General features: G+C 41.9%; 2 protein-coding genes and 1 long non-coding RNA gene across 5 annotated transcripts; 1 reads left to right on the forward strand and 2 right to left on the reverse strand.

The window, feature by feature from the left end:
- Positions 1-9,917: 9,917 nt before the first annotated feature.
- On the reverse strand, positions 9,918-70,916 carry Txnrd1 (thioredoxin reductase 1). 3 transcript variants are annotated; one of them, XM_026396743.2, is made up of 15 exons: positions 69,405-69,561; positions 51,359-51,687; positions 50,056-50,175; positions 48,330-48,402; positions 46,743-46,862; positions 42,493-42,635; positions 42,004-42,119; positions 39,901-40,126; positions 37,515-37,607; positions 36,879-36,955; positions 36,105-36,261; positions 30,957-31,064; positions 28,000-28,095; positions 23,987-24,121; positions 9,918-12,112 (listed from the first exon to the last, which is right to left on the reverse strand). In XM_026396743.2, the coding sequence occupies exons 2-15, from the start codon at positions 51,656-51,658 to the stop codon at positions 12,050-12,052; spliced, it is 1,827 nt and encodes a 608-aa protein (XP_026252528.1). In that variant the 5' UTR covers positions 51,659-51,687; positions 69,405-69,561; the 3' UTR covers positions 9,918-12,049. The 3 variants fall into 3 exon arrangements, with proteins under 3 accessions (XP_026252528.1, XP_026252538.1, XP_026252545.1); XM_026396753.2 differs by lacking the exons at positions 51,359-51,687; positions 69,405-69,561 and adding an exon at positions 70,770-70,916; XM_026396760.2 differs by lacking the exon at positions 51,359-51,687.
- Eid3 (EP300 interacting inhibitor of differentiation 3) lies at positions 58,626-59,723 on the reverse strand. The gene has a single exon (XM_026398200.2). It carries the CDS (start codon positions 59,721-59,723, stop codon positions 58,626-58,628), a length of 1,098 nt encoding a protein of 365 aa, XP_026253985.2.
- LOC113188453 (uncharacterized) lies at positions 70,851-76,945 on the forward strand. The gene is made up of 3 exons (XR_003301544.2): positions 70,851-71,269; positions 74,640-75,003; positions 76,365-76,945. It is a non-coding gene; the product is annotated as an uncharacterized LOC113188453 (long non-coding RNA).
- The last annotated feature ends 67,234 nt before the right edge of the window (positions 76,946-144,179 follow it).

The raw sequence follows: 144,179 nt of genomic DNA on the forward strand, positions 1-144,179 counted from the left end.
CCCTTCCGCTCCCGAGGACTATGTCAGCTGCAGAGGGGTCCGAGGATGGGGACACCGCCCCAGTGGCCTTTCATCCATGGCTCAGGTACAGCACCTAAGAGGACTAATAACTGGGACTTTGCTGGGTTTACCCAGAAGGTTGCTTGCTTGGTGTCTTTTTGCTAATATCTGTCACTGTGCACGGTGGCATTTTAACCAGGCAGCAAGGGCTGGCAGGAGAGACACGCCCTTACGACCTCTGGCAACCAGTAGTGGCCTCTGAAGCTTACCAAAGATCACCTGATGGCTGGCCAGACCAAACTGGCTCACGTCAGTTCACAGTACCTGCTGCTGTACCTCCTACGTAAGATAAGGCTGTTGGCATGGGTCTTTAGAACTGTGTGTGTGTGTGTGTGTGTGTGTGTGTGCGTGTGTGTGTGTGTGTGTGTGGAGGGTTTTGGAAATAGCTTTGAAAGACACCGAAGAACTGCAGAGCAGGGCCTCTCCACCTCAGCACGTTCCTTTGGACCATCAGGAACTGAAGGACGTTTAGCCACACCCTGGCTTCTCTCCACGGGGTGCCACTAGCAACACTCCACCTGGTAACCATTGTGATCCTCAAAACCCTAACCCTAACCCTTGATCACTTTGTTTCTCTGGATTTCCAGACCTTTCTGGAAGTCAAGGCTGGGAAGCCTTCCCCTTTTGTGTGGACCAACCAAACAGGTCCTCAAGTTTCCTCCCTCCAGCTCAGAGACCGGGATCCTCCTCCTCACACATCCTGCAAGACACCAGGACCTGTGCATCTAACACTGATGCCAGGCATGGGCTGCGGGTCCTGGGAGGAGTCTCTCCTGAGACCAGAGGACTCTCATGACCGGACGCCTCTGCAAACTGAGGGAGCTCCTGGGCAGGGCTCTGGAGTCCCAGACTTCTTTGGGAACCTGACAGACCAGGCACCGTCTCCCTAGGAACATACACATGAGCACGAGATGCTGCGTAGAGTGCAGGGAGTTTGCTGGCCCTTCGAGGATGTAGGAACCAGGTCAGGAACATTCGGGGGAGGCCCCGAGGGCCGCCTTGGCTCTAAGGTCTGTTCTGCTGCACTGTGGCCCGTGGAGAGCCCGACCTCAAAGGCCTGGGAGTAGGGCTGAGGCCGAGGGAAGGGGTGACAGCACAGGGTGGGAGGGGCTGGCCTTCTCCTTAGACGTCCTTCTTTTACGACATCAAAGAGAGAGCCCTGCTGGACACCGGTTTCTGGACCTTCTGGGTCTAGCAGAGGTCCAGGCCTCATCACGCCAGCAGGCCACGCAACCTCCCAGGATCTGAGGCCCGACTTTGGTTCCCCTGCCCTCCCCCACCAAATTATTCCTAAAAGCCACTGAGTTTTTACTCAATTCCAAGCAAACGAATGGCCACACAGGGGAATGAAGGCACCTTCTTTCTTCAACCCAGCCATGGCGGAGTCCCGGCTCCTCGGCCCATCCCTGCCCCCACCTGCCCACAGCAAGGGCCGCTGGCCTCCGGTGCACCTTCCAGAAACATTTTATGGGTAAGCAAGCAAACACAAATCCGTGTTCTCGTATTCATTTTAAAAACTAGTCTCCATTTATGGCAAAGGACACTGGCTTCCATTTATGATTCTGAGATACAGTTTTCTTTTCGAGTGTGTTCACACTGAGCAGGGGACTCACTTCAAAGCACAGTGCTAAGTAAACACACAGAGGTGACAAAGTGAGGCCAGGGTCTGAGGTGACAGCAGCGGTGTGAAGCCGCGGGACTGCTCCTGGCCCCACTCTCCTGGGTGAGGAAGGCTGGGTGGGGAGGGCACAGACCTGCCCATGGAGGCTCCCAGCCAGGGAGGGCCCTGGAGCTGGGGCCTGAGACTCGGCTACATCCAGAGGGCAGGGGTGTGGGTAGACGCCTGCCACGCATGTGCTTCTGAAAAGAACTCGTTCCCTGGACGCCACCCCTCTCCCTGCTGCGTGAGGTCCCCAGCAGCTGTGGACACGCGAGAGTGGCTGGGAAATGGTGTGAGTGGGAGTCAGGAGCAGAGAAGCTTCAGAAACAGAGCAAAGACCCCAACGTCCCTGTACCCAGCACAGCGCAGGAGCGTCCGGCAGCCCTGAACAGTTACGGATGAACCAGGATCGGGTTCCACTCACGCACTAACGAACCTCATTATAAATACAATCCATGATCTCATCTCAGAGGCGCCACCTCAAGAATCTAATAAACCGAGTTTCGAGAGAGCCGCGTGGTCACCGGTCACAACTAACTTCAGACTGCAGAGGTGCAGGCTCTGGCCATCGGCCCTGGTAACTCAGAAAGCACTCTAAGTCCGAATTTCAAATCAAAATAGAGCTTTATTTACCTGGCAGGGACTGTCACCCCCCAGAGACACTGGAGCTCCGTGGGAGGACAGCAGCTTCCTGGTCCATCCAAAGAGAATATAAGCACAAACCCACAACTCAGAGACTTGCTGATGGCCATGATAGCCAATCACAGAAATTAAGGCACTGAAAAGTGGGACCTGTGGGCTCTGGGCAGGACTGGAACTTTCCAGTCAGCAAGCAAGCGAGACACAGAAGCTAACATAGCATTAGCTCTGCAGTGCAGTTGACCACAGTCCCGGGTTCAAGCAGGTGCTAGACACTGGCATCCTGAACTTGGGCTGGGGGTCGGTGGGGTGAGAATCAAAGTCATGTGGACCCACAAGGGCATTCACACCCAGGATGCAGCTCACCATGACCACCGCTGCATCCTGAGTAGGGCACAATTTGTGGGGTACAAAGTTCAGAAAGACAATTTTTTTTAAAATAAGAAAATAGCTTTCATTTCAATTTCTTAGAAACAGCTCTTATAACCTTTTTTTTTAATAAAAGGCAGCAAAATGGAGTCTTAGGCTTGTCTATGACAGTTCTTGTTTATAATTGTCTTATCTCACTTATCAAAATCTTATATCTATAATCTATATTTTTTACCGATGTATACCCTATAACTTACACTTATGGACTGTATTTATCAGTTCACACAACAAGAAGCACACGCCATCCTTACCAAGTTTTAGGAGCTGTGTTGATTTGCAAAGAGGTGGGTCATTTGTGCCATGAGATAAGAAAAGTTCTGAGATTAATTTCAAAAGGATCCAATAAAAACACGCTCAGGATGTGCCCAGCTGCCATTAATAATGACTCTGCCTACACCACTGGTGGTCCCCGAGTCATAGGTGGGATTTTCTGGAAATCTCTGGGTTCTCTCTCATTCATTGGCTGGTGGTACCATGTGACTCACTCCCCACCCTCACCTTCTCCCTCATTCATTGGTTGGTGGTACCATGTGACTCACTCCCCACCCTCACCTTCTCCCTCATTCATTGGTTGGTGGTACCATGTGACACACTCCCCACCCCCACCTTCTCCCTCATTCATTGGTGGGCAGAACCACGTGACTCTCTCACCCAGCAGAACTGTGGGACACCTTCCTGAGCATCTCACCGAGAGATGACTGGCAGGCCCAGGCCCTGCCTTCAAGTAAATGAGTGGGCCTTTTAGCCAGCCCTGAGAAGGCCAAGGCCACAGCATAGAAAATGTGAGGGCCTTATACACTTATGCACACGTATGTAGGTTTTATTTTTTAATAGACTTTATTTTGTAGAAGTTTTAGGTTCACAGCAATATCAAGCAGAAAGTGCAGAGATTGCTCCTATCCCCTGCCCACCCCCCTACTCTCAACACCTTTCAACAACATGGGTCCTGTTCTGCATCCAGTAACCAGCACGGGCACCCTGGTTTCACCCCAAGTCCACAGTTTGCATTAGGGACAGGTCTTGGGGTTGCACATTCTATGGGTTTGAGCAAATGCATAATGACAAGTCTCCACCATTTCAGCATCATCCAGAGTAGTAGAGCATCATCCATTGCTCTAAAAAAATAGTTTTCACACCAAGTCATAAACTAGAAGCTTTTTCTCATATCATTAAATATTTCCAGAAAATAAAACAGACGTGGATGACCCTATTAGCTGGAGTACAGGCTGAGCCACTGTATTTAAGACAGCGGTGACAGGCAGCCCTGGGATGCCTTTGCCCTATGGTTTGTGCTTTGAGGCATGATTTAAGAAGCCCTTCCCCTCTCTAGGTCACAGACGCTTTCCTATGTTTGCCATATAAACTTGGGATTGCATGCACATTTAGATCTTTAATCTGGTTCAAGTCTCTTTGTTGGGCTAAAGATCTAGTTTTATAGTTATAGGTAGTGAATACGTTTACCCAGAATTACCAGCTGAATGGTTGGTCCTTCCCCCTTCATTTGTAAGCCCTGAAAATGCTTTGACTCTGGGTCTTGTTCATTCAAGCACCCAGTGGGTATTCCCAGACAATTAAGTATGGAGCCCTGCAGAAGCCGGAGCCTGCTGTTCACAGGGACAGACACCAGGGGGCACACCTTCCCTTGGGCTACAGAGTCCCCAGTGCTACATGCATATAAACCACATTTGTGAGCTTAGGCAAGGGATCAAGTGACCTCAAACCTCACTTTTCTTGCTTGAAAAAATGTTCTGGAGGTTCTTAGAAGATCAACAGAAACCCTGCATGGAAGACGCCTGGCCGTGCAGTACTGTCCTACGCCATCGCCGGCCCTCTGCCTCTCCCCTGGGGTCCATTTGAAGGTCTTCACTCTCCTGTGCTTCCAGAGCAGTCACCCCCACATCATCAAACACAATCCCACATTAAATACAATTTATTTACAGACATATGGAAATTAGATCCAGCTGCATTTGGTTGAAATGATATTAGGTAGGTGTTAAAGAGATGTCCATCACAATTTTCTTGTGTTTCCCCCCAACTCCCGTCACATCCTGATGCTTTTTAAAAGTTCTCAAATGTTTTTCTAAACCCTGGCCTTTTGCTCTTGGCACTGCCAGGGTGAACAGACCCAGGCTTCTCTATACCAACTCTTCTCCTTGGTGACTCTGAGCCTGTCACTCTCCTCCCTCCGGAGCCCCACCCTCCCATCTTCTCCTTGATGGCCCCTGCTGAGCGCCTGGCCAGGCCTCCAATTGAGGACCAGCAGGATCCTCTTCCAGTGGCTCTGCGGGTTGCACTAGAGCACGCCTCACGTGCAGACTTGAGCAAGCATGGGACGAAGTCCAACTTATCATTACATGATTTGGAGGGAATGAAGAGTGGAAAGGAAGGCTGGAGGGGCGACTTACTAGGCAACTGTAAGTCAGAACAAGAGATGCAAGAAAACGGGAAAAAGGCAGTTGCCATAGAAACAATGAGAGAGAAAAGCAATAAAATCTATGGGATGCCGCAGTGTGTTTCATGCCAAATCATGTATAAGGTCCTGGCGGTGCAGTCCTGGCCTACGCCATCGCGGGCCCTCTGCCTCTCCCCTGGGTCAACTGGAAAGCGTGGGGGTAGGTAGGTCTCACCTCCCCCCACCAAAAAAAATCCCAGGGTCAGAGGAGGGAGGAAGACCCCCAACTTCCACCTGAGCATGCAACAAAATAAGCCTAAAAAGTGGCTCATCTGTTGGCTTGAAGGTTACCTTACAGATGAGGAGACTGAGGCAGATTGAAATTAAGCAGAGATAACTTAGCCAAGACTGTCCAGCCACAGGGAGGCAGAGCTGGGATTCAAACCTGAGCTGCCCAGGTCAGGAGTGAGCTGGAAAATTAATCTGCCCAAAGCCGGCTCCTGTCAATTCTGCAGAGCTGGGACTGGGTGAGGCGAGGGGACAACTTTACCCTCAGCTTTGCTCAAGGACTGATCATGCTCTTGGAGAGAGGGTGCCTCCCTCTTGTGATCTCACTGGACCTGCAGTTCTGCACCTTCTCTGTTCCCATGGCCCCAGTGTGACACCCAGCAGCCCCGGCCTGCCACTGGGGGCCACCAAAGGCTGAACTGCTCACCTCTCCTCCTTCCCTCCCTCTCCCCTTCTGCTCCACTGCCTCAAGCCCAGTGCTAGATCACACCCACCCATGGGTCCCCCTTGTGCGCACATCTAAACCCCCATCCTAGGATGGGATAGAGCTTGGTGGTAAGAGCACCTGCCTGGCTCGCCGAGACCCTGGGTTCAAGCCCAGTACTACAAAAGGAGGGGCAGAAAGAGAATAAAACCGCCACCCTTCATCAAGGGAGGGTCCCCAGGAAGCCTCTAGGCGCAGTCCTCCTGGCAAGACCCTCCCTTTGGGACAGGGGCTGTCCTAGCAGAGCATCTGTCTGCGCTCTCTGTCTGGGCTCGCCCTGGGGACCTGTCATTCTTGCAACTGTAAACACCCTGGCTGGCTGAAACTCTGGCATTTATTTGAAGTCGCCATCCTGCACCTCCTTCTGTGACTCCAGACTGGGGCCCAGAGCAACGCAATGCCTCTACACAGGTGGCCAACAGGCATCTCAAACAGCCTTGAGAGGGCGCCCCTGGTGCCCCCAGCCACTCCCTTGCCCACAGCACTCCTGTCTCCGTGAAGGGCGTCCGTCCTCGGTCACTCTCTTCTACCCTTGCTCACTTGACTCCACTAAAGAGTTATTTCTCCCTCCTCTCAGCCATCCTCTGCCTCAGTCTCGAGTCCAACAGGCTGAAGTCATCCTTGGCTCTCCCCACGCCACACCCACCCACACTCAATCCTACTTTCCAGTGACCAGGATGAGGCAGCTCCCCCTGCATGACACCATCTTCCCGCCTTGGGTTACCGTCCCCACTGCTGGGCTTGCCCACCACCTGCCCTCAGCCCAGCTACCAGAGAGCTCCTGGTCCCTGTGAATGGGAACCAGGAGGCCACCAAACGCTGGGGGCCACCAAAGGCTGAGATGCAAGAAAACTGAAAAAAGGCCCCTCCTCTGCCCAGAGTCCTCCAACAGGTGCCAGTCCAACATGGCCCCAATGTGTCCCCTCCCTGCTCCCCTTCTGACCTGACTCTCTTCTACCCTTGCTCACTCGACTCCACTAAAGAGTTATTTCTCCCTCCTCTCAGCCATCCTCTGCCTCAGGGCCTTTGCACTCGTTGATCTGTCTAGAATGTACCTTCTCCCACACCTCCTCTGAGGCTTCAGCCACATGTCACCTCACTGGGGTCTTCCTGACCACCTGGTTGAACTCCTCTCTCCACACCCCGCAGCCTGACCCGTTTGGAGCTTTCTCTAATACTGATCACCATCTAACACGCTGAGGAATTTACTTATCTAGATTGTGTTTGCCTGTTTCCCTCCACTGTAAGGAAAGCCCCGAGGACAAGGATTTTGGAAGATTTGTTCACCACTGAGCTCTGCCGCCTAGCACATTACCAGGTACAGAGAATTTGCTGAAGGAACTAAGAAAAAACCCACTTCTTGCACATTCCCCACCCCGCATGCACCGTCAGAGCAAGGTGCTGGCTCTGTTCCCAGGGAAACTTGGCAGTGAGGAGCATTCTACGGGCCTAGCAAACACCCTGGATGGCGTTTGCGATTATTAAACCAGCTCTTCCTTGTTTTCCAGATGGAGTCAGAGGGTGTGGTCACCACACAGCCAGGGAAGCCAATACTGAAGCTTTGGATGCCTCACTTCCGGTCAGCACCTGTGCTGCCTGCCTACCTACTGAGTGCAGGCCACAGGGCCAAGGACCCATCTGGGCCTTTTTCCAAATCAACATAGGCTTTCAAAGTTTCTCCACTGCATTGCCTTCAAGGGTGTGCTTCTACAGCCGGGTGCGTTTGAGCATGTACAAGAATCTACTACCAAGGAGAGCTGCCTCCCGGTCCCAGCTGTTTTGCTTTGACCTTGATGTTGCACAGGCAGCTTCACGAAGTCAGCCCTCGGTTGCTGCTTCTGCAAGTGGACTTGAAGGAGCCGACTTCCCTTTGCAATCTCAAATAGCATGAAATAGTGCTGGGCAGGTGGACGGTGGAGCAAAAGGATTTCACTCAGTGGTGAGGCTGCGCGCAGATGATCCAAGTCTGGCTCCTCCTGGGATGCCCAGAGGCCGACGTGGCCACGTACACACCAAGTGCATCAGCAGGAAGCATGCTGCAGCAAACGCTTCCTTGTAGAATTTCCAGTTTAAACAGTTAAAAATAAAAATAAAGCCCTTTTCTTCTCTTAAATATGACCTTATGAAATGTTGAAAGCCAAATGCCCAGATTTAAAGGGAGTGTAAGAGAAGAGGCCCTGACTGGCTGTGCTCTCTCCAATGCCTAAGTATCAATTCTCTATTGCTGTCACCACTGACTCCAACCTTGGTGCACGTTTAGTCCACTCTTAGATTTCCTAATGAGGACCTGATCATGAGTGCTACGGTATGAATGTGACCCTCATGGTTTCACATTCTGGAAGCGTGGTCTTGGTGTAGCAGCAAGAGGTGGTAGAACCTTTAAGAAGTCCTGAGGTTACTGGGGGCATTAATCCAAAGGGACAGACACAGTTGGTGGGGGGCTCTGATAGAGTCAGAGCGTCTGGGCCAGAATTGGCACCACATAGTTGGAATAGAGCTAAATAAACCTCTTCACCTAATTAAAATTTACCTAGCCTCAGGTATTTCACTATGGCCATGAACACACATATAGGTCAAGAAAGACCAGACTGTGCGTGCAAATGAATATACGTGAGGAACTGGCTCAACATCATGGAGCCGGAGGCCTGTCCTACCTGCAAGGTGCAGCAGGAAAGCCGGTGGTGTAGTTCTGCCCAGGTACAAATGCTGGAGAACCAGAAGCAGAAGGAAAGTCAATTCCCCTCTGCCTTGTTTTACTTGGACCACCAAGGATGGGACGATGCCCACCCACACAGGTGGGGGGTCACTTTACTTGGCCTAATTCAAATGCTGGTCATCTAGGCACACCTAGAAACGTGTGGCAGCTACTGGGCAACACTTCAGACCCAGTCAAGTGGACACAAAATTAACCACCAATATGAAACGGTGTCCCCCATCCTTTATTCTGCATCTGTCACTGGTAAGGCAGACCGTTTTTCTGTTTCTGTCTTTTCAGTAACATTTCAATTTCCTGTCCAAAAGAGATGTTCGGGGATCCCGCATGGCCATCTCTGATGGCTCCTGATTCATGTGGCAGGACTCCACCAGCCAAGTCAGTTACACCAACCTCTCAAATGCCAGGCTTTGTAGACGTGGGGCAGCGGTGAAGACCCTCGGCAGGTTCTGGTGGAGAAGACGCACTCACTTCTCCATAGCGAAACTCAAGTGTGCTCAAGATGACAAAGTGACTGGGAACAGAGGATGGAGGTGGCAGCTTTCAGAGCAGGTGGCCCTTGGGAGAAGCCAGCAGTGCACAGTGCATCTGGGACAGAGTGGGTACGGTCAGACGTGCAGGGACAGATCCAGCGTCTGATGAGGGATGATGGGCCCAGTGTCTCAAGACCTCAGGGGCTTGAAGCAGGCAAGATCCGGCCACAAAATCCTGGCTGTATATCAGAAGTTAACTGGCAGAGGGAAGACCAGCTAGAAGTTCTGGTTTAGATGTTAGGTGTCCCCCAAAAGTTCATGATAATGCAAGAAAATTCAGAGGTGAAATGGTTGGGCCATGAGAGCATTAACCTCATCAGTGCATTGAACCACGGATGGGGATTAAATGGAGTTGGATGTCTAGGGACAGATTCTCTGAAACCGTGCGCACCAAATAGACTTTTCCTTCTCTAATGTTGTCATCAGGTTTTGGTCACAGCAATGACAGGTGTTGGAACATCTCATACGAGGCTGCAGTGCAGACAGCACTGTGGCAGGTGGAAAATGACAACCCCCAGGAATGGTCCCTGAAGACTCCCACCTGGTAGGGAAACGGGGCTCGGTACAGTAGGGGGCTGGGGTGGCGGTGACAGCAGCCCACAGTCACCCCATGTGGAAAGGAAACAACACACCTTGAAAAGATCTGTTAAGCATTGGCATAAAATGGGGGTTTCTGGGGTTGACTGACACATATGAGTGAATGATCTGAGCACACAATGCACAGCTTTGTAAACTTTATTGAATACTTACATGCCTGGGCACTGCCAGGGGCTGGGGAATGGTGACGAGTCTATTTATACCCAAAATAGGTATCTGCTCAGTCCAGAAAGGAGGCAAAGGTCACACGCCACCTCCTGGTACTACATGGGGGGGCAAGTGAGTGTCACAGTCCTGGAGTCCAAGACATTGGGATAGCAGAGCGGGCCTCCGCGGGTGGGGCAGCTTCGTCTCCCTCAAGACCAAGGCTGAGGGGTCAGATCAGGATAAGTGGCAGTCACCAGTGCCATTACCAGTGGTGAACTGCGGCTCACGGCTGGCCTTGCCGGAGCTTCTGCTCAGCAGCTCGTTTCTAACCGTCTTCAACACAGAGCCAGAGAGGTGTGCCCCACAGTCCCAAGATCATCACTCAACAAGACGAGTGGGTTATTAACACCTTTTAATGTTTCACATTGTTGTTGTTTTTTTTTCCCAGAAGATTTGTAACAAAAAAATACATGGAATTCAGTGAGTCACAGTACTTTGGGCCATGAACTCAATCTAAACAAGTCTATGAAATGTATCATCGTGGGGCGGAGCGCTCATTCCCCTGGAAGAATCAACATGATTAGGTGCCCTCACCTCACCTGCCTGCTCCTTCATCTCGGGTTGGCAGCCTTGGGGGGATTTAAAAATGTAAATAAATAAAATTGAACACACACCTTGGCTCCCTTCCCCCTGCTGCCTCCCCATTTTCTTCATACAGAGGCACGAGGCAGGGCCAGAGCCCGGTGTGCTGCTGACCAGATGCTAGGCAGACACAGGGGTCCCTGAGGTGGCCAGAAATGTGCGTGAAGCAACCACTCAGTGCTACAGGTAAGAAGGACAGGCAGGGCTCCGAGGGGATGCAACGGGAGCTGCAAGAACTGCCGGCAGGAGCCTTGATGTCCCCAGCACACGTCCTCCGCCCACGGTGGAGAAGTGCCGCTCAGCTGCTGCACAGAGCCGGCAGCAGAGCTGGCAGCTCCCCGGACTCGCCAGGTTCAGTTCACAACACAAATCAAAATCACATGGTTTTTAAATGAAATCCTTCACATCCACCTGTGTTCAAAAAATTAAATAACTTATGTTATTAACACCTTCCTTAAAAAATCAATTATCACAGACTTAAATCCAAAGTGTGGAAAGACCTACTTTCCTGTGAATGTAGTTCTTCCAAAGGGACAGATATGCGCACACTCAACAAACAGCTGTGGGGTTTTGTGTTTTTAGCTAAAAGCTAAACCCACCAGACAGTTTTAAGCAAGCGAAGCCTTTTCCTTGCAGATGACCTCAGCTCACTTAGACCAACACACACAAGCAAAAGCAAGGAAGACAGTGACTGTTCTCTGCAAGGCGTGCGACCGCCCCCACAAAGGACCATGGTGGGAACCACCACCCAGTTCCACACAGCAGCATTCCTTCAAGTGGGCCATTCCTCTTCCTGCACAGAACTTAACAGTGACGTAGCCCATGAGAGCCAAACTGGGAAGGGGCGGTCACAGCTGTACTGTTTAAAGGAGACACAGCTCAACAAGCCAGTTTGGCATTCAACAGACACATCTTGGTCACAGGGACGTTCTCTTCCATGGGACAAACCTACGTAGTTTCCAAGCGAGCCAGCTCACCCCTTTCAGGCAGCAGGACACTGTGGATATTCTAGTCAGGGCTTGCTTTGGACAAAAACTGAGAGCTAATATTTTTCATCTCTAGTATCATTAACCCTATAGAGAAAAAAAAAACATATAATCAATGCTAGACAGCTGGAGAATGTGTAAGAAAACCACGCAGTAAAGGCAACGTTGAACTCATCTGACAGCTGTTCCATCACCGCCCACCACTCGGGCTTGAGGCTGGTGACTTCATGGACGCATCACTCCGATGCACTGCCAGTTCAGTTTCGAGTCTGTGATGGTGGCCCCAGTGTGACGCTGCCTGCCTCCACTCACTGCCTCCTACCCATGAGGTCCAAGGGGCCTTGGGTGATGGTGAGCACAGCACCTTGAATAGGTGCCAAGAGCCCAAGAAGCTTTCTGAAAACTGCCTTGGATTTGGGCAAGGAAACAAGTCAGTGGCTTGGAGTCCTGGCAGGCGCGTCCACACTGGGAACTTAACCTCAGCAGCCAGCCTGAAGGATGTCGCCCCCAGAGCGCTTGGTCACCGACAGCGTTGTGAACACCTGCAGGAGAAAAGACACAGCCATGTTCAGACCCCTGAGCAAGGGACTTGACAGGTAACACCACATGCACTGGAAATGACTCGTGACTACTTAATGCAACAGAGAAGCACTGTGACCTCTATTCTCTAGAGGGGAGAAGGGAAACCATGTTAAAACCCAGGTGAAAACAACACAGGTTACATCAAATAGGGAATTTTGGCAGCACGAATGTGAGGAAAACAAATCCGCTATCCATCCGCCCTCAATTCTGAAAGAAACCCATCACCAATGCTGGGGCCCAGGAACAGGAGTGAAGAACACGATCACCAGCACCCCTGGGCCCAGGCTGTTGGGCAGCCCCACATCTGCCTCTCCCAGAGGACCACAGCCCTCTTCTCTTCCCCTAATCCATGCTCATCACTCCTGTGCACTTCTTTTGTAGTTAAAAACAAAACAAAACAAAAAAAAACCTCACACATGTGACAAGATGCTGTACATACTACTCTGCTACTTTCTTGGCTCTGTATTTCTGAAACTCACCCATATCACAAATAGCTCTAATTCTATTTTCCACTAAATGGAAATTCAATTCAATTATTGTAGCATGCTACATGCAGAAGTCGGTTCCAAACTCCTCCTGGCCATCCGAGCGGTGGCCACTGTGCTCTTTGCAACATGCTGTGGAGATATTTTGGTATGTCTCCTTGCACAAAGAGCTCAGAGGGCAGGTGACTTCAACTTGGCTAGACTTCTGAGGTGCTTAAACCAACTAACCTTGTCCCATGCAATAGCCAATGAGCTCTTTTGTTTCAGATCTTGGCAAACAGTGGGTGGTTGTGGGCTTAGAGCCTTAACAACTGCAGTCAACTTTGACCTGCTACTGCTCATGACTGCCTGCACAGAACAACTGTCCCCAAATGTGAGCGAATGAATCCTGCTGCTCATACTTTGCCTGGAACGCAGGAAAATTACACTGACTCTAATTATACTAATCATAGAATTATACAAATTCTGATTTCTCAGGGCAGGGTTCAGGAACCTCATTTATAGCAGAAGCCCCAAGTGGTTTCATACAGTAGGATTTCTGTGGCACATCAGAGCAGGAAACGCACTGAGGGTTCCCAGCCTAGAAATCAAGCCACAGAGACCATCAACAGCATCTTTCTGCAGTTTCACTAACTGTAGGAAACTTCCCTGCAGCCAAGATTTTTAAGAACATAATGCTTCAACATCTAAAAATAGATTTTCATTCCTGGTCTAATGGAGTGTTGGTACCAGATCAGCTCTCTCTCTTAAGCAACCCCAAAACTATATGCAACTGACATTTTAGACACTAGACAACGGTTGGCAGACTGTGATCCCTGAAGAAAGAACAAGGTAAACCTGCAACCTGTCTACCTGCTTGGCTTCCTACCTGCAGCCATTAACCTAACCCTGGCAAAAGGGGGGATGGGGGGCAAGACCAGCAGACAGCTCAAGGGCTTGAAGAGACAAGACAGACTAGATCCTGGGAGGATGCAGTGGCCAGAAAGCTGTGAGGCACAGTCCCCAAGAGAAGGGAGCCACCCACCTCCAGAAATCTGCACATAGGACCCACGTGGCCAGGAACACCACCATCCAGGACTTGGAACCCCACTGCCACCCAAGCTCATGTGGGGTTAGTAGAGGTTCCAGTTGTCTTCCTGCAGGCCAGAGGTCACTGAGCCCCTGGGCCACTCAGAGATCTCAGGAAGCCACCCCTTAGGAGAAAAGCTACTTACTACTAGCCCTGGAGTAAAAGTTGCTCTAGACCATAACCAGCAAACTTGTAAATAGGCTCCCATTAACAGCTGCCTAACATAAGAAAACCCATCTGTCATTCTTCAAAGAAAGACAATATAACCCAGGTGCCCAAAACAGATTCAAAGAGCTGGGAGGAAATGTCAACCTAGAATTTCAAAGTCAATAACAATATCCTTCCAAGAAGAAAGTCAAATAAAGACATTTTGAGACAAATAAAACTTGAGTGACTTTGTCCCTCACACAGCTATACTACAAAAACCCCTTTAAGACAAAGTGAGGGCGTAGCAAGGAGGTGCCGATGCCCTTCCCGCCAAGACCCGCCTGGTGACACTTCCTTCTCCCTTCACCACAGCAGCCAGAAGTGGCCTTGTTCCGTGATCACCTGCCCCAACTCCCTTATCCACACAGTCTTACTGAGAGCAGGCTGTGCCAGTTTTAGCCAGCTTTCCCACTGCTGTGACCAGAAGACCTGACAAGAACAATTTTAAGCAGGAAAAGTTTATTTAGGGGCTCATGGTTTCAGAGGTCTCAGTCCAGACAGCCAGCTCCACTCCTCAGGCCTCGAGGGGAAGCAGGGCATCATGGTGGAGAGTGTGGAGGAGGCAAGCAGCTCAAGACATCTCATCAGGAATGGGGGCGCGGGTTCCCACTTGACAAATACAAAATACATACCAATGCCACACCCCCAGTGCCCACCGGCTCTGCTCCAGCCACACCCTGCCTGCCTTTAGTTACCACTGTTAACCCCCATGAGGGTATTAAATCACTGATTGGATTAAGACTCTCGTGACCCAAGTGACCCAATCGCTTCATCTCTGAACCTGCCTGCATTGTCTGACACGTGAGCTTCTGGGGACACTTAACATCTAACACCACGGCAGCCCAAACCTCTGTTACTCTATTTTGGAAAACAGTAGCCTGCCATAGCTACTCCATTCTCAGTTCAAGTGCTGAGGTGGGATGGCACCACACCTTGTTTGGACAAGTAAACAAACACCATCCGCCTGGCACAACCACAAGGCATAACCGATAAATAAACTGTGCTAATAAGAGGACCCCCTGTGAGCTTACACATTAATCAGGAACACATGGATGCATGGGAATATCAAACACATCAGAAATACCAGGCCCATAAGTTTACTGAACCACCAGACCACCAATGAGGCAACCCCCTCACTCAAGACCCATAAGAGGAGGAGTACCCCACGATGCAACATGGTGGCACCCTGACCCCATCACCTGGTCACTCCTGACAAGCCTTGCCCAAGAAAATCACCAGTGATGAACCTCTGATCTCTGCCCTCAGGTTTTAGAAGACTACGGTTTCTCCCACCGGTAACAACCATGCGTCCCCCGAAAGCTGACACCTCAAGCTAACACTATGAACCTGCTGCTGTCTGGACCTTGTCCAGGAGTAAGCTCCTGTGCTCTGACAGCTCTGTGCTCAAACAAGTTCTTCTGCTGGTTCCTACTCCTGTCTGACCACCTGGAGCGACTCTGCCTCACGTCTGCTCTCCCTTGCTCAGTTCAGCCTCCTGAACCCCCGTGGCCACTGTAACCCTTTCTTAGCCTTTCTGTAACCTACATGTGCAATTGTGTTAAGTGTGCGACTTGAGTGTTACAGATGTTAGAAATTAGATTGGGATAAAAGAACCTCTGATTGCCCAGCTTATGACTACCAGGTGACCCACAAGTATTCGGTGACCGCCACCGGTGAAAAGTAGTGTGGGCTTATTATTGTTACTTATTACTTATTGTTACTCATTAATCCCGACACTGGAAAGACGCATGCGTATTAGTCTACGTTAATGGCATGACTTGCTCAGGACACCTCTTTCCCAGCACTTCTCCTGGGCTTTCAAAAGGGCTCAGCTGCCACCTTCTCACCACAGCCCTCCTCCAACCTGCAGGTCTCCACCCTCCTCTCAGTGATCTCAGCTGCTGTTGCCTGGGCTCTACTGCCACCCTCAAGTCCCCCTCTCCCACATTTCACTGCCAAATGCAGGGGACAGACAACTCCCGAGCCTCACTTTATGCAGTCCCTCTGCAGCATGGTAGCATTTCTCGTTGGCCTCACACACCTTTTAACCATCCAGTCCTCCTCTTGTTCCCATGACAGCGCTCCTCCTGGGTCCTCCTCTTGCAGCCGCTCTCAGTCACAGCCCAGGTGTGCTGAAAGGCCCACTGCACTCAGGTGGCCAGAACCTCTGGCTATCTGGCTGCAGATCCCAGCTGCCTCGTCTGTTCACCCCAATGTGCTACACAACTGTCACAATCATCCACGTATGTGTGACATGAAAAGGGCCAGGAGGTAGTGCCTGGGCCCTGCTCAGCTCTTCCCACTGGGTGCTTGCAGTAAGCTCAGTCACTCTGATGGGCACATGATCTGCAAGTTCCAGCCATCTCCTCTCAGCTGAGACATAGCAAACACCTTTTCCTGGATGATACATGTCCAATACGGAAGCCATGATCTGGTTCCTCTCAGGCAAAACCATTCCCTGGCAGTTCAGATCATGCATCTGAGATTCCCAATTCTTCTATCTCCACTACTGCTGATGTGTAATCAACTATTTTATTTATTTTACCTCTTTTCGGTCAAATTTGAACTCTTAATGCTGACATCTGGTTTAAATTCCTATAATTCTGATTAAATGCTTCTATTTGATTTTCATTAGTTCACAAAATAGACATATAGTGCCTTCCACCATTTATAGTCCCACACTGTCGAAAGGCAAGTGGGGGCCGTGGGTCTGCTGTAGCCAAGGACACATCACTTCTGAGTAGCCACTGGCTCCTTCACTGAGCCAACAAGGATCAGGAAGACTGCGCCATCAGCCTGGCCCTGAGTCACACCTGACCGATGATGGCCACAGAGTACCAACAAGGAATATGTCTTGGCTTCTGGGAACAAACCAATCTAACAAGCAAAAACAAGAACTCACCATTCAAGCTCATATCTATAGTATCCAGGCATGAAAATTTAAAAAATGCTTTGCACTCAAATCAAATTTAGAAATGTATTTTGTTTTGAAGTACAATTCAGACTTCAAGCCAGATCTTTCTGATCTCACTGAGCAAGCTGGTTTGAGAAAAAAACATAAGCAAAATTCAGCTGGAGGGGAAACTATATTAGTTGTTCATTCCTATAATCAAATGCCTGAAGCAGGCTAACTTTATAAAGAAAAGAGGCTTATTTAGCTCAAACTTCTGGAGGCTCAAGGGCTAACATCTGGTGATGGCCTTTGTTCTAGAAGAGTCCCAATAAGGCACAGGGCATCATATGGCAAGAGACACGAGCATGTGTGTGTGTCTACATAGTCTCTCCACCTATCCCCCTTTTACTTTTTGGGCACCAGGGATTGAACCCAGAAGCACTTAAGCACTGAGCCATATCTCCAGCCCTTTTTATTTTTAATTTTGAGACAGGGTCTCACTAAGTTGCTTAGGGCGGTGCTAAGTAGCTGAGGCTGGCTTTGAACCCACAATCCTCCTGCCTCGGCCTCCTGACCTGCCAGGATTATAGGAGTGCACAGCTGTGTGTCCTCTTCTTATAAAAGTCCTCAGGATGCAAATGTGGATGCTAGATCATGCTGACTTTTTCCTAATTCTAATCACTTTTCAAGGTTTCATTTCTAAAGATCAAAGTCAGATCATGTTTCCACTATCTTCATATCTCACAATGGGGATTAAATTTCAAGACTTGAGGCCTTGGGGGACCCGCAAATAGTATTGAAACTGTAACATTAACACTGTTCAGACTCTGTCTGTCCTGCCAAGTGGGCCTTCCCAAGACACAGGCCATGGCTTCCTTGGGAAAAGGCCTGTGTTATGTTTTTAATTGGTTCTTTTTTGTTCTACATAATAATAGAACTTATTTTGACATAATTATAGAAGCATGGAACATAATTCGCTCTGATTCAGTCCCCGGTACTTCCCCTTCCTCTCCCTCCCACTCACTCTATTTCCTTCCCTCTACTCCACTGATCTTTCTGGTATTTACTTACAGCTTGTTTTCCTCAGTGTCTCCTGGATGTGGTGTATTCATGTGTGTGCACAGGAACACGAGGTCAGATGCACTCCCTGCCTCCCCCTCCCCGTCCCCTTTCCCTTCTGCCTCCTTCTTGTTCCCCTTTGTCTACTGATCTTCATTCTTCTTCTTTTTTTTAATTTTCCCCATTTCATTTGGATTAGCTTCTGCATATCAGAGAAAACACTCAGCCTTTGACGTTTTGGGGCTGGTTTATTTCAACTGTCTGTTCTTTTGGTTTTTAATAATTTTTAGTTGTAGATGGACATAATACCTTTATTTTACTTATTTATTTATTTATTTTGCTGAGGATCGAGCCCAGTGCCTCATAGGGGCCAGGTAAGTGCTCCACCTCTGAGCCCCAGCCCCAGCCCGGTGCCTGCCTTCTTGATGGCACACCTGGACAAACTTTTTGACCAACTGCCCCTTTTACTGATTCCTGAAAAACAATGGTTTCTTAAGTTTTTAGGACAAAGAGGAAACAGCACAGGAAATTAAGGGCATCAGAACAACTGGTATCAGCATCAAAGACACTTCTGAAAGAGGCTAATACTTTTATATACAGGAAAAACAGCACTGAGAAATGTTCTTGGCTTCTTTTAGCTTTAGAGCAGAGACAGAGTCTTTTTTTTTCTTCCAATATACTAATATACCATGAGACCTTAGTATTTAAGGCTATTATCTCAAAATACTTACAATATGAACCCTAAAGAAAATCTGGACAATTTGCATCCAAAATAATGATATTATAATAAAAGGCTCTCCCTTGTTTGCAAAGGTATGTAAAAATCCTTAAACAGCTATTCCCCTTTCATACAAAAAAACAGACTGAATTCTGGAGCATTCTCTTCAGTGCTCTTACACTGAATGCTGGTGACACTATAAAGGAGTGCAACTCTTCTGAAAACCAATACAATCCTTTTGTTTAAAACAAGTGTGACTATGGATGAGGACTAGGAGACAATATGCGATAATGAAAATAGCTGTGCTAGCAAGGTTGTATTATGCACAATTTAAAACAGGATCTAAAATGCGTTCTTTTCAATTTTTACAAAGGGGAAGGGAATACATTTAAACAAATTTCAGACTTGAGAATTTGCAACCTAATGTTCTATTTTTCAGGAATTGATTTAGAAATAAAAATAGATTTGCATACAAAACTAAACCCATCAGAAAATGGGAGATGACAAAAGAGCTATATTTATTTTTTTTTCTGATGATACACTTATATTAAGATGGAAGCCAAGCTGTCATCATTGATCCCTCTAAATGAAAAGATTCGGCTCTTTTAAAATTTTCCTAAAAACAAAATTAAAAAACAAAACAAAACAAAAAACAAGCAGCAGCAGCAGCCTCCCCACACGCAGGAGCAGGAGCCTCGCAGGTCAAGTGCTGCTGGACGCTGAGCCCATTCTCCCAAGGCCTCACAAGGCTCCCCAGGAGGCCCCCTCTTGTACAAAGGGATCAAGCTATTAAAACCCTAGAACTTTTGATGTTCAGCACTAAAATTCATTTTAAGACATTTCAAAAGAGTCTTTTAAAAACTTTTCCTCCTGAGCTGCTGTCTCCCGTGAGAGGAAACTTTATTAGCTGAATTACCACTTTAAATTACAAGGACTGCTGCTTAAAGTCCAGAATAAATCACCCCCACCCTGCTGTCCCCAGATTCATGCTCTGGCAGAGCCACTGCAGGCATGGACTCTTCCTCCAGAAAGATTCCAGTCGAAACAAGGAGCTTCTCCACCTCCTTCCTAAGCCATCCCAAGAGAACCGTGGGCAGATGGCCTTGTGGAAACTATCTTTCTCTAAGAGTGAAGTCTCAACTGAGGGATGTGCCAACTTCCGAAAGTAAGTACTCCTCAGAGCCAAAGGCACTCCAGTTCCCCAGGTGAGTCATCAGAGTGGCAGGGAGGAGTTCGTTCAATACGTTCAATACCAAGCTGCCAAGCTGGCCTGAGGGCTGTGCCTATTCCGAACAGTGCTCAGGACGAGTTCTTAATTCTTAAAGGTAGCACTCCTACTACATCAATGAACTAACATTTGTGAAATTCAATAAAAACTTACTAGGAAAATGAAATTTTACAAGGTATATAAAATCAAACTCCCAACTTCTTCTGAGTAGATCAGACACTGTCTAACTGCTCTTTAAGTTTCTAAGCCTTTCCTCTTCATTTCACCTTCTTATGTGGACAGTAGCACCCAGAGCGGCACTCCCCACCCAGACACGCCTGGACTCCATCCAGTTACTACCCGATTTGGAATCCTGTGTTTAACAGAGAAAAAGTCCCTAAGAATCAGCTAACTATCAAATTCATTTCCCTAGATCAAGAAGCTTTAAAAAAGATTTCCATAGTTAGGATCTAAAAGCTTGGTTTTTCAAATTCTAATTTCTAAGCAAGTAGAATTCACAACCAGGGCTGAAAAGGAGCACACCACCAGGAGCTTCTTCAAAACAGCAGTCCTCCCACCTTCCACACCAACGCTGTGCGGCCTCTCAGTCAAGCCCCACCGCCCACGGTGAAGTTCCCTGGGAAAGAAACACTGCACAGATGCAGCTACTGCCATGGCCAAATGCCAGGACTCTCCCGGACACCTGGCCCACAGGGCTTCCAGCAAACTCTGTAAATCAGTCTCTATTTTACTTCATGTGGAAGCTAATAAAAGCTGAGAGATGCGGCCAGGTCTTAAAGAGAAGAACTTGCTGAATGGGACCACAACTCAGATCTGTGTCCTGACAGTATGCTCATGCAGCCACCAAGAAATCATTCCAGTTTTTCAATTCAGTGTCAAACACTTCAGGACAGTCCAGGGAGGTAGACTATCACTGCTCAGCATGGGGCCTGGAGCTGAGATCGCCTGGGTGGGATCCTAGCTGTGCCACTGCTGGGCAAGGTGACCACCCAGATCAAGGTGTCTGTCAGGTAGAGCTGGCACCCTCCCCTCCTTGTGAAAGCCCAAAGGACGCTGACACACAGAGAACACAGTTGTGCATGGGGCACCCTCACAGGCGCCGGTGCCATAGTGGTTACCCCCAAAGCCCACTTGCTGCTTCAAGACACCAACCTGAGTCCTTCTCAGCTTCTCCCTCGTCACATTTCCAACCAGCTGGCGGTGCTGTCCACCCAATCCCAGCACACCAGAGCCGTTCAATGCCCACCGCCCCCTCCCTAGTCTGGCCAGGCTCCTTTCTCATCTGCCCCTGTAACAGTACATAACTGGACTGGCTACTACACGGGCCTCTTCCAGCCCACTGTCCATAGTAGCTCAAAAGGACTGGAGACCTTCCAGGTTGAACATAAGGTGCCAGGTGGTGGCACATTCAAAGAGGGCATGGAAGCTCCACATTCCCCCAGCCTGCCTTGCTTACACCACTCTTCCATGTGGCGCTTCCTAAGTTACATCCTTTGTAATAAACCAATAACGTTAAGTTAATTGTCTTCCTGAGTCCCTTGCCTAGCAATTTATTAGGAAAGGATCATGGGAACCCCTGAGACTGGAAAGCTGGACGGTCAGAAACACTAGAAGCCTAGACTTGAGACTGGCCTCTGAAGTTGGGACAGTCTTGTGAAACAAAGTCCTTAATTTGTGGGGCCTGATGCCAATCCCAGGTAGTTAGCCTCAAACTGATTTACACGGTAGGATCCAGCCGTTGTCTGGAGAACTGGCCTTTGGTGTGAGAAACCCCACCCCACCCCACTCACAAACATCTTGTGTTAGAAGTGTTGTGAGTGGAAAGCAGATGGCCCACTCGGGTGCCCTGCATTGTTCACCCTGATCCTGGAGCCTTACCGTGGATTACAATGGGAACTTCACTCTCATGCCTCACCTGCTCTTAAGCTTGTCACAAATCCCTGCCAGTTCCCAGTGCCAACAGGGTGCTCCAAATGTGGCTTCACACAAAGGTGCACAGAATGAGTATCATCCAACATTTTTTATCTTATCCATCAGTCATAAACTTGGAAAAAATAAATCCAAGTGATCAAAATGTTAGCAGAGTATCAGAACATTCAGCCTTTGGGCTTCAAAGTCTTGAGAGCACTGACAGATGGAGGTGTCCAGCGGCAAATGTGCTGGGTACCAAGAAGGACAGGCCTTTGGCTGACCTCCTGCCTCTTCACTGAGTCTTTCTCCTGGCTGGCAGTCAACTGCCAGATGACACTGTGCATGCTGCTGCAGGTCAAGAACAACACAAGCAGGCAGGCAAGTCCAGTGCCAGCAGCCCTTCAACCAGCCTATTGGGAGCTGAATTCAAACAGGAATCAGACACTCTTACATGCAAGCTGGGAAATCTCTTCATTCATCCATACTGGGGATGAATGTTGCAATTCACAACGATCTTGGACTGGCAACTAATTTTTAGATTTCCCACAGTTGCAGGTTAAATTTTGTCCTCTAAAAGATATGATCACCCCTGTACCAGTGAATGTAACCTTATTTAAAAACAGGGTCTTGCCAGGCACGGTGGCACATGCCTATAATCCCAGAAGCTTAGGAGGCTGAGGCAGGAGGATCACGAGTTCAAAGCCAGCCTCAGCAAAAAGCAAGATGCTAAGCAACTCAGTGAAACCTTGTCTCCAAATAAAATACAACACAGGGCTGGGAATGTGGCTCAGAGGTCAAGTGTCCCTGTGTTCAATCTACCAAACAAACAAATAGAAAACAAAACAAAAACACCAGGGTCTTGGCAATATCGTGAGGGCCATTTTGGATTAGGGTAGGCCCTAAATCAATGACTGTGTCCTTGTAAGAGGAAAGAAATTGGGACACAGACACAAAGAGATAAGGCCACGCAGAGTTGGAGGCAGAGACGAGGGTAATGCACCTGCAAGCCAAGTAACACCAAGCCAACTCCTGGAAGCTAACAGAAGCAAGGAAGGATCTGATTGTTCCCTAGATGCTTTGGGAGCACAGACCTGCTGACACCTTGATTCAAGATTTCCAGTCTCCCAAACTGTGATTGTGTAAGTGTCAATTGTTTCAAGCAACCAGTTAGTTGCACTGTGTTACAGTAGCCTTAGGAAACTAGCGTGCACTCAAAAATGCAAAGTTAACTGGCTCCTTCCCCATGTACCTACTCTGAGTCAACACTGAATAAAAGATATATCACACATTCTTACAGAGCATTAACATTAATCCAGACTCTTCTGTTTTTATGTTTTTTGAAAGCTTAGGGTTTTTTTTTCCTTTGTAGCAAAAACAGCTTTCTACAAATCATGTCCTAATCTCTAAATATGTTAATATTTTGTTTCCAATCAAGCCAAGTGCTTATTAATCTAGAGTAGGACACCATTCCCAACTGGAAGGCGAAGCCAAGATACTTTTTCATGTCTGAAAACTGACATTTCACATACTCAGCAAAAAGTTCAGCTGTGCGAGTGCAATCAGGAATGGAAACCGGCCAGTCCTCCAGCTGCTGAATGAAATCTGGTACACACACACCATTGTGTATGTGTTTGTACACACAATTCACACCCTGGATACCACTGGCTAGGGTACACAGACAACAGCTGCGATTTTAAACTCCAGAGCTACATTGCCACCTCCCAGCCAGTTCCTGTGAAGTATCACTCACTAAATTCAACTCCTGGATGATCACTCACTTACAGTGAAGAAACACTGACACCCAGAGGCCTAGGTGGTCAATTTCCAGTTCCATCACTTTCTAATCTCATTGTTTTGATAACAAAAGCAAGAGGCACAGACAATATTAGTTTAGCCTTGAAGTAACCCCAGATCACTAAGATAGAGGGTCTTTGGAGTTTGAATGGCATTATTAACTGATTGCCATGAAAAAAACTAAGGAGATTTTATAAGTAAGTGCTTTAAAGCCCATATTTATCAGTTGTTCTCTTAAAATTTTTACACTGAAAGGCATGACAGACATTTCCAGTTTGGTAATAAATATCTGAAAAAAATTGTTTTGAGAGAAAGGCCTTCCTTTGAGGTACTCTCAAGCATTATCAAAGGTCAGGAGATATAGAAGTAGGTCAGGTGCAGCAGAGAACACTGTTCACAGTCCCAGGCCTGCTCCTCACACTGGCAATGATGTACACTTCTAAATAGCTCAGAGAGTGTACATGACCCACCTCTGCACAGACGGGGTGGATTCCAATCGTGCTGTCCAGCTGCCTCTTAGTCAGTCCACACTTGAGCGCAGCTGCGAAGCCCTGCGTGACTTCTCCAGCATTTGGGCCCAGTACATGAAAGCCCACAACACGTTCCTAAGATAAAAATAAATAAATAAAGTTTAAAAAGCATGCTAATTTTTATCCCCATCCTTTCCTATCTGGCCTTGAATATTTCCCTGGTCTAGTCTAAAAACCCCATGTCAGAAACGGCCACAGACTCATGCTGAAATTGGGCACTACAAACTGATTAGGCAGAAGACTCCCTCGTGTGGGCCGCCACAGGGAGCATGACGTGCATGTTGAGCAGGAGGAAGAGACAAGACGGCCTGACAAGGACCTGAGGAGGAGGATGGAAAACTAAAAAGCAAAGACATCTGCAGTTCCTGAACCACTGAACACTTACAGATGTGACACAGGCCCCGGGGACCCCGTGTTCCCTATTTGATTTCTCAGTGTCACATAAACTATCTCTGGAAACCATGAGGCTCAAGAACAGTCACTTAAACTAAAAAAAAAAAAAAAAAAAATCATTTAAGGTTTTAAGAAGTAGAAAGAGCAATTAGATACTGTTAAGACCCTTCCAGTATGAAAATACTTTTGAAAGCAAAAGGAAAAGGTCTAGCAACTCTGAGCTACCTGTTTGGGAATTACTTTGGATAAATTCTAAATCCTAAACTCAGGCTACCTCTGCCAAGAGCAGAGAAACCTGGTGCATTCTATGGCTGTACTCAGTTTTTCAAGAGCCAACCCTGAATAAGCTAAACTACCTAGTCTCATTTCCTCACAACACTTGAGGCCATTCAACTGGGTGCAGAACTATTCAGCCAGTCTCTGGCAACAATCAGAAAGGTCACTTTAGTGCCAAAGTACTATGACACATTCTGTGTTGGACAATCAGGAGTTCAAAGTTGAATAAAGAAGATCTGTGTTGTGAGTTATTAAAAAAACTTAAAATACACTAGATTTACATGTAATAACATGGGAGGATTTCAAAAAATAAAAATAGATTTAAAAAACAAGGTAAAGGCAAAAATTGTAGCTCAGTGGTAGAGTCTCGCTTGGCACATGTGAAGCACTGGGTTCGATCCTCAGCACCACATAAAAATAAAATAAAGGCAATGTGTCCACATAGAACTAAAAAAACATTAAAAAAAAAAAAAAAAAAAACGAACAATGCACCAGGTTGTATTTACTGAAGATAACATTCTAAAACCACAAAACACTGTGTGACATTTATAAAAACATAACATTATGAATGAACAGAAACAAAAAGGAGAGACCCTCTGACTTCAGAGTTGTGCCTCTGGGGGAGTTTTGAAAAGACTACAGGAGGAGGAGATGGCTTAAAAGGGCTCTACCTTGACTGGAATTAAATTCCAACTCTGTTATTAATGAGATAAATACTTAAATTTTGTGCGCTTCAGTTTCCTCTAGTAGGAAATGAAGGAAATAACAGCGCACATGCCATAGGATTATATAAGGATTAAATAAGCTAATACTTATTAAACATATTAATAAATTAATACCTATTAATGCAGATCTTTTAGTATCTGATACAGTTAAGTGTTCAATAAATCTATGCTATTTATAAACAATACCTGTGATTATGGCAAATATGGCAAAAATGTTCAATGACTCTGAATTGTGGGCACTTTCCCTGTCTTTACATATATTTATATATATTCTATGTTAAAATATGTAAAAACTAGCAGATTTAAAAATCAAGGACATGGCATGAACATAAAAATTGTGCTCTATATGTATAATAAGAATTGTAATACATTCCAGTTGTCGTGTATTTAAAAAAAATAATAAAATCAATTAAAAAAAAGTGATACATTTAAAAAAAAAAATCAAGGACATTTGGACACTAAAGTCAGATGACTGACTCAAAATGAGTAAAGCATGCTCCAAGGACAGTCAGAAGTTCTAGAAGCATGCTTTTGCATCAGCTTGCTCATGACAGAAGAGCAACAACATAGATCTTCTTTGTTACTATCTTTGTCCATGAAAATATTATGACCTCAATTGTTTTAGGTAAGGAAGGTTTATTGGCAGTGAAACTTATTTTTCATATTACACAAGCAAGCTACCAGAATAAATAACAATGGGGGAAAAAACAACTGCACATAGTTAAAATGGATTTGCTTGGCATGAAGGAAACTTTATGTTGCTCCATGCAACTGAAGTCTCGCTCACCCAAGAGAGGTGACATTGCCAAGAAGAATACCTCATGCTTTCTCCATATCTTTTCTCTGCAGTAGAATGGATATCTAATGTATGCACACATAAACAAACTTTTAATAAAATGTCTAAAAAGAAAACTATATACAATCATTTTTATGCCAATGGCATATTCATTATGGATTATTCTAGTATTTTTTTATTAAATGCCTCAATGATGACCTCTTTTGTAGAGAATCTAAGAAGTATCTCCTAAAACTCTAGGTTCTGCAAAAAAATAAAGAAAGAATAAAAAATCTGCAATTGTGGGCTGGGATTGTAGCTCAGCAGTAAAGCGCTTGCATAGCACAAGTGAGGCCCTGGGTTCGATCCTCAGCACCACATGAAAATAAGTAAATAAGATAAAGGTATTGTGTCCAACTACAACTAAAAAATACATATTAAAAAAAATCTGCAATTATGTCCCTGTCTGGAGCAGTAGTTACTATATAAGACACATGGTTTACATCTATTCAAAACTAAAGATTAAAAATAGAGCTTATTAGGCTTTTTAATGAATAGATTCCTTAGCATTATTTATATTTTTACTGAGGGCATTTTGTTTAAAGGCAATGTGCCAGGTAAGTTAAAATTATCCATTTTCTATGATCAAGTACAATACTTAAAAGAGTATGTGTATGAACATACATGTGTCCTGGTTTATCATGTAAAATACATTTCTTACTGTGTGGCAGCAGTCAAGAGTTTGAAGAACACTGATGCTTCAGTCCCTCATTCTGTAAAGACACAAACTCTCCGAGGCCTGGGAGTATGCCAACAGGCTTAGCTACCAGAGGCTCCAGGCAGAGCTCGAATCGGACCTCAGTTAAGGGCTCTTCCCAAGGCAGGTTTCTCTGGTGCCAGCAGCTGGGGCTCAAATCTGCATCATTCCTATTCTTTTTTGTTCATTATTTCTAGATAGTCAGTGACTTCATTGCTACTCACTTATAAACACAAACACAGAAGTTGTTCCTTGGGCTCCTTCCTGCCCTGAACTGATTGCCTGCTACTTATGTATAGGGCCCTGCACCAATGCAGCCGTGGGGAATGATGGGGAATGCAGGCAGTGGAGCCAAGGCCTCTGCCAGTGAAGGGTGAGCACACAGCTGGGGGACTGCAGGTGAGACACTAGAGTAGTGCCCTACACAGCGTGTGGTCAAAATCAAGCACAGCAACTTTAAAAGTAAAAGCAACTTTTTCATAGCTGCTCTTCTGCATCTCCTGCTGAGAGTGCAAACTGAGAACCCCCTGACTTGGGCCAGGTGACAGGGAAATGAACTGTAACATCCTGGGTTAGCACAGCCTAGTTAAATCTATGCATGTACAGTTCCTGCCTGTTGTCTCAGTGTATCACCTTCCCCTCTTATAAAACCTGTTTCTCTGAGCTCCACAAAGATGGAAACTTAAGACAAAAAGGTCTCCTCTATCTTCCTCAAGCTTTGAATAAACTTGTTTTTCTTCATCAACCTTTGTCTCCTGAATTTTAGAGGTGCCAAGCAGTAAAATCTCAGTTTCCCAGTAATAAAAATAGAGCTACATGGGCTGGTGTTGTGGCTCAGTGATAGAACTCTCACTTAGCATGTTTGAGGCACTGGGTTCAATCCTTAGCACCAGGTAAGAATAGTTATTGTGTCCATTTACAACTAAAATATATATATATATACATATATATATATATACACTTTAAAAATTCAACCATATATTAAAAGCTAAATGAGATTATTAGAAGGATTCAGAATTGTACTTACATTGTCTTTCAGATTACAGACTATTTTTGCATAACATTTGTTGTTATCTCTTGATGGAACTGTCCATTCCAGTGGCCAAAAGAAACTATGGTAAACCTAAAAGGATATAGGCACAATTTAAACTTTCTTATGTAGCAAGTTTGCAGACTTCAGATCTGGTGAAAGAAAAAGCTCTTTAATAATTAAGAGTTTAATTAAATGATAAAATCCATGAATTCACAGGAGATGGTATAAAGGCAATTGACACACCCTACTCAGGGATTTTTTGAAATAAATTCATCCCTTAATAATAATCCAACCTCAAAGTAAACCTTAAGTAATAGTAACAAAGAAAAATAGGAAATGATGGGCTGGTGTTGTGGCTCAGTGGTAGAGTGCTTGCCTAGCATGTGCAAGGCACTGGGTTCGATCCCCAGCACCACTTAAAAAAAAAAAAAAAAAACTAAATAAATTAAACTAAAACCAAAAATAATTAAAATAAAGAAAATAGGAAATGAAAGAAGTCATGTAACTACTGTCCTATACTAAAAACTAACCAATATACCCGATTAAAATCAATTAATTAATTAATTTTTTAAAAACTAACTCAAAAAACTCAATATAGTATGTTTACCTCATAAGAATGACAACTTTGGACAAGAAACAAATAAAGAGCCAGAAATAATCATCATAATCATCTAGATCCCTTGTTTATATTTCCAAAAGACATTTCCTCTTATGGCATTATCACTAACAGCACCTGAGGGTGCAGGGAGGGTAGACATACTAACTGAGATTAACTCACAGATAACTCAAAGATAGATTTTTCTCCAGCAACTGTTAAGGCCTCAGTTCAAAACACACAGTTAGTGATCCTTGTAAAAGCACATTGGTTATGATGACATGATTAATTTTTTTAAATAAATGTAGGTTGCAAAATTAAATGTACAGTATCGCAACAATTATGAAGGGAAAAGATTAAGAACATTACTCCAAACTGCTAACGATTGCTATGGTACAGACAATCTGTGATGAATTTCCTATTTTCCTTATATTTTTTCAAAATTTCAACTCAAACATCTTACTTTTGACACAAAAATATTTGTTTTTCTTCATAAAAGTCTATGAAGAAATAAAAATATTTATTAGGAACCTCAAAATTTAAATAGCTTTGATAGGTAATCTATCCTTAAAAAAAAGAACAATAAACAATGAATTATAAAGATATTCATTCATCTATAGTTGTGAAAAACTATAAACAACCTAAACAAAAGGGACTTAACGAATTAAAGTATGACATCCCTTAAAAATTCAAATTATTACACATTTCTAAAAATGGTGTTTTTAGAAAATTGAAGGACAAAAATGAAAACAGTTAATCATACTTTGAAAACTTAACATGTGCCCACCCACACAAAATTAATGCTCCCACATATATACACACATACATGCAATAGAGGTTGAGCATCCCTAATCTTCATCTAAAATCTGAAATGCTCTAAAATCGGAGGATGTGAGTGCTGATAGGATGCCCAAGAGGAAAATATTCCACACCTTCAAACTATGTGTATAAATTGAAACAAGTGGATTTCATATTTCTTGGGTCCAATCCCAGCCACATCTCACTATATATGTGCAAAAGAAAAAAAAATCTGGTCCCAACCACTTCAGATTAGGAATATTCAATCTGTATAAATATTTATGGTCTAGATGGAAATACGCAAAAATATTAATAGCAGTCATTTCTTCATGAATTAAAATATAGTCTTTTTGCTGTTTCAAACATTCTATAAATGAAGTTATACTATTTTTAAAATCAGAAAAAAATGTTAATAATGTGTTCCTAATAAACTAAGATATTACATGCTACTATCCATGCATAAAATAAAAGATTGTCAGGTAGTTAAAAGAAGCTTTTATGGGCTGGGGTTGTGGCTCAGTGGTAGAGTGCTTGCCTAGCATGTGTGGGGCACTAGGTTCAATTCTCAGCACCACATTATATAAATAAATGAATAAAATAAAGATCCATCAACATCTTTAAAAGTATTTAAGAAAAAAAAAGAGGGTTTTATATCATAAGGTTGACTTTTATTCACAAATCTGTGAATAAAAAAAACATTTTAGAATGTTTTACTGGAAAGATTTTCCCCTGTGATTTAAATGCATGCTGCAGTCCTTTTAAGTAGTATTATTTGTGTATATTAAAAAGTCATGGGCTGGGGATGTGGCTCAAGTGGTAGTGCGTTCGCCTGGCATGCGTGCGGCCCGGGTTCGATCCTCAGCACCACGTACAAACAAAGATGTTGTGTCCGCCAAAAACTAAAAAATAAATATTAAAAAAATTCTCTCTCTCTTTAAAAAAAAAAAAAAAAAAAGTCATATACAGGGACTGGGGTTGTGGCTCAGTGGTAAAGCCCTTGTCTGGCATGTGTGAGGCCCTGGGTTCGATCCTCAACACCACAAATAACCAAACAAATAAAGTGAAAAATCCACTGGCAACTAAAAAATATTTTTTAAAAAGTCATATTTAATATACAATGTCTTTACTACATGATAAAAGGTGAGTGGTGAAGTTAATATAGATCAGACAGTAATGCTAAAATAGCAATCATTACATAGGTCAAAGCAAGAAAACGGTTTTTTTTTTTGTTTTCACTTTGCTGTATTTCTCATATTTCAATAATTAAAACTAAATAAATGTGGTTCACCCTTGTTCATTACAAATACACTGAAATATCAAAGGATAAAAAGTAGCATTCAATTTACTCCGAAATGGCTCAGAGAGTCAAGAGCAAGAGAATATGAAAGTTTATAAAATAAATGAACAAAATGTAATAATAATTGAGTCTAGACAACGGCTATAAGGAAGTTCTTTGCATCATTTTTAAACTTTTGTGTATACTTGAAATTACTTTAAAATTTTGATGAAAAAAAGTAGTATAGCTTAGTCCAAGATGAAGAAAAAAAGAAGAGCTTACCTCAATGTTCTCCTCCCCAAATTTCTCTACAGCCTTCTCTTCTGAAAGGCCGCAAGCACCATATTCCAAAGGAGTAAATACGGTTGTTGGAACATTTTCATAGTCACACTGTTTCAAAACCAGGGAAGAGAATTATGATAGGCAAATCCTAAAACAGGTATTCTTAAAAATGATTCAAAAGTACACTTCCAAACTCATTCTATGAGGCCAATAACATCCTGATTCCAAAACCAGACAAAGATATATCAAAGAAAACTTCAGACCACCAATATCTCTAATGAACATAGATACAAAAATCCTCAATAAAATTCTGGCAAATCAAACACAAAATCATATCAAAAAGATAGTGCACCATGGTCAAGTGAGGTTCATCCCAGGAATGCAAGGTTGGATCAACATATGGAAATCTATAAATGTAATTCATCACATCAACAGACTTAAAAATAAGAATCATATGATCATCTCAATAGATGCAGAAAAAGCATTTGACAAATACAGCATCCCTTCATGTTCAAAACACTAGAAAAACTAGGGATAACAGGAACATACCTCAACAGTATAAAAGGTATCTATGCTAAGCCCCAAGCCAACATTATTCTAAATGAAGAAAACCTGAAAGCATTCCTTCTAAAAAATGGAATAAGACAGGGATGCCCTCTTTCATCACTCCTATTTAACACAGTTCTTGAAACTCTAGCCAGAGCAATTAGACAAAATAAATTAAAGGGATATAGATAGGAAAAAGAATTCAAATTATCACTATTTGCCGATGATATGATTGTATACCTAGAAGACCCAAAAAATTCCACCAGAAAACAATAGAATAAATGAATTCAGCCAAGTAGCAGGATATAAAATCAATACCCATAAACCAAAAACATTTCTGTACATCAGAGACAAATCCTCTGAAAGAGAAACTAGGAAAACTACCCATTTTACAATAGGCACAAAAAAAATAAACAAAATACCTGGGAATCAATCTAATGAAAGAGGTGAAAGACCTCTACAATGAAAATTACAAAATGCTAAAGAGGACTCGGGATGTGGCTCAAGTGGTAGCGTGCTTGCCTGGCATGCATGAGGCACTGGGTTCGATCCTCAGCACCACATAAAGGAAAATAAAGATATTGTGTCACCTAAAAAACTAAAACATAAATATTTTTTAAAAATACTAAAGAAAGAAATTAAAGAAGACCTTAGAAGATGGAAAGATCTACCTTGTTCCTGGATAGGCAGAATAAATATTTTCAAAATGACCATACTACCAAAAGCACTATACAGATTTAATGCAATTCCAATCAAAATCCCAATGACATTCCTCATGGAAATAGAAAAAGCAGTCATGAAATTCATCTGGAAAAATAAGAGACCCAGAATAACTAAAGCAATCTTTAGCAGGAAGGGGGAAGCAGGTGGCATCACTATACCAGACCTTAAACGATACTACAGAGCAATAGTAACAAAAAACAGCATGATATTGGCACCAAAACAGACTTGTAGACCAATGGTGAAAAATAGAGAACACAGAGACAAACCCACATAATTACAGTTATTTTATACTAGACAAAGGTGCCAAAAACATATATTAAAGAAAAGATAGCCTCTTCAACAAATGGTGCTAGGAAAACTGGAAATCCATATACACAAAATGAAATTAAACCCCTATCTCTCACCATGGACAAAACTCAACTCATAGTGGATCAAGGACCTAGGAATTAAAGCAGAGACCCTGTGCCTAACAGAAGATAAAGTAGGATAAAATGGATAATGGATAGAATCCATTTTGTCACATTAGGCCTGACTTCCTTAAAAAGACTCCTATAGCATTAAGAAATAAAATCAAGAATCAATAAATGGGATGGATTCAAACTAAAAAGCTTCTTCTCGCCAAAAGACAAAGTGAGATAAATAGAGTGAGGTGAATAAAGAGGTGAATAGAGAGCTTATGGTGAGGTGAACAGAGAACCTACAGGATGGGAGCAAATTTTTACCACATGAACATCAGATAGAGCACTAATCTCTGGGATATATAAAGCACTCAAAATCTTAACACCCCCCCCCCGCAAAAAAATCAATAAATGGGCCAAGGAACTGAACAGATATGACAAAATGTTCAACATCACCAGCAATTAGAGAAATGCAAATCAAAAATACTCTAAGATTTCATCTCACTCCAGTCAGAATGGCAGCTATCAAGAATACAAACAACAATAAGTGTTGGAAGGATGTGGGGGAAAGGCACACTCATACATTGCTGGTGGGACTGCAAATTGCAGACAATCTGGAAAGCAGTATAGAGACTCCTTGGAAAACTTGGAATGGAACCACCATTTGACCCAGCTATCCCTCTCCTTGGTTTATACCCAAAGGACTTTTAAAAAGCGTATTATAGGGACACAGCCATATCAATGTATAAGAGCAACACAATTCACAATAGCAAAATTGTGAAACCAACCTAGATGCCCTTCAGTAGGTGAATGGATAAAGGAAATGTGGCATATAGACACAATGAAATATTACTCAGCATTAAAAGAGAATAAAATCATGGCATTTGCAGGTAAATGGATGGAGTTGGAGAATATTATGCTAAGTGAAGTAAGCCAATCCCCAAAAAACAAATGCCAAATGGTTTCTCCAATATGAGGATGCTGATCCATAATGGGGATTGGGGTGGGGAGCATGGGAGGAATGGAGGAACTTTAGATAGGGCAAAGGGGAGACAGGGGAAGGGAGGCTGTCTAGGGGTAGGGAAGATGGTGGAATGAGATGAACATCAATACCCTAAGTACATGTATGATGACACAAATAGTGTGACTCTACTTTGTGTACAACCAGAGACAGGAAAAGTCATGCTCTATATGTGTAATATGAATCGAAGATGCATTCTGCTGTCATATATAACAAATTAGAAAAATTTTTTAAATGGTTCAAAAGTGGGAAAGGAAAGCAGAAATAAATTTCTATCAAAAGCATGTGAAATCCCAATCCCAGACACTAACTACACTGAGAATCACCCACTCATGTGAAAAGTCTTTGTAGAGGCTTGAAGTCTGGCAAGAATGATTATAAAGAAAAGATCAGCATCCTCATATTGTGGCAGCTACCAACTGATGTTACCTTCAATTACCACTTTCTCTCCTCTAAATAAAGTAGCAAAAAACAATATATAGGAAATTATCAGACCTGATAATCTCAGATTAGAGACAAAAATTAACAGAATTCTTTGAAATCAATTAGGTAATACATATAGGAGTCATAAAAGTATTTTACACCTTTGGATCAATAATCCTACTTTTAAAAAATTTATAAGATTATGTTATTACAATAACATGCTACTATAATTATAATGGCATGATAATTTCATACATAGAAAAGGCTACATATACTGATTGAGTTTTGCTGCAGTCCTCTTCAACAGTGGCAATATTAAAAGTGGCTTTAAAATAACCCCCAAGAATTAGAATGTAACACATACATACGGTCAGTGTACTATTATGGAGCCACTAAAATGGGAACGAAGACCACCAGAAGACAATAAGCCTAAGCAACATTCTACATTTAAAATGTGAAAAATGCAATTCTCATTCTCTAAAATATAGTATAAAATCTTTAAAATATGCCAGAAACAATAAATATAATTCTTATTCTCTTAAAAAGACCATAAACATACTTGGATTTCTCTAATACAAAAGGCAGATATCCACTTCAAGTAATTGGTATGCCATGAGCCAGAGCTACCCTCCTACATTAAATAAGAACAAACCAGACAAAAATGGACACTGGACAAGCAGCAGCACCTGTGGCCCTCAAGAGAAGGGAAACAGAAGGAGGTGGGCCCTCTGCTGGCTCGGGGTTACTGCCCAGAGGGACTCCTGGACCTCCATGCCGTGAGGGGAAACTTGAAGAGCCTGGCAGTCTTTCCCAGTTAGAGACAGTGATGACAGCTCAGGGCAGCCAGGGTGGCTTGCAGCTATAAGGCAGACTACCAAAGAGGAGGGGGTTACACAAAGAGAGTTCTCAGACCTCCAGAGATTCACTTGAGACTACCAACAAGATGTAGAAGGACTATCCACAAGGAAATGAAAATATCCAGATTTTAAGAAATTCTGTGCCACATGATTTCAAATTTAGTGCAATCTTTTTCATGTTCACCCTTTGGTTATTGCTGTTATATAAAAATATTTCTTTTTTATTTCAGGAATCTGCAAGATATAAATTAAAAAACCAAATACATCTCAAGCTATATTTCTGAATGCCCTTTCTTGACTTACCAGATACTCATTATCTCCGATAATGAATATAAGATTTAACTCAAAGAGGTGATCTTGTTATCTTTGTTCCAATAGGAATATGAACCCTATCTAGCCACTCTGACAGAACCCTTCTACCCCTAATCTCTAATCAGATTTTATTATGCTACAAATCCAGAATAACTCCAGGCCACAAATAAACTGTACTAGCATCATTCCATGAGATTTCCATTACTGTAGCCAACCCATGATGATTTATATTCAAGGAAAATGGGTAGTAACTAAATTCTTCACAATTCATTTTCCCAGAATTCCTTTTTAAAAAATAATTAGGGTATATTATTCTTTTTGGCCATCTGGTTCTATACTACAAAAGGAAGCATTCAATTTTCTACTGTGACTTTAAACAAAATCACTCTAAAGCATTAACATTAGCATAAAACATATTTAATATCCTAAGAACAAAAGACATTTTCTTTGAAAGGACTGGGGAACAAAGTCTGAACAGTAGTTTAAACAACTCTGCACACTGAAACTTTTGCCTAAAATCCCCAAATCCTTTTATAGCTTAGATAGGTACAAAAAAAAAGACTTAGAAAATTATACTTTCAGTGATAATAATGAAACTGATGGAAAATGCAACTATTGTAAGTATATGAAACACAACTAGCTCCTCTTTATTCTAAGTGTGATTCCAAAAGTGACAATTTTCATAATAAAGTCACAAATGTATAGCAGACCTAACAATGTATCATTTGGAATACACTTAATAAAGCAGATCTAGAATGTCATTACCAAAGTACTAAATTACTCAAACCTGGTGCATTTCCCAACTGCACCACTAAACAGGACAGAGAGGATTATTAAAAAGAGTGTCTCAGTGGACGACAGCACTTGCCTTGACAGTGGAGCCAGCATAAAGCCTCTGGGCCAGCAATCTTCCTGCCTGGATGGCCACTGGGGTAAGTTCCAGCTTTCCCTCCAATACATCACCAATGGCATAGATGTAAGGCACATTGGTCTGTTCTTCATCCGTGACAGGTATTTTGCCAGTTCTGTAAATTCGTTTAATTAAAAATTACTGTCATTACTAATATCAACTAAATAGAACTAAATCCCCTTTCTCCCCATGAAGCCCAAAACTGACTCTGAGAACGATGTTCTAGTGTATTATTAAAAAGCTTAGAGGAACCAAAACGATTAGTGACAATCCTGGCAATATTGTGAAAAATCAAAGAAATAAGAAAACTATAGGAAACCTCTGTCCAGGCACACTACATTGTGTATACCTATAGACCCAGCTACTTGGGAGGCTGAGGACCAAGGATCACAAGTTTAATGCCAGCCCAGGCAACTTAGCAAGACCTTTTATCAAAATAAAATTATTATAAGGAGGCTACAGATGTAGCTCAGAGGTAGAATGCTGGGTTTGAGCCTATTAGTATGGCCAAAAAAAGAAAGAAACCTTACAGAGACAATTCTAAATTAAAATAACCAACAAAACAAAATAAATGCAGGAAACACTAATATGAGTGGCACTGAAGAGTGTTCTATTTTCTAAACCAAAAAAGGGAACTCTCCAACTATGTTAAAAATAACTTTAAAATACTCTAGAATTGATCAATGTTAGGAATAAGTGAAATAGTATTGAATGACAATGTTTTTTTCTTACTTTTCATTTATCTTCACCCCCACAGTTTCTAAGCCAATATTTCTTGTACAAGAATCTCTTCCTATTGCCAGCAGTACCTGAAAAATTAATAGACTTTTTAAAAACCTTTGCATGAATTAAACATTTTTCAGATTATTAAGCTAATATAGTTTCATTTCCTACTTAGTAATAAATACTTAATAATACAAGTTAAAACAAATTAAAACCCTCAATTAAAAAAAACCTCTCCAACATGATACAGCAGAAATAGCTCTTTGTTTCTTATTAATAATGAGAAAGAATTAATGCCTTAATAAACTCAGCCAAGTTTACAGACAAACACAACATACTCTATGACTGATTAAGTTATTTTCCAAGTGGCAGGCTGGGAGGTAAAAGGGACAGAGAAATTCTAACTCATTCAAAAACATCTGATACCTTTTTTAGCCGTTTGATAAAACAATATTTTAAGTTACAGTAGAGAAAATATGAAGCTACCCTTTGTCAAAACAAATTATAATATCAGAAGTACTGAAGATATCTTAGAAGGGGCTCAGAATAAGTGATTTTAAAAGGAGTCATTGTAAGTACACAACAGAGAACCAAGAAGCATGTTACTTGCTTTCTGTTGGAATAGTGCCCTGGGCATCTCCTTACCGTATTATACTCTCCTTCAATGATTTCCTCACTATTGGTGGACTGAGCTGTCACCCTGAGTCGGCCTGGTGTCCCTGCTTCAATTTGTTCAATCTGCAAAAGTGATAAAGTTTTGATAGACGTTTATTAAGGAAAATAATTGTCTTCCCTGTCAATCTGGCTAACCCAAAGTTGAAATATAAAATCTGGCTTAAAAAGCATTTTATATCCCAATTACCTCACCTTCACATCATTAGGATGATACGAGATTCTTTTATTTAGCTAGCCCCTTCTTTGTCACAGCTTAACACTGCTTCTTAGAGAGGCTGTTTTCAAATAGTAAAGTTCAGAGGGAAAAACAGGTTTAAAAAAAAAAAAAAAAAGCCAGAGAATGTACATGCCAGTCCCTAAAAATCAGACCAATATCTCAACTGCTTTTCCCATTTCCTATCTCATAATTCACCCAGAAGCTTTCACCATGGGAAAGTCACTACTGCTCAAATTCAGAAATTCCCTTCTGACTTCAGATAGTCACATCACTGACAACAAAGAACAGGTATTGAAGTAGATTATTAATAATTTTAATGACAGCTAGCAAGCTGTAAAAACCATAGTGGCAAAGAGATGTATGTGTTTCAATGGCTGTTAAGGAGGCAGAAAGGAAAACATCTGTGCTACAGCAAGAGAATGAACATACCAACTTATTACAGGAAGGTGTCAAGGCTAATCCATTCTGGATAACAATGACATAGAGGCACTGCCACCTGGAAACTTCCTCAAGTCTGTAGTTAACCTACTGTCTCTGAGTAACAGCCAATCATGGGCTTTTATAAAATATTTCCTGGAAGAAAACAATAAAACCACCTGCAATTTCTGCCCTACCTTTAAAATATAATCACTCTGTTCGGGAACATTCTTCAGGGTCATTTTACTTTTGACATCAATAACAGTAAAGATTTTCTTCTTGAATTCTCTTCCTTTCTTATATAGTTAAATCTCTTAGGAGTGCACTGGAAGTCTCTCCTGTTTAAATTAAAAAGTTCTCATCTTTGGAGAGGAATTCAATTGGTTCATAGCTTATATTTGTTTCAAAGTGGTAGGTAAAGAGCCTCATCCTATCGTTGCCCTTATTCACTTTGTACTCTAGCCAGGCTTTCTCTGTGTCTAGACCAATTTTCCTCCCCAGAGCCTTTCTGTATACATTATAACCTCTGACCAAAATGTCCTGTTCTCCCACCTCTTCACAAAAGGCTCCTTCCACTCAGCACTTTACAGTACAGCAATAATCCACTACCCAGACACTTTGATAATACTATTTAAGGAGGCACAGTCCACCAGGTTTTCACAAACTCTCCAAATATTAAGAGATTACACAGGAAGATTAACTTTACTACCAGCAAAACCCACACATTCAGTTGTTTCTTACTCTCAGCCTTAATGCAAATGTAGCCATCTACTTCCTAGAAACAGCAGACTTGTGATCCCCACAACAGTACTATGAAATGGATTCTCTTAGACTTCTTTTATGCCAGGTACTGTTCCAATGGCTTAAAAGTTAGCTAATGTAATCCTCACTCAGAACTCGGAGATAATCATTATCTTTCTCACTTTACAAAAGAAACCGAGGCTCACAGACATTAAATGAATGAGTCATGTGGAAACTGACAAGATTTGAATACAGGTCATTCTTATCCCAAAGCTCATACTTTTACCCATCAGCAAAGAGACCCATGGCCATACAAAGAACTCAAGTCAAGTCACTGAAAGAGGAAACAAATAGCTAAAATTTCTAAACTTGACCATGATAGTCTATCCTGCACTAAAGGAAAGTATCACTAACTTATCAATTTTGTCACTCTCATATGTCAAAACATTGTGGTAATGTTAACAAGGTCTCAGATATAATTTGGCATATTTTAGGCCTTTGGAAATAAAGACCAAATGACCAAAAAAGAGCCCATAAAATGAAATGAAGTTAACTGTTTCCTGGAAAGCCAGAGTGACATAGTACATAATTTAATATATCACATACCCTGGGAAAATGTCTCACAAAGAAAAACAAAGTCAGCCTACCCTTGAACCCTTATTTTTAAATCTCTACTACATATGATGAAATAAAATACAGCAGACCAAAGACAACATTATAAAAGAATGCAAAAACAGAAAGTTTTAATCAAGAAAGTACCAAGAGTAAGTTGACAAAGAAGGTATTATTAATCCATAAATAAGAGCAGAGTTATTTAAGCAGTGGGCAGGTACAAGCTTATTTCAATATATAAAAGGTGAGGAATTAGGACTCCCGATGGTTTATAATGCCCAAACGATGTCTCCACTACCCAAACCTAACCCTCTGTTTGCCTTTCATCATGAGTACAAAATCAGTAAACCCATGGTCAACCCCACTTACTTTAATTGGTACAAACTGCTTTATAAACTTGATACCATGTTCTTCCATGTGTTCACCAATTTTATTGGCCATGTCCTGGTCAAATCCTCTCAGGAGAATGGACCGCACCATAACAGTGACATCCAAACCAATACCAGCAAGAAATCCAGCACATTCCAAAGCGACATAGGATGCTCCAACCACCAGGGTCTTACCCGGGCAGTAAGGTAAGGAAAATAGATCATCACTGAAAAGAATTTAAAGGGATAGGGAAAGAAGAAAGAAAATATAGAAAAAGGTTCATATATGAATAGTGACTAAACCAAATAAGAACAAGAAATTTTTAATATTATAAACATTCAATTAGCTACACATGAGAAGTTTTTATAAAATCTTAAGATATTTTCCCTTTCTTGCTAGTTTCTTTCAGAGTAGCTCAAGCCCAGTTGCTAAACAGAGCAAACCATTTACTTCCTGACAACATTCCAACCTACAGCCACATGATTTAACTGCATGAAACACATAATACAATTGCAAACCCAAACCCCACCTTCAGCTTCTGTCAAAGGTAAAAAGCCTATGTTATTTCTCACTTGGAATATCGATTATTAAGAGCAGAGAAAACAGGGTGTGGTGGCACAAGCCTGTAATCCCAGCTGCTAAGGATGCTGAAGCAAGAGAATCGTGAGTTCAAAGCCAGCTGCAGCAAAAGTGAGGCCCTAAGCAATTCAGTGAGACCCCATCTCTAAATATAATATAAAATAGGGCTGGGGATGTGCCCCAGTGGCTGAGTGCCCCTGAGTTCAATCCCTGGTACAAAAAAAAAAAAAGTGAAGAGAAAGGTGAGAAAATTTTTCAAAATCTTGTTTTTATAATATTAAAATAAGTATAAAGAGTAAAACATGATGAAAATCTTATAGTTAAGAGAATACATAAGTCATATAAGATATCATTAAAGCATTGTTAAAAAAGAGTTTTTAACCAGGCACATTAGTGCACACCTGTAATCCCAGAAGCTCGGAAAACAGAGGCAGGAGGACAGAAAGTTCAAAGCGAGCCTCATCAACTTAGCAAGGCCCCAAGCAACTCAGTGAGAATAAGAAAAAGGGCTGGGCATGTGGCTCAGTGGCTAAGGCCCCTGGGTTCAATTCCTGGTACCAAATTTAAAAAGTTTTTAAAATATGAAAATCAGCAGTAGAATGACAGACTTCATTACCCTATATACCTGTGTGATTGTGTTACTGGTGTGACTCAGCACCATGTACAGCCACAGGAATGAGAAGGTGTGCTCCATTTGTGTACAATGTGTCAAAATGCATTCTACTGTCATGTAAAACTAATTAGAACAAATTAAAAATATATATAAAAAGCAAGTTGGGCAAGTAGCATGGACCTATAATCCAGATACTTAGGAGCCTGAGGGAAGAGGATCACATGAACCCCGGGAGTTTGAGACCAGCCTGGGCAACATAGTAAGACCATGTCAAGAAAGACAGGAAGGGAGGGAGGAAAGAAGGAGGAAGAGGAATGCAGAAGGGAGTGGAGGGAAGTGGAGGGAAGAGTAGGGTAGGGTATCTGTTGAGACTAATGTTTGTTCCCATTCCCCCCACCAAAATTCACATGTTGAAGTCCTAGCCCCCAAGAGAAGATGGTGTTATGAGGCGGTGTCCTTCATAGGTGATCAGGTCATGAAGGCGGAGCTCTAGTGTCTTGATGAAAGACAGAGAGCTGCCTGTGCAGCTTCTACCAGCTGAGAACACAGAAAGAAGATGCCATCTACAAACAAAGCAACAGACCCTCAGCAGACACAGAATCTGCCCACACCTTGATCACCTGACCTTGGTCTTCCCAACCTCCAGAACTATGAGAAATTAATTTCTGGTATTTCAGCTACCCCAGTTAAGTTAGTTGTTACAGCAGCCCAGACTATGACAGCACTTCCAAGAGAGCCATGGCAACATGTGCCACCTGGGCTGCTCTGGATGAGGCAGAGATAATTTCAAACACAAACAAGTGTGTATCTATATAGAAGTATGTTAGCAGTGTTGTTAATATTGACTTTAAGTGGCAGAATGACCAGTGCTTGTAGTTTTCAATTCTAAAAACATTTGTATTTAACCTTACCTGCTGATGCAGTACTCCTTGTCCCCGGGGATGCCCAAGTAACGTGGCCTTTCACCAGTGGCAATGAGAAATCGCTCTGCTGAATAAAATTTTTCTTTGCCTTTGTTATTTGTTGCCTACAAAAGAACCCAATACATCAACTCTAATAAGTAATTAGTTCTTAAAATTAACTTAAAAGTTAACAAAGACTTGTTCTTCAGTGTTTCATTTGAGCCACACAAAAATTTGATGATTCATTAAGAAAGAGATATTAAGGTCACAATGCTAGCAAATGACAGAGCCAAGCCTGAAATCCAGGTAATCTGGCCCAGTATGCTGACACTCCACCACACCCCCACGGATGTCAAAATCACCAAACTGGACAGTCTGGGTCACAGTGACTTGCACTTTTATTATAATACTTTTAATATTGTAACTCTTTTTCTCCCCAGCACCAACCAAAGCTTAAAAAAAAAAAAAAGTTACAGAGGATGCTGCTTTTACAATTACCTTGATCCTATGAGGTCCAATAAATTGCCCAAAAGCGTTCTCATAGACCACCTTTTTCTCCCGTAGAGCTACACGGTAGCCCCAGTTCAGAGAGCCAATGTGATTCTGTACAGCTTCTGTCATTTTTTCCCAGTCATGTTTAACTGTGTAAGAAAGTAAGACATTTAGCTTTTCAACTGCCCAACAAACATGAGTTTCTCAGTAACTACAAACATGGAATAAAGAGAGTAGAGCTTGTTCTTCATTTTGAGCACATGAGATACCTTTTCATTTTCAATATTCTTTCCCTTTTGGAAGACCACCATTCATTTAATATAATTAATGCAAGACCTCCTGCCAAGAGGACTATGTGCTTGGGGTGGAGGACGCTGCAGGGAACCTGGACCCACCTGCCTGCCTGTCCACCAGGAATGGACAATAGCATACCTCACCCCATCTAACTGCAACAATTACCAAACTCTTTTTATGTTCCTCTTTCTTTCTTCTTAACTAGAGTACTGTATCCAAAGTTAATCCCAGACATATACCATTGGTGGTCACAGTGACTGAGGGATGCCCCTAACATTCAATGCCCAGCCAGCCAGTGATGCTAATTATTCTTCTTCATCTACCACAGAACTGTCCAGCCCAAAGTGCCAGTAACATCACCACCACAGAGAAACAATAAGCTAGGTCAAAGGGAAAAATCATGTCTGAAATTTTATAAGTATAAAACTACTAAGTGAATTGTACTCTGCTAATCCTATAGGAAATACCATATTCTAAAATAAGACATAGTTAGAATTAGGTAATAGCACCAATAAATTTCATGATTTCAATGACTGAAATTCAAATTCAATGATTAGATTCAACACTTCTGTTAAGGCCTTCCTTTTGTGGCTTAGGCCCAGTCTGATTTCCAAACTCCTCAAATCTCTTTTCCCTATAGAGGGTCCTTCACCTTATGGCACAGCAGATAGCCACCCTTAGCCTCAGTGTCTAGAATGATTGTACTCAAACAGAAGGAATTTCAAAAAGTTCGGGCTACCAGTTTTGGATTCAGCATCAAAGCACTTGATCTGCTCCTATAGTCTTGGTCTTGTGGTCTCTTCTGAATGTCTTGTAACATTCAGATTCCCACCTTATATGCTACTAGTGGTAACTGGACTCTGGGACATACATGGAACTCTAGTTTGCTAGGGTGCCCTGTCTTCTGATAATACCCCAAACCCACCACCGATCAGTGTTCCCAAACATTAGCAGGATTCTACACACCCACACTCTGTCCATCTACTGGCATAGCCTCAGCATCTCTCCTAGGCCTCCTGATACCATTGGCTGTTCTACTAGCCGAAATGCGTTGCTAAACCTCTAGAATGCAGATTCCAGCAGGCAGGCAGAATGCATTTGCACCTAAGTGTGCCCTTCTGCACACAGCAGTGGATCTTGGTCAAATCTCCTAGTTTACTCTCTTCCACTACAGAGAGCCAGGCCACGCCTTAGGTTGAACTACAGTAACCAGACTAACAGAACTGCATCATCACTTTTAACATGTCGGGCACATCTTCTCACTTAAGCCTCAAAGCACCCCAGGGAACAGGAATTACTCCTGTTATATATCCAGGAAAACAAAGACAGGAGTACCAAGGGCACACACCCATCAGTGGCAGTCACATGCCATGTAAAACACCAGGTATATGATGAGGATATATCCCCAAATTCTGCAAGCCCCACTGTGAACAATGATCTTATTTTCTCCATAATGACAATGGGATCCTAAACCTTTTCAAATACTTCAATTTTAAAAGACACATTTCATTCTTGATCATAAAAGCACTCAAATGGATAACCCTAAGCAATATAAAGCCAACCAATCTTCCAGAAAGGACCAATTCATCCAGCTTGAATTACTGAGCTCAAAATTTTTTTTAGGATCTATGACTTTCTCTGTGTATCAGTTTGAAACTTTAGGAAAAAGGCAGATCTCAGGTCTGGACCTGCCAGCTGTGGGGTGACTGTTACTCTCCTGGTCATTAGATTCAGCTGTTGGCTTGGTTCAGGTCCCTGTCCTCCCTCAGCATGCTGGGTGCTATCTGCAGTGTCAGACACAGTGTTTCTAGAAAATAAAAGAGCTGTTGTTTGATCAAGGACATGAGATTAGATGTGTTCCTATTCTAAAAATATAAAATAACACTTCAAAATTCATTTAGTAGGAAGCACCAATCAGTAGCCTCTCTAAAGGTTTTGGTCTCATTTGAAAAATACACCCCCAAGTTTCTTTCTAGCTCTAAGACCTAGTGAAATAAAGTAATGTTTATCTGCATATACTTTATTCCTCGCCACAACTATTTTACCACCAAAAGGAGGGAGGGTAAGCACTGTTCCCTCAGTGGTAGATCCTGACAGGCACAGTATGCCATTTTATTTCAGAACAAAGGTTTGATGAGAAGGGCTGAAGCGGCAAGCATTCTCTACTGAAAAGTGTAAGAATTGAGTGCAGTTCTTCAGCTGTTCTCAAAGACTCTGGAGCTGCTGCTGCTGACAAGCACAGGAATCGTGAGGTTAAAACAGAAAATCATGTATTTCTATCTTAAAAAGACTTTAAGGAGGAAGAAACACAAAGGAGGTAAGATAGTTAAATCAGTTGGATAAATAATGTATATAAGGATAGACAAATTTGATTTGATTCAAGTTTTCAAACCCCAGGAAATTCAGGGAGTCTGAACTGTGCTAGTATTGGCTCCTTATTATCTTATTTGTTGTATGTTTATTAGTTTTTGATTCTATAACTAGAAATAAATAAAAAATATGCATGGCTATTTCATATTGTTGTTACATTACAGCCACAGAAACATTCTTTTGCTGTAAAGATCTGTCAATCTGCTAAGTTATACATCATTCCCTACCTGATTGCTTAATTTATTACAATTATTTTTAGTTGGTCCCACTAATAGAATCCACATTCAGCAGTGGCCTACTCTTTTCTTTTTCAAACGAGTAACCAGTATCCTTTAAAGATTCTAAAGTCACATTACATAAATTTTCCTACATTCTTAACTACATTAAGCAATCCTGTTCCACTGACTACATTTTTTTTTCTTATGAGTTGATAGCTAAAGACTAACATCAACAAGTACTACACACAAACCTGAGTGCTGGACACTATATAGATGATTAATACTCCTGTTATATAACTTTCATCAGAAGAACTTCTGGAATTAAAAAAAAAAAAAAAGACAGAAAGAAATCCAGTCAAGAAAAGGAAGAAAAACCATGTTGCTAACTGGATGTGTTCACAGCAGTGTCCAGGAGGGGAAGGGCGCTACCTGGCAGGCCAGGCAGGAATGACGGCCTCTAGAAAGGAGAGTGAGCAGCTTAGAGAGGAGAGGGAGAGGGCAGAGTATGGCAATTAGGTATCAAACTCATGCTTCCTAGGTCAGCTGAGTTTACTCAATTCTCTTTTCTTTTGGCAAAAAAAAATTAAAATGGGGTTCAGAACAAAAAAATGAAAAACTCTCAAGTATAGCCTCAGGTCTCCAAAAGCTGTGGACAGAAAGCAGACTTAAAAGGGTCCCAGGAAACAGGTGATACTGATCTAAGAAAACCTGAATAATTCATATAACTGTACCAGGCCTCACTTTATTCTTCCACCAAAAAATGCAATCTACTTTCTAAAGTCACAGATTCCTTCCTTAATTTGTCTAGGGTTTCTAGAGAATTCTAAGTATTTTTAATGCAACAAAGTCTAAATGTTCCCTCCAAAACAAACAATACCTCTCCTAAGACCTGCTTTGGAGAAAAATTCAATAGCTTCAAAACAAAGCCCATCAGATACGATCTGCACTTCCTTCACATTACAAACACTGTGTGACCTCTTTCATACACTAGGAGATTCATTTGAAAGAATTCTAGGGGCTGGGGATGTGGCTCAAGCGCTTGCCTGGCAAGCGTGCGGTCCAGGTTCGATCCTCAGCACCACATACAAACAAAGATGTGTGTCCGCGGGAAAACTAAAATAAATAAATAAATAAATATTTTTTTAAAAAAAGAAAAAGAATGAATTCTAGGTTTCTAAGTAGAAATGCCATATTAAATATCTGTTCTTACTATACTATGTAGCTATCTGACAAAGGATAATTGCAGTGACTTTGTCAACAAACAAATGTAAACACTAAGAACAATTTCCAGGGTGTTTGCTAGCTTCACATTTCCAGATACCAGTTCAAACCCCCAAAAGCACAAACAGAAGAGGAGCTTTCTCACTCCCATACCATTGTCCTCAAAGTTCCAGCCATAGTTTCGAGAGTCTTTCAGGGCTTGTCCTAACAAAGCTGCTTGGTGCATTAGTTTTTTAGGTATGCAACCCACATTCACACACGTTCCTCCAAGACCTGCAACAACATTAAAAATTAAAATTTTACTATGTGCACACACACCCCATCCTTACCATCAAACCCATATGCAGAAATGACAAAGAGTGGTTATGCTAAGCATGGCTTAACTGCAGTGGTTCTGAAACTACACACAAAAAAATTGTTAACTTATGTGCATTTTATTTTCTTAAGGAGGCTTTCACTGGATTCTACAAAGGACTCATGTCCCATCTCCCTCACCCCTACCCCTTCAAAATAGCACAATATCTCTAAGCTTAAACAGCACTGTGATAGCTTGTTTCCCATTAAAATAAGATGCAGGCAGGTGGAGAGGTTGCCAAAATAAAATCAATCAGCATGCAAGACAACATTGGACCTCACAGCTCAAAGCTATGTCCTCTAAGAACACTACCAAGAGTTTTGTGGAGGTAGGCACTGCAGGGTAGGGGACACACCTAGTACCAAGAACAGTGCCCAGCACAGGATTGACATTTAAGTTTTTGCTAAATGGATAAATGAGAAATTGTGATATTGCCGTACCTAGATTTCTGCTTCTTGCCTCCTCCTTATGCAAGCAGCCAAGTAATCTTCATAGAATTTACTACCACATTACTCTCCTGCCTTCAACTCCTCAAAGGTTTCCCACTATGCTTTGATTAGTTCAAAGTTCTCATCTTGGCCTGCAAAGCCCTCATGCTACCTCCAGCTCCTACCACTCATGCTAGAAGCATGAAGGGCTCTTATGTACCTCAGGGCCTTTGAATGTACCACTATGAAACAGAGAAAAGCGGCCTGGAGAGTATGCCTCAGCTTCTGGTATAGGGAGTTCATTCTTACTTTTTAAGGCTTTGCCTAACTGCCATCTCTTCAGTAGCCTTCCTTGATAATTTTCTCAAAGTCAAAACTCTCCTTTACCCAGTTCTTCTCTATCCCATTATAAAAAAAATTTCAGGACCACTTATCACAATTTGTGAAGTCCTTGCTTGTTTTTAATCTCCACACCAAAATGTAGGTGCCACAGGGGGCAGAAATTTCTTTCATACTGTGACAATCTAAGCTATATTCCCCAGGACACTGGTTCTTAAATCAGAATTTATTTAATCAATGAATAATAAAAATAAAATTCCTCAAGACAGAAGCAGCAAGGCTGCCCATTCTGATTCTAGTTTTTATTTGAATGTAGAAAGTGGATTTAAAACAGGAAGTTTTAAAAGGTTCACATTTTTCACTTATTAACTCCCTAAATACATTAAACTGCACAAATGTTTACCATAAAGCATAACTTGTGCAAAAGGTTTCTATCTTGGCTGTGCTAAAGAACCTGGATTTTTAGCATTTAACCCAAGTCAACTTTAACTTGGCTCAAATGAAAGAGATATGCTGTTGGTTTTTGTTTGTCTCAGTGGGTTTTAGGAGCTACTTAAATCATTGCTAGGGAAAAACTGACTTCTACAAAACCACTTCTGAACTACTTTAGGAGCTTACCCCATCTAGTTCCAAGAGGGGTTGGAGTGACAAAATCCAAGACCATAACCTTCTTGTCATATTTGGCTGCCTCCTGGAAAACAAAATTACTAAAATGAGTTGAAAGAGTTAATATAATAAATGGGCAATGGGCTGCTAACATCCATGCTGTTTTATTAAGCTATAATGCCTAAGGCATAACCAATTATTTATACAAGGGAATTTCAAGTACCATGACTTTTCAACTCCAAGATAAAAACTAAGATCCTCAGATAGGCCAGGTGTGGGGCTCATGCCTGTAACTCTAATGGCTCCGGAGACTGAGGCAGGAAGATCTTCCAAATTCAAAGTCAGCCTCAGCAACAACTTAGCAAGGCCTTAAGAAACTTAGTGAGACCCTGTCTCTGTGGTTAAGTACCCCTGAGTTCAATCCCCAGTACCTTAAAAAACAAACAAACAAACAAAAACCCACACACACACAAAACACTCAGTTGTGAGGGCAGCTTTAGAGATTAAGCAGATTCCAGTTATAAAATCGTTGGAACTGGATAGAAACCCTAGAATCCTCTTACATAATTCTACTCAAACAATAGTAGATTAAGCAATAATCTGAAAAAAAAAAAATGTGGCCATTCAAGTGCTACAGAGCTGGTACAGCCAATTTATTGACAGCTACAGCCCTTCAAACAACTTGTAACCTTAAAGACAAGACATTTGAAAGCATTTGTAAGTTCTACCTAATTCAGTTTATAAGGCAAGATACTGAATAATTTTTTTTCCCCTCGAAATTGTCAGATTTCCTACAATTCTCATGTGAGGAATCCACGAAAAAACTGATGGTATCTATCTATAAAGTCTCCAAATATATTTTTGGGGGAATGAAGACAACAGTCAGGTTCATTTGAGTATCTTTTACCTTTCTCAGGGACTAAGCTTTGTACGCTGGCAACTAAACCTCTAATGGTTAAGAGGACAGAGTCCCTGCGCACCACTTCCAGAGTAAATTACATCAGGTACTATTCCTGAATTGCTTTCAGCGAAGTGTCACTTCATGCTAGACACTGCCCTGCTCCTAATTTGGTCAGCTTCATGTGAATCTACCACCTTTCCTACATGATCACAAACTATACCTTAAGGGAGTATAAACCATGTCATCTTTGAAAGAACCTGGAAGAAAGGATGACAGGGCTAAGGTCCTCACTTGGGCAGTGGATCTATGTTCAGGGCCAGGAGCCCCACTCCTAATCTGGACCTATACATCCTCTTCCCAGTCACATCCAGGCCTCGGTGAGAGGTTATTCTCTTGGATCACTCTCATCTACACTGGAGGCAAATACTTAAGTTTTAAAAATCTAGCTCTTCCTCATCTTTCTCCTAGAGACACAAGGGACTGAGAACAAGAAAATCATCAAAGTGAAAAAAAATCTAATACAAGTATTAATGATAAATATATTTGTTTAATTTCAAACCATTTCCACAAAACACCCTTATTATCTTTGGAAGAAAAAAAAAATCAACCAAACTTAAATGAAAATGTGTTCTAAGCATGGACCCAGTACTATATCAAGAACACGTATTTCAATTTGGAAAGGCAATTTATAATAATGGTCCCTTAACATGTACCACTCAAAGTTAATGTGAAAAATACAAAAGGGCCTCAAACCAATTCCATAGAGGAGGGGGGAACTGTCATTGACAGGAATCCTCCAAACATAATCCAGATGATACACAACACAAGGAGCCTTGCCTTGGCAGCAGCCAGTCCTCCTGAGCCACCTCCAATGATGATAAGGTCGAAGTCATAGGACTCGGGAAGATCCTCAGAGCCATTCATTTTCAGTTGTTGTTGAAGACTGTCCTCACAAGCCTAAAGAAAAACAATGGAAAATAATAAGCAACAATGTCTAAAAAGTTTGTAAGACATTCTTCCTTTTGGAAAGCAAAAGGAATTTTCAAAGAAAAAATGTTATTTGACTTCTGTTATAGTTCATGAAGAGAAATATTCCACCTTCCTTCAAGCGGGGGTCAGTGCTTGCTTGCTTGCTTTTGGGTTCCGATCCTGGAGGACTGGCTCCAGTCAGCGCCCTCTTGTGCCACACTCTCTCCTTTCAAGTGTTCATGGAATACTTCTACATGGGGAAGTCCTGGCAGCACAACCAAAGCAACTTTGACCTAAACTTAGTTTGAGCATCCTAGAATTTTGAAACTAAATTTTAAATTAGGTTTTTAAAAACGTTTGTACAGTATATTTTTAATGGTGCCATCAATATAGTTTAGTAATCATCTTTACTTTCTAAGTCAAACGTGCAATGAGTGGGTTAAAGTCTCAGACCAAGATAGGGGCCTGGTAAAGTGTGGGTAAAATTATTTCAATGTAGCAATTTTAAAGTCAGTCAAATATTTAAGATTTTTCTATAATTTTAGCTGAAGCATTAAAAATCTGGAAATTCGGATTAATCAAGTTATATATACATGCATGAATATGATAATGAACCCCACTCTAACACAATTATTAAAAACTGTTTAAAAAGTTTAAAAGAAAAAAAACTAAAAATCCAGAAAAACTGATTGACATTGACCTGCATGAAAAATATAAGAAAAGAAGTCTCTGCTTTTCAAGGTATCTTATGGTTGTTTTTACAGTATTTGGGATAGAAACTAGTGCCTCATGTATGCTAGGCAAGTACTCAACCACTGCCAGGCATTTTAAATAAATATGGCTCTGTCTAGTTCATTCCTTTCATCTGCATATACTCGCAGTCTCCTATATTTATTTATGCTAGAGAAGCGCTCTACCACTGAGCCACAACCCCAGCCCTGAAGTCTCCTATATTATTTCGTTTTCATATTCTATGCAACAGGCTTTATAAATTTAGGTTTTTGACTCTCGATTCTCAAAAATCCAATCATTCCACTATTATTTCATATTACCTTTTATTAAAATAAAAATCTGTGCTAAGGAGAGGACTGAAAAAGCTGAAGAACACAAACAAAATGTTTTTTTAAACATAAAGTTTTAACCTTAATAGCCAAAAAATTCCCAAACTTACCAGCCCAGACTGCATATTTTTCTCCTGCCTACAATCAGGTGTAGCGGATGAAGGGCAGGACTTGGGGCCAGCAAAACAGGGTGCTTGGGATGTGGAAGGGGGTGCAGTTGAGGAATGTGGAAGAGGAGGCTCATCCCTGCAGGTGTCCCCAGGCAGCATGCTAGGTGCACATGGTGACTCAGGGGCCAGAGGGACAGTCCAGCAACAGTGGGGACAAGACCATATCACCCTGATAGTCTGCACAAAAGGTCTAATGCCAGAAGCTGGTAGGCACAGCCAGTATTCAACAACTGGCATCATGGCTGAGGCTGCTCCTTCAATGCAGGGCACTGTGGGGGAAAACAAGTTGGTAATGACAGCCATTCAGAGCAAAGGACCAGAATGAGCTTCATGTAACAAGTGCTACTCCCTCAGTCTCACAGAGCAGGAGAATGACTTGCAAATAGACATAGCTGGATGTTCTTGAAAAATAACCTCATTTTATCTGCATAGACTGTTGAACAATCGATGTCTAAATGAAACCACCAATTCTGGGAAAGTCCTGCTTCCAACATACCTAGTTCAACAAATGAAAAAAAATGTATCCTTGTGCTGAAAAGCTGAAAGTAGCCCTCACCAACTTAATCATCAGTGCTAGAAAAAATTCTGTTGCTGACCTGGGTTCTTGTATTTCAAGCTCAAAATCAAATTCTATCAACCAGTGCACAGATTTTATAAAGGCGGCACTGAGCAAGTATGAACATTTTTAGCTCTTGTAGAGTAAAATCAGTAACACAGGCCTTTTGTTGACCCTAGAACTAAACATTATGTTTTTAAATTTTAAACCAATTTAAAATTAAAATTGTTGTCATTCTGTTCAAGATAAATCTCACCTGAAAGATAAATAGGATAGAGGGCAGAGGGCAAGTTCTTCCAGGCAGCACAAGAGGAGGGTAAGGAGTGGCACGAATTAGTGCCCCACTCTCCTCCAGCTACAAGTGCTAGAAACAATGGCTGCTGACTGAGGGGGTGCATTCTCAAACCTGTCCGGCTCAGGACCCCTTTACAATCTGAAATTATTTAGGACATCCAAGAATTTTTGTTTATGTGGATTCTATCTATTAACATTTACTACATTAGAGATTAAAACTAGGACAATTTAAATTTATTAATTAATTTAAAATTAACATACCCACTGTGTGCTAAAAGGAACATTATTTTTGTTTAAATTAGTGAGTGACATTTTAAAATATCTTTGCAATTCCCTTTAATGTCTGGATTAACAATATTCATTATCTGCTTCCTTCCTCTACTGATTTACTGCAACATCACCTGTCCTGTGGAAAACTCCACAGCACACTTGAGTAAAAATGCAAATAGCATCCTCGTATTATGAAAACAATTTTGACCTCAAAGTCAAGGGACACTACACCTTGCCTGCAGGCCATTTGTCACTTCTTGGCCAGGCTTAGTTATTAAGTGTCCTTTCTCTTACATCTGTGTCTCATAGCAATGCCTTCCCCCACCCCATTCCTAGTTAAAAAACAAACAAACAAACAACTCTGCTCCCCACTCCCCAAAAGACAGTACAATGCTGGAAACAATTTAAATGTAATAAACTTCTTTAAAATTAGAATATGAAATCCTTAGTCCCTCCCGCCCCCACAGATCTGTACTGGCCTTTCCTTCCATACTGCCTGGCTCTGTGGAGAACTGACCTGGGATAAAATGCTTGCTCTATTCTTGAGACTAAGTGACTGGGTGGGACTAATCATCTAAACCTTAGGAGCCTCCATTTCTACCAAATTCCTGAAAACTCACCAAATTGCTGAGCTTGGCCTGGGGATTTTGAAATCAAGGGGCACTACAGCATGTCTCACAGATTTCTCCTGAGCTTCCTGCAATCACCTCTCATGAAATGCCCTCTTTCCACCAAAGCCTAATCCAGTACATAGACAAAGTTCTATTACTTTTATTTATTTATTTTTATTTAATGTACACAAATACATTGCCCTTCTAAGGCATTCCACTGGGAACTGGGGGATCTTTTGGCAACACAGGCCCATTTTATCTATCAAGTTTCCCTAAAGTTCCCAAACAACATTCCTGTTTTCTTCCAACTCTAATAACACACGTTGTCAGGGCGCTTGGAGACTGTTCCACCACATTCTCTTTTCTCCACTTCAGCGCCTCATGTCATCTAGATTTAAATGAAGTTTTTACTTAACAGCCCTGAGTTGGGTGCTCTGCCCATGAAATCCCACTGCCACCAATACACTCCATAAGGGCAGGCACCTCATCTGTCTTTCATTTTTGTATCCTCAGTGCCAATGTCTGGATTAACAATATTCATTATCTGCTTCCTTCCTCTACTGATTTACTGCAACATCACCTGTTTTGAGTTTCTGGAAAACTCCACAGCACACTTGAGTAAAAAGGCAAATAGCATTCTAGCATTATGAAAACAATTTTGACCTCAAAGTCAAGGTACATGTATGAGGTGATGTTCAAAGTTCAAAACAACTTAGAACAAAACACTTGAGTACTAACTTCTAACTTGGTTACGTACACCCAAGAGGCTGCCGTTTTCTCACACATAAAATTAAAAACATAGAAAAAATTTTGAAAAATATAAGGAGTCTAGCATAATGGTTTAAGAGATTAGATTTTGTTCAAACCCAAACCTGACTTGCAACTTAAGTATGATCTTATGCTAGATGCTTAAATCCTCCTGCCTTGCTTTTCCTGTTTGCAAAAACAAGGGACTACTTCATAGGGGTTTGGGTGAATCAGACAATCCATGTAAATGCAGTACAGTGCCCAGAACACAGCAAGTCTTTAACATGGTAGCTAAATAGCAAGGGACAGTGGAAGTATTTTGTCGAAGTGGCACAGTTGGGTAAAAGAGCTAAACAATTTAGAGCAACATCCCAAATGTTCTAAACTGCTTAAATTTAATGTTTTATACCTCATGTGCAAAATAAGCAGCCTGACTTTTCTTAATGCCATAGATGTTCATGTCTAGTCTATTAAAAACCCAAACAACAAACTCAGCACTGATTATAGAACCTATACCAGATCCAACTGCTTATCTTCTTTGAAACCTGAAGGCTGTCGGACTTGTACTGCAGCAGCCACTGGGATGTACCTCAGGCCTTTCTTGCTTTGGATTATGAACTAGGAAAGCAATAAAGGGAAACTGCAAGTTAAATGCTACAGGTTCTCTAAAAAAGACTAGGTCTATGACAGGGCCAAGGCAGCAGATCTGTTTTTCCAAAGCCTTGACGTTAAGAATGGTTCTTATATTTTTAAATGGTTGGAGAGGAAAAGAGTAATAATTCATAATAAAAATTACATTAAATTCAAATTTCACTATCCACGAATAAGACTGGAAAATAACCATACCCATTTATTTCCAAATTGTCTATACTTTTCTTTTTCAATAGCAGAATTGATTATAGATTGCAACAGAGGCCACATAGCCCACAAAGCTTAAAATACTATCTGGCTTTTCACAGAAAAAAACTTGCCAAGCCCTGGTCTGGGGAAATTTTGAGTTTGTCAGTGGGTGGTAGTGGACAGAAAATAACAGTAACACTGAAGTGAGTGCAAATCAAAAAATCACCTCATTGTTCAGGGAAGGAGAGATGCTTCCTCTAAGGAGAAATTAGAAAGTTGGCTCTCCATGGCCAGTTATCTAGATATTCAGCTAGCATACGTCTATAATGTCTAGAACCATGGTAATGTTTCACCTGTACTCTGTGTCAAGTATTCTGGTAAATGACCACAGGTACCTCGTTGATTACCTCCTTCCGGAGCTTTTCTATCCTATCTGAAAGTCAACTCAACCAATATCCCAGCAGTGTTTCTTTGGTACAACGGTCATTCACAAAAATGTTGCTGTCTTTTCCTCAGTGACTCCCCCGACATAAGAGCATGAATCCCTATAACCTGTGAATGTTACCTTTAAAAGGGACTTTGGAGATGTGACTAAGAATCTGAAGATGGATTTTCTAGAATTATCCCAGCAGGCTCAATGTAATCACAAACGTCCTTGTAAGAGGGAGGCAGAGAAATGACTACAGTAGCTGGAGATGTGTTCACAGAAGAGATGGCACTGCCAGTTTTGAAAGTGTTCTGTGCAGGTGGCCTCCAGAAATTGAAAAGACAAAGAATGAGATTCTCCCTCAGAGCTTCCAGAAAGAACCAGACTTGCTGATGCCTTGATTTTGGCTCAGCCAACCCAATTCTGGTTGGACATCCAACCTCCAGAACCATAAGATAGTTAGTATTGCTTCCACTCACTGTTTGGTTACAGCAATGATAAATGAATATACCCTCTAAAATAGAAACACAATTTTATGGCACCACTTTTTCTCCAGGCCTAGAGCAGTGTCTGGCACCATTTGTGCAGATTCCAGTTACTTGGCAATGAATTTTCCAGAAGACAGACAAGAGATCTAGAAGTATAAGGAGGACTCCTTGGTAGAGCGTTTGCCTAGCATGTGTGACGCACTGGGTTCTATCTTCAGCACCACATAAAAACTAAATTTAAAAAAAGGTATTGTGTCCATCTACAACAACAACAACAACAAATTTTTTTAAAAAAGCATAAGGAAACTACAGTGAGTGGTGGTACCCCAGAATTTGTTGACCCTGATATCTGGAGAATGAGGCGATAACATGAGTGTCCACAATGAGACAGACACCATGCTGGAAGTTTTACACACATTACATCTCATCTAATCCTTATAGTAGTCCTCTAACTATTGTTAGATATCATTCCTATTCCATACCTAAGGGAGACCTTGAGAAATTAAGAAAACTGCCCGCTAGCCAAGAATTAAACTGAGGTTACAAATTACAAATCTATTACTTTTCTCACTGCACCACCATACATAGTAGTTCTTATTTCAAAGTATTTATCATAAATTTTTCTAATCTAAACCTTACTATTATTCTCACTTGGAAAATCAAAAACCTCAACTTTACAATTAGACAATCTGCCCAAAGTGGATAACAAAAATATTAGTACTGATGCAGGACATTTGATCACAAAGTGGTCCTATTATCCAATAAAGTTTTACTTTAAAATAAATTCACAACATTCTCTTAAAGTTCAATTTATTTGAACCTTCAAAAGTTAAAGTGCTCAGGGCTGGGGTTGTAGCTCAATGGCAGAGCACATGCCTAACGTGTGACGCACTGGGTTCAATCCTCGGACCACATAAAAATAAGGTGTTGTATCCATCTACAACTAAAAAACAACAACAAAAAAAAATTTAAAGGTGCTCAGAAAACAATATAAAGTTAAGGTGTTCTAACTATTAGTGGGAAAACAGCATTTTTTCAATATGATTCTTAATCTTTATAAAGGAACTCATCTCTCCATTGGTCAAGTCTTTTCTTCAATGTAAGCATGTGCTTTAATTTCAAAATAATGAGATAACTCACATGTCATGACAACTAGTAAAAACAAAAATGAGTGGATAACTTGATATTTGAACAACTCTAATTTTAAAGAGACCCAAAAAATTACCTACATTTTCTATTATCACTCTGTGTCAAATCCTCCCAGTAAAGAAATGAATCTGATAGTGAGTGAAGAACTCAGGATCTCTCCACTATCCAAAACAATTATCTTTTCGCTCCAACAACAAATCTCCGAAAAACCCAAGCAAGGATGGCAGATACACCAGAAGTGAGGATCAGCAAGACCACCCTAAATCAAAGGGTGACAGAAACTGACAAGGATTGGAATTCCTTGAGAATTCTAATGAGAAAGAGGTAAGAATAGCTACTTCAGAAAATAATTTGCCAACAAGAAATATCTATTTTTTTAAAAAAATTCTCCAGTATATTATTAGTGAAAAACTTCCCCAAATATCAGCTCTAGCCTCTCTTGATATCATTTGTTTAGCCTTTGGATTTCCCTTCCCTGTACCAACTAGACTTCCTACTAACAGTCACTTACCCCACTTACCAATTAGTTGCCAAATTCCTCCACTACCAAAGATTAAGTTCCTAAAGATAGAAGGCAACTTATGGGTATGCTTATTATACATTCTAAAGCTTTTTAATTTTCAGCAGTAATTTCTAAATCAGGTTGTAATTTATACTTTTAAAACAACTAGAAGCATCAAAAAGAAAAAAACAGAACAGTTCACACTAAGAATATGTGAATAAACACAGTTTTAAACAGAGACAGTTCTAGCCCTATTAACATATGTAAAATTAGTTGGGACAAATATCTGAAGTTGTTACACGATAACACATCACTGATTCTGAAGGATATTTTTTATTAGCAGACACATAAAAAGAACGTATGGGCCAGAGAAGACATTAACCAAGCACAAAAAGCTTACAAATAAGCATGTAAGAGGGATTTTTTTAATTTTTTTTTTTTTTTAGTTGTAGATGGACACAATACCCTTTATTTTTATGTGGTGCTGAGAATGGAACCCAGTGCCCCATACATGCAAGGCAAGTGCTCTGCTGCTGAACCACAATCCCATCCCAATCCATATATGTATTAGAGGAATTTGTGGGACAAAAAACTTCTGATACTAACAGATGAAGTCATGCAATTCTCACATAGCTTCATTCAAGCAGAATTGTTTCCCCTAAATCTAAAGGTTCTCTTATGCCATAACTTACGCATTTGCCCTTATTACTTCCCTGCCTAGAATGCTGTTCCCATCTCCCAATTCCTACTCCCCCTTCAGCCCTTATTTGATGTTTTGTCTACTGAGCAGTAGTCACACAAATTTGCTGAGTCCGCTTACAGGAGAAATCATTTAGAAATTATTTATTCTCTGCAGTGAAGCACAGCATCCAACTTTTTTAAAGTTGTAATAGTGCATATTTACTACCTTAACGCTTTTCTTGAGCAACTTTTTACCCACTCTCTCCTCAACTTAATGGGATTCTCCTTGGTTCACTACCAGAGAGGAAGCAAAACAGCATCACATACCATTCTGACTTTTTTTTTTTTTTTGCAAGTTGGCCAATGTATTTAGTTTACAAAATTCAGAATTTAAAAATTTTTTATTAATGTAGATTTTAGAGCATTCAAAAAAATATTTCCCATAAGTATGCCAGTGAAAATTTTTAATAACAGATCACAACCTCATAAATTACCAAAACACATTACACAGAAAAACAATTTTCAATATTCTTGAAAATATTTTGCTTTACAAGAAATATAATGTGTGCACTTCTGTTCAGATTTTGCTGTTTTGAGATACTTCAGAAAAACAAAACTGATTCTTATACTAGGAACAAAAATCTAATATGAGTTTGTAATCATAGCCTCTGAAATTTCAAAAGTTGCCACAATATTTTTCCAATCCTGTAAACTCAGAGATATAACTCCTTGCTTCCTACCAAAGGAACTGGGATCACTTCCTTCACCCATTTGGTTAATATTAATTGGCTCTAATATTGGCAGCCTGTCTTGGTCAAGCCTTATTCTTGCAAAGCCATCTCTTATAATAAAAGAAACGTAGAATATATTCTCCACTGTACGAGAGAAAGAGTTTGGATCAATCACAAACTCAAAATAGGACACAGGAGTATCAGGATACTTTCGAAAGTAGGTTTGCAACAATCCCAAGATTCTTTCTACTTCTTTTTCTGTTGCTTCTTGGTTGGTACTCAGGTCCAACTTCCTCAACTTTGTAGGCATATCCCCATTTCCTTCCATTTTGCGAAATTTTTTGTGATGTTCAAGTCGGGGCTTTCGTACAAAAGGCTCAGACTTGAATGAACCAAAAATAAAGTGGAATGTTTCAGCTTGCAATATCCAGGATGATGCTTCCTTCTGTACTGTCTCCCAAAAGGAAAGAGAGATATTGTCATCACAACCACTCAACTCATCACATTCGTCTTCCATCCAATTGAGGCCCACAAATATAAACAGAAAGTCACAAAACGCTACTTGATTAAAAAAGCTCATATCAGAATTTAACTGCTTTGCTTTTTCTTTACCCAAATCAGAAGCCAAAACAAGAAACTGGGCATCGAGGGCAGCCTCTCTCGTTCGGCTCACTCCATCAAATAGGACGTTGGCTTCCTCGAGGGCCTCGGTTAAGGAGTCGCTGGCCGTGTTCACTATGTCCTCTCGGTTCTGCTGGACACTGTAGATGAGCTGCCGGTATTGCTTGCGGATGTTCCGACACTTCTCCTCATCCTCGGTCTGACCCAGGAGGTGACAGTCTAGCTCGGGGTCCCCGGAGCTGAGGTCATCAGAGCAGCTGTCCACCCCCACCACCACTTCCATCTTCGGGGGCTCCTCCTCCTCCACCTGCTTAATGGAGCACGCACGGCAGGAGCCGGTCGCCACTGGCTCCTGGCCTCCCATCAGGGAACCTTGCTCATCAGACATGTCGGCAACCGGCAGGCAACCGGCAGCACGCAGCCAACCGCCTTCAGAATGTTCCCGACGCTGGCGGAAATCCAAGGGGCAGTTGGAGAAGAGGAGGGATGCCAGCCCATGCGCAGTGCAGTGCGGACCTCTGCTGGGCTCGCCCCGCCCCGCCCCGCCCAGCTCCGCCCCGCCCAGCTCCGCCCCGCCCAGCTCCGCCCCGCCCAGCTCCGCCCCGCCCCGCCCCCATCTCCTCCCATGGCTGCAGCTCCGCTCGGCGCTGCCCACCCTACACCCTAGCGTTAGCCAACTGGCCTGCGCAATAATGGACCCCCAGCCCCGTACGGAAATAATTCCCATTCCAGAGGCAGCTATTGTAATTTTCAGCAATGACAAAACAACCTAACTTTCAAAGAAACACTTGGACAACAACTAAAGGTCCTACGCTTTAATTAAAACGTTCCCTGCCATACATTGAAATGAGGTCCACATACTTCGTTCTGTAATTTAAAGCTTTTATGTAATGCTTGTTTTTAATAACTAGTGTGGCTAAACTGCTGGTAAGGACAAGTTAAGGTCGTGGGCCCTGAAATGAAGAACCTCATTAAAATTAGGCGAAATAAAGTTCCCAGGTGCAAGGTGACTGGAAATCACACAAATTTAACCGGGTTAATTAACCTTTGCTAGCCCTCAAAAAGCCAATCCCTGCTCAGGTTATAACTGAGTGATAGAATGCTCACTTGGGTTCATTCCCAGTACTGGGGAGAGGAGGACGGAGGGTGGAAGGGGGGGCGTGCGCACAAAATCCTCTGCAATTTACCAATTCACTTCATGGGGTAGGATCTTTCAAGAGAAAATGCGCAAAATACACTTGTGACCTTCGGTTTTCCACTGCCTGAGAGGAAAAAGAAAATGGGTAGGTAGGGCTTTTCCACAAAACATATTTGGAAGTCTATCAAAGGTTAACAGCCACCCAAAAGTGAACAAAGCTATGAGGACTTTAAACATGTTATGAGGATATGCAAGTGAAGTCTGTATGGTTGGGTAAGTAAGTGTTGGAAAATTCACCCCCTTGCTCACTGGAAATTCAAGTGCCAGTTCATGAAGCTACTCAGGTTATCAGTCACACATGTAGAAATGTGTAACTGACAATGGACGCACTACATAATTAGGATATGCCTAATCCCCCAAAGCTTTTCAAAACTGCAACAGTTTCCCCTTTAAAAAAAAAAAAAAAAGTGGACCCATGTGCTGCATCTGGCAATCACAAATTTCAACTAACCAGGAAACAAGTTGGCTCTACCTTCTCTTCCTGTGCATCTAGACCAGTTTTTCTTTTGGTCTAGTTTCCTGCATGTGAATAAACTGTAAAACCTATATTAACTCTAAAATTCTTACCTTACCATTCATCCATAATTTTTTTTTTTAAGTAGGGGCAATTCAGGAAAAAAAATGCACTTTTCAGAAACATCCATTATGGTTATTTGTGTGTGGATGTATTGTATTATCCTGCCCTATTAGATTGTGAGGTTTGCAAAAATAAAAACTTGACTTTAAATATTCCAAACAACTGATCTTATATGGATGCACTTGGGAATGTACTGTCTGAATAAGTAATATACAAGAACTTTGTTCCAGTACTGTTACAAAAGTTATTTGGTGGCAAAGATTAATTTCACAAGATTAGTAGAACAGATTCTACACAATGAAGGCAAAAATCAATTGTCTTTCAGAAAGTGTCTTATCCCTCCTTTGAAACAAAGAAAAAACAAAGACCCAGCATCATCAAAGGGCTGACCAATCACAAATTAATACTCAAACCTCTCTTAAATGTCAGGTCAAAATGTAGTTAAGAACTCCAAGATCCAAATCCAAAAAAAGTCTACTTTTACAGTAAACCATATTTTGAGGAGTGTATTTCGATCCACTTTAAATTCAATAAAAGCAATTTATAATTAAAAAATACTCCAAAAGATATGACAATCTCTCATTCTAACCTTTTTTTTTTTTTTTAGAAAAATCTGGTAATTCGCCCAAACTCCTCAGAAAGTATCACAAATATCATTTATAGGGATTTCTCAGAAGATAACAGCTCATACAACTTGCTCAGAGTTAACACTACATCAAAATGAGCATGATGTTATTAAAAACTGTCACTTCCAGTATTGAATTCATTCTATGCTGTATCAAGTCCTCAGGAACCTTATAATATGTAATCTAGGTCATCTGCAGAAAGGTAAACTTGTATAATTATATTCAGCCTTTAAGTCTGCCTTGAGGTGCACACAATTTTAGTGTTTCTATCAAGTAAAACCATCTCAAGTTCAATGTTTTTTCCTCAGTCACTTAAATGGGATTTCTACACTTATGAATCCTTAAATCATTAAAACTGATTTTCTAACCTAAGATCCAACTACTACTAATTATTATAAATATAACTTAAAGAGGAAGAAATGGCAACACATAATTTCAAGTGATATTGGTGAACTTTTCCAGAACTTGGAACAGAAAACACAGTGTAGTTTTCCTCTGGTTTTTCCTTTCCTCTCCTATCTGAAGAACTCCTACCCAAGGCTCAACTGACCCTCCATTTTTTTTCTTCCATCTTTTCTTCCATATTTTTTTGTTCCTGTCCCAGAAGTTCAGACTGATTTACAGAAAGACCATTACAACAAATAGATTTTGTGACTTTTTCCAGCCAACACGAGAATCAGACTGGAGTCCCACAGTCTGACAGCTGGTTACACATGTCCCACTATCAGCTACCTCCCAAAGCTTTTCTGTACTTTCTCATAGCAGCTTCTGTCCTCTCCACCCACCATCAGGGTATCTGTTTAATGAGTTGTGAAGACAGGTGATAAAATTTCTGGTTTCATTTACAACAGACAGTAGATAGGGTGTGAGGTACATTTTTTTCTTTCACCTTAATTTCCTTTAAATTTATGTTTGTATAAATTTTTTGCTTTGTCTTTTGTAGTATATATTAAAGTTAAAACTTTGTTATGATCAAGGGATCTGGTTTTCGTTTTGTTTTGGTACCAAGGATTGACCCCAGGGTCACTTAACCACTGAGCCACATCCCCAGTCCTTCTTATTTTTAGACAAGGTCTTAATAAATTGCTTAATGTCTCACAAATTTGCTGAGGCTGACCTTGAACTTGTGATCCTCCTGCCTCAGCCTCCCAGGTCACTGGGATTATAAGCATGCACCACCATGCTCAGGTAAGAGATCTGTTTTTAAAAGGAGTTTCTAAGTGGGAGGGAAAAAACAACCAACCATGCATAGTGGCAGGACACAACAAACCTGAGTTCTGGTCTTGATCTGTCAGCTAATGGTATTACCTTTAAGCAGACTGCTTAACTCTCATCCTCCAGTGACCTCATGCATAAGATGGGAATACTTAACTATTTATATCATACAATTACTAAGTTCTGAATGAGGATTATATAACAGATCAGGCAGTATTTTCAACTACTGAGTAGGTACTTAATAAATTGTAAACTATCCCCAAAATAGCTGATGTTTAATAAATATCAGACACTAATAAGAAAAAAATTTATATGCAAACCAGAAGCTTCACTCCTTATTGTTGCTCTAGAAACAACAACAAAAAAAGGTCTTAAAGCTTAAAATCAGTAAAAAGTAATAAAGGAATATATTCCACTACAACAAAGATATCTGCCATACAACAAAAAGTTAAAACCTACTAAGTTTCAACTACTGAAAATATGCATAGGACTTTGAATGTTAAATTTCTCCACAGGTATTTTTAAGCAGATCCACAAAGAATCTGAGTTTACATGCAAAATTACTTAATAATTACTTATTATCATTAATAATGGTTTATCTCATGAACAACTCCTTAAATTCCAAACTTTTTTAAAAGTACAGTATCCAAAAACGGCTTTGAATAACTACTCTGTTCAAATAAAATGACATTATTATTGTTATAGTAGGGCTAGGGATAGAACCCAGGCAAGAGCTCTGTCACTGAGCTACACCCCATCCCAAGATGGCATTACTATTTGTAAAGTAAAAGTTAAAATGAAAGCCAGGTCATACTAAATAATATGGACTGCCACACACGGAAATTTAAAAAACCACCACCCTTGACTTGTGGTCAAGGCACACACTTACTGACATTTAAAACTCAGCACTAGTGACATGCCAAGCTCCAATAGCATAAACAAGGGTGTTGAGATAGCCCTAACCACACCTCAGAAGTCAGCAATTAGCATCATTCTGACAGACAGAGGGAGGGGCACTAGATGTGTGGCTATTAAAGGTGGCAGTGTGAAGGTGCTCAGCTCTGGAGGCCTGGGTTCAAATAAAAAACATGTTTTCTCATTTTCTTCAGCCTTTGAGTTTCCTCACTTGTACAATCTGTCTCTGTCTCTCCAACTTTTTGTAGTGCTGGGGATTGAACCCAGGGCCTTGAGCAAGCTAGACAAGCATTCTTAGCACTGATCTACCCCCCTACCCACCACAAATGTATTTTATTTAAATATTTCATCCTACAGTTTGGTTACTAAGGGATAACAAACTCGTTACCAAGCTCCTCTGGCAACACAGGTGTGTGATGAAGAGTAGCTAACTAAAGAGACCTGATACGGCTTCTTCCCAACTGACCTAGACACTTCTGTATAAAATGCTCAAAGCTGACAATGTTACTGTCACACAGCTTTTTAAAAATTCTAAACTGCTTCCCCATGTGCTACCAAGAATCTTCTGAACAACTTAGAGCCCATCTTCAATGAAATCAGAACCTGAGAGCTAAGTTCTTCCCTGAGTGAGTCTCTGTCCCTACCTCCATCCATTCACTCAATAAATATTTTGCTTAAAAAATGTACATGTGGTGTTAAAAAAAATGCATAGAAAACAGGAAAATGTATCATTGTCTCCTAACTTAATAGGCACCGTGTTTCATTCAATAAGCCTCTAACGAATGAATACCTCCTGTATACCAGAACTATGCCAGGAATATCAAGATGAATCAGGAGCACCACCGCACGAAGGAGGCAGGCATGTGGCTCAAAAGTAATAACAAAAACTGAATGCTAGAGGTGTGAGTGCACCAGAGCGAGCCCTGCGGATAGGAGGCCTTTCTTTGGGTCCCAGTCCTAGCTCTGCCACCTCACCAGCCTCGAGATTAGGACATGCTCCTCTAACTCTGAAGGTCTTCATTCCTGTTTCTGACACTACCACCTGCTTCAGAGGACTGCTGAGAGGACTTAGAATCTAATGTCTAACAGCATTCCACACAGCAGGCATGTCCACTTAGACATGAGCACCATACAGTTGCAACCACAAGCACAGAATACGCCTAGCTCTCCACCCTTGATGTGTAAGCCAAAAAATTATCATTGGCAGGATTCCTCCTTTCCAGAGATAAGGATTTGTGGTAAATGATGTGGGAACACAGCAGAGGAAAACCAGCCAAATCTGGTCTTGTACTGTGGACTAGGAGATGCTTGGAAAAGTGGATTTGAATAAAAAGAGACATCAGGAATTAAAACAGAGTATAGGGCAAGCAGGGGATACTTTAGGGAGAACAGTGTTCCAGGAGTCTGCAGTAGGTGAGGGAGTACAGCCGGAGATAACCAGAAAAGCTGGTTGGGGCCAGGGCCCAGAAGGCACAGGATACCTAGCTAAGGAGTGTACTTTTTTTTTTTTTTTTTTTAAAGAGAGAGAATTTTTAAATATTTATTTATTTATTTATTTTTAGTTTTCGGCGGACACAACATCTTTGTTTGTATGTGGTGCTGAGGATCCAATCCAGGCCACACGCATGCCAGGCGAGCGAGCTACCGCTTGAGCCACATCCCCAGCCCCCAGGAGTGTACTCTTTATCCTAGATGCAGATTGGGTATGGGGAAGTGGCAGTCAGGAAGATGACTCTGGCAGCAGACAGGCTGGGGAGGAGTGGAGAGTGGGAGGCCAGTTAGAGATGGTTGAGATGGTGTAGGCAAGAGGAAATGAGTACCTTGACCCAAGCAGAACTCAACAGTAGCAAGAGGCAGATGCATGTGGGAAGAGTCAGGCCTGGTGAGTGAACAGACCAGAAAGGCAAGAGGAGCTCTGAAGCCTGGACCACAGAACAATGATGCTGCTGGGAAAGATGGACAGCAACAAGAAGTTCACACTGTCACCTGGCCTAAGTGGTCAAAGGGCACGTAGGGTCTGAACATGGATTCACAATCAGTAAAATGTATTATCAGCACGAAATACATTTCTTTACGATAACAATCTATGCTTCTTTCAAATGTCAGTAGTCCTTATCCTTATTTCCTTCTAAGGTAAACGAGAGACCTGCTTATTTCCCTCACCTTCACGGCAATCCTCCAACCCTCTTTCAGGACTCAGCCTTAAGCAGGCTAAAAACAGTTCCACTACTCCCAGTGCTCCAAAGAGATGACCTCTGTCAAAGGAAGGAATCAAAGAAATTGAGTTTTCTGTCAGTTTTGGTAGAGTAGGGAGAAAGAGAGGGAATGGAGAGTCAATCAATTACTACTCATCTCCTTATGTCCATTCAGCTAAGAGGCTGGTTTCTGAGTCTTTGTTTCAGCATCTACCTCCCAAGGAAAGACTATGGACCACCACAACCAACTGCAACATGATCACATCCGGGCTCCCACTGCTACTGTCCACACAATTCACTAGGATGTTAAGGTCCTCTGTTGCTTTGTGTCCCTCATGTCTTCTATTACTACCCTAAAGGAATAAAGTCCCACGTTGTCAGTGTCGGTCCCATCACCCTAGATTATCATCTCAAACTACTGAAGACTTACCTATGTCTAACTCTTAGTGTTCCATCAAGTAAGTATTTTTTTTTAAGAGAGAGTGAGAGAGGAGAGAGAGAGAGAGAGAGAGAGAGAGAGAGAGAGAGAGAGAGAGAGAATTTTTAATATTTATTTTTTAGTTCTCAGCGGACACAACATCTTTGTTGGTATGTGGTGCTGAGGATCGAACCCGGGCCGCACGCATGCCAGGAGAGCGCGCTACCGCTTGAGCCACATCCCCAGCCCCTCCATCAAGTAAGTTTTCACTCACTTTGCTTCTCCTCTCAATACCACCAAGACACATTTACACAAAATATTTCAAAACTCTGGAATTCTGGAAACACTGATTCACAAACAAGGAGGTTCCCTACAGGAATACTTGTAATCCTGCCTTAAAAACTAAGATGTTTATGAAAACCAGATGTTTACATTTGAGCACCAAGAACTCTACTCATAGTTCTTAGGTAGTCTCTTAACTCCAATTTCACATACAAAGAGCTTACTTCCAGACTTCTGTTCAATGACACAGTGTTCAACAGAAAGCTTACTTCCTTGTTGAGTTCCCATTTGCTGTCTTCTAACTAATATTTTGAGAGTATCAAAAAGCAGTCCTTCATTTTCCCCAATTATAATGATTATGTCAACTGATCTTGATCAAACTGCCTTGTACATTAAAGTAGCCTCAAGCTTATTTCCCACAAGAATTAACAGGAAGAGGCTTATTTAAAATAAACAGAACAAAAAAGCCAGCTCCTGCCCACTTCCAGAAGGTCTACTTCTGAACTGGGCAAAGCCCCAGCCTGCAAGTTTCCCAGGCACTGCAGAGGACTCTGTGCAGGTGGTCCACAGGACGAACTTTCAGACACATACTTCTAGAAGCCTTCATCCTTTAGGCTCATCAGTTCCTCCCAGAAGGATTCTTCTCTATAGTACACTCACTATGAAAAGCAAGGTAGGTTTTGCTGCTGTTGGGGGAGGATGGGGGACAAGGGAAGAAGCTATATTAAAAAGAGAAGGCAAAAGCAGACATCATGATTACTTTCCTATCCATTATTCACACTGTGATTAAACTATGAAACCTTAATTTTTTAAAAAGTTATGAACTTTAGGATCATCACACTAACCCCATAAACCTTTCTCCACTCAAACCCAATGTTCCCTAAATATGTTTAAAACCCAGCAGTTAGGCCCAATGTAAGCAACAACACACTAGAAGTTCACAAACCTTTCAAGCCAGTAGCCCCTATCTCCTTGTGTCTCAGCAAAAACAAAATAAGCAGAAACCAAAAATTAAATCAAATGATACAAAAAGTAGAATGGTAAGTTTACTTAAAACATTTGCTAAATGTAAAGTATGTATGGGTGGTATGTTTTTCATTAATGATATCATACAACTCACCGTATGTCTAAAATCAACAGATCATGTGGAGTTGAAAACATCAGATCACATCCATAGAGTTCCAAAACTTATAAAATGATTATTTTACTCCCACTGATGCTTAACCGGGAGCATCAAAAGGATTACATAAAAATCAAATGCCTATATAACTTTGTAAACTTATGACACAGATGAAGAGAAAAGAATAAACTGACCAGGAGAAATATTAATAGACCTTTGTCTCACATTACTTGGAAATAAAAGTCTGAGTAACATAATTATTTTAACTGAAGTTAAAAGCCTTTTTATGTCCTTTAATTATTTTACATTAATTAGCTATTTGTCTTTGAAGTCTAGTTCCATTTTCTATACTCATTCATCAAAAAGGTAAATAAGTCTTTTAAAATATAGTAAAAAAAATACAAATTAATTGTTAATGCTATTCCTAAGGGTGCAAATTACTAAATACATTTTTATGGTTAAGGCAGGCCTCAGGTTTACATCAAAAAAGGAAATGTTCAAATATATGTTCCATTTCTTAAAAACTACATTGATACAATACCCCCCAGCTACAAGAAGACTGAGGTAGGAGGATGTAAGTTGGAGGTCAACTTAGCAAGGTCTTGTCCAAAAATAAAAGTTAAAAAGGACTTGGGATGTAGCTCAGTGGTAGAGTGCTTGCCTAGCAAGCCCAAGGTTTGATTATCCCCTCCCACAAAAAACCTACAGAGATACAAAAAGGCAATCTCCAGAAATCAAAACGATGGCTGAAGGTGATGGAATACAGGAAGCTTTCTAACCTGGCAATCAACCACATAGGATGTGGAACATCCACCAGGCTGTCCTATCTGCTCAACCCAAAGAGAACATTTCTCTTTTCCTTTCTACCCACCCAAGTATCAACTTCTGGGCTACAAAAGAGCCTCCTGAGGGGAAATGAAATTACCCCAGGGATTTCTTGGTTGCTGTTCTCGGAGCCTGGGGTTCTGGGTCCCCCCAGCCCTCAGAGAATTAAAGAGGAAGGCCATAGGGGTCAGTCTGATGACGAAGATAGGCATTTCCTGATGGCCTTTTCTAAGGACTTCCCTAAACCATTTAAGACACTACACCTCCAGTAAATTTTAAAATTATTTGCATTAACTGGAAGGGAGGGAGAGAGGAAGGAAGACAAAGGACACTTTGGAAGTTATCCCGTCCGGGGACGGGGGCGCTCACTGTAACCTCAGCTATTTGAGACTGAGGACCGCAAGCCGGAGGCCAGCCTGAGCAACGTCGTGAGACCCAATCGCAAAACAAAAAGGGCTGGGGACGTGGCTCAGTGTAGGGCGCCCCCGGGTTCAACCCCAATACCGAAAGAAAACAAAAAAAAAGTCATCTTAACAGAGAGCGGTTTCGCGCTTCCCTAGCGCCCCCGCGGCCTGGCCAGACCGGGCCACACGTGCGCCGGCTGGGCGCGGCTTGCCCTCGGGAGGCGCCAGCCCGGCCGCACGGCCTCGGGCTCTGGAAGGAGGCTGCGGCCGCCGGGGCCCGCGGCGCGCTCCTACCTTCAGGGTCGGGCCACGGCCGCGCGTCTGCTCCCGCTCCGCGGACACCCGGGCCCTCGGGCCTGCCCCGCCAGTCGGCTAGCGCTCCTCGCCACCTTCCGCGGTCCTCCGAGGCACAAAAGCCCCGGCGAGCGTGAGCTCGGCGCCGCGGAGCAACGCGGCGGGCGGGCGGGCGGGCGGGGCGGGGCGGGGCGGGGCTTCCGGCGGCCGCAGCCGGCAACCAGCGCCCGGGGCTCCGCGCTGCGCACCGAGCTCACGGGCTGGGAACCCCCTGGATGGAGGCCGCTGTGAACCTGAGGGTTCCCGCCAAAGCCTCGCAAGGCTGAGCTTAAGCTCAACGGCCTGCTTTTCCAGTAAGTCCGGAATTCAGAAAGCTTCAAAAAATCACCTGACGACACAATTATCTCAGCTTTCTCAACACCTCCCGCGTGGATCTTGCTTTGAAGTTTGCGCCCACAGGGAATGCCAAAATCCAACTTCCAACTTCCCTTGCCATCTGAAACCACCGGGAGAAATTAGCATTCTGCCAACTTTGGGGATTTTTAAAAAGAATCCTGAAGCAATTCTAAGTGAGAACAGGAACTAACGATCCAATTTCCCAAAGGGGTGCACTCAGCAGAGATTCAGTCAGTGGCAGAATTCAAAGCCGTCTCCACTGACCCAGGCCTGGTGCTTTGCACGGGTTGACCTTCCATCCCCCCAGCTGTACTGCAGATGCGGGTTTTCACCAGCCCATCAAGCAAATCAGGAAACCGAGGGCAGAAAGGCTAAGGAGCCTGCCCGAGTTCCAGCAGCGTCAACAGCACGAGCAAGATTCAACCCAGACCTGGAGGGCTGTGCTCCTAACACTAGCCAGCACTGCCTCGCTGAATAAGGTAAGAGCCAGGAGGCAGGCGAGGCTGCCCTGTTTCCTGATGTCTGGATGGGCAAGCCACTTGTCAAAACACGGGGTTTACACGAGCTTTGCCAGTTTCTCCAGATTCCTGAGGATTCAGCGGTGTGAAAATTCCTGGAAAGGCGTGCTGCCGTCAAGGATGTGCCAATCCACACCTCAATACACTGCCTTCTACATTTCAAGACTCGTGCTCCAGAAATGATACAAAGCCCCGTTTTCTCAGAGTCTGAAAGAGGCTAAAAGAGAACGAGCGAGGAAACCACCGCCGACAGGCGGCCAACCTCACCCACCACACGCAGCAGCTGGCGCGACCCGGCCCGCACCGCACGCCGCCGACAAGCTCGCTCCCGCTGGCCTTACAGGAGCCGCGACCCTCTCGGACTTCACCCGCTTTCCCCCGACCCCTGTGACCGCCGATGCACCGCCGGCGCTGGCTCAGCCCCGCCAGCAGCCGTCCCCGGCGTGCTCACCTGCCGGGTGCCTGGGCGCCGAGCGCGCTCTGCTTCCAGAGGCCGCGGAGCTCCCAGGAAGGGAGAAGCGCGGAGACGGCAAGCTCCCCGGGCACCGCACCTGCGGCCGGGACGCAGTGCCCGACTGAGGCTGGCCGAGGCCACAGGCCAGCTGGTTCCTAGTGGCTATGGGAAGCCACGCCCTTCTCTGAGCGGGAGGGTGAACCGCCAGAGTCAGAATGACGAAGCAAAAATGCACTCCTCGTGCAGCCCTGGCAGCCGCCGCCGCTCGGCTGGGCAAAGTGGGAGCTCCTAATTGGGCGACAGCGTATCCTGCCTCCCGGTGGCCGCCCCCAGCGCGAGACTGGGGTGGAAACGGAGAAACCAGAACTAAGTAGGAGCTGCGCTAGCTGGACTGTGCCCTCAGGCACTGGCTCGAGAACTGGCTGCCCGCTGTAGTCCCGTGAGGATCTTTAGAAATGCTGAAGCTTGGCTCCCACACAGACAGCCTGCCATCTTTGGTATGGAGTGAGTGACCTGGGTATCTAGCTGTTTGAACTTTGACTAGTTGACAGCAAAACTGGGAACCCACTGCCCTAAGGTAATGCATTAGTCCTCTGGGTAATTCCCTAAAGGAAGTTAAGCATCCATTTCATCCTGACTAATCCTGCAGTGACACATTCTCAACAGCACAAAACTTCCGCGTCGCGCACTTCCTCCCACCACACTCAGGTTTGGGTTTGTCTCGTTTCTTTTAAGGAAAGCTCAGCGTGCATTTAACGCAGGCGGTTCCAGGTACCTGCCTCCCCTGCCCTCTGCGCTTCCCTGTTCTTGCTCGGGTTCTCACTCAGCACCTCCACTGGCCACCAATGCTTGCTGAATAAATAAACCACCCTATGTCTTTCCACCTCTTTGGAAGACGCCACACTGAGGGACACAAGGTGAAAGGGCTGCAGGCTCCTAACTGCAGGGAGAAGCCACGCCTCCTCTGAACTGGCTCCTCCTTCCAGCCCCTTCCCAGGTAGTCAGAGGCTGCTGTAGCTCACACACTACACACACCGCACACGCTCTACACACCCTAAACCACACTCCCTGTGTGTGGTGAGTGTGTGAGCACTTCACCCGAATCTGGGGATGGCTTAGTATATAGGTGTTCAGGAAACAATGTTATTAAGGGGTGGAAAATGGAAAAGAAAGCTGGGGCAAGGGAAGACACACTCCATGTACTCCTCCTGAGTCAAGCTCCGTAGAAACCGTTTTCTATGCCTTATCTCATTTAACTATACAATAACAGCCCGTGAACTAGGAGCATAAGCTTCTCATTCTTAAAAATATATAGGAACTACAGCTTGTTGCAAAAGCATGACATAGGATGGGGGCGGATTTTTTAAAAAAATCACTCAGTAGTAATTTGAAATAATGAAATAAACACCTTGATGAAACACCTGTTCGATTTCAGGAGCCTCGACACTAACTGCATCTTGTATGGACAGACAGTTCAAGGTGATTATAGTTAATGTTTTCCAACTGCATGTGAGAAAAGACTAGATGAGTCATTTTATCTTACATTGTTCTTAGGTAAGCAAATTATAGCACAAATCCCCAGATTAGTTCCATGTAGTTATTTTCTTTTTTTTTTTAATGTTTTTTTTTTAAGAGAGAGTGAGAGAGGAGAGAGAGAGAGAGAATTTTTTTAATATTTATTTTTTTTTAGTTCTCAGCGGACACAACATCTTTGTTGGTATGTGGTGCTGAGGATCGAACCCGGGCCGCACGCATGCCAGGCGAGCACGCTACCGCTTGAGCCACATCCCCAGCCCCGTTATTTTCTTTTTAAGTTAAAAAAATTTACCATTTTAAACACACCTTCTTGCGAAGATTATAACTCATTGGTACAGCACATGTTTAGCATGCTTTGAGCCCTGGGTTCCTACCCAGAGCCACAAAAATAAATAAATAAAACCCCTTCTATATAAAAGTATTGTATCCAACTTCAACTAAAAAATAATAACAATAATAATAAAGAATACAGAGACCAGTTAAGAAGCCACTGTGGCCATGCTACAGTGGCATAAACCTGTAATCCCAGGTGGCTGAGTCAGGAGGATTGCAAGTTCCAGACCAGCCTCAGCAACTTAGTGAGAAACTGTCTTAAAATATAAAAAAGGATTGGGGATGTAGCTCAGGGGTAAAGTGCCTCTGAGTTCAATCCCTGGTTACCGCCACCACCACCACCACCACCCCAAAAAAAGAAAGAAAAAGAAGTTTCTGTGGTGGCCCAAGCTAGAGGTGATAAAGGCTTGGATTGGGTTGGTTTAGGGAGGTGAGAAAATACATTTGAAAGTTTACTGCAATTTGCAGATGGATGGAATGAGGAAACAAAAGAAAGAGAAGAATCTGTGATGATTCCAGACTTTTGGCCTTGACAACTGAGCAAATAGTGACATTCTTTAATGAAAGGGAGAACAGTCAGGGAAGAGGGGGAAAGCAATAGTATGGGACAATTAGTTTTAGAGATCTATTAGTTTTCAAAATAGAAGTGTTAAATAAGCAGTTGGATATACAAATCTGGAGTTTCAGGGAGATCAGAATTAGAAATAAAAATGTAATAGTCAGTAAAGACATTTAATGCAATGTGGATTACGGTTTTCCAGAAAAAATCTGTAGAGTAGCAGGGTGTGTGTATATGTGTGTCTGTGTGTGTCTGTGTGTGTGTGTGTGTGTGTGTGTGTGTGCGCGCGCGCGTGCAAGTATGTGTGCAGAGAGAAAGAGATGTTTTGGTACAGGAAACTGAACCCAGGATGCTTAACCACTGAGCCCACTTCCCCAGCCCTTTTTATTTTTTATTTTGAGACAGGGTACCACTAAGTTGGTCAGTACCTCTTTGAGTTGCTGAGGATGGCCTCCAATTTGCAATCCTCCTGCCTCAGCCTCCCAAGACACTGGGATTAGAGGTGTGTGCCACCATGGCTGGCTGAGAGATTTTTTAAATTGGCACATGATTATGAAAGCTGACAAGTCTAAGATCTACAGGGCTGGCCCAGAGGCTAGCAATTCAGGCAGCAGGCTGGAGGCAGAACTATTTCCTTTCAGGAGTCTTCAGTCTTTTCTTTTCAGTCCCTCAATAATGAGATGAAGCCCATCTACTTTACTCAAGGTCTGCTGATTTCACTGTTTGTCACACTTTAAAAATGCCATCACAGCAACATCTAGACTAGTGTTTGACCAAACGTGGGCAACCATAGCCTGGCCAGGTTGACGTACAAAATTAATTCTCACCTATGGCTCTAGATGAAGTTTCCAGTGAGTTAATATATTTAGGATAATGAAGAAAGCCAGGACAGAGCCCAGAATGTTGTAGGGACAGACAGGCAAGGCACCCAAGACAGCAGGAAACGGTTTTATTTGGCTGCAGCCAGGTTCAGAGGGCACAGCTTTTGCTGTAATCAATTAATCCCCGAACTCCGAGTTCAGGGAGTTTCAGAGTTTTATACCCAGCAAGTAAGGGGAGGGGTTCAGAAGTTCACAGTCTGTAAAAGTTCACATCAAAGCAGCTTTTCCTTTCACTGTTCTGGGCAAGTTAACTCTTCAAGGACAACACCTGAGAAGGGGAAAGCTTCTTCTCCCCTTTCTTTCCTCCCCCTCCAGGTGTTACCATGGAGCCCAGTTGGTAACTTCTCTTATCTTAGGAATGTGGACATCTCTGTGAAGCCCAGCTCACAGCCAGAGACCTTGTTTGCACATTTCTACAAACTACTATACTGGATATGTTTGTGAAAACTAGTAAGGGGGTGTCCAGCGCCTGGAGTGCTGGTATCTTCCCAGACAGCAGCCAAGTAAAACAGGGCAACAAGAAAATAGGAAGTTTATCTACATTGAACTTTTTTGCAGAGACTCTGTTGCTGACAGTCCTAAAATCAGCCCTGGTGAAGATTTCTGGAGAAGCCCAGTTAAGACTTTTCTGTGAAGAAAGGGTGTGCCACTTCAAGCACACACAAACTACAAAGGAGAAGCACCCAGCAAATGAGCCCCAGAGTGAGGGGGAAAGACAGGAGGAGAGCTGAGAGGGTGGTCTCCCAAGCCAATGGAAAGAGCTCCAGAAAGGAGGGAGATCAATGCTGAGATCCTGGAAGAAACCCCCAGTCACTGTGGGTTTTTATGAAAATGAGGAGGGGAAAGAAATTCTAATCAGAGAGAGTTCAACAAGAAACAGAAAATAAGAAAATGGAGGTGGCACATGAAGCAAGCTTCAAGGGTAAGTGGAAAAGGACTCGAGGAGGAGGGTACAGGATCCAGAAAGGTCTTTTTGTTAGGTCTTTGTCTAAGGAGGACATTATCATAGTATGATTTTATACTGGGGGAATAATCCAGTAGAGGGAAATGTGGCAAGTTCCAATGAGGACAGGAAGGAAAGGGGGTCACTGGAGAACCAAGTCCTTTGAAAATAATTTACGTGCAGCACAGACTCTGCAGCAAAGCCAGAGAACCAGAACTGAAGTACCTGGAGAGCCGGTCACTCCACCTCTCATCTTCTTTATCTGCTTTCAACAAGGGCCTCTGTGGTCTTCCACCTCTTCATCTCACTGAAGCCTTCCCCCAGCCAGGAGCCCCGACATTAGCTTCTTCCAATCCCTTTAATTACTGGGCCCCCTCTCACCACAGGCCTTTGCTAGCTCCCAGCATTCAGCAAGTCTAGTTCCAACATGTCTTCCTTGAGGAGGCTATCAAAGTCACACCCCCCCATGAAATGTTCCCAAGTTCCCAGGCATTCTTTCTACTCAGCACATCACAACCGCAATTGTATTTTTCTTTAGCATAATTTGGTCAATGTCAGCCTACCCCTCTAGAACAGCACAGTCCAGCAGAACTTTACGAGATGATGGCAGTGTCTATGTCTGCACTGTCCAACCCAGTAACTACTAGTCACATGTGACTAAAGATAGCTAGTGCAAACACAGATCTGGAGTTATTTTAGTTAAGCTTAATTAATTTAAGTGTAAATAGCCACAGGTGAGCAGGGGCTACGATTATTATTTATGCTCACCATAGTAAGGTTTGGTTATGTTCCTGACCCTTAGTACAGTGCACACACATAGTAATCACTTAGTAAATATTTGTTCAGAGATCAAATCTGTAAAATGAAGACATTACATTAATTTGTAGATTCTGTCTTTTTCAGGGAAGAAAGGGAAAACGTTTTTACATAACACATATTAGGTGGTACTCACATTTCCTATAAAGGTGTATTTGACCTTTAAGAATTTGATCTATCTCAGAGGGAAGCTGGGATAATAATGAAAACATAGTGATGGTCCCAATGAAATGACATCTGTAATATGCTTAGGAAAGTGCCTGGGATATAGCTGATGCTCCAGGGTTGTGGTCCATAAACTTCAGAGGTACACAGTGGAGAAGCATATAATGGTAAGGGAAAATTGGAGAAGGCTTCTTAAAGCAAGTGATATTTGAACCATATCTGGAAGAGTAATTAAAATGGTAAAACTGGGAGGAAATAATGCCTAAGAAACTTTCAGTGGCTATCATGTGCTGGGCATAAATCCAGGTCTTTCCATTTTTAATTTAATCCTCACAACCATTGTTTCCCCCATTTTACAGATGGAAAAAAATGGAGATATAAAGACGACCAGTATCTTGCTCACAGCCACCTAGCTAACAACTGGCAGAACTGAATCTGACCCCCAGCCCGTGGTTCTTGCCAACATGCTATTCTACCTCCCGAGCAGAACTTCTCCGGGCAGAGGGTCGATATGTACAGACACACAGGGTGTCTCTGCCCAGGGACTCAGGAGGATAAAGGGAGACGAAACAATACAAACAACACTGGATTTAGCCTGGGGTTCCCAAGGCATGGGTTGTGTCTGACTCTTTCACATATATTCTCAATAAATCCTCAGAATAATGTAGGTATTACACCCACATTATGATATTAGAAACTGAGATTCCAAAAAGCTAAGAATCCTTCCAAAGCAGATGAGTTCTGGAGTTGGATTAAAAATCCAGGGGTGCCAATCTCCAAATCCATTGTCTGTCACACAGTTAAACAACCTACAGGGAGGTGTAAACTAAAAAGAGCAACATGCTGTAGGAAAAAAAAAAAAAAAAAAAAGCAATCACTCTCTGCAAGTACCAGGAAGAGTCACTCACCAAACACCCACCTGAAAACCTTGAAATCCTGCCTGGAGGATCACGACCCTGTGGAGGCTTCTCTCATTGAACACAGAATTCATCACTCCTTTTTCTTATATCAAGCTAAATTAAAGCCTTCTGTATACATCTCCACTGCTCTTAGAACTGTCACTTATTGAGCACCTCCATGCCTTGGCTTCACATGTTCTCATTGATCCTCTCCCAAACCCCTTGTGATTGTACCATCAGCTCCATTTTACAGATGAGTAACCCCAGGGTAAACGACTAGCCCCAGTCTCACATCTGGGCCAGGATTTACCTTTACACTGTCTTCTCTCAACCACATATAATTTACTGAGGGGCTGGTCTCTATTTCCCTGGTACCTGGCACAGTGCCTTCCCCATAGTAAAGACTCACTCGAGGTTTGAATCCATGTGGTCCTCCAGCAGGCTTCTGAATATTCATGAAGCAGAGCAGAGAAGAAAGCCTATGGTGTTGTGGTGAGCCAGAGCTGAATGATGGGGAGGAAGCCCAGATTTGTAGCACTCCAGTCTCTGTGGTATAAACACTCCCAACCTTGGCTGATTTCAAGCTATCATCTACTTGCAAAATTCCTGAATGTTTAATAATGTCAGTTCCAGCACACTGCCCCAAATCTCAAGGTCACATAGCCTGGCCTTTCTGTTGGCAAGCTTCTGCTACCTCTCCATGCCTTGGTTTACTCATCTGTCAAGTGGTGATAAATATAGTATCTATACCTCGTGTGGTAGTTGTGGAAATTGGATGAGTAAAAGGCTGTGAAGGACTAAGAGTGTAAAGGATTTGTGCTATTCGCATCACCATGTCCTTCTGCATGGTATAAGTCCATGAAGCCTTAGAGCAATTACGATGCTGGATTTTTCCCTTTTATAAGTTAGTCATCCACAGCAACTGTCAACAATGTGTTACACTAGCACTGCTGGAAACCCAACTTGAAGGAGAGCATTCTTTTTCCTTCTAATTGCCAGTCCATAGCTAGCCATGCCATTTTCCACAGCACATGTATTCTCACACTCTGAGCTTTATCTTTTCCTGGGAAAAGAAAAATATGATTTTTTAAAACAACTTGCTAAAAGAAGTGGAAGGAATATGAGGAATTTCTTTATAAATGAGTAAAGGCACTTCGTATTGTGTGTACATAGGTACAAAATGTACATACACTATTGCATGCACAAATATTTCCCTTCTGATGCATGGTGAGGCATGCCTGTAATCCCAGCAGCTCAGGAGGAAGAGGCAGGAGGATCATGAGTTCAAAGCCAACCTCAGCAACTTAGTGACTCTTCTAAGCAACTCAGTGAGACACTGTCTCTAAATAAAATACAAAACAGAGCTGGGGATATGGCTTGGTGGTTAAGCACCCCTGGGTTCACCCCCAATACCCAAAAAAGAAGAAAGAAATATTACCCCTTTGCACTCCATTTGTCTTACTTAGGTTTCTCGGTGTCCATTTCAATTCCAGAGGAAGGGAAAGTTTTTTTTATAGGATGCCCTTGGACAGAAATGCCTCAGGAGGTGCAGGCTCCGTCCCAGTCAACTCTCAGATGATGTGTCTTATAATTCTGGAGACCAGCCACCCTCAACCTCAGTCAAGAGGTTGTATAAGTATTAATTAATAATGGTAAACAGCTTTTAGATATGAAAGAACTATCACATAGCTTATTATTAACCTCTAAATTCTTAAATGTTATTAGGTAGTTGATATTAAGAGGAACATCCCCCAGTAATTTCTCCCAGAGCTGAGTGAAACTAGCCGGTTGATGACTGTAGGTCATTGGTGGTGGGCTGGGGACACCTCCCGGAGCTGAGCCTGGCACAGTCCTGTATCCTCTGGTTGGTAGATAATACTGAATAAGATAGGGTTAGTGGGTCCCAATGAAGGCTTTTTTTTTTTTTTTTTTTTTTTAATGTAAAGGCCACTCCATGAGGTTAACCATTAGAAACATTCCAACCAACTCCTCTGTCCTGGGGTTATGGGGCTAGGGAAGCAGAACATACCTGAGTAGTAAAGGCTACAGACTCAAAGGCTAACCAATATCCAATACCCATTTAGCATGGGTTTTTGTTCAATGCCCCTAACTACAAGCTATATAAGCCTCTAGACTAGTACATTTAAGTGGTAACCTGCTCTCAGGTCCCCTCGTACCTTGCAAGAGTTCTATCTTTTTTCTTCTCACTTCATAAATCCTATTTCTTTCACTCTTACTTTCCATTATGGCCCATGGATTTCATTCTTCAAATTTATGAGACAAGAACCCAGAAAGAAATTGTCAGCATTTAGATCCAACATTAGTAGCTGCAACACACCACTGGATGGTAGTGGAGAAGGATCCGGGTTTTCCTGCAGCTATCTTTGAAGCTGACACTAGCAAGCATCTCCTGCTGTGATGAGCTGCTAACACTAAAATGGGATTTCTTAACTGCAGAGGCCTGCAGCCTACATGGACCTCACCTTCCAGCAGAAGCAGAGAGTTGAGTTTCATCTCAGACTCCAATTTCAATACTCTAGGCCCTGGATTGAGCTGAGAGAACTATATCTCATTTAGATCTATTAAGACTAATTTTTCTATTAAAGACAGAAGAGAACTTTGTAGTTTCTGGGTTGGGGATACAGCTCAGTGGTATAATGCTTGCCTAGCATGTGAAGCTTAGGGTTTGATTCCCAGAATCATGTAATTTTCCACCAAATACTTCTGAATTCTTTCATCTACAGATTTTAAATGCTCATTTAATCTCTCAATAATCTCAGGAACTCTCTGAGACTGTACTGTAATGAAGGAGGTTGGACTACTTCCTGCTGTCCTTGATCCGGTTCAAGGTTAACCATTTAAATGGGTTTCTTTTTTTCTCAGAAGTACAACATACATGAAGCTTCTAGTTCAGCATTTTCTAGTCATTGAATCTTCTAAAAATGTCAAGTATTTCCCATCTCATTATCATCTATGGTCTTTGTATAGACTATATTATGGTTCCTCTATACTTCAGATTTTTAAAAAATAATTTCTTGAGACAGAGGTCTTGCTATGCTATGGAGCCTGGATAGCCTCAAACTCCTGCTGAAGTGACCCACAGCAGCCTCTTGAGTACCTGCGTCTGTAGATGCACACCATTCCCCCTGGCTTATACTTATGGTTTAAATTAGAGACACATGTAATGTCTAATTGAAATTATTGTGCTAATTTTTCAGATGAACCAATCTCAGCTGTTCCACAGGAAAAACAAAATGTAATTGGCATCACAAACTAAACTCTAGGCCATTGATTTCCTAAAATAAAGAAATGAAGATTTCATTTCCAAGTCTGTTTTCAGCATGTGTGTGTATGTGTGTGTGTGTATACATATTCAGATACACACACACACACACACACACACACACGCACGGAGCTGTGAATGAACTGTGGGCGTCTCTAAGCCATCTCTAAGTGGAGGGGCACCCTTCAGAGAACTCTTGGTGTGATCTCACCAATCTGAGACTGCTTTGTTGCCTTAGCAAACGTCCTGCTCAAAAAGAATTCTGTGATATCACAGAATTTACTGGTTCAGACAGCCCTAGGTTCAAATGCAACTCCGCAGAAGTGGAGAGAGACACCAGTGCCCAACTACCCAGGTTGCGCCAGCTGCCTGGAGGAGGAAGAATGACTGCACAAGTGGTAAGTCCCCACTCAGGCCACTTGCCCTCCGTGGCTTGCTTCTTGTTTACCTTGAGGAACCCCTCCTCACAGTAAATTCCTTGATATGTTTCACTACAAATAAAGCTTTATGGGGCTTTTTAAAAATTTTGCTCTATTTCTTGATATTACCTTTCAACCTTTTATTTCTAGCCAGCCCACACCTCCAAGGGCTACCTATTCCCTCCCCACACATGCCACTGGTGACACATACATGTGTGTATGCATATTTATAAGTGACTACACTCTGGCCAAAAAGTAAGCAAACTGTTACATTCAACGTCCGAGAAATATTCTTGCATGGAAAGGATATGCGCTCCTCCAGCTTCTCTTCCAACTGAGGCAGAGAGTTTGGGCACCCATCTTAGAGCATAATATGGGGAAAAAAATACCTACACAGTCACTGGCCTATATACTCACCTTAGATGATCACAACATGTTATCCAAAACCAAATCATTATCCTCTAGAGCAAATCATGACCTTCTATACCTGGAACATGAGAACAGGAGGACAAAACTCTGGACCAGGCCTCGGAGTGTCACATAAGCCCTAGACAGGACTGCTAGCTGGATTTATTTTAGGTAAGGGAAATGCACTTACGTCTAGGTTAAGCCATTTTTATTTGTGTTTGCTGCCACATGTGACCAAACCTAAATGAAACTGAAACAATTACATTACATTTAGGAAACATATTTACATTATAGGGAAAGAAAGAAAGAAGAAATGAAGGAAGGAAGGGGAAAAGAAGGGAAGGGAAGGAAGGAAGAGAGAGAGAGAGAAACAAACTTGTCTTTCAGAAGAATCTCACCTTCCGGATGCAAAGAAGATCTGGGGCTCTTGTTCACAGACTTTCCTAGAGTTCTCTTATTTTTTCCCAAGCTCGAAGTTTTACTCATAGATTAAACCTTCCTAAATCTGCATCTCCAGCTCACCCATACCTACACAGTCACTGGCCTATATACCCACCTTGGATGATCACAGATGCTACCCCAAACCAAAATCATTCCCTCTGTAATCTAATTCTGTTTCCTCTCTCCATGAATAATAGCTACCGTCATCTACCCTTCTTCATGACAGAAATCTGAGCAGCACCTTGACTTCTCCCTCCCCTTCATTACACGCTAGATTGTGATTATCCGTCTTCCCGTTAAAACTTTCTCCTAAGGAGGAATCAGATCTTATTCACCTGTGTTTATTCAGTGTCTGTCACACCATGAGATAGATGCACAAATATTAATATCGTATGCATTTCCAGCCCTTTCTATGCTTTTTAAAACCAGATGTGATTATTTTACAAAATATTATTTTAAACTCTTTTGATTTTTTCATTAACATTATAGTATAGGAAATTTCCCATGCTATTAAAACTCTCTATGAATCATTTCTAATGGCTGCATAATATTCCATGACTTAGCAGCTACGACTGTGCACTGACTATGTGTCAGAAACTATGATGAGCATTTTATATGTATCCTTATTAGATCTCCATGTTTTAGATGAGGAAACAAAGGCACAGAGGAGCAGAGCTCTCTACTTGTGGTGACTATGACTAATGACCCACATCAGATCATGAGCCCATGGAAGGCAGGACTCATGCCACTTATGGGTAAGAGTAGGCCCTCAAATATTTTTGAAAGGATAAAAAACAACAACTGACTGGAATGACAATTAACCAGAGATTTATCTTACCTTGAAAAACCTTAAAATCTATCCTTTTCATACCTCATTATATTGAGGAAAGGGCATTAAACACTGTCAGATGTCTTTCAAACATTATCCTATTTGATTCTAAGAACTCAACCATAGGGTGAACTATTCCCTTTGGCATGGAATTGAACTCATGCCTACAAGATACAAATGTATTTTCTACTTCCTATTCAAGAGAAATCCTTGTATGAAATATATTTATTGTTTTATTAAATGGATAATCAGCTTTCCCACTTCCTCATATTTATTGCAAAGCCAGAATGTACCTGAGTAGAGGTAAAATGTACAGATTCCTATATAAATGCTACATAATCATAATCATTGTTGTTCACTCCTCTTGGTCCACTGATATAAGAGCAGAGCACACACTGGGGTGTAAATGAGTGCAGAAATTATTTCCATGAACATCACTAATGCAGTCCTAGGAAGCAGAAGCAGCCCGGTGTGTGTGTGTGTGTGTGTGTGTGTGTGTGTGTGTGTGTGTGTGTGTAGTTAGTGTGTGGCACCATGACTAACAAGAACAGAAACTCAGATTACAATAGAGAACAGTTCAGCATTGATTAGGAACCTGGACTTTGGAGCCAGATCCCTTAGTTTCAAGTTTGGGCTCTGTCACTTACAGACACATGACTTTAAGCAATTTATCTAACCTCTGTATGTGTTCATTTATTCATCTGTGAAATGAGATAACAGCAACATCTGTTTAGATTAATTTTTAAAGTGCTTAGAGCAGTGGCTCATAGAAACTGCTTTACAAGGGTTTCTTCCTATTTCTATTACTCCATGAGGAATGTGAATAGACAATTTAGATAATGAAATATTACATGTGAAATACGGCTTAGACCATGATACACAGCACATGGGAAAAATGTCTTACTTCATTAATAGAGAATGTTCAAATGTAGTCAAACAGCTAAAAATATATGGAATTTTATAGGTACTGGGAAAACTATTAAGGACTTGTAATAATAGAAAAAAATATTTATTAAATAACAAAATAAATGTTTTTAACTTCTCAAGTGGCAAGCAATAACTTTTAAAAACCTATCGTTATTTCTTACTACTCATTAAGTACAGGAAAATCATTGAGCTTATAGAGTTATCAATAAGTACATCCCATTTCAAAGGCTCTAGAACTCTTTAGAATATTCATACTCTGACCTACAAATACACTCCAGTAACCTGTCCCAAGAAAATAAGTATCAATGCAGCAAAAATTTTATGTGCAAGAAAAGGATTTCTAACCTGTTATTCTGTCACAGCAAAAAAAAAAATGGCAGCAGAATGTTCAAATGTAGTCAAACAGCTAAATAAATATATGGAATTTTATAGTTACTGGGAAAACTATTAAGGACTTGTAATAATAGAAAAAATATTTATTAAATAACAAAACATAACACAGAATACACAAAAGAGACACAAGAATACTAATAGTGGTTGTCTCTAGGTGTGATTATATGTGATTTTACTGTAGTCTCCAAGTTTTATAAAAAATAAATAATTTTACAGACAATACCAATAAGCAGAACAACCTCCCATGCTCCCCACTTCCTGTAGGATAAAGCCTCTATACTTTTTTAACTCTTGGATCTCATCATTCTGTCTACCAAGCCCTCTTGATGAGATTCATTCTAAATGAACAAGCCATGACATTTTCTAACTTGTTTCTGTTTTCAGCCATGAATTCCTCCTCCATTACCTTTGACCCCCTGATAAAACATCTATCCAACATCTTCCTGCAGCTGTTATTCTACAGCCTTTAATTGATGCCAGATTGCACTAAATTACAAGAAAATCAGATGCAAAGAAGCAGAATCATCATTAAGAATGAGGTTGTGATCAGGTGTGCATGCTTGCATGCCAGCTACTTGAGTCTGAGGCAGAAGAATCACAAGTTTGAGGCCATTCCAAGCAATTTAGCAAGACACTACATGGAATGGCATGGCATGGAATGGCATGGGGATGTAGTTCAGCATGCAAGGCCCTGGGTTTAATCCCCAGCAACACAAAAGAAAAAACAAAAGAACAAGGTTGTGCTTTATTCAAATCTCTTCTCTCCTGCCAGTACTTGGCACATAGATGGCCAAAACACATCTGCTAGATGAATAAACATCAGTACCAGAATGGTGAGGTGGGAGCTGGCCTAGAGCACCTCTATTTGTTGAGTTATTTAAGGAAAGCAATCCCTGAGGAGGCAACTGGGAATGCAAACAGGCTGAGCTTGTAAGTTACTCAAATGCTGAGCTTCTGCCTCCTCACTTGTAAAACAGAAGTAAATCCAATAATCACTCAAGGTTGTTGTGAGGATTGATTGAGAATGTAAGGCACAGACATAAAAAAGATATAAAAATACTAATAGTGGGGGCTGGGGATGTGGCTCAAGCGGTAGCGCGCTCACCTGGCATGCATGCTGCCCGGGGTTCGATCCTCAGCACCACATACAAACAAAGATGTTGTGTCCGCAGAAAACTAAAAAATAAATATTAAAAATCTCTCTCTCTCTCCCCCTCTCTCTCTCTCTCTTAAAAAAAAATACTAATAGTGGTCAAATATCAGTTCCCCTTCCTCTTGCCGAAGGCATTAAACCTATATTTTCCATAAGCAGCCAGGAGTCAAGGACAATATACATCAGAACCCCCAGGATAGTGACATGTGGCATACAGAGATATACACTTTTGGCAAACTGTCATATAAGTCCTCTAAAACTTGTGTGTTTTTTCCCCACATTGATAGCTACAGAATGGCAATTGCTACCAGACAAAATTAAGATAACTACATTGATGATACTGTATGTTTCTTAGATCAAAGCCACCAGGGAGACATCCAAAGCAAAGACATCCAAAGGTTTCCTGTATCAGCAAGCTGCCATGTGAGTGGCAGCTCATCCAGGGGATGGCTGTGACATAGCTGGCATGGTGGCAGATTGCACAACCTCCAGCTGCAACAATCATCATGAAATCCAGGAACACTGATCCCGGTACCAATACCACGAACATCAAACATAAAGCAGGCAGGACATGTCATGAGACATTCAAAGGAAGTAGGGGGCGGGACCAGGAATTACCAATGGTTCATTAGGAAGCCAGCCATCCTGAATATTAGTACTTTTCTATGTTTGGTTTCCTCGTCATAAGAAGGTGAAATCACCACCTCCCACATTGATGGCATTTTGAAGGTTAAATAGGAAAACATGTGTAAGTTCCTGGTAAGAATAGCATTTATGACTATTAGGGCTTCCCACAAAGACAGGCATTGATGTCATGCCTTCTGGGTGCTGAGTTCCTGTCTCCAATACCAATCTTTGTAAATGCAAGTTGACCTTGATGGTTGTTCTCAATTAATCACCTTAGTGTACATAGACTGGTCCAAAATACAGCCCAAAAGAAGAAGAAAATAACAGGATGGTGAGGGAATTTCCCTGGCATGACAACTTCCTTAACAGATGACACTACTGCAAATATAGGAACTCTGTGGACAATCACTCCATTACCCATCCAGTTAGGCAGCACACTTCACTGAGTGCCACAGATGCTCAAGTCTAAAAGAAGATGAAGGTAAAGTTTATGGGAACAAACAAACAAGTCTACTTCCATTAGAGCAGCAATCACACCTACACTACTGTATTTCCAGTGCTTAGTACACAGCGTAGCACATAACACTCAATAAATATTCTGAATGAGTAAGTGCACCCATCTCATTCTATAGCAAATACCCTATCAATTGATCAGAAGGTTCTTCAATACCTGCTATGATTCATGCATTGGAGAGATTAAGTAGCCAAGACTGATAAAATCATGCCTATAGAGGGTTCTGGAACCAAGCAGAAACAGATAAAGGAGGTGTATCTTCATGATACACCTTCAGAGCTAATCAGCAAGTCCAGCTCAATAACTGTAAGGTCTTTGAGGATATGGACTATATCAGGTATCTCTCCTGAGTGGCTAGGACCCAAAGCACATGTTGAATGGTGTTCCTCCTATTTGTTTTCACAAATAAACCTCACAGAATTAACAGTGTGTTGATTAATACACTTCCTACTTATCTTAGAACAGATCATCTTTTGGTCTCAGTATCCCTTTATAGTCTTAGGCAATCACTGAGGACCTTTAAGTATGGATCATAGCCATTCATACTTTCTATATTACAAATACAAATTGAGACACTTAAAATATTTTTTATTAAAATTAGTCTAGGGGCTGGGGATGTGGCTCAAGCGGTAGCATGCTCATCTGGCATGCACAGGGCGCTGGGTTCGATCCTCAACACCACATAAAAATAAAAAATAAAGATATTGTATCCACATAAAACTAAACAATAAATATTTTTTTAAAAATTAGTCTACACTACTCTTTTTTTAACATTTATTTTTTAGTTATATATGGACACAATATCTTTGTTTTTATGTGGTACTGAGGATTGAACCCAATGCCTCACTCATGATAGGCAAGCTCGCTGGGCGAGTATTCTACCTCTGAGCCACTACCCCAGCTCAACACTTAAAATATTTATTAATTGTCTTAAAATTAATAAATCACATGTTAATATAAATAATATAGTTTAATAAAAATAAGCATATTTTCTAAAACAAATGCAGTGAGAAAACTGGAATTATTCTATATTTTTTACATTTTATTAGTATCTGGCTTTATAGAATATAGGCAGAGTCTATCATGTTCTTCTGCATTGACTTTGTTGTGATATGTGTTGTTTTGGTAGTAGTCTAGAGAAAATCCAGTCACATAGAAAGGAAATTGGAGAAAGAAGGAATATTTAATAGATTGTTTTTCAGGCAATTGTATATATTTTCCTTTGATATCACCCCCAAAATTCCACAAATAGTAGCTGATTAATGGTTAGTTGCAATGTGGGATCTGAAACCATATGGATGAGTTTTTTGTACTCTATCACATTAAAATACCCTGGTGTATCCTTTACTTTGAATGGCATTTTTAAGATCATACATTGATCCCTTAGAAAATATTCATTTATTAAGTTATGCAGATATTTCAAATGTTGGCATAATTCAATATAAAATATTAAAAATTACATTCAAGCCAGGTGCAGTGGCTCATGCCTGTAATCCCAGTGGCTGGGGAGGTTGAGGCAGGAGGATCACAAGTTCAAAGCCAGCCTAAGCAAAAGGTGAGGCACTAAGCAACTCAGTGAGACCCTGTCTCTAAATAAAATACAAAACAGGGCTGGGGATGTGGCTCAGTGGTTGAGTGCCCCTGAGTTCAATCCCCAGTACCAAAAAGAAAAAAAAATTACACTCAATATTATCGTCAATCTCATCAGAAAAGTATTAAGAAACAATTGACATTGCAAGGCAGATAAAACTTTCAAAATTCTAATATTGACTTAAAAGCTCAAGTTTGATCATAGGCAGCAAATGCTGTCAGTTATTCTCCTTGAAGTGACAGACTCACTTTGATTCTTTTGGGGGGAATGTCTGACAAATACCCATATCTGAATAATCCTAGTCTGACTGCTAGCCTCATTATTTTAAGCATATATATGATGCTCTACCAAAAAAGCAGGTAGTTGTTTTGCAACTCAAACTACCAAGCACACAGTGCTTTACCATGAGAAGCCACAGTGCTGCGAGCCGTCAACACTTCATGCATACTTTCCTCGTCACACAACAGTAAAATGACATATACTTATGGTGTTGAAATTTAATAAGGTAATAATTTGCAGTACTTCCTGGAAACATTTTTTAAAATATATTTATTTTTTAGTTCTAGGTGGATACAATGTCTTTATTTTACTTTATGTGATGCTGAGGATTGAACTCAGTGCCTCACCCATGCTAGGTGCGCACTCTACCTCTGAGCCACAACCCCAGCCCTCCTGGAAACATTTTCTTCTACTGTGTCTGGTAGTAAAGAACACATTGACCACTAGTGCAGGTTGGTGCTTTGACCCCTGCTTTGATTAATGCTCAGTCATCAGCAGTTTTATGCACCAATGTTTTTGCAAGTTTTTGCTGTGCCAATGGCAAAGCAGTAAAACTGGAAAAGAATGTCTTATTGTTATGAAAACAGTTTTGACCCCGAGGACCCTTAAAATGTCATAGGCACTCCATAGGTCTGCAGACCACCCTGAGAATGGCTGCCTTACTCTACACGAATTCATCTGTTCCTGCAAGCTGCCTGCATTTACACTAGAATAAGGCATGAGTCAGTACCTCTTTTATGTGGGAGGAAGCAACAAGCAAGGACATAGGAGCACCAGATCCCTCATTCAGAAAAAGGTTCCTTTGATTACAGAAGCTGATTCTGGTCAAACCTCTCCCAACTTATATGCACTGGGTTTTCTTAGTTTTAGCAAAGGGTGAGTGGGAGCTCCCAGCCATGACCTACAGCACTATAGCCACTTCTATACAAAAAGGGAAGGAGCTGCCTGTCTGATTAGTGCTGCCAGCATTAAAATCCCAAAGTAGTCGACAGTGCCTTGAAAGACCCTCTCCCACCCTTTGGTACCCTGCAGCACTTAGTACCTCCATCCTGCTCATCCACTTCCAACGTTACCTCCCTTACATTTCCCATCCTTAAAGGATTTGTCCAGCTGCTTCACTCGCTAGTTTAATTAGTTTTATTTGGTTTTTGTCCCCTAATTCACACCAAGTTTCAAATGATTTAAGTTAGCCAGGAAAGCTTTTTTCTTTAATGCTACCTTTTGATCCAGATAAAACTTAATTATTGGGATGTCCTTTCAAGTACTATGGAGTACTTAGGGACAACAGCCTTCCTTGATGAAAGGTTAGAGAGGTCATGCCAGTGTTGACAGACAACATCGTATAGAATACAGGCTTTAGATTAGATATGCGTGTGTCCAAATTATAGATCCAGTGCTTATACGACTTTCAGGAAGTAATCTGACTTCTCTGGCAGTCAATCTCCTCATCTGTAAAATGTGGATAAAATCTTCCTTTATAGAGTTGCCATGAGAGTTAGTGATTTTATACCAAAGCTAGCATAGTTCCTATAAAACATTTGGCATTCTCTATATGGTAGTTATGATCTGAATCTCTTTGTGTTAGAAAATCTCTCATAACAAGCAAATAGTTTTCTGTCACATAACTACCTACCGTTTTCTTCCTGACCCTAGAAATTGACTTTATATCCCATTGCTCCTATATTCCAATTCCCATATACCTTTTCCTCTCTAGCTCGATCTCTTCTCTGTTGCTTTATTCCCATAGAGACTGGTCAGAGACTATAAATGCCCAGGACTCTGCTTCCTCAAAGTTACTAGGCGTGAAGGCTACCTCTGCTTCCTGATCTGGAGGGGTTCATTCTTCCCAATAGAAGTGATGGTTCTGGGCACTGGTTCAGATTCCTGCCAGATTGCCCTTGATGTTGTCCTTGAAATCTTTTGAGATTTTTCAAACCATCCACACCATGGACCTAGGAGGAAGTATTCCATTTCATTCCACCAACTGTTCTTTCCTTGGGATATCCAGGCCCATGCAACTATTTCCCATGGCTCCTTTCATGGATCTTTATCTTTACTAATCTTTACTGACACATGTCTGAATGGTGCTTATGCATACTATTTGGAATTACTTGCCAGCAAGAAGACAAATTTTCAGAAGCTTTAAATAAAGCCATCATATAAGTTATATAATTAAGGTCAGGATTAACAGAAAGAATGATTTCAACAACAGGAAACTCCAACTTATAGCAAGACTATAAACTAGGTAAAGGCTAAAGATTAGTCTCCAGGGAGTGCCCTGTTTAAACGGCCACAGAGAAGAATTAACCAGTGAGAGCTTGCTAAGTAATAAAAATCTAGGAAGAAAAATAAAAACTAGACAGAATAGATTAAATAAAAGGTAAGTCAGAAGTTATAATTTATATATTAAAATCTTACCTGCTTGATCAAGTTCAAGCAAAAAATAAGGGACATACATAGATTTAAGTAACTTCTTTACCTGTAAAAAGTTGAAAAACAAGGGGAGAGTGAGAAACCAAAGGTCATGACCACCAGGAGAGTGTCCTATCCAGCTGTGCAATCTTCCTCCTCAACCAGCCTTGACTGAAAACTTTCCAGTTCATTTTTATGTAACCCATAAAATTCTCCCTGTTCACACTAATGATATTTAAGAGAGCATTTGAAGACTGTTGATTCCATTCTATTGTCAATGATTCACCTGTATAACTTCATAAGATACATTTTACTCCTTTGGTTACTCAGTTTACCCAACCATGAAATGGACTTAATAATAGCCACTTTCTAAAAATCACTATAATACTTTAAAAAAAAATTTAGTTGTAGATGGACACAATATCTTTTATTTATTTATTTATTTATTTATTCATTCATTCATTCATTTATTTATTTATTTTGTTGTGGTATTGAGGATCGAACCCAGTGCTTCACACATGTGAGGCAGCACTCTACCACTGAGCTACAACCCCAGCCCAGCATTGTAATACTTAATGTTGCTTAAACTCATGTGGCAATCCTGAGTAGGAGGGAACATCCTTCTGTAATTAAAATATTTATTTATTTATTTTTACCAAGTAATCTTTAATCAACAGATCATCTTAAAAAAGCATGTGCTAGTAACAAAATGAAATTAAACCTCTGTCTCTCACCATGCACAAAACTCTCTCACCATGCACAAAACTCAACTCAAAGTAGATCAAGGACTTAGGAATTAAACCAGAGATCTTGCATGTAATGGAAGAAAAAGTAGGCTCAAATCTTCATCATGTTGGATTAGGTGCCAACTTCCTTAATAAGACTCCTGTAGCACAAGAATTAAAACCAAGAATCCATAATGGAATGGATTCAAACTGAAAAGCTTCTTCTCAGCAAAAGAAACAATCAGTAAGGTAAATAGAGAGCCTACAGAATGGGAGCAAATCTTTACCATAAGCACATCAGATAAAAAACTAATCTCTAGGATATATAAAGCACTCAAAAACCTTAACACCAAAAAAACCCAAATAACCAAATCAATAAATGGGCCGAGGACCTGAACAGACACTTATCAGATGAGGATATACAATCAATTAACAAACCTGAAAAAATGTTCAACATCTCCAGCAATTAGAGAAATGAAAATCAAAACTACTCTAAGATTTCATCTCACTCCAGTCAGAATGGTAGCTATCAAGAATACGAACAACAACAATGAGTGTTGGCAAGAATGTGGGAAAAGGCACACTCATCCACTGCTGGTGGGACTATAAATTGGTGCAGCCAATCTGGAAAGCAGTATGGAAAGTCCTCGGAAAACTTGGAAGGGAACCACCATTTCAGCTAGCCCACTCCTCCGTTTATACTGATAGCACTTAAAAACAGCATACTACAGGGACGCAGCCACATCAATGTTTATAGCAGCACAATTCACAATAGCTAAACTGTGGAACCAACCCAGATGCCCTTCAGTAGATGAATGGATAAGGAAACTTTGGTATATATACACAATGGAACATTACTCAGCATTAGAATAAAATCATAGCACTTGCAGATAAATGGATGAAGTTGGAGAATATAATGCTAAGTGAAGTTAGCCAATCCCAAAAACCAAAGGCCAAATGTTTTCTTTGATTTGAGGATGCTGACTCATAATGGCAATGGAAGGGGAGCATGGGAGGAACAGAGGAACTTTAGACAAGGGAAAGGAAAGGGAGGGGAAGAGAAAGGGTAGAGGTGGGGAAGGGAAGGGGCTTGGGGGTAGGAAAGACGGTGAAATGAGTTAGACATCATTACCCTCAGTACATGTATGAAGACATGAATGGTGTAAAAATACTTTGTGTACAATCAGTGACTTGAAAAATTGTGCCCTATGTGTATAATATGAAATGAATTGCATTCTGCCGTCATATATAACAAATTAGAATAAATAAATAATTTAATTTTTTTAAAAAATCATGTGCTAGCCAGGCATGGTGGCACACAATTATAATCCCAGTGACTTGGGAGGCTGAGACAAAAGGATCATAAGCTTGAGGCCAATCTCAGCAATTTAGTGAGAATATGACTCAAAATAAATTTAAAAAGGGTTGAAGGTGTAGCTCAGTGGTAAAGTGTCCCTGGATTCAATCCTTGGTAGCAGTTTCAAAAAAAAAATCATATGCTCAATATTATACAAATAGGTGGGCACAGTAACACAAAGGGTAATGTGCTATGTGCAAAAAGCAGGAGACCAGCCTATATAGACGCTAACTTCCCTGTGAGCACTTCCCGGTTTGAATTAATGCAAATTATATTACTCAACCCAGTGAGAAAGATACATGAATCAGACCCATAGAAATATAAAAAGGAAGTTTCTCTTTTCTTACTCAGATCACAATTGTTAAGTGAGATGATAAAAGCAAAGAAGGAAATAAATCATCTGGGGAAATTCTACTTCAATGTAATTTTTTTTTTTTTTTTAAGAGTGTCTCACTGTGTTGCCTGGCTGGCCTCAATTCCTGGGCTCAAGTAAGTCTACCTGCCTCCACCTTCCTTGCAGCTGACACTATAGGTGTGTACCATTGCACCTGGCTCAGATAATTTTTAAACAACAGCTAAGTATAGAAGTTGTACCCTACAGAAGAAATTCACTGTTTTTAACAAGGGAGGCACTCAATCATCTTTCATGGCCATAGACGTTAAAAATTAATTTTCATATTAATTGGCACCAATTTGAAAAATATGCATATTTTGGGAAAGCTTACAAGTTGGTATTTTAGTGGTACACGCCTGTAATCCTTGTGGTTTGGGAGGCTGACTCAGGAGGATGGCAAGTTCAAAGCCAACCTCAGCAACTGCAAGGCACTAAGCAACTCAGTGAGACCTTGTCTCTAAATAAAATACAAAAATAGGTCTGGGGATGTGGCTCAGTGATCGAGTGCCCCTGACTTCAATTCCTGCTAAACCGCGCCCCCCCCCCAAAAAAAAGCTGGTACTTTCCCTTCTTCTGTGTCAAAGTAAGACCAGAGGCTGTTAGTCCAGAAGATCTGGCATAACCAGGAATTACTTAGATAATGACATAAATAAAGTTGCCAGAAAAACTTCATAAGTATTTAATAACCAACATGATTTTTAGGAAAGGTTCTTCATTCCCAGAGTAGATTTAGTTAAGTCAAATTAGGGTGACACAAGAGCAATGCTGCAGGGGGCAAGAGAGCAGTGACGTGAAGGGCTTAGTAGAACACAGGGATGAGCACTGTGGCACACCTGTGCTCCCTGCGGCTCAGGAGGCTGAGGCAGGAAGATCACCAGTTCAGTCCAGCTTCAGCAACATGCAAGAAACTAAGCAATTTTGTGAGACCCTGTCTTAAAAATAAAGGGCTGGAGATACAGCTCAGGAATAAAGCACCTCTGGGTTCAATCCCTAGTACCCTAATATTCCTAGTAAGGATAAGGTCAATAACTTTCAAAGATCTAGAACTTCAAGGAACATTCTCAAAATCTACCGACCTAACACTAGTAGCAAACCTGGCCACCAGCCCAACTCTGCATTGCCAAAAAAGGGCAGGGTCAAAATTGGAATATTCCAATTCTTTAATAATGTCAAAAAATATAAGTAGAGCTACCAAATAATGCTCAGCACATAATGGGCACTGAAATGGTAGCTATTAACCACTGGTAGGATGAACTGTACTTGGAATGAGTGACTGCCATTTCACTGAGCCCTAGTACTTAGAGAAGGAAGAATGCCATCCAGGGTGTTATCCTCATAGAAAGCAGGAAGAACAACAGTTGTCTTTTTATTTTTAAACAAACACATGGCATTTACTAAGGGCCAGGCATGTTATGAAACATTTATAATTTATAAATATTAACAAATTTAAGCCTCACAACATACTCATGACATAAATGCCATTATTATACATGTTTTACAAATGAGGAAACTGAGGCAGACACAACAGGTAAATAACCAAGGTCACATGGCTAATAATAAGTCACAGGGTCGAGACTCAAACTCTGACTTCAGAGTTAAACCCTTATTTGGTAATAAAAAAAGATTGGAAAGTCACGTAATTACAGAGCAAAAAGAAACCTCAATATTCAACGAGACCAGGCCCTGCATTTTAAAGATGAAACATAAAGGGGGGAAGCCAAAGTCAGGCAGAAAATTAAAACCCCATGCCAAGAATTACACAGCACGTTTCTAACATCCCGCCCTCTCCTAAACTCTAAGAGGCGCCAGTACACACACACACACACACACACACACACACACACACACACACACACTCAGAACCTGGAATGGGCGCCTGAGCCCATTTTTCTTTTTAAGCCACATTCTGGCTCTCCGTGTGACTAACACTCCTAGGAATGGATCCTGTGTCTTCCACCTCTGCATCACCTCCGGACATGACACCCAAACAAGGGCAGCAGTGTCACACTGACAGGTGAAGCTAAGGGGGCAGGGATGCAGGTGATGTGCAGGTGAGAGACCAAGATGAAAGGTTCTTCCCACTCCAGGTGTTCTCGCTGCCTGCCCACCTTCCCTTCTGTATTTGAAAACAGTGCACGCGCATGTGCACACACACACACACACACACACACACACATACACAGGCACACACAGGCACAAAGTCTCTCTGTGAAAAGCTTCCAGAATAAAAGGAATCTGATCTGAATTTACCCTTCTGGTCAACTAGAAAATAAGTCAAGGGAGAGATAAGCTGAGAGAAAATTTAAGGTCACGGATCCTTCTGCTGAGAGGCAGGCTGAGTGTAATTTAAAGTTCAGCTTCAGTGCCGGCTCAGTGCCCTTGACCTTCCCCCAAACCAGATCAGGTTTGTCTTTTTGAACTCAGCCTTCACTCTGGTTAATGCAAGGTGGATTAATCTGTGCCGTGGCAATGATGGCTGACCTTTTCTTTCAGATTATCCAAGATTAAGAACCAAGTAGAAAACAGTTTTTTTCTTTACGAAGTCATTTTTCCCCTCAGGTAACCAGAACATGAAGAGATATTTATCAAAATTGAAGCGTACTTTAAATAACACTTCCTTACAAAGTATTCCCTAGATACTGCCCAAAAGAGCAGCAAATCAGCCCCTCTATGAATCTTTCCTGACCTTGATGACAAGATTACTCAAGCAATATTTTATTCTCAAACAAACATTATCCAATTACTTGGAAGCAAGTTACACCTGTACCCACCTTTTCTAAGGCAAAATCCAATTGTTGGCTCTTGAGTCCAAAAGTCTTTCAAGCGCCTATAATTCAACTATTTTTCCTCATCCTTACCTCAGTACAGTGTTGGCACCTGGACTTCCTGAAGGTGGCCCCGTGCACACAGGCCTGCAGCTGGACTCCGGAGTCTGTGGGGGCCGAGTGGCTTGGTCCTGCTGGGCTTTCTAGGGAAGTGTGAATGGGGCGAGGATCCCCAGCTAGAAGTAATGGGAGCAAACATGGTAATTATCAGAAAGGAAACTTGATGATGCATTTTCTAATATTAGGCTCACTCTGAAAGCCATATAATTTTAGCCCAAGGCCAAAATAAGGGATCTGAGGAAGGACTCAAACACGGACCACAATGTAGCTCTGTCATCTGACTGGAGACCTCTGGCAGCCCTCTCAACATTCCCAACTCAGATGGTCACACTCAGGATCGGTCCTCAGGGATCCTGGTCATCTCCAGGCATCCTCTGAACCGTCCCTGGAAGCGGGAGTCTAAGTAACAGGTTCTGAACACCAAGGGAAACAATTCACCCCACCTGCACCCCCACCTGTGGTTCAAAGAGGAGCCAAAATACAGATATCAAGTCCCTCTCACATAACCTGTGCAGACACAGGCCGGCCCAAACCAGAGCTGACTCCCAGATAAGCAGACATGGGATCTTCAGGCCACAGATGCCGTAAGATTGGGAAAAAAAAAAAAAATTTTCAGATTCCCTACTTCCTCCCCAGATGTTTCTCTGGCCCAATCAGGCATCAAAATGAACATGATCCAGCGTACAGGTATGTCATCCTCACGTGACAGCACTGCAACCCTGGGCATCATCACCAGCCAACACCACCAACAGATTGCTACCTCGGGCTCGGGCTCGTAAACAGCTAAACCAGCTGTCTTCCTCAGGGAATTCCTGCATCCAACAAGATCAATCCTAGCTCATCCCTCGATCTTCAAGTGGTTTTGAGAGAATGTCTTCCTCTCATCATTTTTCTAAGGAACAGACTTAAGTATGCCCTGACAGGAGATGATGTAATGCCGGATTTGGGGACCCCAAAAGACCACCAGGAGCCGAATCCGATGCAATTACACAAGAGTCTTTATTGCAAGCTCCAGCCTGGACTCACAACTGTTCCCAACGCAGTGGTCCCAGGGAGTGAGTCCCGATCCTTTGTTCAGGGAGATTTTATAGGTTTGGGGGGATACTCTATGTGTCACATCACACAGCAAATCATTCCATACCATGGGAAAATCAAACAACAACTCTTAACATTGATTAGCACATTCACTGGTGGGAACAAGTGATTGGTTATGTTTGAGCTCCTGGTTTAACCCAGGAGTGATTGGTTAGTTATGTTTGAACTGACTGGTTTAAGCCCCGGGGGTTGCAAGGCTGTACGTGCTAATTTACACGGTTTCCTAACATGTTATCCATCACCAAGACTACTGGGGGGGTCGCCTGGCCTTCCAGGTATCTTCCCTGTCTCACGCTGATTGGTTGTTGCTAGGGGGTTGCTATGGGTCATCAAGGTCTTAGGTCTCAAACATTCTTTGGTCCTTCCAGGAACTAGTATTGCTGAGTCAAAGACACCTGGCGCCACAGATCTCTCCTATTATATACAGACAAACAACTCAGCAGGGTAGTTACTGCCTAGGAACAACGCTATGTGGGTTTTCCAAGAACAAGGATCACCACCCTTCCCTGTCCCCCCCACCCGTCCCCCCATCTCCCCATCCCCCCTCCCTTCGCCTTTGGACAGGCTTTGAACTGAGGTAGAGGCTGGTTTCTCATAAATGGAGTGACATCAGTTTCTCAGTTTCCTCTCATTCTATTATCTAAGATCCATTCTTCTTGTGTCTTCTCATCATTATCACAGTTGATATTTTATTTACCAAACAATAGACATGGGGTTAACGTCTGTAACATCTCATTCAAACCTTACAGCAAAACCATTAGTGGATCCTGTTACCATAAGCCCCATTTTACAAACTCGAAAATAGAGGAGTGAAGCAACTTCCCCAAGGTTACACAGCTTACAGTAAGCAGTGAGCTAAGGTTCAAATCTAGGTTATCATTCTCTAGAACCTGTGTTTAAAAAAAATTCATTGACATAATACACATGCCACAGAATTCACCAATTTCAAATGTATGATTCTATAGTTTTTTGTATGTTCATAGTTGTGTAAGCATCACAACCAATTTTAGAACATTTTCATCAACCACCAAAAACCCACACCCGTTAGAAGTCACTCTCCCTTCCTGTCTATACCCTCCACACTCTAGACAATTACCCATCTCTTCTCTAGAATTAGATGTTGTCTTTTGTGACTGGTTTATTCTACTTAGCATAGTTTTCAAGGTCTCCCCATGCTGTAGTACGTGTCAGTTTTTCACTTTTTCCTTGCCAAATAATATTCCATTGCTGGATAAGACACAGTTTATTTATCTATTCATTACACTTTGGGGTTGTTTCCATTTTGTTGGCTACTGAAAACAGAGCTGCTACAAACAAGTTTCTGTTTGAACAGCTGTTTTCAATTCTTTTGAATAAACACCTGAGAGTGGAATACTTGAATCATAGGATAATTCTGTTAAACTGTTTGAGGAAGTGACATGCTATTTTCCAAAGCTATGTTTTTTTTTTTTTTTTTAAAGACAGAATCACTTGCCCAGGCTTTTCTCCAACTAGTGCACTCAAGTGATCCTCCAGCCGCAGCCTCCCAATACTGTTCTTGCCACATCCTCGACAACATTTATTGTCTTTTTGATTACAGTCATCCTAGTGCTTATATAGTAGAGCCTCATTGTGGTTTTGATTTGCATTTCCCTGATGGCTAATAATATTAAGCAACTTTTCATGTGCTTATTATCTGTGAAGCCAGATTTAAAGTTAGGTAGTCAGTTAGGTAAATCGGGTCTAATATCGAGTGAAATCTAAAATGGAAGCCATGCTGACAATGACTCAGGGAAACACAGGACAATTCATGGAATGTTAGTGAAGTCCCGAAAAGGCCCTAGGCCAAAGTCCACCTGCCCTTTTGGCCCACCTGTGTCCCACCCCTCGGGCCTTCCAACCTACATTCCATCACTGAAAGAACTATAAAAAGGGGAGACAACTGCACTTCCACGGATTCCACCTTTTGGGTCCCCTTCTTCCTCCGGGAGAAGTCTTTTCTTCTGTCCTTTAATAAACTTCTAATCTCTACTCTGGCCTTGCCTCGGCGTGCTTCTTTGGTGTTATTCTTCAACATCCCGGAGCAAGAACTCGTCACCCGTCAACAGTGGTAACATCTGTATGCTTTTTTTAGAGAAATGTCTGATCAAACTTTTCCTCCATACTATGATGGGGTGATTTATTGTTTTATTCTTGAGTTGTGAGAGTTCTTTATATATTCTGGATACAAGTTCCTTGTCAAATATATAGTTTCCAAATATTTTCTCCCATTCTGTGGGTTATTTTTTCACTTAATGCTGTCCTTTGAAGCTCATAAATTTTTAATTTTGATGAAGTCTAATTAATCTATTACTTTTGGTTTCATATCTAAGAAATCATTGTCTAATCCAAGATTATTTTAAAACTTACTTTTATGTTTTTTCTATGACTTTCACAGTTCAGTCTATGATCTATCTTGAATTAATTTCTTATTTGGTGTGAGGAAGGGATCCAACTTCATTCTTTTTCATGTGAATAACCAGATGCCTCTGCATCATTTGTTAAAAAGACTCTTCCTTCCCCTATTGATATGTCTTGCTACTCTGTTTAAAATCAACTGACCAGAACTGTAACCGAACCTACATTTTTGGTTTGGTTTTTTTTTTTTAAACAGTGCCAGGGATTAAAACCAGGGGCACTCTCTCACTGAGCCACGTCCCCAGCCCTGTCTCGCTTTTATTTTGAGGTAGGGCCTTGCTGAGTTACTCAGGCTGGCCCAAACTCTCCATCCTCCTGCCTCAGCCTGCCAAGCTGCTGGGACTGGAGGTGTGGGCATCGTGCTGGGCTCTAGGGCTGACACTGCTAGCCAGTATGTTCTGCTGTCATCACCCCTAGACTGCTATTTAAACAAAGAGCACAAAATGCACCACAGCTGTTCCCTCTAGTCCGCTGGACTCTCACCTCCCATCGTACGCCTTTTTGTACTATGTGTTTTCATACCATGAATATGTTATTTTTATAAAAGTGGGTTTTTAAAAAAAATTTGTAGTTGTATATGGACAGCATGCCTTTATTTTAATTGTTTATGTGGTGCTGAGGATTAAATCCAGTGCCTCACACATACTAGGCAAGCGCTCTGCCACTGAGCTACAGCCCCATAAAAGTGGTTTTTAAAAGGTGTGGCCCCAAGGATATTCATGTATATGTAGAGTTTTAAAACTCTGTTATTATACAAAGTCAAGAGACAAGATCAACAATTAAGATGCTAATTTTTGGGGGGGCTGGGGATGTGGCTCAAGAGGTAGCGTGCTCACCTGGCAGGCATGTGGCCCAGGTTCAATTCTCAGCACCACATACAAAGAAAGATGTTGTGTCCGTCGAAAACTAAAAAATAAATATTAAAATTCTCTCTCTCTCTCTCTCTCTCTCTCTCAAAAAAAAAAAAAGATGCTAATTTTTTTATAAACCTGATATTCAAATGTTATGAATACCTAAAGTATAAGTAGGAAAGTGAAAAGGGACACAGAAGTTCTCTTAATGTTGAGATATGGGTGTTCTGGTACAAATCTGTGCCCCCTCTGTTCATATGTAGAAATCTTAGCTTCCAAGGTGGTGTTAGGAGGCAGGGCCTCTTGGAGGTGTTTAGGAGGCTCTCAAGGGCATTAGTGCAATGATACAAGAGACCTCCCAGGGCCCCTGTCCATTCCACCATGTGAGGGCAAAGAAAGAAGGAAATGGGCCCTCACCAGACAGAATCTGCTGGGACCTTGTTCTTGGACTTCCTCGCCTTCAGAACTGTGAGGCATAAATGTCTTTATTTACAAGCCATCAGTTTACAGTATCTTGTTAGCAATCTGAAATAATATGGCTTCTTCTTAAGGAAAAACCAAAGCCTGTGCCATTTAATTACCGGATACCAAGAGAGCAACTTTATAAATTATTATTATTATTGTTTTGTTTTTTGAGACAGGATCTCACTGTACTGCTGAAGCTGGCCTCTAATTTATAATCCTCCTGCCTCAGCCTCCCATGCAGTTGAGATTACAGGTACACAGCACTGCACTGGCCAAAATGGAATTTTATATTTGCTGCAGACCAGACTGTAGTTATAGATAGTATCTGCCTTCAGTAAGCCAGTGGCTGAGGAATACCTCTCACCTTTACATCAGGATCAACTTGGCTTCCTAGGTCTCAGCCTTGACCTATTCAATCAGAATTGCAAAGCATGACCCCAAGGATAAATATTTATGCATATGTACGCATGGGGACACATATGCATGTATTTCAAACATCCACTGGTAACTCATGCACACTCTTAAGGATTATTAGGCTAAAATAATATCACATGTGACTAGAGCTCTACCAATGACGTCAAAAATTTTAAACACTGGTGTTCATTTTCTCTCTTCCATTTTTCTTATGTTAGAAGGCAATGTAGAATTAGGGAAATGCAAATCAAAACTACACTGAGGTCTCGCTCACTTCACTCAGAAAGGCAGCCATTGAGAATACAAACAATAATAAATGTGTAAAGGTTAAATTTAAGTTTTTCTCTCCCAAGTTTAAGTTTTGCTTTTCTGTAAGTTTAAGTTCTGTCTTCCTGGAACGCGAAACTTATGTTAAAAACAGTTACTTATGTCAAAATGTACCCTGACCCAACACCCCCTGACAAAACACATGATTATTCTGTAATGTTATTTTGTAACAATCCCACCCTCGCACCCTAACTGCCATATGAACTTCCCTGTTTAAACACTGCATAAAAACTCTGCTTAAGCTATACTCCGGGCTCCAGTTTCTCTCAGGAGAACTCTGAGCCCCAGCATGCTGGTTCCCCCTCCCCCAATAAACCCTTTGCTTTTGCATGAGACAAGTCTCTTGGTGGTCTCTTCCTCCGACCTTTGCCCGACCCCAACAAATGCTGGAAAGAATGTGGAGAAAGGGAATACTCTTGTACTATTAGTAGGACTGTAAATCTCCACTGTGGAAATCAGTATGGAGTTTCCTCAAAAGACTAGGAGAGAAACCACTATGTAACCCAGCTAGACCACTGCTCAACATTTATTCTAAAGAACTAAAATTGTCATGCTCTAGCGATACTTGCATATTCACATTTATAGCCACAGAACTCACAACAGCCTACGATGGGACCAGCCTCGGTGTTCATCAGTGGAGGAAGGGTAAAGTAAATGTGGCACATGTACACAAAGGGGTTTTATTCATCCATAAAGAATAAAAGTATGTCATTTGCAGGATAAAGGATGGAACTGGAGACCATTATGTTAAGAGAAATAAACCAAACTCAGAAAATCAAGGGTCATGTGACTTCTTGCATATGTGGAAGCTAGAGAGGAAAAAGAAAAGGTGGGGGGATCTCATGAAGATCAGAGGGAGATTAGAGGGGAAAGGGACCAGGGGAAGAAAACGAGAAACACTGGAGGGTAATATTGGTCAAATTATATTGTGATATTGTGTGGATGTATGAATATGTAACAATGAATCCCATTATGTATAATTATAATGCACCAATTAAAAATGTGGGGAAAAAATAAAAAAATAAAACTGGTCATTATGTATATGTGGGAATAATACTTTATTGTATGTAGGAAAAAACCTTCTATCTCTACCTCATTAAATTATTTGTCCAATTTAAAAAAAATGTAGGAATAAGGATTCCTAGTGATAACATCTCATGAAAAGAGAATCACAGAACATCAGCTTCAGAGAGACTTTCTGAGTCATTAGGTCAACCTATTCATTCTCCTAATGAAGAAACCAAGGTCAAGACAGGTAACAAATTGGTGTCCGAGTCAGGACTGTCATACAAGCTCCTAATTCCATCCTGCCTTACTGACTCCTTCAATTTCACGGGATGACTAACGCTAAAAGACGGTGATAATTCCTTACATAACATCTACACTAAAGGTACCACCCAATTATTAAGCTCAGAGGGCTAGTGTGAGAAAGGAGTATCATCTACGAACAGGAAAAGCTACAATTTGAGCTGGGGATATGGCTCAGTGGCAAGAGCACTTGCCTAGCATGTTCAAGACCTTGGGTTTCATGCCCAAATCCTGTGGGGTGGGGAGAAAGAAAGAAAAGAAAAGCTACAATCTTACTGGGGAGAGACTATCTACCAATTTTTTTTTTTTTTTTTTTTTTTTTTTTTTTTGGTGGTGGTGTTAGCAATTGAACCCAGGGCCTTGCACATGCTAGGCAACTGATCTTACTACTGAGCTAAGTCCCCAGGCCTATTTACCAAAAAAGTTAAAAATACAAACAGATGAATGCAGATGAATAGATAAATAGCAAGACAGTACTCAACTAATCAAAATCATCAAGATTTCTTCCTTAAATTCTGCCTCTTACAAAAAAATAAAATAAAATTTTGTCTATAAGTTTGTATTTACTTTAAAAAAAAATTTCCCTCAATTCTGAAATAAAAATTTGAAGCAGTATTCAAAGAAATATGCATAGAACTAGGTTGACAGGAAAGCTCAGATAAAATGATGATTATGAGTTTCTTCTATTTTTGTCCCAACATTTTTGCCTATGATCGATTTCCAATATTTGGATATATGACATATCTATTATCCAGTTGTAAGAATTCATACTAAAGGTAATAATAATAAAATAGGCTCACTCCATGCTTATATTTTGCAAAAATAGAGATCAACAGAAGAGACTGGGTCACACAAGATAGACAAATACAGAATAATTTATGATAAAAATCCATCACATACCAATAAAGAGAAAATGCATTTGAAATTGTATGGTAATGATGATTTGGAAAGAAAAGTTGTTTTATTTATATTTTACTATATAAAAAGCATATGATCTTGAAGATCTAGATCTTCAATAACAATGTATATTATATAAAAATATTTTCTAGATAAAATATTAGAGGCAATAACTTTCTAAACTTAGAAGAAAATACAAAAGAAAAGAGGAGTGCTGGGTGTGGTGTTGCAGGCCTGTAATCCTAGCAGCTCAGGAGGCTGATACAGGAGAGTCATAAGTTCAAGACCAGCCTTAGCAATTTAGTGAGACACTAAGCAACTTAGCTTAGTCTGTCTCAAAATAAAAAATACAAAAGGTTAAAGATGTGACTCAGTGATTAAGTTTCCCTGAGTTCAATCCCTGGTACCACCACCACCAACAACAACAAAGGCAATAGATTGTACTGCAAAATAATAATTTTTAAGACCAAAGAGTAGCAATATAGAAAAAATATTTACAGAAAAAAAAATAATAAAAAGAACTTAAAGGCTGGGGATGTGGCTCAGGTCACTGGGTTGGATCCTCAACACCACATAAAAATAACATAAAGATGTTGTGTCCACTGAAAACTGAAAAATAAATATTAAAAAAAATTCTCTCTCTCTCTCTCTCTCTCTCTCTCTCTCTCTCTCTCTCGCTCCCTCCCTCCCTAAAAAAAAAAAAAAAGAATTTAAGCAAATTAGTAAGAAAACAATAGGGCCACAGATGATAAAATGAATAAAGAAAAAGAACAGCTAATTCATTAGAAAGGCAATCAGAAACCTGGACAAAAGGGTCTATTCTTGTTTCATATCCGTAGATTCAAAATTGAAAATGACAAATGAAAACTCCTAATGTTGGAGTGAGTCCATGGAAATGAGTATATAATATAAATTTATACTGTTTTTTGGAGAATAGTTTGAAAGTGTGGATTTAAAAACCATCCCTTTTAACTCCTTATCTCCTGAACATGCCCATTACCTTTCTAGACACAGAGACAACCTTACACTTGCCTCAGAAGCTTTTCTGCCTCCCAGAACTAAGTTGCAAAGAGCTTCTGACCCTGTTCTCCAGCCTACTTCACCCCTTTCTATTCCTAGTCCTCAATCCCTTCTTTTTAACTAATCATTACCAACAATTGCATTACATCATTGGTGATCATAAAAAATTAGAAACAATGTCCACCATCAGGGGAATAGCTAGATTCTAGTAGCTCTCATGTTCTTCTGTAATCTTAATGGCTGCATGCAATTTGAAGTTTTTAAAAATAGAAATAGTGCAACATAACGTTAATTGAAAAGAGACAGAATGCCAGATCCTAAGCCCCCCAGTTTTATAATTATGTGAAATGTTGCACATGGGAATTCTAGAAAGGGATGTGCAAAATGGTTATATTAGCTATATATAGGATTAAGGATTAATCATGACTTTTCCTACATTTTTAGAACTTTGTAAAAAAAATTTAAGTCATAAATATTAAAGCTGCACACTATCCTATTATATTTGTTCCAAAGTGTCAGCAAACTTCTCTTTGATTTCAGTAAACAGATAAATTCATTTAAATCTTTATGTTTGGCAAGATAAAGATCTTTGAACTGTGATTCAAGGGTGGAGCACTCCTACTCAAGGAAAGGGTTCCTTATTGTTGTTGTTGTTGTTGTTATTATTATTATTTGAAGATTGAACCCAGAGGCGCTCAACCACCAAGCCACATTCCCAGCCCTTTTATATATTTTATGTAGAAACAAGGTGCTCCTGAGTTTTCTAGTGCCTTGCTGCTGAGGCTGGCTTTGAACTCAGGATCTTCCTGCCTCACCCTCCCAAGCCACTGGGATTATAGGCATGCACCACTATGCCTGGTTGAGGTGCCTATCTTAATACCAGTCGATTTTACCTGCTGAAGTGTGTACCACCCATGAGTTCCACCACCGGAAAGCCTAGAGAGCCAGGCAATGTAACGTCATCCTTTGCATGGATCTCAGTCACAGAGCTGATACCTCACTTTGTTATGTAAGTGCTCCAGAGAAACCTCAGTCATCTCTCTGTAGGAAGGAAGCAGCCCTTGGCAACACAGGAACTTCTCAGTACCCACCTATTTGAATCATCCCAAGTGATGCGTCACAACAGACTAGGATGAACTGCACCAAAATGTGTAATCGGACTGATAGGAAGATTTGGTGTTGAACAGCTGACTCCCTGCACACTGAAGGCACCCAGGGTGCCACAAGAGAGTGAGCCTAATGTGGGAAGGGGCCTCCTTTGAACCACCATCTTCTTTAAGGGGATCTTACTACATAATCCTGCAAACTGTATTAACTCCTCAGATATTGGATCAATAAAAAAGGCCAGGGGACAATTGAGTACATTTAGTATGGATTATATTTGATGATATTATTGGGTGTATGTAGAAGAACATCATTGTTCTTTGGAGACACATGTTGAAGTGTTCAGGAGTGAGGATCATGATGTCTGGAACTTACTTGAAATACTTCAGGAAAAAAGGTTTGTGTGTCTAGAGAGGAGGGTTCAGGAGAGAGGGAAAGAAAGAGAGAGGGAAAAGAAAAAAGGAGCACAAGGAAGGAAAATAAACAAAAAACAGCAAAATATGAATCTTGGTGAAGGGAATAGCGTGTTTATTGGATTGTTCTTTTAACTTTTCTGTTAACTGGGTGAACTGCTAGAATTGCCAGGGCGGTAACTCAGAACTTTTCCATAGAGCCCACAACAGTACATTGCTGTGCAGATTGGTGGGGGAAGCCGGGCCATTCATCTTCATTCCTTCCCCTTCAGCCACAACCCTGCATCCCAGCTCCTCTGATCAGAAAAACTCAGGAAGTTGGAAGTCAGCCAAACATGTGCACATCAATCTGTAGCTAATAAGGAGTCTCTGGGACTGACGTCCTGATTTTCTTGGTGCAGGCAGAATCCTACTGATATCTCTGACATAACAGCCATCTGCAAAAACAGCTTCCTAGACCCTGGCCCCAAAGAGGTGGCAGATATACCTTTTTGGTGCCTAAAGCCAAAAATACTGTCATAAGAAGACATTACCTGTGTTTCACTACTGAGATTGCTAATAATGCTGAAGAATAAAGGGGTCCTGAGATCAGAAGTGAGAAACTAGCACCTCTGACATTTTGAAAAGTTAGAAAGAAAAATATGTTTAAAGTGGGTTTTAATAGGAGCTAAAATCTAAGATTGCCCCCTGCCACACAAACACACAAAACTTCTCCTGTGAAAAAACACAGGTTGACTTCAAATTTCCAAAAATTAATCCAAAAGGACAGTCCTTAATCTAGTCCTCTCTAAAAGAGAAAAATAAATTGTTTTTACTGTTGGGATTTCTAATTCCAGGCCATTCAGAACTAATGTAGGATAAAGAAGATGTAGCCCGAGTACAGAATCACCAACATTTCCTTTCTTTTATTTATTTTTATATTTTTTTAACATTTCCTTTCTTTTTAAATTTTTTTTGTAGTTGTAGATGGATAGAATACTTTTATTTTATTTGTTAATTTTTGTATGGTGCTGAGGATCCAACCCAGTGTCTCTCGAGTGCTAGGCAAGCGCTTTGCTACTGAGCTGCCCCAGCCCTAACATTTTCTTTCCTGATCCTTATCCATGGCATGAGGCTACACAGGCTGGCGTTTCTGTTTTGGGGAGGGTGGGGGAGAGAAAAAAAGCCTAGCAGTTGACCATTTTTAAAGTTGGCTAATTAGATTTCCAAGGGATAAGGCCAAGGTCGAGAGGCTCATGCCACTCAATGAATGAAAGAAGAGACCTGTGAACTGTCTGAAACAAGGGGAAAGCAGAGGAGCCTAGCTAAAGAAGGCACAGTGACAAGCCTGCGTGCAGGCTGGAACTGCCACTTGTTAGAACCTGAATTTTTGCCATTAACAAGTAACACGATCACCTCAAATATGATGAAAAAATTTTACAGCATTCCACTCTGCCTGTTGCCATCGCTTTGTGGTTTGTAGGTTTGTCACGTGCAGAGTTTGACTCTGCTGCCTACAGTGAATAGCATCTGGACTGCAAGAAGGCAGAAGAAATCAAAGATTTCTGTGGATCCCAGACCTCTTAACAAGACTTCTTATTTTGTTCAATGGCAAAGTGTCGTGCAAACACACCACTGCTCTCAGAAGATTCCTTTTATAAAGTGATCATTTTTAATAGCATTTTATTCATCCCAGATGACACACAGATTATTACTACACTTTGGTCTAATAAGACTCCATCAAGCAAGAAGTTATCCCATAAAAGACCTAAGCTTAAATGGGTAAGCATGACATGATGAATAAGGTGAAGAAAAGCTAATTATGTGTTTTCTAAGTCTGCAGGGTAAGAGACACGCTGGAAAATGAAACAGAAGTATTTGTGGCAACACAAGAGGGAAGACAAAAGGCTCTTGAACAGGATACAATGATCAATTTCTGATGCTGAAATACTAAATATATCTTAGATTTTAGCTCTTTATTTATCAATTGGAAAAAACAGGAAGGCTCTTTAGCTTTAAAAGGGCTTTTGGTCTTACAACTTGTCATATACAGTTCTAATTATAGAAGTAAGCTGCTACAGTAAGTACTATGGAATCCTGGTGACAGCTCTTGTCTTGTACCTCCTTCAAAGGAGTCTTATTAGAAGGTTCAGCTTGAACCTGGTTGTGTGGGGTCCTCGTCTACAAGGAATTTCCCACTTGCCTCACTCCACAGCTGGATTCTAATATGATTCAGGATTCAACAGTCTCATTGGCCATTCAAACTTCCCCCAAAGAACTGGTCTGTGAAATGGATTATGATGTGAGAAGCTTCCTTTCACCTAGCGGTTAAATTTAATATTATTGTAGTTAATAAAACTCAGTTTAAAGGCAATACTACAGAACTTTGTAAAAATACAAAGTACAAAACACAGGCCTCTCTCCATCTATGGAGAGATGTGCCTCTATTTGTCAGCTCTGACAAATAAACTCTCCTGTGTATCTCTGAAAAAAAAAGTACAAAACACAAAAGATATTATATGAAAATGAAATTCTTCTTTTAAAAATGACTTAAGAAGTCAGATTTTTCTGTGAATATACATCCTTGGCTTAACAATCCCCTCTGGATTCCATTTCTTCACCTGTGGTATAAGAGTTAATCTAGTTGCACACAAAACTTCTGCAAACATGTCTTTTCTGGACATAATACATATGTGTGAAAGAAACTGTAGGTGCCACCTCTGATTGTAAAATCAGAATTACAGTCATTAAAATATAAAGGGAACCTGTGGGAAATTACCAAACTAATCCCTCATATACACACATTGCTAAGTATCAGTTAAGAGCAAACGAAAAAGTTGTCTCACCAACACTGGACCAATAACTCTGAAGCTTTCACTAAGCACATCTTATATATAAATACTGAAAACATTCTGCATTTTTCCTGATGTTATCTATTGAGTGTTAAGAAAAGATAGTAAATGGAAAGATCCCAGCACTCTGAAATAGGCAATGTGACTAAAACAGGGTATAGAAGAAACTGTCTCAATCTTTGCAGTTCTCCCCAAAAGACTTGGAAATAAGAGATAAGCTGACATCATATTTAATTTTTTAACTCCAAAGATTAAGAAAAAACTACATAAAGCAGAAACATTTAGAATCCCTTTGACTCAGCTACATTCTCTGTCTTGTGCGCTCTCTCTCTCTCTCTCTCTCTCTCTCTCTCCCCCTCACTCACACACACACACACACACACACACACACACCCCACAAAATACCTCAAAGAAAAAAAATACTTTATTAAAGATGCCCTACCAACCTATACAATGTTTTCCAGAAAATACAAAGGAAGAGACTAGTTCCAAACTAGTTCCAAATTTTATGAGGGTAGTATCACTCTTATAATATGTGAACTAGATAAAGATAGCATGAGGGAAAAAAATCATATCCCTTGTAAACAATATCATTCATAAACAGAGATACACAATTCCTCAACAAAACATGGCAAATTTAATCCAGCAATATATAAAAAGAATAATAGTCCATAAACTAGTGGGGTTTATCCTGGGAATGCAAGTCTGGTTCAATATTCAAAAATCAATCAACTTTAAATAAAGCATGCACAAATACAAGGTTTCTACTTCTTGGCTTGCTATTAAGAATGCTATTTGCTCTCATACCCTTCTCCTTAGTTCTTCATATTCTTTGTTTCTACTCTTCAATAACCAGAGATTTTTCTCACCTATTATACAAAGAAATTGCAATGTATATTTTCATGTAATTTGAGTTTGGAATTCTGTCACCTTATGTAATATGTTCTTCCAAAATATAATTCTTTTCCAATTAAAAAATAAATCAAGGGTCTAGGGATATAGCTCAGTTGGTACAGTGCTTGCCTTGCATACACAAGGTCCTGGGTTCAAGCCCCAGCACCACCAAAAAAAAAAAAAAAATGTGACTGCATTATAAACATTTCGTATTCACCTTTCACTCAATCTTTTTTTTCAACATAGCATTTTTTTATTGGTTGTTCAAAACATTACAAAGCTCTTGACATATCATATTTCATACATTAGATTCAAGTGGGTTATGAACTCCCATTTTTACCCCAAATACCTGCAGAATCACATCAGTTCACTCAATCTTAAAGTATTTCCCTAGTCATAAAATATTTTTCTAAACATGAATAAAAGAAAAAGAAACAAAATTTTAAAAGACTTACAATACAAGATTAAATTAGTAACAAAAAATCTTCCCACAAAGAAAACTCTAGGCTCAAATGACTTCATTGGTGAATTCTACCAAATATTTAGAACAGAATTACTACCAAAAGCAGGAAAAAAAGGAATAACTTTCCTGATGCATTCCATGAGACCAGTATCACCCTGATACCAAAGCCAAACAAAGACATTACATAGAACCACAGACCAATACCTCTTGTAAACATAGACACAAAAATTCTTCATAAAGCATTAACAAACTAAATCTAGCAACATATAAAAACTTATACATTGTGCAGGGCACAATGGTGCATGCACTAGGCAACTCAGTGAGACTCTATCTCTAAATAAAATACAAAATAGGTCTGGGGACATGGCCCAGTGGCCGAGTGCCCCTGAGTGCCCCCAAAGACATACATCATGACCAAGTAGAATTTATCTCAGGATACATTTTGCACAGGTTTATTGAACACATGAAAATCAACCAATGCAATATATCATATTAATGGAATAAAGGACAAAAACCACTCAGGCATCACAATAGGTACAGAAAAAAACATTTAACAAAACCTAATAACCTTTCGTGATAAAAAAAAAAATACTTGATAAGCTGAGTGCAGTGGCTCACATCTATAATCCCAGGTACTTGGGAGGCTGACACAGGAGGCTCATAAGTTTGAGGCCAGCCTGAACAACTTAGTAAGTTCCTGTTTAAAAGAAACAAAAACTAGGAAAAAAAATAAAGGTAGGGACAGTGGCTTAAGGGTAGACTGCGCCTGGGTTCAATCCTCATTACTTCAAAAATAAATAAGTAAATAAAAATAAGATAATCTAGGATTAGAAGGAAACTTTTCAACCTGATAAGACTACAGTTAACATCATTTGGCAGGGAGGGGTTTGCTAGGGATTGAAAACTACAAAACATAGCTAAAGTACATTAAAGAAGACCTAAATAAATGGAAAGACATCCTAAGTTCAGTGACTGAAAGACTTAATATTGTTAAGATGGCAGTGTTCCCCAAATTGATCTATGGATTCAACAAGACCTCTATCAAAATCCTAGTTATCTTTTCACAAAAACAGATAAGCCAGTCCTAAAATTTATATGGAATAGAAAGGGACCCAGAACAAAGTAGGAGGACTCACACTTCCTAATTTCAAAACTTACTACAAAGCAACAGTATTCAGGACAGCCAGGTACTAGCATATGAATAGTCATGTAGATCTGTGCAAGAGAATGGAAATGCCAGAGTAAATCCTTGTATTAATTTTTGATAAGAATATTAAAACAATTTAATGGAGGAAAGAAGGGTCTTTTCAACAAATGGTGCTAAGGCAATTGGTTATCCACCTACCAAATAATGAAGCTGAAATCCCTTTTTCATATCAAATACAAAATTAATTCAAAATAGATCACAGACCCGAATATAATAAGTAAAACTATGAAATTTGTAGGAAAAAAAGAAGTAAATCTTCATGACCCTGATTAGACAGCAGTTTCTTAGACATAACACCAAAAGTACCAGCAACAACAACAACAAAATAATAAATAATTAGATTTAATCCAAGATTGAAAGTTTATTAAGTGCTTCAAAGGATGCCATCAAGTGAAAGAATAACCTACAGAAAATATTTGGGAGAACATATTTGCAAGTTAAGTATCTGATAAGGAGCTTGTATAGAATATATAAAGTACTCTCACAACTCAAGAATAAAAAGACAAATCACCACATTATCATACGGGAAGAGGTTTTGAACAGACATTTCTTCAAAAAGATATACGGGGGGCTGGGGATGTGGCTCAAGCGGTAGCGCGCTCGCCTGGCCTGCGCGGGGCACTGGGTTTGAGCCTCAGCACCACATACAAATAAAATAAAGATGTGTGTCCACCGAAAACTAAAAAATAAGTATTAAAAAATTCTCTCTCTCTCTCTCTCTCTCTCTTAAAAAAAAAAAAAAAAGATATACAGGGTCTGGGATTGTGGCTCTGTGGTAGACTACTTGCCTAATAAGTGTGAGGCATTGGGTTCAATCCTCAGCACCACAGAAAAATAAATAAACAAAGGTGTGTGTACATCTATAACTAAAAAAAAAATTTAAAAGATATACAAAGAGTTAGCACATGAAAAAGTTGCTCAATGTCATTAGCCGTCAGAGAAATGCAAATCAAAACTGCCATGAGACAGCACTTTTCTCCCATTAGGATGGCTGCAAGTATTGACAAGGCTGTGGAAAAACTGGAACTCTCATATGCTGCGGATGGGAATATAAAATTGTATAGACACTTTGGGGAACAGGTTAGCAGTCTCTTTACCATATGACCCAGCAATTCTATGCCAAGAATACACTCAAGAGAAATGAAAACTTTGGTACATAAATGTTTATAGCAGCATTATTCAAAACAACCAAAAAGTAGAAATAAACTGTATATTCAATAACAAATAAATAAACTGTGGTGTATCTGTACAATGGAATATTAGAGTTGTTCCTCAGAATCAGTGGGGACTTGTTCTAGGACCCCAGGAGATAACAAAATCTGTGCTTGCTCAGGTCCCTTATATAAAGCCAGGTGTGGTGGCACACACCTGTAAATCCAGTGACTTGGGAGACTGAGTATAGGGTCTGAATTTAACATCTGAGCAGCCACCTTAAAAGTTAACCATCTTATGAGATAAGTTTCGCTTTCCTGTACTTCCTCTTACCCAAACTCCCCCACCCCCATTAGTGACCTACTCCATGGTACCATATAACCCTAAGCCAATCCCACAAGGACATGACCCCTTTGCTCTGGGAAGCCCCATGGTGCCATCCATGTAAGCCAATCCCATGCTATTCCCTAGCTCTGCCACAACCATCCCCAGTCTCTCCCACAGCGCCACAGCTGCAACGCCAAACCCCTACCCCACAGAAGCTAAACACCCGAACATCTGGGGCCTCTCCCTCCTATAGAGAGATGTCCTTTATTTGTCAGCTCTGACAAATAAACTCTTGTGTGGATCTCGTGTGGATCTCCGCCTGGTCATGTCTTTCATTTCTTGCTTACCCATCTCTCATTCCTCATTTTCCCTTCACTGAGGAGGGAGAACCTTGAGTTTAAAGCCAGTCTCAGCAATTTAGTGAGTCCCTGAGCAATTTAGTGGGACCCTATCTCAAAATAAAAATAAATAAAATGGCCTGGTGATGTGGCTCAGTAGTTAAGTACTCCTGGCTTCTGGGTAAGGATTGGGTCAAGGTCACCTGTAAGCGGTCAATTCGTGCTGGTAAAAAAAAAAAAAAAAAAAAAAGTACTCCTGGCTTCAACTCCTGGCACCAGAAAACTGACATCCAAAAAGTCAATTTTACTTGTATGTTATTACAAAAAAAAAAAAAATGAAAAGAGATACCCCAACAGATACACTCATTTACTGAGAAGTTGTTATAAAATAAAAACTGAAAGTGCAGTAACAATCTTACATGTAGATGAGGGACATGGATTTAAGATCACACCTTTCAGAGAACTCATTCCAGATATACACTTGAATTTTTCCACCCAAATATTTTTCTTAAAGCATATATTTTTCTTAAAGCATATTTTATAAAATAAAATTTCAAGACCCTTATATAAAATGGTGTAGTATCTGCCACATTACCTACACACACCCTCCGTCCTCTATATACCAAATACAATGTAATGCCATGTAAATAGCTGTTATACTGTATTGTTTGGGGAATGTTGAGAAGTAAAAAGTTTGTCCAGTACAGAGATTTTTTTTGGAATTTTTTTTATCCAAAGTTGAATCCATGGATGTGGAATACAAGAATGTGGAGACCAACCATGTTCAACAACAAAATGTAATGAAACACTGGTACCTGCTAGGACAGCAGGAACAGACCCAGAAACACGCTAGGTGAAGGAAGACAGTCTCGCATACCAAAAGTTATATGAATCTGTGTATAGGAAATGTCCAGAATAGGCAAATTTGTAAGACTAAAAGTAGATTAGCAATTGCCAAGGCCTGTGAGGGGCGGGGGGCGGCGGGGGGAGGAGTAGGGATTTACTGCTTCTGGGACTGGGGATCCTTTTGGGATATGAAAATGTTCTAAAATTAGTGGTGATGGTTGCCCGCTATATTGTGCACTTTTAAATGTTATGCATTATATCTCAAGTTTTAAAAAACCTGTACACAGATGTTTATAGCAACTTTATAGTCACCAAAAAGAAATTATCCAAATAACCTTCAATGGGTACAGGGTAAATTATTATGTTCACATAATGAACTGCCTCTCAGGATAGAATGCAATAAACTGTAAATACAACCAATCTGATGAACCTCACATAGGCCATGGGTCAGAGGCCAAGCTCAAAAGGTTACACACTGTGTGATTTCACTTATATGACATCCCTCCAGATAACAAACTATATCAATGGAGAACAGTTTGGAGGTTGTCAGGATGAGGAGTGAGAGGAGGCTGTGACCAAGAAGTAGCGTGAGAGAGCATTTTGGAGATTATGAAACTGTGTGTTTCTTGATTGTGTGTACATGTGCTAAAATTCAGAAAACTGACATCCAAAAAGTCAATTTTACTTGTATGTTATTACAAAAAAAAAAATGAAAAGAGATACCCCAACAGATACACTCATTTACTGAGAAGTTGTTATAAAATAAAAACTGAAAGTGCAGTAACAATCTTACACGTAGATGAGGGACATGGATTTAAGATCACACCTTTCAGAGAACTCATTCCAGATATACACTTGAATTCTTCCACCCAAATATTTTTCTTAAAGCAGCAATGGACTGTGTTTTTGATCTCAATATACTTATTACTTTAAAACAAGTTGTTCCTTGCTATCTTGAGTGACTGACTTGCCCACATAAAGTGAAGTGAATGAGTTAAAATCTTAGTAGTTTCTCAGGCATGCACTTCAGGAGCCAGGTCCGGAAAAAAAACATGTCTTAGATAATATATGTGAAATTACCTTGTATATTATGGAATCCCATAAAATGCTAGGAATTTTTATTTGGGATTATTATGTTTCTTATTCATCTAGGGGCTTAATGTTCAATTTTCTGAGTCAGATCTACAGTATGTATATATTTAGTTATTTATTTATATATTTTTGGCACTGGGGACGTAACCCAGAGACACATTACCACTAAGCTACATCCCTAGCCCTTTTTATTTTTTATTTTGAGATAAGGTCTCACAAGTTGCTAAAGCTGGCCTCAAACTTTAGATCTTCATTTCTTAGCCTCCTAAATCGCTGGGATTACAGCCATGTGCCACTGCACCCAGCTGGTCTAAAGGACTTTAGAACTTGAAAGGATTTAATTTTCACTCAATCACTTTATTTTGCAGATGATGAAACGTAAGGCCCAAAGGTTCTTTGAAACGTGTCTAAGATCACACAACTATTTGATAACAAACTGAAACTCTCTTCTTGTAACTAATTCTCTTGCCATTCCATGGAAAGTTAGATTATGGAACCATAATTAGATTATTATAATAAAACTAAATAAGGAGCCCTCAAACATAATAAAGACTTCTCTAAAGATGGTCCTATGTTAAAGGGATCAAACTTAGAAGCTAAGTTGTTTTATATCAGACTTTTCCATTTCAAGGTTATATTCCAGGGCACAAGTGAACTTGTGAATTCGAAGTGATAAAGGGATTCTACTCTGCTTCAAAGGCAAAGGTCAGTGAGCCCGGGAGCCCTCAGCATTCATGATTTGTGCTGGACAGTTATGGTCTGTCTTCAGATCTCTATGACAGCTTAAATATTCAATTAAACTCTCCTAAATATGCTGTTTTGTTTTGTTTCCAGGTTCTGGAAATCCTCAAAAAAAAAAAAAAAAAAGTTTCACTTTAATTCAACTGCATGTTTCCCTGGGAAATGATACTTTCTTTTCAAGACTCTTAAGTGGGTGGAGGAATCCAGGTTCTCATTATATCAGACTCGACCAACCACTCTCTTAAGGAAGGCAGGCAGCACGGTGGTCAGGAGCACCAGCTTCCTGGGTGGGAAGTCCAGCCCCACTTCCTACCAGTCGTAGCCCTTGACTTCTTTGGGCCTCATGCTCCTCTTTTGCTTGTTGCACTGGTTTTGAGTTAAACCCTGTAAGGCATTCAGCACGTGCTGGGCACGATGAGCACTCAACAACCACGACTTTTCATACGAAGTCTCAGAAGTCACATGGCAATCTAGAAAATGACTCCCTAAGGACAATTTACTTATGTATCCCCAGCACTTACAACACTCAACAAATAAAGGATGATTAGTAAATGCTGAGTAAAATCAATGTAACCTAACTTACAAGCCTGCCTTAGGTCTTACCCTGTTGTAAAAACTGCATTACTGAGAAATACATCCCATACACAGGATATTGAAAACACCTATATAAGGTCTCTATTCTCTTACTTGAATAATAATGGCAATTTTATCAGTGAAATGTTCCATTTGTAGCATTTCAAAGCATCAGAGGCAAGAGAGGTAGATAAAAGAAGTTTCCCAGGGGAAAAGAGAGATACTCTTTGGTTAATCACAGTGGGAAAGAAAATCAAACTGGAGGGAACTTCTTGACTCAATGCATCGAGACATTTACCACGCTTCTACTACGGCCATGCACTACCCCAAACAGGAAATTCAAGAGGGCTCAGTCTAGAAGAATATGCTACACAACACACCCCAGGTCCTGCACCAGAAATAGGAGGGGCCCAGGTGTTCACAAAAGGCAAAACCAATGCTACTGAGGGAATCATAAAACTATCTTTGGACTGGGTCTTCATGGGTGAAAATTTGCTCAGCAAAGTGGACAAAAAGGGTATTTTAAGCAGACAAGACCAAAGATTTAAAAACATAAGTGAGGGAGGCTGGAAGTTTAGGGAGCTGGGGAAAAAAATGCCCGATACAAGAAAGGACAGTCTAAAGGAAGAACTAAACCTGTCAAAAGGTCCTTTGATCTTAGAAGAAAGTTCAACAGAAGTTACAGCTTTTATTTGATCTAGTATGAATAATTATTAATCAGTGTTGATGCAAAAAGAAACAATCTAATATACAATCTCCTTTAAAATCTACCCTCATGCACAGATACATACTGCCCAGCCCACACCCAGGACCAGAGAAATTGATTCGCCTTGATGTGTATTATAACAAGCACTATTAATATTCCTAAGCAGGCTGCTGAAGCTACTGTACCTTAAACCCAGGTGCCAGACTCAGGCTGGCTCAGGCTTCCCTCCATCCCCACACTCGGCTGCCTCTCAGTAACCTGAGAAGAGAATAAGTGAATTACACTTATTCCCTGTGCTTGATTGAAGGTTAAGTCCTAGTTCTGCCTTCCTTTCAACAGCTTTGCCTAGTTGGATGCCCCCTCTTCTCCAGCAGCCTGGCCAAATCTAGAGAATTCTATTACCATTCTAGTCTGTCAAGCACCATCCAGGAAGATCCCACCGAAACCTGCTGAAGGAATGGCACAATGAAACCCTGCTTCCTGCTCTCCCTGCGAAGGTAGTCCAGTACTGTATTTCTGACAAACTTGACTTGGGTGTGGAGAGCTGCTAAGTTCTAGTTCCTTCTACTCCCCTTCTTTGACTTCACTCTGTACATAAAAGAATGAAATCTAGCTATTGCTCCAATAGATAACATTACTTCTGTAAAGATTAAAAAAACCCTTAATGATTGAAAGCACAGTGCCTACTTCTAAACAAATCTTTGCAACACTCAATAAAACAATCACTGACTTCATACCAGGGGCGGGGGAGCAAGCCTTCAAATGCTCACAGTGGTTTTAACCCTTTGGTAAGTCACTGAACATACCTGAAAAAGTAGAATTCTGGCAGAGACATTCGAAGAAATTAAGCACTTAAAGTATTCCTAAATCAGGCTGGGTTGTGGCTCAGTGATAGAGCACTTGCAGAGCATGCATGAGGCACCACATAAAACTAAATAAAGGTACTGTGTCCATCTACAAATAAAAATATTTTTAAAAAGCACTAAATAAGTGAGCAGTAATTCCAAAGTAGTCATAGCTACAGCATAATATCCACAGAATTAGGAAAAGTATCCAAAACTTGGAAAACAAAGGAAGAAGTTGGCTAAATGTCCTTTCAATGCCATCCTGGGGCAAGTTTAACTGGCCCACTAAGATCATTCGGCTCCCTCAGATCATCCACTCCCTACGAGTGTGTGCCTGCACTTGGCTTTGCTGTTTATGACTTCTATAGAGTCTAGATATTGAAGTTTCATGTAAACGCAGACATTTCTGACCAATAATTCCAAAGGTTAAATTTTATTGCCCTGTAGAACATTAACTAGCTGTGTAACTACTAGCAAATTTCTTTGATTATGTAAGTCTCTATTCCTTCCATTCTCCTTTAAATTGACTTTATTTTAACCAATAAAATTAAATTGGTTCCTTAATTTTATTGATTCCTTAATTTCATTGATGAGTTTAGTATTTTATTTTAGCATTTTGAAAAACTTGCTTTGACAGTTGTTGTCATTTTGCCCACGCAGTGTCGCTATCTAGGAGAAACTGATTTCTGTTCTGGGACACTCCTGTACATTGAAAAGGCAATTAATTTTTTTTTTTTTTGTACAAGCATGACTCTTTTTTTACACATTCACAAGTCATATTTATCTGCAGCAACTTCTTGTTTGACCCTCAGTATTTTGTTTTATTTAATTATTGCTGACAATTTCAAACTGGAATAAATCATAAAATAAATATTATTATGAACTTTTATTATATTAAAATAAACATATTAATATTTTAATTAAAAATAAATATTAATATGAATTAATATGTATTTTTTCTTGAAAGATCAGGTCTGAAAACACTGACTCATCTTCTCACCCAATGGAAGGGAAGGCAAGAGGAGGCTGCCCCTGTACAGCATCTGCTCATTAACCCCAATCTCCACCACTCCCTACTGTTTACCACCTGCCTGACCCTGTACTATTTCAGGTATGGCTTCCTAATTATTCTCATCAGTTATTTCTCAGAATACCACTTCCCACAACCTGCTTAGCTCAGTTTTTTTTTTTTAATCTAACAGACACTGATATCTGAAGTGAGTATGGATATACACCACACACACACACACACACACACACACACACACACACACATTTGGGACAAAAATACCTTTTACATATTGTTCAAGGTTGACAGCACACTTGTAAGGCACATTGAACACACCAGAACGTTGAAAGCTGAAAGCCACTGCAGTATCACTTAAACCAACAGGTAACAAATAGTTCATTTTTAATATTAAATAGTTATCTGTGTTGTTGATTTACAGATATACACAACATTTAGACTAGTTTCTACCACAAAGATCAGAGCTGAATATCAGGCTTATTAATGCTCATTAAATATTCCCTTATGTTCTATGAAGGTTGAAAAAAAAAGGCCATACAGACTTTTGTTGTTGCTATTTGATATGAGGGATCGAACCCAGAGGGCTCTACCACTGAGCTACATCCCCAAGCCCTTTTTATTTTGAGGCAGGGTCTTGCTAAATTGCTCAGGCTGGCCTCAAACTCGTGATCATCCTGTTGCTTCAGCTTTCTGAGTTGCTGGTATTATAGGCATGCTCCACCATGCCCAGTCCACATAGTTTATTATTCCTTTTTTCAAAGATTTGATCCAAATGTACATCTAAAATGTACTTTAAAAACTAAGTATATATGGAGCTGGGGTTGTGGCTCAGTGATAGAGCACTTGCTTAGCATGTGTGAAGCACTGGGTTTGATTCTCAGCACCACATATAAATAAGTGAAGAAAATAAAGATACATCAACATCTTAAAAAAAAAACTAAGTATATAAAAGCTTTAAATAGGGCTGGGGTTTTGGCTCAGTGGTAGAGCACTTGCCTGGCAAGTGTGAGGCCCTGGGTTCAATCCTTAGCACCACATAAAAATAAATAAATAAAATAAAGATATTGTGTCCATCTACAACTAAAAAAATGTTTTTGAAAAATTTTTAAATAATGCACATGAATACAAAGAAGTAAAAAAAAAGACTTCTGTTTAAATTACCTCATTAAAATGGGCAAGAAGCAAGTTTTTATTTGTTGTTGTTTTACAATCATCCACTACCCTGTGGGAGACTCACGTCTGATTACAGATCTCCAGCAGGACATCTGGAGGATCTTTGGTTCCGAAGCTTTCAGTGGCCTCTTTCTACCTCTGACTCAGTTTATCAGCCCTGGTGACCTGCAGAAGCTACCTCCACCTCAGCCTTAACCCACTGCTCAGGATAGTGATTCTGCCCAGAAACAGGCCCAAACACCTCATGGTGGTGTTCACGGATCTTGATTCAAATAGGATCACCTGAGACACCTAAATGGCATTTGTTGGACAAATCTCCTGGGACTAATTTAGTAGGTCTGGGATGGAGACCAGGAAAATGACATGTAAATAATTCTCTCACATAGTATCTCTCAAAATGAAGTCCTAAGACTGTCTCCTCTCCTTGCTAGAGAACCTGATCAGTGTTAATAGCATCTGCTTTTGGAAGATTCCTAACTTATAAAAAATTGCCCTGGGCTGGGGATGTGGCTCAAGCGGTAGTGCGCTCGCCTGGCATGCGTGCGGCCCGGTTCGATTCTCAGCACCACATACAAACAAAGATGTTGTGTCCGCCAATAACTAAAAAATAAATATTAAAAAATTCTCTCTCTAAAAAAAAAAATTAAAAATAAATAAAAAATAAAAAATTGCCCTTTGCCATATGGAGCATATGGACACATTTACTGATCTAAAATGGCAGTGTGCCAAGGATTGTGAGCTATATGTAACAAACAAGACATTCCTGAGCCTCCAAACCCAGGCAGGAAAAATGTTTACAAGCTAATTAAAACAGAATGGAACATGCTGTAGAAGAAATACATACTAAATGGCAAGCACTGTTACCTCCCTCCACCACTCTGAATTATCTCATACCCGTCCACATTTATGATTACACAGTATGACGTTGCATTTTCTCCTCTCCACTGAATGTTCAAGGCTGAGATCATGCCTTGTTGACCTCTGAGTCCCCGTGCTGGATAAATAATAGATATTTGGTTGCAGAGTCATTCTTCCTCATTAGCAACTTGGCCCAGACTGTGAGCAGCCCCACATTAGTTTCCAGCTGTTATTTAAGAAATCATTTCTTGAAACTTAGCCACATAATTTTAACTTGGGAAAGACTACATAATGCAGTGTCTCACTAAATGTGGTGTGTCGATCTTTGGTGGTACTTATGGAAGATGGCTTCTTGAAGAACGTTTATAGGTGGTACACAAAAAAATAACATCTACATCAATTGTTGTGTATATATGTATACATACGGCAAAACATCTAGAACAAAGCAGTGCTTTCAGAGATTAATGATTAAAAATGAGGGCTGTGGCTCAGCGGTAGCACACTTGCCTGGCATGTATGAGGCACTGGGTTCAATTATCAGAACCATATATAAATAAATAAAGGTCTATCAACAACTAATATATATATTATATATGAATGAGACTAAACTGAAATTTCAAAACTCTTCTGTGCTGTTAGGAATCAGAGTAGTGGTTTGTCCTGGGAATGGGGGTGAGAGACATTAGGGGGCTCCTGGGGTTCTGTTTCCCGAGCTGGTGCTGGCTGTGTGGCATGTTGAGTTTGTGTAAATTTAGCAAGCTGTATTATGAACACATTTTCTGAATGTAACAGCAAACTTCAATGACAATATATTTTTAAAATATATTTTAAAGTAAGTTTACCTTTACCTTAAGAGGATTATTTTTAAAAATGAATGTACTGGGTCTGGGATCTTAGCTCAGTGGTAGACTGCTTGTCTAGCATATGTGAGGAACTGGGTTCAATCCTCATCACCACATATAAATAAATAAAGGTCTATCAACACCTACATTTTTTTTAAAAAAGTGAATGAACTAAATAAACAAAATGTCATATATGCAATGGATATTAGATTTAAAAATGAAGGAAAGTCTGTCACATGCTACAACATGCTACAAGATGAAACTTGAAGATATTTTGCTAAGTGAAATAAGCCAGTTGCAAAAGACAAATACTGCATGATTCTAATGATAGGCAGGACACAAAAGTGGTCAAATTCGTAGAAACAGAAAGTAGAGTGGTGTTACCAGGCAGGGACTGGAAAAAGAAGGAAAAAGGGAGTTGTCCAATTGGCAATGGAGTTTCAGATTTGCAAAATGCAAAAGTTCTGGAGATTTATTTCACAACAATGTGAACACACTTAACACTACTGAACTGCACATTTTAAACTGATTAATAGTAAACTGCATGTATTTTTTACCCCAATAAATAAAAGTAAGTGTAGTTAAAGGTAACTGGTGAATAAGAATTGTAATGCTTTCCACTGCTGTCATGTAGTTTAAAAAAAAAAAAGATAACTGGTGAATGAATGGTAACACATAGGTACCAGGAGAATCCTGAAGGTGGTTCACAGAAGGCAAATTTGGGGCACACCTACCTACTCGAACCCTTTCATTGAACTGATGAGAAGAAACTCAAGTGATGGCCATAAATTCCCTGCCTGACCTTGAGCAGGAACTCTCCTACCCTTCCTCTCCATCTTCCCCTTCCCCAACCCATATCTTCAATGCCAGGGGGATACACATCCTCAGGGTGGTCCTCCGTGCTGCTCCCACAGCAAAGATGTCCTTCCCCTCCTCAGAGACCCGCCAAACCTTACCACACCTAAGGTAGCTGCCTCCCCCGCGCACTATTCCTCTTAGCCCTTTACCGTAAGAGGATGAAAATGTAATTCCTTTGTAAGCCTGTGAAATAGATCCTACAGCATTGAATAATTCCAGCACCTGGGCAAGGCACTCTTGAGTTTCACTTTCCAACTTGGAGGAGGAAGTATTTTAATAACCAGAGCTTTGAAGTCAAATCTCCTCCACTTGTATCCTAGCTCTACCACTTAACTAGTTGTGTTATCTTGGGCAATTGCATACCCTTAGTGTGCTTCAATTTCTTCATTTACAAAATGGGGCCTTTGATCAATCTCACTGTATGGTTGGAAGGATGAAACAAGACGATCCATGTGATGTGTTTAAAACAGGCCCAGCAAGGCTGGGGCCTGGGGATGTGGCTCAGTGGGTGGCAGAGGCTTGCTCAGCCTGCTGAAGCCCTGGGTTCCAACCCCAACACCTGGGGGGGGGGCAGGGGGATGCCCAGTAGCTAATGATCAGCCATGATCATCATTATCTGCAAAGGGGAGAAAATATAGCGGCTTTCTCATCCCAAAGGGTAACGTAAGGGATAAAGAGGGACGGTGGCGCCGGGACGTGTTTAAAGACTGGCAGGGCCTGGGGCTGGTCTGCGCGGAACCGAGGACCGAGTGCGCGCGGCACGTGGGCGCGCTCTCTTGCGCACGCGCGCGGCCCCGCCCCCTAACGTCTCCCTGGAGACCGGGCGCGTGCCCCGGGTCCTCAATGGCGGGGCCGGCCTGGGTTGCTCGGTGCTCGGGTCTGGTGTCTGGACGTTTTCCGCAGGTCCTCGGGCCGGCCGTTCCTGCGTCCACCTCCTACCTCCTGAACGCTATGGGTCTGCGGGCCGCCCGAGGCCGGCTTCCCTCAGGGCTCCGCGGCGGGCCGGGTTGGGGGGCCCGCCACGTCGGCGAGGGTGGCCAGGCCGAGGGCTGCGGCGCTTCACCCGGCCCTCGCGGGGAGGCCCGCGCCCAAGACCTCGGTCGTACCTGACGAACGGCCGCCTGCCTCGCTCTGGCCCACGGTCAACCGCCGCAAGCGGCCCCCGGTGCAGCCCATGGCTTGGGAGACCTGTGGGAGCGCGCTGATCCGAGGGACGCCCCCTGCCGGCCGCGGGAAGGAGCGCGAGTGGGCGGGGCTCTGTGGGCGTGGTCTGGGTGGGCGGGGCGTGTGGTGAGGTTCAGAGGCCCCTGACAGACAGACAGGGGGTTTAAACCCTGAGGTGCTTAACCACTGAGCCACATCCCCAGCCCTTTTTATTTTTATTTTATTTTACTTTTTATTTTGAGACAGGGTCTCTCTAAGTTGATGAGGCTGGCCTAGAACTTGTGATCCTCCTGCCTCAGCCTCCAGAGCCTTTGGGGTTACAGGCGTGCACCACTGCACTCGACTAGTGGATTTTTTAAAAAACATTAGAAAAATGCTTGCTGAAGATGGCAGAAGTGAAAAGAATGAGAGTATGTTGTCCTTCATGGTACCGTTGCTGTGTCTACTATTTTCAGTTTTTTCTGCACTCTATTGCATGTGTAGCTTTGCACCCAGATATTCTCTGAATACTAGCATTTTCTACTGTCACACACTCTTGTTTTCTCTCTCACCCCAGTATTTTCCTCTCTTCCAAGGGATGACGCTTTCCTTGGCCATTTTATTCTTAAACATAGACTTTTATTTTTTAGAGCAGTTTTAAGCACACAGCCAAAAGACCATCCTTTTTCAAACTGAAGCCCTGTTACCCCACACTCAACGCTACCCTTGCCTCTTACCTTATTCCACTTTGTTTTAGGTATCCCTGAAAGCTTTCTAATTTACCCTGTATTATCTGACTCCTGCTCCCACTCCCATGCCAAACCCCACCAAAATAGCAACCTTTGTGTTATTATTATTTTAATGCGTCCAAAATGCCTAGAACAGTACCCTGGAGACTTGGAATTTAATATTGATAGAAGAGAAGGGAAGAAACATCATTTTTAATATCAGTAGAATAGTCTACCCAACACACTATGCTGTACTATGATTATGTATTCTATTGTTAAAAGTTTTGATTATTTCTTTTAAAAAAATGTTTTGAATAAGGTTATAGTGAACATGTTTGTGTTTAGACCTTTAAGATCCTTCCAATTTGCCAAATTGTTTTTCCAGAATGCTGGTCCCCTTTTGTACTCTCATCAGGAATAAATGAGAATGATTTTTTAACACCAAAACCATATTGTGCCCCATCAGTAACAAAGTAGCTCCTCCTATCAGGGCTGTCCTTCCTTTTCCCGTCTTTCAACTATTTTTTAGGTTGAGCGTTGGCTCAGGCTTCAGTTTGTTCCAGGGTCTCTAGGTGTCTAACATGAGCTCCCTGGAACTTGCGACCCAGCTGAGACTAAGTGAACTTGTCTGGTCACCAGATGTGTGGCAATGGTGGCCTTTTGTTTTGATTTGGGTTTGCGGGCAAGCTTATATCCTGCTTTCCCCAGGAGCATCCCAGGGTCAAAACGCTCTTGAAAAACACCAGGTGTTTATTTGCTCAGATACAGAAAACAAATTCAAGCAGAACCAAAGCTTTTTAAAAACAGTGCACAAAGCCAAAGTAAATCTTACTAATAACCTCATCCAGGTGTTGGGTATCTATTAAGATAGTTACTAGCATAACTGAGCCAGAGATTTTTGAAGGCAAAAGTTCCCTCCTTTGTGAGCTGAGTCTACATTTTCTTTGTTCTGTTGGAATGATTGTTTCAGACATTTTTAAATTTTTTTTTTAGTTGTAAGTTGTCATAATACCTTTATTTTATTTTTATGTGGTACTAAGGATCGAACTCAGTGCCTCAAGTGTGCTAGGCAAGTGCTGTACCACTAAGCCACAACCCCAGCCCCTCAGAAATGTTTTTAACATATTAATCAATTTATGCTAAGATTACCATTTTTTCCAGCAAAATTCCAATTGTGGGTGACTTTTTCTCTATTTAAAGCACACACTTAACTAACATGATGGCTTTTCTGTTCTTTCAAATACCTAGGCAAAACTAGCTGAGAGTCAGCCTATCACATATGCAACAGCCAACAACGCCTTGGGGCCTTGGGCACGTTAGACAATGCAGCACCCTGCTAAGTCCTGTTTTACAGTCAACTTCTGAGAAGTCTGATGCTCAGTGGGTTAATTGCCCAGAATTACATAGCTTAACATTTCAATTCAGGTTTCATGACTTACCAGCTTCTGTTCTTAACCATTAACCTCTCTAATCACTATGACATTGCAGTTTAGTAATCCTACATATGAAAATCATTTCCCTGGAAAATTTGAGTTTTAATTTAATTATACCCGACTTGTTTAAAGGGCACCACAAAAGAGAACATCCGTATTCCCCCAAATAGTAATTAATTCTCAGTCCTTATTTTACTTGGCCCGTCTGCAGCGCTTGACCCATGTGTCATCCTCTCTCCTGTGAACGAGTGGCATCCAGGGTTCCGGCTCTCCCAGGTTTCCTCCTACCACACTAGGTGACCCTTCCCAGCCTCCTTTGCTGGTTCCTCCCCAATCTCCTTGCCACTTAATATGGAAGTGCCCTCAGGCTCAGCACCTGAGCTTTTTCCCTCTCTGAAGAAAACATAAAATGTGTGTTTGCTCTCTCAGGGAATCCATCCAGTCTTCAGGCTTTAAATGCCATCCATCCAGAGGCAAGTCCAAATTTTTTTTTTAATATTTATTTTTTAGTTTTCGGCGGACACAACATCTTTGTTGGTATGTGGTGCTGAGGATCGAACCCGGGCCGCACCCATGCCAGGCGAGCGCGCTACTGCTTGAGCCACATCCCCAGCCCGCAAGTCCAAATTTATACCTCCTTCCTTGTGCTCCAGGCTCCCATGCCCAACTGGCACCTTCCCCTGAGAGCCTAAGAAACATCTCAGACCTCAAGTGTCCAAGCCGTCTCCTCTCCAAATCTGCTCCCCCCCAGTCTTCCCTGTCTCAGAAAATGGCAACTCCATTCATCCAAAACCCTTGGAGCCACCTTTGACCCCTCTCTCTCATACCCCACCTTCAATTTGTCAAAACCCTGTCCATTCAACCTTCAAATGATATTTTAAAACAACAAAATCTCCACATGCATGTTACAGGAAACAGGCCAAAAGCACAAGTTAAAATCATGGGCTGTAATCAGCAGAATCAAGAAAGTGCCCATTCCATCTACAGAATGGTGAGGAAGAAAGGAGCAAGTGGGAGCTCCGGCACATTCATGTTTGACCCCCAGAAGTTCATGTGGGGGCACAAATGGAAGGTGACTAGATTACAGGGCTCCGCCTTGTGAATAGATGATCCATGCTGTTTCTTGGGAGTGGACCAGGTCTCACAAGAGGGGATTAGATCCTGTGAGTGCAAGCTGTTATAAAAGAGCAAGCCTAGCCTCTCTCCATTCTGTTGCTTCCTGTCTCACCCTGTGACATCTCTTTAGAATGTCTTCCACTGTGATGTAACAACAGGCTCCACCAGAGGCCAAACAAAGGAGTTTTCGGTCTCTGAAATGGATCTTTTCTTTATAAAGGACACAAACTCAGGTGTTTTGTTATGGCAACACAAAGTGGACTAAGATTCTAGAATTGTCAAATTCATAAAGATGGAAAATAGAATGGTGGTTGTCAAGGGCTGGGGCTGGGGCTGGGGGTAGGGAAGGGAAGTGGGTGGTGTTAGTGGGTAAGGAGTTTCAGTGTGGGAAGATAAAAAGAGGGATGGGTGATGGCTACACAAGAATGTGTATATACTTAATGCCACTGAACTATCACTTTACAATGCTGAAAATGGTGAATTCTTGTGTATATTTCACTACAGCAAATTTTAAAAGGAGAGAGATTTAGAACATCCATACACTCAATGCAGTGCTTGGATTTTGGGTCCTGATTCGAACAAATCAATACATCAATTGAACAAATTAATTTTAAAAACATAGTATATAAGGTAAAATGTTGAATATGGGATTGGAGATTTATAGATTGTCAAAGTCTTAATTGTAATTCTGTTATTGTAGTAATTTATAAAGAGTTCTTCTCTTTTAGAAATACATTCTGAAATATTTACAACTGAAATTAAATATTTAAAATTTTCTTTAAAAATAATCTACTCTTGGCCTGGGATGGAGCTCAGTGGTAGAGTGTTTGCTAGCACGTGTGAGGCTCTGGGTTTAATCCCCAGGACTGTACACACCATAAGGATTGTTCAGCACAGTGACACACACCTTGGGAGCCTGGGGCAGGATGATTGCAAGTTTGAGGCCAGCCTGGGCAACTTAGCAAGACTCTGCCTCAAAATAAAAAAGTCTAGGAGTGTAGCTCACTGACAGAGTGCTTGTCTAGTATGCATGAAGCCCTGGGTTCAATCATCAGGACTGAAAAAAAAAAATCTAACCTGTTGGATAGAGACGTAGATGAAAGAAGATTGGCCAAGTGGGATTGTCAAAGCTGGCCAAAGGATACATGGGATTCACTTCACATTTGTATGCTTGAAATTTTCCAAAATAAAAAGCTATCTGAAAGCTAGACCCCTATTATAAAGATCCCCTCTGGCCATCTCTAAGGCACCCATCATCCCTGCGCTGGTTTACTGCAAGGCTCTCCTAAAGGCCTCCCTGTCTGCCAACCCCCCCAACCTCACACCCTGGTCTCCCGGACTCCCCTTCCCACTATTGCAATGGGTCGACCTGAGGGATGCTGTTAAAGCCTCGTGGTACCTCTGCTTGGAAACTTCCGGTTCCTGTATGGTTCAGGTTTCGGAGAGTAATCAGCAATGCCAGAGCGCTGAGAGATGATTAGGGCATGAGGTCTTTGCCCTCAAGAGTGGACACGTGGATTATTCCAGGAGTGGGATCCTGAGAGGAAGAAGAGTCTGCCCCACACCCCCACCCCCCCTCCTGCCATGGGTGATATAGCAAGAAGGCCCTCCCCAGATGTGGGCTCCTTGATCTTGGAGTTCCCAGCCTCCAGGACTATAGGAAATAAATCTGTTCTCCATGAATTTCTATTCCTGGTATTCTGTTATACAGCCCAAAATGGACCAAGATGACTCCTCATCTCCAGATGGAACAGTAGCCTAAGGAGTCCTGTGTGGGGCACTGACAGCCCACCCCCTTCTGACCTCCTCTCCAGCACCTCCCTGCCCACTCCTTCCAGCCACACCAGGCTCCTCCGACACCCACCACCCAGGCTCCCATCTCAGGCCTGTGCCCTGGGTGTTCCTGCTCTTTCCTGGTGTATCCCCAAGGCTCACTCAGTAAGGATATCCTGGGCCACTTGTTGTAGAAGCGTAAATTCCCTGGCTCTATACTAACTCCAACACCCTTCTGCCTCCCAGGATGACTTTCTAAGTTTTCTCTTAGAAGTAATCACCACCTAAATAATATGACAGAATGATAACAACATAGTGACTCTATAACATATCAGGGTCATATGATATGCTACATGCGTTCCACTTGACTGCTTTGGTTATGGTCAGCCTCTTCCAAGAGAATGGAAGCTTGCCATGGTGAGAATTTGTGTCTGTCATATTTACTACTTAATCGCCAGCACCCAGTATAGCACTGGGCACCAGCAGATGATCACTAATATCTGGGAAGGAAGGAAGGAAGGAAGGAGGGAGGGAGGGAGGGAGGGAGGGAAGGAAGGAAGGAAGGAAGGAAGGAAGGAAGGAAGGAAGGAAGGAAGGAAGGAAGGAATTTCATCCTGATTTAGAAGTTGGTGATCTTGGAGCTGCATTCATTCATTAATTCCATCAAAAACCACTACGGAGCCCTTGCTGTATGCAGGTCAATATTCTAGTTACCATTGGACAAGAGTTTATAGGAGTCTCCTGGACACCACTCTCATATTTGTAATTTTCAGTCTGGAATGATTTATGTAAAAGCTGCTGTCAAACCAGATTCAGAAAATCTCATTGAAAATAAACCAGCAGTGCTGAGTGTGCGCATCTGTAATCCCAGCGGCTCCGTAGGCTGAGGCAGGAGGGTCGCAAATTCAAAGCCAGCCTCAGCAATTTAGTGAGGCCCTAAGCAACTCAGTGAGACCCTGTCTCAAAATTTAAAAAGCTTAAAACAGTGCTCAGGATATGGTTGAGTGCCTCTGGTTCAATTCCCAGTACCAAAACAGAAAGGGAGGGGAGGGATGGGGAAAGGAAGGGAGGGAGAAAGGGAGCAAGGGAGGGAGGGAGGAAGGAAAGAAAGAAACCAGCGGAGCCAGGCACAATGGCACACGCTGGTAACCCAGCATCTCGTTGTTGAGACAGGAGGGTTGCAATTTCGAGGTCAGCCTCAGTAACCTAGTGAGACCCTGTCTCCAACAAATAAATAAATAAATGGGCTAGGGATATAGCTCAGTGGTAAAGTGCCCTTTGGTTTAATCCCCATGGAAGGAAGGAAGGAAGGAAGGAAGGAAGGAAGGAAGGAAGGAAGGAAGGAAGGAAGGGAGGGAGGGAGGGAGGGAGGGAGGGAGGGAGGGAGGAGGGGAAGGGAAACAGTCCATGGGTCCATCTCAAAGGACCACTCACAACGGAGTTCCAGAACAAAGCCAAATGCCACAGCACAAGTGGAGGCTCTTGGTGAGCCGGCTCTCAGCGCTGCCATGGGACACGGTGCATTGCTGTTTATACAGAAGGACAAGAAGCGCCTGTTCCAGTCCCCGCTGTTGGCCACCTACTGATCGCCCTCCCCATGGGCTGGTACCATCATCCCTGGCCAGAGCTTAAACCTGCCCACCACAGTCTGCTGGTCTGTCTCTAAGTCCCTCCTGAGTTCCTCTCTGCTCCCCAGCAGACTGCTGGTGCCTTTGTCCCCAGCCTTACCCAGTCCTCCCATGGGGTGTGGCCCCGGGGACCAGTGTCTTCCCCCCCCCCCAGCCTGCCCTCCCACCCTTCCTCTGCAGGGCTGCCGGGGGTCCTCCTGTGACACTGGCCTGTGGGCTCCCAAGCTGCCTTCATTCAGCAGCACTTTGACACCTGCCATAGACCGACAAGTCACTGTGACAGAAGACAGGACTCCAAAGGAGAATAAAGCCAAGCAAGCTTCCCGCCATCCCAGTGAGTCGGAAGGCGGACTGTAGATTCCTTAATGGGCACAAGAGGTGGCTCTCACACTGCTCTCTCCCAAGTGAGGCCTAGGAAAGCCACATCCCCTGTGAGCCTCCCGCTTGGGCTGGCTTACCTCTCCTCCTCCTTCAACACCACTCCCTGGGCTGGGGATTAGCTCAGTTGGTACAGTGCTTGCCCCTCACGCAAGAGGCCTCTGGGTTCAATCCCCAGCACCACAAAAAATAAATAAGAACACTGTTTACTGGGCCAAATGCTTCCAGAATATTCCAGCACTGGAGTCACCCGCACAGAGAAGCTCTGCAAAGCCTCTCACAGAAGACTTCAAAGGGCAGAAATCTAATGGGAAAAGAATCTGAAGCCAGAGTAGTCCCCATATATCACCCGAGATTGCAAAAGTTTACATGTTGGGTCCCCAGTACCTGGCTCAGTGCCTAGAGAATTAATGTGAACAACCTGGAGCAGCATGTCAATCATCCATTATACGTTTTAAAACGTTCTGGTTCCTTGGACTTTCTGGTTGAGTTTTTGCCCCGGAATTCAGATTTTAAAGGTCATTTCCCAAAAAACAAATTCCACTAATATAAATTTTTGTTTGAATTATACACAAACTCCATGTTACTTTTATTTTGGTACCAGGGATTGAACCCAGGGTGTTTTACCACTGAGCCACATTCCCAGGCCTTTTTACTTTTTTTATTTTGGGACAGAGTCTCCCTAAATTGATTAAGGCCTCACTAAGTTATAAAGACTGGCCTCAAATTTGCCATCCTCCTGCCTCAGCCTCCTGAGTCACTGAAATTACAGGCATATGCCACCACACCTGGATTTCCTTTGTTACTTTTTAAAGATGATGATAAATAACATGGGGCCACCTATTTATAGGACTCTGTAGTCTCTTCACCCCAATGAACCAAAGCTGCCAGGCAAGAGAAAGAGGAGCTGAAAGCTGATCTTCACTACAGTTGCTGTGCCAGGTCACCTCTGGCAGATCCTGGGGAGCAGATGCCAAGGGGCTGCCCTCCTGACGCATTCTGGGATGACTTGACTCCTAGATGCCTGTCCTGGGGACAGGGTGGAGAGCCAGGCTTTGTTATTAGATAGCCCTAATTTGAATCTTGTTTCTGGCCCTCATTAGTGTGTGACTTTGAGCCAGTTACTGAACTTCTCTGAGCCTCTACCCTCTCTATAAAATGAGATCTATCATAATACCTACTTGGTGTGATTGCTGTGAAGATAAAACCAAACACTCAGCTTGGCAAATGGCTCACAGGAGACGCTGAAGACATGAATGCTTCCCACCTTCTCTGGTGATTGTGTGCGTCAAAGTCCCCCTGAGAAAACACCAAATACCTTCCCGGCATTATAATAACTGATGGACATTATTATCCTGTTTTTGCAAATAAGGAAACTGGGCCTTCAAGCCTAAAATGTGGAGAGGTTTTTTTGCTTCTCAAATAGGGTTCCACGCTGCTTGGTTGATTTATTCTCTAAACTGTGGCCCTCCAGATTCAGCACATTTCTCTCTAGACAAAAAGAGCAAAAGCTGGCAACAGGAGGTTTCTCTCCCAACGTCGTCCTCCGCCCCCTCTGTTGACAAGTCCTGCTCACCATCTCGCTCAGCAGCTTCAGCTGGGTGGTAATTTTCTTAGGCTTAGGATTTTGCCCGATGCAAAAACCATTTCCTCTGCGATTGGAATCTTTTTTCCCCTCTGTGACTCAGAGTTGGTTAAACACATGGTTAGTGCTTATTTTTGTTCAAGAATAATGGGACTAAAAATAATAATACATGCATAAAGTAAGAAAATGTTTTCCCCCAAACACAAATGATTTTACACTGAAAAATAAGTCTTTCTCTCACCTGACCCCAGTCCTAATTCCTTCTGATCATAGGCCAGTACTGTTAACTGGTTTTTTATTATTGTTGTCTTTTTTTTTTTTTTGGTACCAGGGAATGAACCCAGGGGCACTTAACCACTGAGTCACATCCTCAGCCCCTTTTAAAATATTTTATTTAGCGACAGCATCTCACTGAGTTGCTTAGGGCCCCACCGTTGCTGAGGCTGGCTCTGAACTTGTGATTCTCCCGTCTCAGCCTCCCGAGCTGCTGGGATGACAGACGTGCACCACCGCGCCCAGTTTGTTGACAGATTCTTATGGATCCTTTCGGAGAGGATCTCTGCATTTACAATCAAGGAGCAGCTTTAAGATGAGAATTAGGACCCTGTCCCATACCAGGGAAATAAGGAATCGGTGTCAATAGTATCACAAAATCAGTCAACTCATGGAAGGAAAAATCAGATTGGCCTAAAGGAACCCTAAGGACTAAGGACGATTTCAGGTCAATCATCTTGGGACAGATTGGAGTTCATGTCATTCAGAGGGCTTCTCCGTGCTGAGTTTTTGGCCCCTGGTGTCCAGTGTTAAGATGGTTCTGTGACTATTTTCTCTATGAAAACAATATTGTGTGCTACCTTAAAATACTGTCCTGAGGCATCTTTATCTACACAGTAATAAAGGGAGAAAGATGGGCTCTCCCAGTCTCCTCAATTTAATGATGTTTTTACAGAGAAAGGGACTTAAGGCCCAAGTCAGCTATACCAAGCGACTCAGGGTCATTTATTTGACGGTATTTATTGAGCACCTATTAAACTCCAGGCTTCCCTTAGGCCAGGAGATGGGAAAAGGAGTCAAGCACCTACCAGTTGTTATTTCAGCTTTCCTCTTTATCTGTACTTCTAGTCATTTAGTGTTTGTTCTTCCACTTGAGTCTCTCAGAAACCCTGTGAGGTTAGAGAAGTGAAGTGACATGGTCCAGAGCATGTGGTTGATATGTGGCAGAGGGGGGACCTCAAACTGGATCCTCCCTGGACATGCCTGCACCTGATATGCAGAGACTCTACACCATGCTTAGAGCAGCATTATTTGCAAGAGCCGAAAGGTGGAAGTAGCCCAGGTGTCCATCGATGAACAAATGGATCAACAAAATGTGGTATGTCCACACAATGGAATATTATACAGTCTTAAAAAGAAAGGAAATTCTGACATGTGCTACATCCGGTATGAACTTAGAGGACATGATGACAAGAGAAATAAGCCAGTCACAAAAGGATGCGCCACATGATTCCACTTGTTTTAGGTTCTTAAAGTAGTCACATTCATAGAGACAGAAAATAGAATGGCGGGTCTGTGGGCTGGGGGAGAAGAGAATCGGGAGGTTAGTGTTTAGTGGACGCAGAGACTCAGGTGTGCAGGATAGAAGTTTGATGGGAGAATGGGGGTGGTGGTTGCCCAACAGTGTGTATGCACTTAATGCTACTGAACTGTGTACTTCAAAATGGTTAAAAGAGTAAATTTAAAAATTTTTTTTTTTTTTTTTTTTTTTTTTGCTAGGCAAGTGCTCTGGCACTAGTCCCTCACATGGTCCATTTTATGTCCTGCACATGCAGGAGGACTTAGGAACTGTTTTGGTGGGTGTTCTAGGACCCCAAGGTCAAGGTGCAGCAGGTGAGTGTGGAGGGCAAGGATTTAAACTCTGGTGGGGCAGAGGCTTCTGGCTAATGCACTTCTAGGCTGCAACCCCAAGTATTGGCCTCCTGTGGCAGATACTTCTGTCCACGTGGAGCCAGCGCACCCTAGTGGTGAAACCCAGGTAGCACTAATTATGCACATACCTGCTGCCAATTAGAGCTTCATTGTTATGAGAAGCTGTTGACATAAAAAGGAAAATCCAGTTGGGTTAAAAAAATCCATAATCATGGCAAGTCCCTACACTTCACTTGTCAACAAAAGAAAAGAAACAGAGATTACCAGCCCAGCATGGTAGTGCATGCCTGTAAGCCCAATGGCCCAGGAGGCTGAGGCTGGAAGATCGCAAGTTCAAAGCCAGCCTCAGCAACTTAGTGAGGCCCTAAGCAATTTAGCGAGACCCTGCCTTTAAATAAAATATTGAAAGAGCTCAGGGGTTAACCACCAGTTCAACTCCCAGTACAAAAAATAAATAAATAAAAATAAAAATAAAAAAAGCCTAACTAAATATAATTTCAACAGTTGAAACTTTTTGGATCAAATTTTTTTGAGAGCAATGATTCTTACTGGCCATGAATCACAAATGTAAAGAGAATATAAAAAATAAGAGAATTAATAATTGTCATAAGAAATCACATCTAGTCATTTCAAGCATAAAATGTGATATACAAAAGGTTAGGTTCCTAGAAGCAAGCTCGGGTTTCTCTTTAAACATACAAAAGATATCTGGGGGAAGTATTTGACAAATTTGATACTCATGCCTTTCTTTATATCTCACATTTTATTTTTTGTCTAATTAATATAATGTAAAGAAAATGTAAGGACCTCTTTTATCTATTTAGACACTCCAAAGTCTTCTTTCATTTATTCCACAGGAAAAACAATAATATTTTCTGTAAGAGCCATGTACTCAAAAAAGACTGGGAATGAATGGATCTGTTCCATCCTACATATTCCTGAGAGTCTTCTGTGTCCTCTGCTTCATACTTGAGCCCACTGTAGCTCCTTAAAGCCTGGACAACCTCAGGTCCTATTCGAATCATGTCATGGAGTTTTAGATATGCAATGAAATATGCAGTAGTTAGTCCCCCTTAACCCATGCTATCACTTTCTGCGGTTTCAGTTACCCATGTTCAGTCATAGCCCAAAAAGATTAAATGGAAAATTCCAAAACTAAAGAATTCATGTTTTAAATTCCATGCCAGACTGAGTAGCATGATGAAATCTCTTACCATCCCACTCAGTCCCACCCAAGATGTGAATCATCCCTTGTGCAGTGTATCCACACTGTATATGCTACCCATCTGTTAGTTGTTCAGTAGCCATCTTGGTTATCAGATCTGCTGCTATGGTATCACAGTGCTTGTATTCAAGTAAGAAGGTGATGAGTAGCCTTGATACTACCATAATTTTTACATCATTTACCTCGCTTCATCACATAGGCATCACATCAGCTCACATCACGAGAAAAACAAGGTTAATTCATTTTTCCAACATTCTGGAACTGAAAGTCCCAGATCCGTGTGCAACATTCTGGCAAGGGTTCTCTTCCTGGCTTGCACCCCATAATCCACCTCCCAAAGACAAGTGCTAATAGCAAACGTTGTCTTTCCTTTTAGTGTTTTTCTAGTGAGGCCTTTTTTCACATAGTTGTGCATATATCAAATGGTATTACCTATTTTTTCCACTTAACATGATAATTCATATCTCCTTAGTAGAAGCCAAATGTCTATGTGTGTACGTGTACACGTATGCAACTAAGGATTGAACCCAGGGGTACTCTACCACTGAGCTACATCTCCAGCCCTTTTTAATTTTTTTTTTAAAATATGAAACAGGGTCTCACTAAGTTGCTGAGGCTGAATTTGTGATCCTCCTGCCTCAGCCTCCCAATTGGCTGACATCAGGTATGTACTACTGTGCCTGTCGGGAATGTCTACCTTTGAGCACCCCACTTCAATCCATCTTCCAAAGGACACCTGGATTTTCCTTTTGAGAATTTCTCATGAGTGTGTATCACTTTGGAAGGTAAATCCAGGTGCCATTGCTCTTTCCCAAAGCTGGAGGGGCCAGATCCTGCCACTTCTTGCCCCAGGGCCAGCTGGAGGTGTCCTGTGGGTGGCTGATGCAGAGGAAGGGAGGGTTCCGGTGAGTGGTTGCCACTTGGGGGCTTTTCTGGGCAGCTGCTGAGATGAGACCTCGGGAGAGATTCCTGCTGCTTGGAATCTAAAGCCACTTTTATTCCAGCCTTCTTGCGACATGGGCCTCTAGCTCACTTTGATTTGATTTCCACAATTCCCTGTGGCTTAATGGACCAATGTCAGTTTCTATTGCTGGCAGCTGAAGGATCCTGGCAGATAAGCCTGCTCTGTTAAATTCCTTGAAAGCTGAGAGGTTGATGCCTACGTGATATCCCATCTCTGGGCTGTGCTCCGGGCACTTCACCGCGTCCGTTTTACTAGACATTTAGGTTTGATAAGCCACTTTATGCAGGAAGCTTTTTCAATATTTCAAATTCCTTAGGGCAGGGACCCCTGGGCCTCCATGGAGCATGGTGATGGGCTACGTATTTCGTATCCGGAGAGGGGAGTCTCTCTCTGCTTCCTGATCATCATGAGAGCTGCTTCCCTCTGCCACACTCTTCTGCCATGATGTCCTGCCTCACCTTGACCCAGGAGTGGAGCTGGCTGTCTTATTATGGACTGCGACCTCTGAAACTGTGAGCCCCCAAACAGACTTTTCCTCCTGGGGTTGTGGCTCAGCAGTAGAGCACTCACCTTGCACATGTGAGACCCTGAGTTTGATCCTCAGCACCACATAAAATAAGTGAAATAAAGGTGTTGTATCCAACTACAACTAAAATAAATAAATAAGAATTGTTCTTGTCAAGTCTTTAGTCACAGCTGTGAAAAAGCCGACTGCAACAGCTGAACATTTACTCAAAGAAGGGCTTATCCTTGTAAATGTGTATCTTTTGCAGCTCAAAAACATCTCTCAAGGACCTGAGAACTCTTCTCAAGAACTGAACCATCAAAAGAGTAAGACCACAGTCTCTAAGACTCTACCAGAGGACAGAATCCTAACTGATCATTACCAATCAAAAAAACCAGCTGGCCAGTCTCACGGACACAAACCAACCCTCTGCATCCCTCCTTCTCTCTGAGACCCCATGTTCCACCATGGTTATTTGCTTTTAGTTGGCTTTTAAAATCACTGATTTTGGAGGACTCGCAGCTGAGCCATGTGTTGCTAGGCTCCCCCAGATTTGCTGTGGACCTCTGGGTGCACGCGTCACCGTGATCACGGTTGCCTAGGTGACATTTCAGAGACTTGGAGGCCATTTTTGTTGAAATCACCAGTTCTTCATCTGGGGCTACAAGGGCATCAGATCAGTGGTCTTTTGACATCAGAAAACTAAAAACTCCACCTTCAGGTCCTACTAACTGCCATTTTCTGAACCGCTCCCATGAAGAGACGGGACGGTTGGTTGGGCATCACCCTCCCCCATACCTCAGACAACCCGACATCCTTATTCCACAAATATCCCCAAAGGTTATCCTCAGGGAGGTGAATTTGAGGATCACCTACCTCATACTTGATCACCTTGCAAATAAACTTGTCCCTTACAAATTCATTGTTTTGGTGGTTGGTGAAGAGAAAGTCAGGAACAAGAGACGGGTGAGCAAGAAATGGAAGACGTTGACCAGGCAGAGATCCACACGAGAGCTAGGCTGGTGGGAATAGCATGGGATTGGCTTAGGGTCAAGGTACCGTGGGGTGGGTCACTAATGTGGGTGGGGGGAGTTTGGGTAAGAGGAAGTACAGGAAAGTGAAACTTGTCTCGTAAGATGGTGGTTAACATCTAAGCTGGCTGCTCCGATGTTAAATCAGACCCTGGAGTTGGCGTACCGTGTTTGGTCATGGTACACGCCTCTAGTGGTTCTTGAATCAAACATTGATAATCTGGGGAAGGATTTTGGCCTCAAATCTGTTCAGTGTAAAATTGAGAGCTTATTCTAGGTGACCTCATCACACAAGCCAAGAAGGAAAAAACAGAGAGACATGCTTTGGTATCATAGAAGAAAAAATATCTACTCTGTGAATTACCTATGGGGGCCTCCTGGGGAGGGACAGTGGGTGTCACTGGGGGCTGGAAGCAGTCCAGTTGGAAAGGAGATGGGATCCTATAGGGGGAGGAACTGGATTCTGGCAACAAGAATGATCTAGAAACAGATTTTCCCAGAGCCTCTGGATGGGAACTCAGTCCAGGTGACACAGGGATTTCAGTCTTGACCTGCAAGGTAATCAGTGGGCCTTGTAAGCTACTAAATTTGTGATGATTTAGCAATAACAAACAACACGTAGTTCTTCCCCTGGATTTTCAGTTCTATGAGCCGGTATGAAACAGCTAAGCTAGTTTTCAGTCTAACGGGATTGAAAAACCTGCCAGAAAATTGGTAGTTAAAAAGCAGATCCATTTTTAAGACTCTAAGATTAAGATAACACATGGGGCACGATGGCTCATGCCTGTCACCCCAGGCGGGGGCAGGAGGATCTCAAGTTCAAAGCCAGCCTCAGCAACAACGAGATGCTAAGCAACTCAGCGAGACCCTGTCTCTAATACAATTTTTAAAAGGGCTGGGGATGTGGCTAGGTGGTGAAGCACTTCTGGGTTCAATCCCTGGTACCAAAAAAAAATAAAAATAAAAAAATTAAGAGAACCCACCAGGAGACAGGAGGTTGGGAAGTCAGCTCAACCTTCTGAGACGATGTGGTCAGCAGAGACACCAAGAGGTCAGAGCCTAGGAAAACAAGATCATTACCACCAAACCCACTGCCCTGCTCCAAGAGCCAGTTAGGAACTTTCCCGGATGGTAAGGGAAACACACATAGTGCCCAGCGAAGCCCACGCTTCCACTGACTTTGTCAGCAGAGTAAAAATCTCACCTGAGGAGGAGACTTAGGATGCAGTGAGACACGCCTCACAAGAGGGGCAGTGTGCAGGCACCTGTGTGTGGACCCTGCCCACCCCGTGGACGCCACACAAGCTGTGCACCTTGGTCCTTTGTCAGTGTCAGCCTGGGATTTCCGTTCCCCACGTGTGGCCTCCCTGTGCTGGAGCACAGGAATGCGCAGCCTGGTTCTGGGCCAATGTGCCTGCTTCACATTCTTCTGCTACCGAGCACAAGACCCCACGGAGTCGGTGACGTGCACATTCCATCTTTCCCTTACCCCAGCAGGGGTCACGTGGCTGTTTCCCAGCAATTCCTGTTATGGCTGGATTGGAATGTCTCCCCGCAGCTCACAGGTGAAGGTATGCATGGCCCCCAGGGCATGGATGCCCAGAAGTGGGGCTCTGGGGAAGGGCTTCCATCTTGAGGCCTCTGAGCTCATCAGTGGGTCCATCCACTGAGAGCTGCGTGGACTCCCCGGAGGTGGTGGGAAACCAAGGCTGGGGGGCACGGCTGGAGGGAGCGGTCCCTGGGTGCATATCTTGGAGGGCACGTCACATCAACTGTCCCTTCTCCTTCCTCTCCTCTCCTCTCCCCTCCCCTTCCCTCCTCTTCTCTTCCTTTCCCTTCCTCCCCCGCCCCCCTTCCTGGCTGCCAAGAGCTGAACACCCCTCCTCTACCACCCGCTTCCGCCATGATGTTCTGCCTCACCTCAGGCCCAGAGCAACGGAGCCAGTTGACCCTGGATTGAATCTCTGAATCCATAAGTCAAAATAAACCTTTAGGTTATTTTAGAGGCCACCTGCTACTCTAAGGCCACCACCTCCTCTAAGGTGTTTGTGCGGGTACTTTGGTCACAGTGAAGAAACTGACTAGCACAAGACTGCACGCACCATCTCATGTAGGCCCCAGGGCAACCGTGTGAGGTGATTCTTTTTTTCCCCCTGAGGTACAATTTCTGTACAGTGGAAATGCACAGATCAATACAGTGGTCCAACTCTGTCGGCATATGAGGTAATGTTTTATGGAAAGCATTTTCAGTTTCAAATAACAGAAATCTATTTGAAGTGGCTAAGGGAATAAAGGTGGTGGGGAAATTATTACAAAGATGTAGATCTATCTCAGGGATCTTCAAATCTCCACTGCAGCTGGGTCCCTGGGAAGACATGCCAGGTGCAGCCGGTTTCCATGCCACCCTTGACTGTACGCTGTGCACCCACATATATTTTGCTGGAAATCAATTCAGTAGAATCATGAATTTATCAACTGTCTCTGTGAGAGATAATTAGGAATCAGCATAGAACATAGTGTTTCGTCCAGCAGAACATATGGCTGAAGGCACCAAAAACAACAGGAGGGGACTGTCCCTAGGTGGGACTGATGAGGATGCTGAAGAAAGGAGCACTAAAGTATTTATTAGTGGAACTCCAGGCTGCTGGTCAACCCCACAAGGGAAGGCGAGAGAAAGGAATGTTCTACAGACTTGTTTGGCGGCATCGATGGAGTCTGGAGTCTGGGTGTGGAGTTTATAAGAAGGTCGGAAGGCATTTGGCTCAGGGCTGGGGCTGATTTCTTCACACTCTGAACACCTTCATCGGGGCCTAGGAAAGTTCAAGGTCCTCTGCAGGGACAGCAGGCAGCTGGCTGGGTCACAGAGTGGTCAAGGAGCCAGGAAAGGAAGAAAGTGGGGTGGACCAGGAGAACCCAGGGGAACGTATCATCATGTCCTCGACACGATGGAGACAGGGCAGAGGATGGCTGGCAAGTGGCCAGGCAAGGAGAGGAAAGACAATGGCGCTTCAGAGCGGGGGCAGGAGTTGGAAGTGGGTTTTCAGAGCCGCTGAGTGGAGGCCTGCAGGAGGAAGAAGCTAAGACCTGACAGGGAGGGAGGCCACCTGCGACAAGGCTGTGGGGGCTGCATCTAGGATCACGGATCTCACCGATTTCATCGGGAGGGCGCAGGGAGCCTCTGAAGGTTATCAAGCAGAGGAGGAGCGATTTCATGCTGATGTTTCACCCCTGATGGCAGAGTGTGCAGAATGGATTGGAAGTTTTGGGGTGAATTCCTACAGGCCTGAGACTGGCCTGAGCTGAGTGGCTGAGGTGAGAGGTGCCCCCAGAGCCCTGGCACCTGGTCAAGACACAGAACACGTTCTTGAAATTGCCCTGAACATGGATCCAAGGCAAGCTTAAGGGCAGTTTTCTGACAGCTGTGAGACTGGACATTTGCAGCTGGTCTCAGTGAGGCCTGTGGGTTCTGCCACTGGGGCGGGGGTAGGGGGTTACATGGTAAGAGTATGCCTATGTGACCTGCAGGGCACAAGAAGCCCCAGCCTATCCCCATTTTTGACATCTCGATTCCAAGATGTTCAGGCTCATGTGGCTGATTCCTGATCTAAAAGAGAAAGGGCATCCACTGAGCTCTGCAGAAAGAGAAGCGTAGAGCTTGCCCCTGTCCTCTCCAGACCCTTTGTGATGGTGCTTTGGGCTGCTTCCTGTGCATAACCTGTTGCTCTGTAATATCCTTTCCTGCAACACTGTCACTTTGGGTCCTATGAGTCCAAACCCTATCTAGTTACTGCAAGGTGGGAATGACTGCTCTGTGGTATCTCAGTGCCTACTTCAGTGCCTGGCACAAAATATGCATTTATTATAAATATTTGTAGATTAGTTTAGGCTAGAGCTAGTGAGGCATGAAGAGCTGGGACAGGAGTCCTGGGATCCAGCTTCTTCTGTGTCATATAGACTGCTTGTCAGTGCCTAAACCATGACAGTGGCTCAGCACACATTTCTCAAATGAGTAAATCTATGAGAGAAGGGTTTGGCCTTGACAATAATCTTTAGCTAATCTAATAATCTTTAGCTACAGATCAAAAGAAAAGAAGGTATATTAGCCAGCTTTCAGCTACTATGACAAAATACCTGAGATAATCAACCTAAAGAGGAAAGGTTTCTTTTGACTCATGGTTTTGGAGGTTCTAGCCCATGGTTGGGCAGACCCATTGCTTTTGGGCTTGTGACAAAGCCCAAAATCATGGTGGGGAGCATATAGTGAAGCCAACCAGCTCCCCTCATGGTAACTGGGAAGCAAAAAGAGAGGAGGGGGCAGGGTCCTACAACCCCCTTTAAGGGCACACCCCCAGTGATCTAACTTCTTCCCTCCAGGCACTGCCTCCTAAAAGATTTATCACCTCCCGATAACCCCTCAGTGTGGGGACCCACCCTTCAACACATGGGCCTCTGGGGACATTCAACCTGCAAACTAAAGCAAAAGGCCAGGAGCTTCCTGGACACACCCTTGGTCTAATGGGCCCTTCTAGATAAGCTGTTCCAAAGGGAGAGGACCTCACTGATGTTATTTTCACAGACTTTCACCCACACTCCTTTCTTTCCAGCATTCCAGGGCTTCAGTGACCTTTTTGGAACTGCCAATGACAACCTAAAAGCATCCTTTGGTACTGGTTTATTCTTGTCAATCTGCCTCTTTTAGTTTCCCTTTCTAAAAATGGCCCCTAATTTTGTTTTGCCCTAAAAACCTCTATCTAGAGGAAATTTTCCCTAAAAAAAAAGAAAGAAAGAAAGAAAGAAAAGTCTTTTTTAAACTTAAAGTACCATCATTTCTTTTTTTTTTCTTTAGCTGTAGATGGATACAATCACTTTATTTTATTTGTTTATTTTTATGTGGTGCGAAGGCTTGAACCCAGTGCCTCACGTGTGCTAGGCCAGTGCTCTTCCACCCAGCCCCAGCCCCAGCCCCAGCCCCAGCCCCAGCCCCAGCCCCAGCCCCAGCCCCAGCCCCAGCCCCAAGTACCGTCATTTCTTGAGTTTCTCTCTTGTTATCTTAAGCTAAAGGTGTGAGGCCCTTCTCTAGGTCTGTTAGTTCTATTCCATAGCCACAAAGTATTTGTACTTAAGATGGCCTCTGATAGAAGGGTCTAGGAAGAAGTGCCCATTTTAGTTTTTTTCTGGGCATTAATAAGAATGAACCCAGGGTTCACTGAAATCACTGGAAAATGATGAACTCACCCGTGATTGTTTAGCACTTAGGAAAACAAGCACGGGGTTCACTAATCCAGACCTTTTTTGTTGTGGTTGTTTTGTTTATTTTTTGATCCTAGGAATTGAACCCAGAGGTGCTTAGCCACTGAGCCACATGCCTAGTACATAGATAGATGGATGATAGATAGATGTTTTATAGAGAGTCTTGTTAAATTGCTTAGGGCCTGGCTGAATTGCTGAGGCCCTAAGGCTCCTGCCTCAGACTCCCAAGCCTATAGGATTCAGGTGTGCGCCACCATGCCCAGCCTGATCCAACCCGTTTAAAGTGGTTAATAGCTCTGAAACAACAAGGTAGGCAGTAGGTCAATAATCTAGAGAACTAAAGCAAAACAAACACACAAACAAAAAAGGCAAGGGCATGCATTTTAGTATTTATATTTTCAAATGGGTTTGCCCAGTTTCTGGGAATTTTTATCTCACATCTAGATGAGTAGGTAGCTGGAAGAAGAAAAAGGGGAGGAGGAGGACCAGGAAGAGGAAGAAGGAAAGGGAAGAGGAAGAAGGAAAGAGAAAAGGAAAACAAAGCAAAAAGAATGAAGCCACTTTTGAGAAACTGACTAAGAAGGACCAGAGGCCTTACTTCTGCCACCTAGTGAGTGACCTCCTCTGAGTGAATGTGAGATAAAAATGAAATATGGTGGCTGGAGACTCAGGCACAGTTGACAGAAACTAGAGTCAGTGAAAACAGAATTCATTGGCTCAAGGAAACTCACTGGGCTTCAGGCACAGCTGGGTCCAGGAGCTCAAGTGTCGCTGTTAGGTCAAGCTTCCTTTGTCTCAAACAGGCTTTCTCCACTAGACACATAATGGCAATCACTGTGGCCTCCATGTA

The sequence above is a fragment of the Urocitellus parryii genome, chromosome 5 (assembly GCF_045843805.1).
Source record: "Urocitellus parryii isolate mUroPar1 chromosome 5, mUroPar1.hap1, whole genome shotgun sequence".
NCBI classification, from domain to species: Eukaryota; Metazoa; Chordata; class Mammalia; order Rodentia; family Sciuridae; genus Urocitellus; species Urocitellus parryii.

Coding starts and splice junctions, on each gene's coding strand:
- Txnrd1 (XM_026396743.2), bottom strand. CDS start 51,658: ATGATGCCAGTTGTTGAATACTGGCTGTGCCTACCAGCTTCTGGCATT. Junction 48,403..50,055: donor GAGGACTGGCTGCTGCCAAG/GCAAGGCTCCTT, acceptor TTTGTTTTCCAG/GAGGCAGCCAAATATGACAA. Junction 40,127..42,003: donor AAGGAGTACTGCATCAGCAG/GTAAGGTTAAAT, acceptor AATTCTTTTCAG/TGATGATCTATTTTCCTTAC.
- Eid3 (XM_026398200.2), bottom strand. CDS start 59,723: ATGTCTGATGAGCAAGGTTCCCTGATGGGAGGCCAGGAGCCAGTGGCG.